Below are 143,824 nucleotides of genomic sequence, written 5' to 3'. Positions count from 1 at the left end.
ATAAATTTGCAGGCTGTTAGGCAGGGAGCATTAAACTAAAACCTTGCAGTGCATTGGTAGGGATTGGTGTGTATGGTAAGCTGTGGGGATTTTCCTGCATACAGATGAGTAAGTACATCTTAGCTGGTTAGCTTTGACTAATCTTTGCACATTTCCATGTTTTTCCATGATAGGGTGTAGCATGAGATAGTCATAGACTATACTGGGTGAAAGGGCTGTGTGAAGTCCTGGCTCCTCTGGTCCTCTGGAAAACTGTCCTGGTTGTCTTTGTATATTTGTACTCTAAAATAGTAATTAAGTCTCTTTGTACTCTGAGGTAGGAAGCAATAGCTAAAACTGCTGCATATTTTACTGCCACAGTGTTAAAACTGACTTGTAAGTCTAGACTAGGTCTTAGTTCAAGCACCAGGTACCACTCTTCCAGCTCTGCAAGGGGTAACTTGTGTTTATTTCTACCTGCTAGATCCTTTTGGCCAACTTCCTTGCTCAGACTGAGGCCTTGATGAAAGGGAAGACGGCTGATGAGGCTCGCAAGGAGCTTCAGGCGGCTGGGCTGAGCGGAGAGGCTCTGGAGAAGCTCCTTCCCCACAAGGTACCTTGGAGGCTCATGAGGTGCTGTGGTAGTGAGGGCTTTGCTGGGGGTGGCAGGGCAGCTGGGATGGAGTGGCACTGGTGGGACCTTGGCAGGGCACTTGGAACAGGCTGTGAGCAGCACTTTGGCTCTGGAGCCTTGTGGGGTGTCCCAGAAAAGATGGGCTATTTCAGCACTGCCCCGGACTAGTGACTTTTGGGTTACTTCTTGTAGCCCACAGTAGCCAGCAGTGATGCTTGGAGACACGTTTTCCATTGTGTTTGTGATAAAACATGGAAGTGATACAGTTTTATGGTTGAAGGCCTTTAAAGCTTTCAGGACTTTGTATTTGCTGCTAATGCAAATAGTCTAGTGTGGACTTGAGAATAAAACCTGCAAGTTTCTGATGTAAATTTTACAACATATGAGATGACAATGTAACTCTTGTTTTGAAAGGTCTTTGAGGGAAATCGACCAACCAATTCGATCGTGTTTACAAAACTCAACCCCTTCACCCTGGGAGCCATCATTGGTAAGTAAATAGATTTCTCATCTGTGAATGCTAATGAAGATTTTCTGATCAAGTTTATTGATAAATCTCTTTCTGTTTATAGCCATGTATGAGCACAAGATATTTGTTCAAGGAGTTGTCTGGGACATTAACAGTTATGACCAGTGGGGGTAAGTTTCCTTGGTTTGTTTCTTGTATACTTAAGAGATTATTGAATCTATCATGAGTTAGAGAAAAGACAATGAAAGAGTTTTATATTTAGAGTGCATGATTATGGGATGGCTTTAAATGAAAACAGATTTTCTGGGGATAGGTTACCATGCCATAATGCATTATGCATAGGTTAGCCATGCATAATGACTTGTAGATAACAATTTTGGCTAAGGACCTCTGTTTGGTTGAATTTAAAAAAATACTATGAATGTAAAAAAGATGCAGTAGTGAGGAAGATAGTCAAGTAAGCTGAACATGTGCCCTGAGAATTAGGAAGGAAAATGTCTTCTTTATAGTGTGTGGAAAAAAAAAAAATTTATCTCTAGAAACATTTAGTAGGCAGTTTGAGTGGCATCTGTTGAGCCACTCAAACTACCTACTACTGGTGGTCTGATTGACCACCTCTTTATTTTTCCTGAGAGACAACATTCCTGGCAGAGGTCTGTGTATGTGGGAGCCCTTGGTTTCATGCAGGCTTCATCTGTGACTGAGGGCTGTGCTGGAGCTCCATGAGCACAACAGCAGCTTGGAGGAGTCTGTCACTGTGTCACTTAAAAATGAAAGACTTAATCAGGAGCTAATCAGATTCTTTAATCTGTAGTAATATGAACTGTACAACATACTGTATGTAGGCTTAGGTAGAGGGATTGGGAAATAAGATTTTTCAGATGCAGCCTGCCTATGCTGTGAGGGGTTGTTTTGAAGAGCACATGTGCTCTACAGGTGTAGAATATTAGTTTACACTAAGCTGCCTTAGTCTTTGTATGTGTTCTTCAGTGCTACGCAACCACAGCATGTTCTATAACTAAATACTGTAGCAGAACCTGCTGGGGATGCTTCCAGGCTGCAACTCAGCTGTTCATTGTTCAGGTGACACAAATCACCTATGAATGATTTGTGATGAGTTATGAGCACTGTCCTGTTCAACAACGAACAGGAGCCAGCTGAATGCATTCTGCACTGGGGCAGGCTGCAGAACACAAGTGAATACTGAGGTGAAAAGACTCTGCTTGACTTCTAAAACAAAATCTTCACTTAGATGTCCTGTAATTTGAGCTGTCTGCTCAGTTGAGCAACTATGAGAACTCCAGTTTTTCATGAATGGCACTGAGTTGAATACTTTGACAGTAATTTTTGAGGGGTAAAATATCACAGTGTTCACTGGGAAGTTGCTTTTTACCAGCATCTACTTGTAATATCAATGGCTTATAGTAAATACAGTAAGTTGGTAGCATTAATATTGCTTTTTTTTCTTCTGATTTTATAAATGCAGAGTGGAGCTTGGAAAACAACTTGCCAAGAAAATTGAGCCTGAACTGGAGTCAGATGCTCCAGTGACATCTCATGATAGCTCAACAAATGGGCTCATCAATTTCATCAAAAAACACAGAGCTTGAAATGAAATACTTGGAGGACATCGACAATCTCACCACCGAATACCCAAATCTGTTGTAGTTGTGCTTTTTTTTTTTTAGCCACTTCTGACAAAAATAGCACTTTACGGATGTAGCTCTCTTCACTTGTTGCAGTTAATCTTGTTGCGTCAAGTGTTACAAATGAAGCTAGTTTTGTGAAACCCGGGGTTGTATAGTTGCTTTTTGTTTTTGTGGCTGTTAATCTGTAAAGTGCAACTGGTATATTCCCCAATTCTGATCCCTCAACCTCCTTAAAGATGATCACCTACTGATACTAGAAAACAAAAGGTATGATGGATGAGTAAAACTTCACTCTCTTTAAAGTGCAGCCCTAGTTACATTTGCCTCACTCACTGTGTAAGGTCCTCTGAAGCCAAGTAAGCTGACTTTTGTCTTTCTGGATTGGTTCTACTGTAAGCTGGAAACTAGAATATGTTTAAAGAATCAAATCTACAGCTGTAGGTTGTTTGGTTAGATTTCATCCTTTTTGAGCAAGATACAGATTTTTTTTTTCCCAGTGCTACTGTGAAAATGCAAGTTTACTGATGTTTGGTAAAAGATTTCCTTTTTTGTCTGCAAGCTATGTGCACAGCTATCCAAAAAGGAAGAAAGTTCCTGGAGTGACAGTGGTATCTTAGCTTCTCCAGACAATTTTCCAGAGTTTGTGAAGCAAAAGCTTGGGATCACTTGGAGAAGAAATGTAATTTTGGTATCTTCCAGGGGCAATTTCTCACTGTTTAATCAGCATCACTGTCTGACAACAGCAGTGAGAAAATAGAGAAACCTGCTTGTCACCAAGTTGTTTATCCTCTTTTGTTCTCTACTACTCTTAACCTCTTTGCTAGCAAACTGGCATGCTCTGGCTATTGTTCTGTAACACCTTTAATAAAGGTAAGACACAAGCATTGAAAGGAAACTTTGCTTCTCATACCCTCAACACTGACTACACTGTGTGATCTGGGACCCCTTAGTGCCCATCTTTGCTGTGCAGCTTCACTGGCCGGGCTGGGTGCTGAGGGCTGAACCTCCCTGATGTGGCACCTGCATTGTGCTTCACCGTCTGTCTGCAGGGGTTAGGATCGGACCTATGGAGCAATATTTCCGTATGAAGCACGGTCACAAAAAGAGAAACCCACTAGAGGGAAGCAGCCTATTCTTACAGGAGGCTTTAACCCTCGCCTCCCGCCGTGCACAGGTGCTCGGCACAGCTTGTTCCTCTCCCGCTGTGTCCTTGAGCGGCCGGGCCGGACCCGCCCCTCTCCCTGAGGGCGCTCTGGCCGCGCGCGGGGCGCCCCCTGCCGGCGCGGCCCTCAGGGCTCAGCCCGCCCCGTTCTGCCGCCGTGAGGGAAGGGTGTGTCGGCAGCGTGCCGGATCGCCGCCGAGCCTGCCGAGCCTGCCAGCCTCGGGCTGCTCTGTGCCATAGCGCCTCGGGGCTGTCGGCAAACACAGGGATGGAAGCAACGGAGAAGCTTTAAAAAGCTATTTTTTGCTGGAGTGGTTGAGGCGGCCACAAGTAATGTAAGTGGGAGGGACTGTGGGTGCATTTTGAAGATGACGCAGTATAAAAACACATCTGGTTCAAGAACCTGCTGTGAGTGACAGTAGTTTGGGTCTCGCTATTCATTGGCCTGTCCTTACGGGGACTCGGCACTGGTTTCTTACCTGTGCCCTGACACATGTCCTGTGAGGTAACAGCCACTTTGTGACTCAGGTTTCTTGAGCTCCACTGAACTGGTTTAAATCCTTCTGTTTAATATCAAGCCACCCTATTCCTTCAAGAATAAAAGTGATTTCTTCATGAATTGTGCTCTGGTAATGAGAAATTCCACCTCATTGAAGTCTATCTGGGAAATTGTAATGGGCATGGTTGAGGTCTGATGAAACTGTGTTGTCATATACAAGGCAGAATGAAAGGTAATTATGTGCCCAAAGTAGGCAGAAACTTGTCATACCTCTAAAATGGCACATGCTCCCTAATCCTCAACCCCATCCATTACCTACAAGACCTGTTCCTCATGAAAGCCTCTGAGGAAATACTGTGTGGAGATGCTTCAGCTGATGTAAGTTAAGCTGATATATTTTACATTTGTAATGCTGATTTAACTATAGAATCATAGTAGTATTTCAGTGTCAAAACTAATTATGAAGGTATTTTAAGAGTTCTTGAGAAGGTAATTTCTGTATTCATGGGAAAAATCTGATACTTAAAATTATGCTAAATTCATATTGTATTCCCAGTGGGCATGTACTTGATATAGATTGTGTGGGTTTGAGTTCAATGGAGGAATATGATAGTATAGCAATTGATCTAGGAAGACTGTCTTAAAGAGCTATGTGTGTGAAGGCATCTTCCAGTCCTTTTGTTTAAAGAGGATTTGGCAGGAATAATCAATGAGTGATCCCTTTTGGCCAATTCACAGTGATCTGATCTGCTGGGACTGTTCTAATCTCCAAACTATCCTGCACTGCATGTGGAGTTCCTGCAGACTTCATTAGCTTAGGCTGAAACCTTGGAGGAGGATAAGATAAATCAAGTTCCAAATTTTATTTGTGTTACATATATATAGTTCCCAAACTATACCAAGAACTTCAGTTGAGCCTGTTGCTGTTGTGGAGGAATAAAGAGCACTTGGAAATCTGCAGTGATAGTGCTGCGGTGCTCAGGTCATGTGTCTGTATGGATCAGTCAAGTAAAAAGATAGCTTTACCTCATTTGTTCTTTATCTTTACCTATTTCAGGTATAGTGTTTATGTTTAGATGTTCTTGAAATTATTCTGCTTTGGTAATTCCTGCTGTTATTTTTTTATTTGGCTTCCAGAGAGAATGGTTAAGCAATTTGGTTTATTAATGAAAGTTCAGCAGAGAAGAACATGCTTTTGGCTTCTAGCTCAGTCAAACTTTAATGCTAGTAACTGAATTGCTCTACTTTCTCTGAAAGAAAACTTCAAATTTTTGTTAGTTTTGTGGCACACGGGGGTTGTCAAAATAGATAGATAAAAAGTAGTCCTAAAGCAAAACATGTCCAGAGGGCTTGTAATGTCCAGATAATTTTTTATGTCCTCATTTTTTCCTCTTGTGTTCCTTAGATGGATTTTTCTGAAAGAAGAAAATTTTAAAATCCTGATGTTCTGTTAAAACAAGATTTCCTAAACCTGCTGGATGTACTTGAAATTTCAAAAAGTATACTCACAAAAGAATTTCTACTCAGGTTGTCATAGTCACTGGATTTTACTTGATGGTGGTTTCACAAGTAGATATACTTTCAGGATTTCTTGAAACTATTTTTTGTGATTTACATAGCCTTTTCTCTAAGGAAGTATTTTGAGCCCAGACCAGTGGACCAGTAAGTCCTATGTGGAGAGGGCACTCAGTGTGGCTGTCTGTGCTGAACAGGGCTGTCGCTGGCTGGGAGAAATAAAGGAGCTGGGGAATGGATAATCCTTGCAAAGTCTGGAAGCAGGGTGCATGGAGGATGCAGCTGAGGGAAGAGCTAGATGTCAAGGAGTTGGCCTGTGACTGTGCATCTGGAACACTCTCAAGTATGTGGTAATTCCTAGAAAGGCTGAGCTCTGCCTTTCATCATTAGCAACAGCCACAAGAGACAATATCTGCTAGAAAGATCCCTCACACAGGCTAAAAGCAGAGCATGTTGTTTGCTGTTCTGAGTGCTAGTGAACTGCAGAAAAAAAGTTAAATAAATCTGGAGTAGCAGTTTTTTGTTGAACACTTCTGTGTGGCTTTGGTCTTATTAAAAATACCACTTTTGTTATTCTAAGCCAGTAAAGTGGATAACCAATGAGTTTGATGAGTTCAGACCTTGACTCTGACTTTTCATAAAGTTTTCAATTTACAGTTGGTTTAAATTTATTTGGAAGCTCCTGGATTAACTAAAGGGCTTTGCTGTGCTGGTAGAGCTGCTCATTTTAGAACTGTTTCTTCAGGCTTTTCAAGAAATGCAATATAATTTTTTTTCAGCTATCTTGACAAATCTGTTCAGTTTCATTGTGCTCTTGATACTTTATTAGGTTTTTTTTTTTTTCTTTATTTGCTTTATTTTCCAAAACCCATTATAGACATCAACACAAACAGCAAAAGAGCAGTTGGCATAGCTCTGTGGCTGGGTAGTCTGTGCTTTAGCAGCAGTGTTTCCTGAGCTGTTTAAGAAAATCAGTATTACAAGAGCCAGTATAGGGCATCAGGACAGAACAAGAGGGGTCAACACTTTGCTCCCTTGCAACAGGACAAGAGGAAATAGCCTGCAGTTCCACCAGGGGAGATTCAGGTTGGATACCAGGAAAAATTTCTTCACTGAAATAATTATCAAGTATTGAAACAGGTTGCCCATGGAAGTTATGGAATCACTGTCCCTGGAAGTATTCAAAAAAACATGTAGATGTACATGGACATGTTTTAGTGGTAGACCGGCCAGTGTTAGGTTATTGGTTTGGCTTGATGATCTTAAAGGTCTTTTCCAATCGGAATGATTCTCTGATCATCTACAGCATCACTGGAGTTCTCAATAAATAATTACCAGTGTTGATCTTCAATGGCCTTTTAACATGAATTACATAATTTTGAGCTGGGTAAGTTATAATGGTCTATGGCCTAAGTCATGTTCAATTCTAAGCTCATATAACTGCTATGTATAATCACAGTGGATTTTAGGATGAGAAAGAAGTGAAATTAAAACGAGTATGGGAACTTCGCCCACACTAATCTTAGAGCTATGAGCATGGTATAAGGACTACTGGCCAAGGTCCATGTGTACAGCTTGGGTCAAATCCTGCTTGGTATATTTCCACTGAATTGAGACCTTACTGTCTTAGAATTCATAGCTAGGATTTCATGGACCTGTGAAAACATCTCACTGACTTCAGTAGACAGTGGTCTGTGCCTTGGATTATTAACTGCAGTCATGAGATTGGGGTGACCTGCATTATGTGACAAAGATATTTTGGACTATTTCAACCTGGTTACAGATCTACCTCCTCACAGAATAAGAGTTAAAAACCGGAATCTGCAGTAAGAGGCAGATGCACGTGCAAGGAACTTACAGTGTAGCCTATAGGGTCTTTCTAATCTGGCCTCATAACACTTTTCAGAGGTGAGCAGTATTCAACAATAAAAGCACCAATTTTGTTTGAAATGTGTACCTTTGGAGGTAAATTAAAGTTGTAGAAGATGAATGGTGCTATAACTGTTTGATGTAAAAGAGATCCTGTAGTAGTTGCTCTTCCTTGCAAGAAACATTTTGCTGTTAAATAAGTTTAAGATGGAACAAAAATAATATGGTGATGTCCTTGAATTCTTTAAATAAGAAAAAAGCATACAAAGATATTTAACATAGGCATATGGGTTTTACATATATAAAAGTACATTAAACTTCTTTTCCCTTTTAAAGCCTCAGAGCTCTTCCTTTTGGGAGATACTGACATTCCCTTCATATTGGGTGGATTTACCGCAAGGAAAGCTGGAGAAAACTTAAAAGTGTCCGGTTTTATTTAAAACCTTGGTGGTCTTTAACGGCTGCCCCACAGTTCCAGCCTGGTACAAACTTAAACAGAGCTCTTTGTTGCTCTTGAATGTGACATAATCCTTTCATCTGGTGTGCTGAATGAAGTATGCACATGGCTTTTTTGCTACCCCTGCTGGGCTGCCTTGTTACACCTTCAGAGCAAACCACCCCTAGTAAAAAAGCTTGGGCTCTGTCATCCACCCTAATGCCAATAAACAACAGATAACTATGGCATCTTTTGGCTTTAAAATGCTGCCCCTCATTAAACTTGTGTGTTGAGGAAGGAAACGGCTCCCCACATCATTGTTTCTTGCAGATACAGAGTACATTTTTTTGTTGTTTGCATGTTTGCTAATTTGAAGCTCTTTGAAGAATCCTACAGGGAGATCAAAGACAAAAGATTAGAACGTTTTTAATAAAGTGAAGAAGGATCAGGTTAGATCAAAGGGACAAGCTGACAGGAAATAAGTAGGTGCCGTTGTTGGCTGACACTTGCATGCTGTAGGGTGATTTCTGTGTTAATGTGAGGTCAGAAGGAGGATTGCTTTACATCTTATTGTCTCCAGACTTTGCTGACTGGGTGTGTCTTTGTACTCCACTTTAATCTCAAAAATTAAAACCCATAAAGTCACAGTTTGGCTCAGCCACATGATTTTTCTAGTTATTTAACTTTGATTTTGAAATAAAAATTAAATTTGGAATGCACCAGCAGGGCATGGAGGTAATTAATTGGCCTGCAAGGGGATTCAGCTGCAGGAATATTCGTTATCAGGGGCACTGGGCCTCAATCACCCCCACTGTCATTCTGCTGACTTTAAGGGAATTAAGTCTTATCCCACTGTCTCAAGAGGAAATGTATTTTCTTTACATACACACCAAAGCCTTGCATACTCACAAGTTGTATGGCTGTAGATAAACCAGTACAATTAAATTAATATATCCCCTTCAGTTTATTGTGCAGTTTTATTAGTATAGAGCTGCTAATTGGGCAGAGTTTATTTCTCTGAGAGATAGAAGTTCCAGCACTAACTGGAACAGGCTCACTGGCCTCCTTGTGAACTCCAGTGTATAGGTTGTGTTGGATGCAGGGTTGGATTTGGCAGCCTGGTATCTGTATTATCAGAAGTAAGGTGCCTCACAGAATACCCCTTCTAATAGTAAATCACCTTTCTGCCTGATGGTAGCTAGAAGCTAATTTGAGGACAGTCACAAGAAACCAAGCAGATTTCTTTATATGATCCATGGGTGATTTTGTAGTTCCACAAAGCTTGATCTCCCCATGTGTCTTCACAGATGAAGAAAACAACAAATGCTCAAGAGGTTTCTGTGTCTTTGTGTCTGTGATCATGAAACCTCCTCTGAAAGGATGTTTTCATGCAAAGGTGCAAGATTGGGCCCACAGAAACAATCTTGGTTTGTTCCACAAAGGCTGGTAGCACTGCTGGTACCACCACTGGTAGCACTGGTTTTCTGCTCCACTCAGCTAGATGTGTAGTTGCTCCTCCAGCACTGAGAGTTCTTCTGCCCTAATGCAGAAGGGCACACCAGTGGTTAGGTACCTTACTGGGCATGGTGTAAGCAATAACTGGCTTTTTTCAATCCAGTCATGTTAAATAAAATCAGCAGGTTTTGGTATGGCCTTAACAGAAAGCACTGTGCTCAGCCCCTTGCTTAGTACTATAATACAGATAATAATCATACTTGATTAGAGAAATTTATCTTTATTGTATTTTGTTATTTTTGTCTTGCAGTTGATTATGTAAATGAGCAATCATTCTACAAAAACAAAGGAAAGTATTCTGTAAAATAAAGTTACCCAAACTTTTTGGGGCAAAGTAAAACAAATGTGAAGAGATATATGTTTGTAAACTGAAGAAAGCTTCTGAGTCTCAAAGGGATATAAGAAAGAGCACTGGGTTTGACTAATGTGCACCAGTTGGAAAAAGGGTTCCTGTGCCCTGCCTGTGCTGTGGCTGAGCAGAGCTGTTCTCTCCTGGGGCACATGGCTCGAAGCCAGAACTTCACAGGCTGCACTGTTGTTTGCTGCTTCACGCACTCGTCATTGAGGGGCCCTGATGGAAAGCCACACATCAGATTGTGGGAAGGGCTGCTGTTCTGGAGGCAGTCAGGATCACTTCAGAGTGCAGTCTGTGAAGATTCAGTTTTGGGACACATGATGACCCCCCAGGGTTATGTTGGCAGTGCATTAAGCCTAAAGCAGAGAATGACATGGGAAGGAGATAACATGGTTTGCTTTTGAACATTGTCTCATTTTTTGTAGTTGGTTGTGTTCCATGGAGCTTACTGGGTTGCCAGGCTCTTAGTTTCTGTGATTGGTAGAATCTAATTAAAATTGCATTTAAGTCAGAAATGTGCAGCATTCAGACAGGAAAAAGACTGAAGACTCCTCAAATAGCCCAAGTGCTTCTGTGTGCGCCTTGTAACAACCATCTACCTCTGTACCCACTTAGTCCCTAGTGAGTCCCTTGCTAGACTTGGCTTTGGTGGAAAATATGCCCTGATGTGCTTCTTTAAGCTTTTGAATTTAGAAGTGGCAGGTCATTCTTCTTGAGATTTATCTGTTCTGTTAAAACGTTGGATTTTTGCCTAATTTTAGGTACTGCATGGAGCTCTTCTTCTGCAAAAAAATGCAGTCATAGGAAAAAGACTGCAAAAAGGAGTAGTGCTTGGGTAGTAGAAAGTTAGGGATCTTTGGGATCTCAATAGCGGACAGAAATGTCTAAATCTCACTGAAGTTGTGAGGGAGACTGATGAGTCCATCTGAACATAGGCTTCTGGATTATAGAAGTGCAGGGAAAATAGACCGTGTCCAAATCAGAATAATCTGGAGTTGTAAATTGATTCAGTTAAATTTGTGTAATCTTTTAGTATATGCAACACCACAAACCTACAGGCATTGCAGGAATCTGCTAGGATTGGAATGTTGCAGAAATTCAAGGTACTCAAAGCAGTCTAACAGTATGAAAAGAAATGGAAGAAAAAGAGAGTCTCTTTTAATGGACTTTGCAGAATGAAGATTAACAATTCAGGGAGAGGCGCAAAGCGGGGAATAAGGATGTTGACAAAGTGTTATGGTAACAGAAAATTCAGTGATGAAATGCAGAATTCCCCGAGGGAATCATAAATCAGCTTTAGTCTACAAGGTATGTTGGTTCCTAAATCAGCAGGAGTCTGGTACCTAAATAGCTTTGCAGTCCAGTCCCAGATGCTTTACTTTGGACTTTTCACTTTAGGTTTCATGTGGTTTTAAATTTAACAAGACACTCATTCCTTTTGAACCAAAGCATGTTAATAGTGTCCTTAATATATTTATAAAGCAAAGAGTCTTGAAGGGTAGCTTGGTATTTTTCAGAGTTCAGAAATGCTAAGTGTTTTAATAAAGTAGAAAGCATTAAGAAAAGGTTGAAAAATGACAGGGAGTGTCAAGCTGAGACTGAATAACTTTGGAAGATTTGATTTATTCCATGCTTGAATTTTTAATGTGTCTTCTTGTGGTTCTTTGGATGTGTGGCTGCAGTGGCAGGGTACTCAGTATGTATGATCCAAACACAGACACAGCAGTTTGCTCGTTGATGAATACATCAGCCAAGGGCGATGTGAGGTTATCCCGTGCGGACGCCGATGGGAGGGCTGGAGCGGAGCCGCAGGAGAGCAGCCCGTGTCCACTAGGTGGTAATGCTGGGTGCGGAATGGGCTCTCTCCTGCTCCGGGGGCCTGCCGCGCTCCCTGCTGCTGCAGGGAAATTTCGAACAGTAATTAAGGAGACCTCGGATCCGAAAATCTACTGCCTTTTCAAGGAAAGCAGGACTTGGTAAACATGGAACTGGTGGCAGTGCACCAAAGCTTTGTACAGATGTGCCTTATGCAGTGGTACACATCTGTAATTTCTCTATGTAAGTTTTGGGGTGGTTTCTAAAGTTGTTGACCATTAACTCTACAATAGCTGTGTTCAGCACCTGTTATCTCTAGCTATTTTAAAAACCTTCCTCACAGTAAATTATAGTTCTTGGTCCCAACAATCCACAGAACTGAAAGAATAGCTGGATGACAAAGTGCCGTCACTGGTGTCAGTGTGAAGGAAAATTTACTTGAAGTGATTTGTGGGGGAAAAAAATGCTGAGAGGCATTTAAAATTAACTCAGTAAAGCAATCTGTATGCTGAAGCCTTTGTTTAATAGTAGATCCTGGTGTCCTGGACTTCACAATGTCAGGTTAGAAATTAACTCAAACTGAAAAGGGAATTTGGGGAAGGAAGAGTGTGATTATTGGATCTAGAATTTGGAGCAAATGATTTAAGAAAAATTTCCCTGGGTCTCCTGACTGTAGAAATCAGTTACATTTCTCTTCTTTTTCATGAAGATAGAGTTACCAGAACCAAAATATTTTGTAGATCAAACACTGGGTCTTTCAAGATTAAATGGATAGCATTACTCGTTCCTGCGAAGTCCAGGCATGCCCACTGGAAAACTCCTGCTTCAGTCTTGAAACAGCACAGAGCAGTTTCATCTTACTTTTCACTGGTGAGTCTATGAAACAAGCCCATGTATAGTAGGACCATAGATAGAGATGAGCTCTGCCACAGTTCTACGGTGAAGGTCCGTCCCTGGAGGGGCTGCAACCCCAACTTACGCTGGAGTAGAAAGTAAAAATCCTGGTATTTTCTTTTACAGAATTTCAGAAAATGCTGAAAAATGTGTTTGGGAATATCACCCTGAAAAAAATTCTAATTTTGAACTCTATATAATGCAAAAACCAGTGCACCTTTCAACTGACAAATTTTAAGGTTCAGTGTTATATTCTGGGTCCTCTGGTCCAGGCTTTGCTCAGGCAGTTCTCTATGTTAGTGTGTAACATTCACTTGAGAGGGACAGAGGATGAGGAAGACATTGGCCGCATTTACTGGGGAAGTGCGGAGGCAACTTCCAGCCCCCATGTTGGGAAAATGTGGGTGGCACTGGACAGCCTTGCCTTGCAGTAGAGTCCTGGTGTTTATTTGAACTTGGGGAGTGTGCAGAGCTGCTGGGGAAGGGCGTGCGGCTTGCCAGGCCCTGTCTGCAGGTTCTGCAGGTACCGTGTGTCTGCCGTGGGACAGGCAGCAGGGGGGCTGAGTCCCGTGTGCAGCCATGGGATTGTTCTCCCTTACAGCGACCAAACAGCCTCTTGACACACCCACACTGAGGTTATGAGGTGTGTGTAAGGCTGACACAGTTCCAGGTAATGAGCAAAATTGCAAGCCAGAGGTGAGGAGAACCACTATGCCGCTGCATTTTGGGGGAATTGGCTGTATTTTATTTTTTCCCCTGCAGTCTGAGCTCAGTCTGGAGTCAAGCTGTGCAATTGCTGCTTTCATCATCTTGCCTTTTCTCTCTCAATCAGGTGTTTATCACCCTTCAAATGTCGATATGGTTCAAAGTACACTTAAGCCCCAGCATTAACTCTAGACTCAAAACAGACCAGTAATGTCACTGGTATAAATGAAAACTTACAAGAACAAGAGATGTCACTGTTTTAATGCTGGCAATAGAGATTACTCATATCCTTGAAGCAAATTTTGTATTTCTGCAGCTCACTTTGTTTTTCCCAATTAGATTTCTTGTCAGGCTGTGCTGTGTAACTTAATCTAATTTTGCTAAGCCTGTCATTGTAGAAAGAAACCAACATTACAGTAAAACTTGATTTTCATGTTCTTGATCCTGCAATCTCACCCAAAGAGATGGCACTTTTGGTTGGTACAGAGTCCACTAGTTTAAATGCATTTCTTTGTGTGCATAATGGCTTGATTGGGCAAATCAGTGCCCTGGTCAAGAACTGTACTTGCTAGGACTCACTTGGAGTAGGAAATACGTCTGTTAGAGCCTGTCAGGTCTATAACATACCTTGCCCTGCCCAACTGTATTTTGACTCTAAGCAAATATAGTTCATCTTTCTGTGGGAGATTTTTTCCTTCAAAAAAAAAAAAATCCTGTTATATATATATTTTTACTTATCTGTACTTACTTATGTTTTTTACTACCTGTATTTGTTGTAATTGTCGTTTGCTATTTTAAACTTATCTCTAATACCTTATGTTTATGTGACTGGAGAAAAAACCAATTTTCTTAGCAAGTCAGAATTACATTTTGGCACTATTGAGCTTCTCCCTCAAAAGTAAAATATTAACATTAGGTGGAATGAGGCACATCACCTAATATGTTAATTATGGAGACAGACAATCATTAACTCTATTAAAGATCTTGAGACTGATCCAAGATTATAGAAAACAAATTATGTTTTTTTGCTTATATTTTGTTATTTAAAAATGTGTAAATGCCTTGTGGATGGGATTTGAAAAATAGGTACAGCAATCTCAGTTTTGTAAACAGATGTACAGTCTTTGTATACCACTCTGACAAAATATAGAATTTAACTCTAGGATAAGCTTGCTGAAATATTTGAACAGTTCTCTCTAGAAAACGTTAATTGAAACCTTAATATTGTCAGAAAAAAAATTTGGAGTTTTTATAGTTTAAAAAAAAAAATCAGAGAGATAATTCTTACTTAAACCTGTGTTTTTAAGACATTGGATCTTTTACCTGTTGCTGGTACCAGAAAAGACATAGAAGAATATTCAAAACACAGTAAAGCCCCACAGTTATAGTGCAAATATTTGCTTGGGGAGAGTAGAAATATTGAAGCAAGTAGTGCATATTCTACAAATAAGCAGGGCATTTCTCTTCATTGTACACCTGATACTGGCATTAAATGCTCTGGGATCAACAGGACTGTCACAAACCCCTCTGAGGAGATGTGCAGGGCACAAAGCTGAATTTGGCCTCTGCCATTTGGGAAACTCTCCCTGCCCTGGCCTGTGCCAGTGCTGATGACGTAGGGGACACACTGAGGACGTGGTCATGTCTCTTAGGTGTCACTGACCTGCTGTCATACAGCTGCTCTCCCAGGCTGGCCATGGTTCTGTGTAGGAGTCACTTTCAGTCACACAGTCAGAATGGAGAAGCATAAGTTTGGAGGAATGTTGGGGTTTTAGGAGGCATTTCCTCAGCACACTCCATTTTTTGCTTCTCCTAAGTTTTGGCTATTATTGATTAGAGAGTCTGTGGTCATTGAGGAATAAAACTCCAAAACCAGCAGCAACCTGTGGCAGGTCTCACCTGAAAGAAAGGAGCAGTTTTGAAGGATGGTGTCTTGTGGGAACCTAGAATGCAGAGAAATATTCTCTGCATTCTAGGCCCACAGTGTCTCATCCTGAGTAGTTGCTTACGAGCTGCACTGTGGGATTTTTTGAGGCATGAGAGGGAACTTGTTTAAGCCTCTTGTTTAAGACTACAGGTGTTATCATCTCTGGCTTCCAAGGGAAAACCAGTGCTTTTTAATGGGGAGTCCTGTGTCTTATTTGTGCATTTTGAAAGGATATAATAATACCAACACCTATGCTTTTTACATCGAAAGGTAGAGCAGTCTCTGTGTGTACTGTGGAACAAAGGATCTGTTAACTTTTTTTTCACCCATAATTAATTGATAGATAAATCACATATTCTCTTGTACTCTGTATTTCCTGTCCTTTTGTAAAATGTTGTCTTTGTAGATACATGTAATGTTTGTTCAGCATGCAGAAGGCAGATGAGAGGGGAAAGAACTGACCATGAGACATTGAATGTTTCAGACAGTTGCTTTGCACAGTTGCACTACTACGAAAGGAGAGATCATCTTGGCATGTGCTGGTTTGCTTTTAAATAGTAGTAGATGTTTCTTAAAAGGCAATGGGCATGTGATGTTCAATTGGAACTGGACTAAAGCACACAGGCTTTCTCCTTTGACAAGCTTACAGTTCATTAGGGTAAATTACCCAGTACTGAGCTCCCTGTATGATTAGATGGTTATGGGATCCAACCTAATTAGTTTAAAGCTGGCTTGGGTATCTGCACAACACAGCTGTTATTTCTGTGCTGCTCTGCAGACTTAGTCTAAAGTCTTCATTTGAAATCCATTAAAGTCAAAGCAGCTCTTTCTGTTGGTTGAATAAGCTTTGCATCAGGCTGAAAACGTGTCAAGAGTACAGTACAGAAAACAGAGAGCCTGGCAACGTGGTCCAGGCCTGGCATGTTTATGGGGATGCAGTGCTGTGGGGAGGGGGCTGGGAATGCAGGCACAGGGTGGCATGGCATAGGGAGAGCAGGCTTAGGGGCCAGGCCAGGGGGATGGTGAAGGGGCCTTGTGTGTAATGGAAAAGCACAGCAAGGAGAGGGGGAGAAGTTGGAGCACCAGAGGGATGAAGGAAGACTTCTGAGGAGTTTTGCCAGCAATGAGAGAGGCTTGGATTTTGTATGGAGAAAGCCAGAGCAGCAGTTGGTGGAAAAGGGCTCAGTCAGCGCCTCTGGGAGAGGTGGGTGAGCAAAGGCAGGGCTGGCAGCTGCCGTAAATGGCACAGAGGCAGCAGCTAAGGGAGGGAGCAGCTTGGGGGAGTAGGCAGCACGACCAATCTAGTGGTAAATATTCAAGTCTTCGTTTTCCCACTGCATGAAATGATTTGCTGCAGCCGACACTCTCTTTAAAGAAATCCATCCTGACAGCAGTGGGAGAGCAGCAGGTGAGCCCCAGGGGCTGGAACAGACAGTTGCTCCTCAGACTGGTGGAGACATGACCATGCTAAGGAGTGATATGCTTCTAAAAAAAAAAATCTGAAAAAGCATAGCAAGCATATTTTAGGGCAGGATGGAATGTTTGCTCAATTAACTAGTCAAAACAGGATTTCTTTGTGTTCCTCACAGCACTGCAAAGGGAACTCCCTTTATGAGAATTAAGTTCTTTGCCTGTATCTTTATTACCCAACATATACCCTCTTCAGGAGTTTCACTAGCTTTAGCTGATCACACTCTCTGTTGTGGGTTAAAGAAACTGTTTTGTCCTGACTTGACTGGATACAGAAGCAATAGGGTCAAAATTAGACAGCTTGCTCAAAACCTGAACTATTTGCAATCACAGTTAACATCACAATACTGTTCTGCTCATGTAGGCAGGACCATAAGATCAGCAAAAATCATGTTTTCATCAAGCCTTGCCCACTGCCACCATGTGTTTGGTTTTTTTTTAAATTCTAGAATGGTCTTAGAACACCCACTTCACACTCATCTACAAACTGCATGTTGCAAAGCACACCCTCTAACAAAATTCAAACTGTTAATCTCATATAAAAGATCAAAAGCTGTGAACTGCCATGTCCCACTGAAAGAGATCTGGAGTGAGAGCTGCATTCTGGTCTTAGATCCTTACATTAACACGAAACTTGTTAAGTGACATTCCCAGATTAACTGGAAAGCAAACTATGCACTACAGTACACAAGAAGACAAAACAATTATTGTCCTGTCCCTTAACAATATGATCAGATTTAAAAGTTTTGCCTAGCCCTGTGCATCAAAGGTGTATAATATGATAAAGAGCATGAATATCCTGACTGTGTAAAATGTTTGCTGCTTCAGGGAAAAGGCATCAATTTTCCCTCTTCCACCTCAAGTCCTAAAAAGTTGTATGTTAAAAGGAGAAATATATGCAACTTCCTAGCTTATTTTGGACAACAGGGGTACAGCACAGATATGGTGCCACAAAAACAATCTCCTTAACATTAAAAGACCACATTTAAATCAGACAAGACTAAACTAAGCAGACCAGCCTCCCTCAGCCTCACACCTGGTCTCTTGTATTGACATTGCCTTGTAACTCTGAATCTTCTATCCTTTCTCATATTTCCTGCGTGAATTAAGGTTATCAGAACTATGGTGATTTTTTTCAAGGTTTATACCAACAGAATATGCAGCAGGAATATATCATCTCTGCTTTAGCCAGAGTTCCCACTTCGTGACCTGTGGATTGGGTGAATAATTTTGGCTATAGTGTTTCATGGGATGCTGCTTCCCCTGCAAACCACCCCATCAAGGAGGGAGTTGTGGCCTGCAGTTTTCAGGCCAAAGGCAAAGATTTACCTCTAACTGCTTATAGTGCACACAGCCACTCTATCAATTGGTTTGTCTTGGAGCCCTGCTCTTATTACAATTTGCCATTCTCAAATGGATGTGTCATCTGTGGATTTAATATCCAAACAGTTTGAATTTTTTTCCATTTTATAGGTAAAAATACTAAAAAGCCTACTGTCAAGAACCAACCCTGTGAGATGACATTAAAAATACAGCTAATTAATGATGAGTCTCCATTGACAATTGTATTTGTGGAGCCATTGCTGAAGTGGTTAAAAGGACTGAACTCCAGCCAGGTTGGTTGCAGTGGCTGTTACTGCTGCAGCTGCACCATTGCTCTTTGCTTCTCACTGGTGTGAAGAGCTTCCTGCTTGTTCCCAGCTGTGTTACCAAACTGTTTCTTCTTGGAATAAGGGCTTTGGCCCTAGCCCTCATTCAAACAGTAGGATGAGAAGGAGGACCCGCTCTCTGTGAGGCTGACCCATCTCTATGGCCTCTCAAGTGGGCTAAGGCCAAGGGAACCAGTCTAGTGCATGTGCTGAGCCTGCCTTGGCCTCGTGAGGCACAGCCAATACTGCTTGGTGCTTGGGACAGCTTTCATTGGCTCTTTGCTGATTCCTGAGCACTGGCAAGGGACTGCTGTGGTCCTTTGGCTCGGGCTCTTCTCAGGGTCCTTAACAGGCCTGTGAAGTGTTTTCCCACAGCCAGGTGACTCAGCCTGTGTTGTCAGTGTATATTAGCACATTGCTGAAGAACCTCCTCGATGTCAGGGAAGAGCTGTGGACTGATGATTGCACAGCGGATGTGCGTCTGCTTGTTGATCGCCTTTAATGCACAAGAGACTTCAAGAGAATAAATACTGGCTTCCTCCAGAGAAGTCTGTGCCCAAAATGCAGCTCTAGGTTGTGTAACTGAGGGGACTTCTTCTGGACAGTTCTCTGACTTCCATAGAGAAGAGCAGCATCAGGTGCAGGGTCAAGGCTGGGATGCCCTAGAGATCCTGTGGTATCACCAGACTGAATTATTGCTCTCCTGCAGCCTATGATAAACTATTTAATTCCTCTATACTGTGTTTTGCCCTTGTGTTTCTATATGCTATAGAGCTGAAAGTAGATAGAAAAAATGATGGAATAATGTCATACCTAAAAATGGACATATTAATTTCTCTGTTAGCCATCTATTGTAGTCTGTACTCTTTGGAGTTGAGCTTTTAACCTCATTCCTGCTGTATTATAATGAACAAGATGCCTAGAAGACAGGAGACTGAGATAGAATGGATACTGAGGCTGAAGGCTGAGCTGCACATTTACATACATGCCATAGTCCTCAGATCTGTGGCTGTAACTATTTTTATATACGGTTATATGTAGTCCTGCCACATCTCTAAAGCTTCTTAAGCAACTGCTGACCCGAGCCAAGGCCATTTTGCTATTGAAGCCATGTGAAGCTGAGAGTCTGAGTGGTGGCTGCTGCCTGACAAGGTGACAGCATTGTTGCTGTAGCGACTGCACGTTAGTAAAGAAACAGAAATGTTTTTGGTGTCATTTTTGTCTGCAAAGCCCAGACAGTGCAGCACAGTTCAGTGACAGGCTTGGGATGTGCAGACCCCCTTGCTTGTCTTGGTTTTTTGGTGGTGGGGTTCTTTTCCAACGATGCAGATTTCACTTTGCATTGATGAAAACATGGGTTGCATTTGCTAACAGCAATTGAATAAAATGTAGCATGAAGTATGATGATAACTGATAAGCAGACAAATATTGTTGGTCCTTCTCTCTACTAAACATGCCACATGAGAACAGAAATGTAACCTGCAACAGGCTTCATTTATTCAAAAGTGAGTGAAATCCCTAAAGTCCATTAGCTATAACATGGGAAATATGTAAGCCTAATACAGCTGATCTTTAATCTACAAAAATACCATTCTAATAATACTGCCTTGAAGACATAAAGCAACCCCTTATGATGGTCCAATTTTTAGATATAATTTCACTAAGGGAATCAGTAGCTCATAACTGTGGACATGTCACAGTTCCTCTATATGTTGCTCAGGAAATAGTGTTTGTTTTGGTAGAACCCTTTGTAGTAACCTTGAGTTTGAAGATTTTTTCACTTGTTTTAATATATCTTAGTTTTTTCTGGTTTGCATTCCTTCTGATGCTGCCCTGGCTACCTTTATAAACATCTGAACAGTTACTCTGTTTTCAGATACAAAGAACAATAGCACCTCAAGTGCAGTGAAAATACCAAATATTGATCTGTCCCTTGAATGCCAGAAAAGCTCAGCAGGAGGCATACAAAATATTTCTGAAAAATGATAGCTTATCACCTGCAGACCTGGAGATTGCTGTCTATTATTACAAAGACTTGCTGGGGGGCTCCAGTGACCTCCAGCTTTCAGCTATTTGTGTCTCTTTCAAGGCAAAGAGAAAAAATCTTAACCCTCTCCACAATGTTTGCATTCACCTCATTTCCCATGTCTTTCACCTAAGTTATGGAGGTGCCCTGAAACACATCAGCCACAGTGATGCAGCAGCATCAAAATTTCACAACAACGGTGGGAGCTGATGCATGAGCTGCTTTCAGAGTAAAGATATGGCTGCCTTGTTTACACCCTTGCAATATCCCTATCACTTAATCAAGTGGGTGGTTTTTGGAGATGTGACTCTTGCTACATACATGTGTAAAATCAAGCTGCACCTTAATGCTAATAGCACTGTGTGCTCTGATGTGGTAATTATTTCCCTGTTAAAAACATGCTTGTGTTAACCTGGGGATACCAGAAATGTTAATGCTGCTTTTCCAGTCAAATTTGGCCCTGTGGGGGCAGAGAGGGTTTCTGTTTGCTCTTCCTTCCTTGTTGGGTGGCTTGTCGGGTGGCAGTGGAAAAACACTGCTGCTGAGGGGCACTCACCAGCCACCACAAGTTGCCCAGGGAGCTGGAAGAGTCACTGTAATCTCCAGAGTTATCCTTTTTGGAGAAACAGAGACTATTTCTAGTTTGGCCTCCACTTTCTCTTTTGGACAGGTCTTGTGTGGTCCCAGCAGCCCATTTCCCCAGTTCTTGGTGTTCCCCTGGTATTTCCCAGGGGGACAGTGGGTTCTGGGCTACTGGTGTCTCATCAGACAATGGAAAGTGTGGTGTTTGAGCTAACAACTGAGGAGAATTTGAGCCCTGAGCTTGTGTTGGAAAGTGGAAGAAAAGATGATCTGTGAACAGTGAACCTGCCACAAGATGAAGCATGCTTGAGAATACCCACGCCACACAGCCCCTTAGGACCGTGCTGCAGGACTTCAGTGTGAAGTGCAGTGTCCCTATGTGTTCTGGAAATGGATGGTACAGCATGGAAGTGGCAGTGCCACTCTTTGGTGTCACACAGCTTTTCTGCCTGCCTTCATTTTTTCTTTTATTGTGGTCATGATGTAGTAGTGAGATATTATCCCTCTTTTAGTGTCATAACTCTGGATGATAACTGTTATAACAATTCCACAGACATTAAACTCAGCTGGAAGAGCTGACCTGAAGGTTTGTATGGATAGATGGTGGTATGCAGTTGGTGTCTGTGCTGGGTTGGAGAATGCAGTGAAAAAAACCCAAACCTTCAGTTTACAGCTGTAAATTGAAGTGTGCCTGTCCCTGCTTCCACTCATAGGAAAGGTGCTGATACTCTTAGGTCTTCCTTATTTTCTGGAGAGAAAATGGGTGGAAGGCAGCATTTGGGATGGGATAGGTTCAGCTCTCGGCTTGGTAGGGAAGCCTGCCTGATGAGCAGAGGGAGAAACAAGAGCAGAGCACAGTTGAATTGGGTTTCCTAATGTGCTTGTGAAGCTTAAAGATATCAACACAGAAGGTAGGTTTGCCTGAGTAAAATGAATAATCTCCACGTGTGGTATAAATCCACTTAAAATTACTACTTTTTAAAAATTCACAGTTAAAAATATCATATCAATGTATGTTATGTAGTAAATCTCCTGCAACCCAGTTGATTTTTTAATGCTTTACTGCCAGGTATGCTCTAACTACTTTGACAGTCAAGGTGGTATCCCTTTTCGCTTGTCTTAAGCACAAAATTAGGTACCTTGTGGTCCCTTTCAAAATGCCACATCAGTTACTGTCCCAGCTGGGCCTTCTTCATGTCCTTTTGGCTTAGCTTACTCAGTCATTTCAGTACACTCATTGTGTATACCTGTAGTGTTCTCAGGACTTTGCTAACATTTCACTCAAATTGTTAGTCTGAATTAGCCATCCATGTCAAACACAGGGTCATACGCACCCCTACTGTGATCCACAAATAATGAATGGAACACTAAAGCTGAGTTTATCCCAGTATGGTCAGAGTCGGCCACTGAAAAAAGATTTTTTGAAAACTGTGGAAATAAAACACAAACAAACCAATACTGAGAGCTTCAAATCTCTTTCTCTCTCTCTCTTTTTATGACACAAAACCTACATATTCTCCTATGGTTACTAACACCTGAGATAATTTAATTTTTTATATCTTCTAACTTGTTTTCCTCTCCTGTATAAAAATGGTCAGTCCTTGTAGAAAATGCTGTGGGAACTAAAATTTAGGGTTTTTCCCTCTGTTTTTCAACAGAGGGAGCTCTAAAGAAGCTTATCTTTCCATTGAAAGAGTAAACTGACTGCATCTTCAAAAGTGCTTGAGGAAACAGCAACTCCAACGTGCATGCCTTTCATGATCATGTTTCTAAGTGAATTCAGGCCAGCCGTGAATTCTCTAACAAAGAGAGAGTTTTCATTGATTGCTGTATTGAGGCTGGTCTGTAGCTTTTCCTTGCTTGATGAGAGTCATTCTGGAAAACTTATCTTACAGACCTTCTTCCCTGGGAACACCTAGGGGCTGAAGCCTGGCAGAGCTGCTCTGTGCTGCCCTGCCTGGAGGGCTGCCTGCTGCTGAGGGGGATGGGGCAGTGCTCTCCTCACCCACAGTCCCAGGCAGCAAGGTGATCTTTGTTAAAGAGATTTACAGAGAGCAGGGATGTCAGGGTGGGTGTTTTCCTATGGGTGAGTGCTGGACTCGCAGCTCTAATGGAAAGGTTAATTCACATGGACTGGTTAGAAATCACACCCTGTGAGGCTGGCACGGCCCAGGGGACCTGGTGATGGTGATGCTCAGGTGTTCTGTGTGCAAGAGCAGAGCCATGGGGTGGTTATGGAGCCAGCTGGAATGTGGGGTCACTGCCAATGGCGCTTTGGATGCCTCATGCAGCCATGCACTCCCCTGTGTACAAAATGCACACCAAAGGGCCTTCAGACTTTAAAGACAAATATGTATTAGGAGCCAGGCTGGTACTGAGTGAGGAAGTGTGTGTGCAGGGACTGGGGCTGCTTTTATCAAAACCATCTGTTGACAATATATACTTAATATCTGGCAGGGACCTATGGAGTTCTTAAACTGTATTTGTATATACAGCACCTGGAAACACAAGGCCAAGTTATTCCAAAAATCATTTTGATTTACACTTTTGGGAGGAAAAAGGCATACCATTGTAAAAAACAAGGTTTTTACTGTTACAGTGCAAATATACACTTGGCTGTGTTATTAATGCTTTTCCAAAGGGTTCCTTTTACCAAATATACAGGAAAACAGATCTGAGAAAAACGACAAATGCCATCCAGCCTTGCTGCAGCTTCAACATTTAGCAGCAGGGTGTGGTTTATGGACTTGGTATACCTTTGTTCTTGTAAGATCATCTTTGCTCTAGTCCTTGAACCAAAGCTTTTTATTAACAATCACATATTCATTGTCTTTCAGAGACTGTTGTACTAAAATGAAATTACTCTGTTTCTAAAAAATAAAAACCTAAAACCCTCCTGCTCCTTCTCCAGCTGACAAATACTCTTTAAAGTATAACAAGGTGCAGCATCTGTGGATCCTGCTGACATACTAGAAATTATGTTCACACTAGAAATCTTTCTCAGTAGTAAAATGGCAAAGACTAAATATTAAATTTTTGTTTGTGTAAGTCTTCACCTCTGGGTTAGTGTGATGCTTATTTTCTGGTTTTCTGTAGTCAGCCAGCTCCTGACATGGCTAACAGTGATGGCAGATGTTTGTCAGCTGGGAGGTGACCATACATCAACATAAAGGATTTCAGATGTGACCAATTTAGCTTTTTGGTTTTGCTCGTTACAATTCTGTAGCATTTTAAAATACAGTCTGCTTTGTATATTGAATCATATGATTAAGGAATGCAAACTCCTATACTATTCCACTGAATTGGAGTTCTGCCCCCCACAATGGTGACTGTAGAAGGCTTTTATTGTTCTCTTCAAGTCAGGCCCTATGCAAGCAAAGGTCAGGCTGCAGACATAACTGTATGAACAAAAACACTTGCTAGTAGAGGTTGTTTTGCTTGTAAACTGATACAAGGTAGGTTGGTTTAAAAGCAAACAAACAGTATTTTTTTACTCAGGATAGACTGCATGTATTCTTAGATGTTTTGTTCACTGTACATGCAAACTGCAGGAATGAGGCTTGTTTCGGAAAAAGGTATTTCATGAGTGCCTGCCTCGAAGTTTCAGGAGTGTGTGTACTTGTGGACCAGCAGCAGCTCCGGAGCTGTGCTGAACCTGACACCTCACCGGGCGGAAACAGCAGGAAGGCTCTCTGTGATCCTTATCTGGCTGGCTGTAATTATGAAAGCTTAGTGTGAGAGAAAACTTTTATCACCGCTGCTGGAACTCTGTGGAAATTGTCTTAAGTAATTCAATACATTTTGTCCTTAAAATCTTGGTGGGCTCTTTAGTTCTCATGCACAATCAAAAACCCCCAAACTGTTACTGGAAGAGAGGCTCTAGTTAAACAACATAAAATGTGCAGTGCAAGTGGAGCAACGTCTGAGAACAGCATGAACAGTTCAGAAAAAAGCAAGTCCTGGCCCAGGAACCCTCGTCCAGGCAGGAGGAGGAAATGTCAATGAGAGAAGTAGGCTCAGGGCAGAAGGGACATCACAGTCTCTCGTGCCACTCTCATCCTCTGTGCTGCTTGCAGGAAAGCTCTGACTGCAAGATGTACTGATGGGGGAACTTAAAAAACTCCCCAGTTTATCATGAGGAAAGGCTTAGCCAGGAGAGGTTTTTTGACTGCCAGCTAATAAGTTGTTGACCGTGACACATGACATGCACTGCATATTTTTAATTCACTCCTTTATGGTGCTCAACCGAATTTCAGTTTAACAGTACAGAGCTGTTAAGAAAAGAACAGCAGTACAAAACTTTAAAGAGGGAATAATATGAAATAGATCTAGAGACGTCAGTCTGACTGTGAAAACTGGTCGCTGTCGTGGAGCAGTGTACTCCCTATACAGTCATTTGTATAATTTATAGTAACTATTCAGTTCTCATAGCCACAAGAATATCAGCACTCTTTGAGACAATATTTTTGAAAAAACGTAATAATAAATCCCAGCTGGCAAGAAATCTCTTCTTTTAACTTTTAGAAGTATTCCTTTTCAAGACCACAACAATGTAGAGCCTTACAGAAATGCCAGGTTTGAACAAAGTCCGTGTTCTTTGAACAATAAAACTCCTTCAATACTAGAAAATAGGAGTAGGCAGAAATATCTTCCAAGAAGCATGTTTCAAATTTCAATTTGCTGCCAAGGGTGAATGGAGATATGAGGCTGGTGCCTGTGCCCTGGTTTTGGCTGGTTTGCATAACCTGAGAGCTGCCTTGCTCTCTCACAGCTGTGCTCAGCCAGTGCCATCCTGGAGGAGACACCACCTCTGCCAAGTTAGCATGACCCAAAAATAAATCCTGTTTTGTTCTCCACATTGCTTTTCTTCTGGAAGGTGTTTGAGAGTATGGTTGTGCTATTTGTAAAAGTCAAGCATGTAACCACCAGCTTTTTCAGATACTGCCATGTATTTGTGGAGCACAGGCCCTTGAAAATGGCAATTATACAGGAGAATTCAACTGAATTTTGTATACATGAACTAGTTTTGGGGTTGGGTTTTTTCTGTTGTTTGTTTGGTTTTTTTTTAACTGAGGCTGATATTTAGAATATGTCTTTCATATTTAAATATTAATGCTGTCTTTATTTTTTTTAAATGTTAGTAGCTAATCCTATTTATATTTGCCCACGATACCCATGAATGTCAGTGGGCCAAATTCTTTCACATTCATATTTGTTGCACCAGTCACATTGTTTTCAAAAAATCAGCTAGTTGGTATGCAATACAAATGCAAAAGCTATCCTGCTTAAAAATTTGAGAAGCAGAGTTCATTTAGGGAGAACAGTTGAGGTGATGATGGGAGCAAGAGAGAAGGATGAGAGGGCTGTGGGACTCTGGGCTCCAGGAGGTGCATTTCAGGTGTTGAGTGTTGCAGGGTCAGTAGCCTCTTCCCCATCCCCCAGCTGGGATCAAGGCCAGCTCTGATATAGGGCAGCTGTGTAACTGTGGGTCAGGCTGGTGTTAAAAAAAGCTATGAGAAAGCTTTTTGGGGCCTTTCTCCCTTTAGGAGTCCCACTTAAACTCGGTTTCTAGCTGGAGTTCCACTCTGTGTGTGCCTGTACCTGGCTGTGTGCCTGGCTGACCCTGACTGTGGCTTGGCTTCCTGGTCTGAGCTTGGCCCTGCCTCATCCCTGCAGACTTGTCTGGTGAGTGCAGGACTGTGGCTGACCCCAGTTAGTGCCACGGGACCTGCTCAGAAGCTGTGGGACTGTGTTGCTTGTTTGGGAGGTCCTTGCCTGCCTTGCTTTGCCCCTGGCCTCCCACTTGTCTCCCTGGGCAGAGATCTTGCTGCTCCCAGGTATGTGTTGGGGACTTTTTCCCTCAGTTTGTCAAGAAAAAATTGCTGTCCAGTTGGTCTGAGTGTCTGTGAGAATGAGTGTGTTTGCTTGGGAAGATGGACTTGTGGAAACATGTGAGTGGAATTATTCTGATGTGGTATATATTTGGTCATTAAAGAAATTAATTGTACTGATCTGTGTTCACAAATGGTGCTTTTTGTCAAAAGAGTAAGTAGTGTATGTTTTGGTGATGTTAAAAATTATAAAGGCATGTAATTATTGGTTACACTGTAAATCCTACAGACAAGTGGTTCTATCTGTCTTATGATGTAAGAGAAGGAAACTATATCAGATTTAGTATTTTTGTTGATTTAGTGAATTGAAAATCAGAGCTGAAAAGGGACACAGTAAATATTTTTGCTGTGGGTTTCCTAGCTGAGACATTTTACTCTTCTTAGATTGCTTTCCATGATGCCCAGAGCAAATCATCCTCAGCTGTGTGAGTCAATGAGCTAATGTTGCCTGTGCCCATGGGAGGCCTTAACCAGCTTCAAGTGTGTGAAGCATCCAATTTTAAGAAGAATAAAAAAATATTAAGATGGCAATCAGAATTTTGTGTAAGTCCAAAAATAATTTGTTAAATCATGAGGAATATCATAATGCTTACTGTCCCCTAAAATAAAGCTCATGGCTGCATAGCAGGAAACTAGTTCTTTCATAAGACAGAATTCTGAAATAAAAAGGGTGCTTTGATGGTAAAAACCCTCACACCTTGGGACAAAGCTCTTTCTCTGGCTTGCTGCTTGTGGTAGCTTTGTTGGCAGAGTAGGGCAGAGGAAGAACAAATTCCCTGCTGTGTGCCAGGCTGAAGCCTGGCAGAGCTGCTCTGTGCTGCCCTGCCTGGAGGGCTGCCTGCTGCTGAGGGGGATGGGGCAGTGCTCTCCTCACCCACAGTCCCGGGTGGAGGGTCCCAGGTCCCACCTCATTTACCAGTTGACCCTTTCTTGAAGCAAATGCTGCTCCTGCTCTGTGCTTGGCATTCCCCCTTCCCGGCTGGCCCAGAGCCACTCTTGCCCACCTGCCCTCCCCTGTTGGACACCTTTTCTCCAGGACTGCTCTGGTGCTCTCTGATGACTCCTCTGCTCTCTCCCTGCAGCTCTGAGGGTTTGGGTCTGGGACTAAACTAGTGGAGGACTTTGAGAACCTCTCAGGTGCTGCTGTGACACACCACTGGTTGTGGCCATGGGGCCAGCCTGGGTGCAGCCTCTCCTGGCAGTGGCTGGGCCTTTCCTGAGGAAACCCTTTTCCTCTGCAGTTGGGAAGCAGCCAGCACGGAGGGACAGCTACAGGAACTAAGGAAATAGCTTCAGTATGCATAGCAATTAATAATAATTGATCTACTGTATTGGTGGATGCTCTTAATTTTCAGCTTTGACAGGTCGTTATTAAAGGACCAGACATGTTTTAGAAATGGTGAGTGTAAACATTACTTCATCTCTTTGCTATGAGTACCTGGTAGAGTTCTGCTCCCTCTTCTTTTTATTTTTTCTTCTTCCATAAGAAAAGAGGAATGTTTTCCCTTTGTGAATAGGTGTAAAGTACTAGCTTGTGCCAAGATGCCTGGTATTTGGCCTCCTCACATGCTTGCAGGACATGGACTGCATGTAAAGCAGGAGAAGTGTAGAGGGTTGGAACAATAGATATTGGGGAGTAATTGAAAGATTAGAAAGAAATCTCAGACATTGCAGGGAGACAAAAATTATAATGAAACTAAAGGGAAGGAATAAGGGCAAAACTTAGCAGGGCGAAAGAAGCATTCCTTTTTTTTTGAGGGACAAACAGAGTCATGCAGCTTTTCTTGACATTTATGTACTTCTAGTATAACAGAAGCATTGCAGTGCAGTTTTTTGGTAAGAACCTAGGTTAAAATAAAAATCTGTAGTGCTACTGTACCCTTGTTCAATTCTGCGCAGGCAGAGTGATGGAGAGAAAAAGATAAGACACCCAAAATGTTTTCCATTCTTCTGTATGAATCTCCTCTCTTCTGTACAAATTATTATTTGAAACCCAGCAAACTCTTTTCTAAATAGCTCAGACTTAAGACCAGTTCGAAGCTTCACATTAAGCAGCAAAAGTGACCAAAATCTCCTCGTTCTTGCAGCTTAGTTGAGTAAATAGGGGTTCCAGTTTGCCTGTTGCCCTGGGATGTGCTGGGTTCCTTGAGCAGGCTGCACAACTGCTGCCTGGCAGGTTGTCAGATTAGCTGGAGCTCAGGCATTCCACCCTTCTGGGGCAGAAGTGGGAGGCAGGAGCAGGTCAGTGCCCTCACGGAGGATCAGAGTAGTTCAAGCCTTGCTCTGGAGTAGCTTGAATCCACCCCCCTTGATTCGTTTGGTGGAAGGGTGCCTGGTTGCCTAAGGAGTCAGAAGCAACTAAACTGATGCTGGCCCCACTGGTTCTTCCTTTCCTGCAGAATATGGTGTGGGTTTGGTTGCATCACTGCTCACAGCCCTGTGGGCCGGGGCTGGACCTTTGTCTCCGAGGCAGAACAGCACGGCCCATTCTGTGCTCAGGGGCTGTCACAGAGGATGAGTGCAGTGCCTGGAGCTCCTGGGGGCTCTTGCTGCAGGCTGGGGAAGGCCAGCCCAGTGGCTTAATAGGTTAAAATACTCAGAACCTGAAAAAGATTGGAGGCAGGGAATTCATCAATCCACAGAGGAAGCACTGATGTTAAGGGACCTTTGTCTGCCTCTGACACTACAAAGGTACTTTGAAATAAACTTAGGTGAATTACAATTTCCTAAAGAGAAAAAATTTTCAGAATTCTTGAATTTTGTAATAATTTCTTAATAGGATTTTCCCTCCATAAATGAGAATTAGTAAAACTTTTCAGGAGAACATATGATCTTCAGAAGAATATAACTTTAGAAACACAAATTATTGTTTGGAATACCTCAATCTAAAAGATCTCTTTCTGTTGTTGAATACTCTATTTCTTTTTAGAAGGAATGCGTAAAAATATGTCATATCACAACGAATAGACTTCACAACTATTTTATTTAAAAATTAGTACTAATATGAACAAATAAATATACTCCCAATTATGTTTGAACAAGACTTAATGTTTATACTTTATTTTGCATAACAATTCGGGGGCTTCTAAAACCTCAGGAATTTTTTCCAGAGTAACTGTATGTCTAACCTTGGAACCTAAAAGAAATAATTTTTAAACTACTGTAATGTAACACATGTTGTGCCGTACCACTGGCACTTAGTGCTGCATTAGGTTTTTCCTGTAACACAGAAATCCCAAATTTTCACCCAAAACATTTGTAGGAACTTCAAAAATAATTTTTATTTCCTACTGAAAACAACCATCAAGATTTTATTTACAAAATAGAAACTCAGGTTTTATGTAGCTACATTAATAAGTTCAACAAAAATGTTTTAAAAGGAAATTTCTGCCTTGTATGTGGGCTAAAAGAAGACCCCAGGAAGACCTTATTGTGTCCTTGCACTACTTGAAGGGGACTTATAAGAAAGATGGGAACAGACATTTTAGAGGATCTGTAGTGAGTGGATAAGGAATAATTGTTTTAAACTAAAATAGGGTCACTTCAGCCTAGATACAAGGCAGAAATTTTTCATGAGGAAGGTGACGAAACAGCAGAACAGGTTGCCTGGGGAGGGGGTGGATGCCGCATCCCTGGAACCATTCAAGGTCAAATTGGACAGGGCTCTGAGAAGCCTGAACTTGTTGAAGATATTCCTGCCTCTTGAAGGATGGTTGGACTCAATGACCTTTAAAGGTGCCTTCCAAACCATCCTGTGATTCTAAGAATTACTTTTGGAAATTGGGATGAGTTTCCCAAAAGATCTTATTTTGTTTTTCATATATGAATATTTGGTTGACCAAGGAATCAGCCTTTTGGGGACAGAAAATGAGGACTGGCTGGTCTCCAGGTGTCACTGAGATTTTTTATTTATTGTTAAAAATCAGTCACTAATGGGATGCAGACCAGGACACACATTCACGCTCACGAAGGTTTATGAGGCTGCTGCTGTTCTCTCGTTTCATTAACCCTGCTGGGGTTAGTCACATGCTCTGTGGACCAGCCACATGCTCTGAGTCAGGTGAGGCAGGGGCTGAGCACTTGGGCAAAATCCACCCCTCCCAAGGGCAGCAAGGTGGATGAGGAGGGGAACAAAGCATTTTCAGGAAGTGTTTCACCAGCATGGTCCAATTCAGAGCAGCTGCCTGCGGCCTCATGTGCACTGACACACTGCCTGCCCTCCCTATGCAGGGAAGCACCACCAGATTGACATCTGCTGGTGGGAATGTCCTAGCAATAGTTTTTTTGGAGGTCTGCTAATTTGACAGAGACCTCTCATTTTTCAGATGACTCAAAAAAGCCCAGCTTGGTTATGGAGGGCTGATACGGTGTCGGGATGTGGAGGTCACGGCTTGCTGCCTGGATGGAATTCTTTGAAGATATTGCTGCTCAGGAGATGTGACGGACAAACTATAAAGACACAACCTGATGCTTGCCAAAGTGTGTCTGAAAATGGTGTTGTGCTTGATCTGTGTGTCAAGCCTCTGCCCTTTGTAAATGCCTCTTTTAAAGCTATATGTGTAACCCTGCATTTACAAAGTACAGCCACAGCCGGTGCTGCGAACATCATTGATGAGATCTCATAACAATTACTTAAATGGTGTGCCAAGAGCAAGTTTTTTCAGATTAACAGTGACAAATACAGGCAGGAAATTTGGCCTGATAGCAGACTATGAAGCTGCAACTGTAAATAGTCATTTGAAAACTTCACACAGTAGAAATAATTTTAATTCCTTTTCATATTTATATCAACAGTAAAGGAATTCAAGGACAAGAATGAGAGATTAAAATGCTGTTTGGAAGAATGAATGGCCCACTGCATGTCTGAGTAAACAGATCAGCTTCAGGTTGTTTTCAGGAAGACTTGAAACTGGAGAAGCTGTAACCTTCCTCCTCTGTGGAGTCTGTCAGCGACTGCTGCATGGGGCTTCGCATTCTGCAAATGCAAAGGGGATCAGGCCCCAGGGGCAGCACCAGCCATGTGTGCTGTCCTTGGTGGAGTCATGCAGACTTGACTGATTTTACCTGGGAGGTTGAGGTGATTCTTTTTCATATGAAGTTCCACCCTTACTGGCACTGAATGCTGAAGGGCAGCCCACTGAGTCCAGGAGGAGGAGGCAACGTCCCGCCTCTGCTTCCCAGAAGACTTGTTTCTAATTTCTCAGCTTCTCACATCTAGAGAAACTGCCCCAAGTTTCAGTGCCTGGTGCACAGTAGGTCCTTTGCTGTTTACCAGGAAAAGGGGAAATGTGACCCCCAGTAGCCCTTTGTGCCAGTTTTGGCATCTTTGTGAATATAATATTTACTATTAAGATTGTGCTGTTTTAGTCAGATGGCAGATTTGGGGAATACCAGCATGCAGAACAGCGTGTGGTCTTAAGATGTCATTGTGTCTGTGATGGAATGAGCTATGGGAAGCCTCCTGAGGGTTCAGGACCTCAAGAGCTCTAGAGGTAGCTATGGAGACTGCTTGGCAGATGGACCCATCAAAATGTATGTTTTCTCCAGAAAAAAATGTGCAAACCTCTAGGACATGATAATGGGAGAGAGGAAAGAGTTAAATTTACGAAACTGCCTCATCATCACATGTCAGAAGAGAGAAAAAAATGGTGGAGGAAATGAGGATAGGGATTTAAATTTCAGGCTTTCACCTGCCAATTCCATTTATACAGACTAGACACCCCTTTTACAGCTGTGGGTTTGATAAGGTCTAACACAGGTGTTCTATTGGCTTTTTTTCCATGGCATTAATAAGGTTTTTCCTAAGGAAATCATGCCAGAGACAGGATTTTTGACATTGCTTTATCAGTCCCTGTATAACTTCGGAATTTTGGGCCAACTTCTAACCAAATTTGGTTGCTCTTAAAAGTGATGTGAAAATAGCTGGAGAGAAAGAGGAAAGAACTTTAACTTTTACTGAGGGGAAAACTATATTCATTAGAGAATCCTCTGAGGATTTCAATCTTGGGACATAAAATCTATGAGAAATAGTATTTTATTTTGCTGCTCAAATAACTATTTGTCTTAACATCTTAACAAGATCTTAAAAAAGTTACATTTAAAGAGAACTCTCTCTCTAATTTTGAGGCTATTAATCCCTTGTGCTACAAATGTTTATGTGCAAGACTAGTCTTGGCAGATCATTAGGCTTTAGAGCTATTCCCCATTAAGCCCGTGTATAAATACTTGCAATATCAGGTCTTTGCTGAAACTAAATAAATGCTAGCAAGAGCTTTTGACTGTGGCTGGAATTAATTGTCTTCAGTGATGGTGTATCATGCCCTCCAAGTTTTTAATGAAAGGAAAAATGGCAATGTTCAGCTTGCTCACCATACAGAGATCTGAAGTGATATCCTTTGTAAGGAGACTTACTGACCCTCTGCTCCAGCACAGTATAGCTGGGAAAAACAAACTGGGTAAATTAGATAAAGAAATTTGATTTTATGAATTATGGTGGTAGGAAAATGCCTGCAAAGTGCAATTCTGTTTATATAGTTAAAAAACTGATTAATGTTCTATGGCTATTTACACAAGGGAATGGAAGCTGAATCAAATGTTTTAAAAACCCCAAAAAACCAACAGAGTTTCTCTTGATTATTTAGAAAACACGAAAAAATACCACACTGATGTCAGACTGGCACTGTTTTTCAAGATTTAAAATTAGCATTGAACAGTCTGTTCTGGGAGCCCATGGTTTTGGTACATTTTTTTTCCACCGCAGTCAGCCTGGATTGACTCGCGCTGCTCTCCTTGCTTCAAGTACTGTGGCTGCTCAGTCAGGAATGCAAAACTACAACGAACAACAGGGAGGAGGAATTATTAGGATTGTTTACAAATTTTGATTTGCATGAGGGAGCGGAGATGTTGACAGTTATACTTTGAGAATCAAGCTACCACAGCTGGATAAACATGCACTGGATATCTCAAGGCCTCGCTTTCTCCCACTCCCATGGCAGAGAATGAACCAAATGCAAGTCCAACCTAATCTGAAAAATAATAGAACAGCTTTCAACAAAACCTATTTATCTGTGAGGTCAAAAAGCCTCAGCCTAGTTACACTCCTAGACAGGCTCTACTTGACAACATGGTCATACTATCTCAGGGGCTGGGAGCTGTAGTGTTACAGACCACCCAGAATTATTGCTCCCACAAGGCAATGATAATGGTGCTATGATTTCACTGCCTACAGACCTGAACTAACATTTAATAGCTTGGGTAGCCATGGGAAACCTACTGAATTGTTGTGTTTTATGGATCACTTTTCCTGGGTACTTTTTAGGCGCTGATAAAACTATGTTTGTAGCTTGGAAAAGTAAAGAAGAGTTGTAAGAAAAGAAATGAATAAACAAATTGGTATTGGCTTGCAGAGCTTAAGCAAAGGTAGCTGTGATTAATGTGGTAATGTGATTAATGGACAGGTTTCATCTTCTTGGGCTTTGGTGTGTTTGACACACCAGAATTCTGCCAAACTCCTTAGAAGTAGAATACCTGATGGTTTTTAAGGTAAAAATAAAACAGTGCATTCTCTGGAATGAAAATGTGAATGAATCCCAAATGCAAAGGGCTCTCAGTTTTCTCAATCTGTAGACAAACCTTCTGGGGCTTTTGGGTGCACCAGCAATGTAAGTACGAGCACAGGCTACAGGAAATAAGCACTTGTGAAAGCTGTGCTGACCTTGTGTTGAGAGAAGTTTGTAGAAATAAATTTCCATAAATCTATTCCTATTGGTGAATGATCTTCAAGTTGAGGGACCATTCCCTATGTAGGTCTGTTAGAAAGAAAACAGCAAAACCAAAATAAACACAAACACAAACCCCAAACAAACTTAAGAATGTTTTTGTAGAGGTTGGGTTCCTCTGAAGTCAAAAGAAATTCTGCGATAGGTTTAAATGGGAGCAGATTTGACTTAAGAAAGGAGCAGTTTTCATGGGAAAATATTTGTACACATGGAGATCTGTTTGGGTAAGAGCTGATTTATATGTTCAAGTGTCTGTTTGCATAAAGTTTATTTGGGCCCAGCTGTTCATAAATACTGCAAGGTGCATGTAAGATTCCTTTTCTCTATTACTGTTTGAAAAAGTCTGTTACCATCCAGCTGGAGCTGCAAAGTAATATGATCTCTTTTGTCTTTTTCCTCTTGCCATCCAAACTCCTTCACATCCCAAATCCAATGAGATACCTATGAATTATGGGAGCTATCATGTTGATTTACAGGTAAATCTTTCACATCTACAAATAGCTTTTTGTTACAATCATGCAGGCATGAGTTATGTTACCTAATAGGTTGAGATGAGTCTCTTTATATCATGTTCCATTCTGGGTAATTAATAGCACATACTGTAATCAACATTCTTTCTCTTTTTGTGGGTTGTTATGTTGGGTTTTGGGTATTTAGATGGTTATGGTTGATGTTTGGGATTTTTTTTTTTAGTGCATTAGGATGTAGTGACTCATATCTGTATGTTTGTGGTGGGGTTTGAGTGAGTGTTTTGTTTGTTTCATTGGACACATTTTCAATTCTGAATACTGAAGTCACGTCTAGCACCAAATGGGAATGGTGCCATCATTGTCTTCCCAAGAAGCTCCCAGATTTTTGACTGCACTTCTACTCTCTGAATTGCAGTTTAACATAAGCACAAACACTGCCATAAATATCAGATTGAACTGAATTCCCAGTGGGTCCTCCATGGCCACACCTGGTGTTATGATCCCCAGTGTGTGAGCACTTCCTTTAAAATCTGCTTTCCAGTGATGATTAGCTCTGCTGTCGGGGAAAGCACACATGGAAGAGGAAGAGGAGGCAGGAAGTGCTCTGATGTTTCCCTCCCAGCTCCTTCAAGTGACTTTGATCCCAAACAGTCTCAGAATTCAAAGCCTTTCATAATCCTCAGTGGTTGTAAAGATGAGTATTGGACATCATACAGTTTTTAGTTTGAACTAATCTCTTAGAAAAAGAGAATGTTAGCTGCAGATTGTCAATAATGCTTCTATATGGCTAGAAATGTTTAATTTACTTGCAAAGAGAATGTTAGCTGCAGATTGTCAATAATGCTTCTATATGGCTAGAAATGTTTAATTTTTGTTGCAGTCTGTGATCTACTTTGAATGCTGCAGCTCTTGTTTACTATTTTGTTATATATAAACCTTGTCATGGATACAGAGATTTCTGTGTGATTTTCTCTTTTGAATATATCTTATTAGTCATAGATTTCTTTGGGGCTGGGGTTTTTTCCCTCCTTGTTTTGTAAACCACAGAGAAATATCCCACTCCTTGTGTTGTTGTTAAGTTCTTGAGCAGCATGCCAGAAGAATGTGGTGTCATAGAAACATCTCTTCCCACCGGAGCAGATAGATTCCACAGCCAGAAGTGTGTGGGTTTGGTGTGCTGTTCTCAGCAGCCTGACTCATGTAGCCCAGGAACAGGGCTCCTCTGCAGCATTGATCTGGCAGTGTGTGGCCCTCATAATATCTATACAGATTGGAATAAACTTTGGTGTTCTTCCAAAGATGGATGGTTTGGGCTGTGATGCACTCCTTGGTCTGATCTTCAGAGAGAACTGTAAAGTCTTTCCCTGTTTCTTTTTCTGGATGAAGTCTTGGTGTTGAAAGACCCAGATACTTGGTCTTGTTTGAAAATTGGCCCAAGTGCTTTCATTTGAGATAGTGCAGGATGGGATATGTGGCATTGGCCCCTCACTGATGTGATCCCCCGGTATCAGACAGGGCGTTGTCTCCAGTTCCTGTTCTTTGTCACCTTCCTCATCTCAGCCAAGTCCTGGGTGAAGTGTCCTGCTCTGCTCTCCTGGGCACAGCCACTGGCTGGAGGCACCCAAAACATCCCCTGTTTCCTGTGAACCCTTTAGGTCTAACCTCACCACAGCTGAGTCTCCCTGTGCAATTTGGGAATGCCCAGTACAGCTGAATCCAGCAAACCACCTGTGAATTATTCTCTGTGTGTTGTATTGTCTCTTTTGATGGGTTGCTTGGAAAGCCTTAAGAAGTTGTTTGTATGTTTTCCAGCTATCTGGTATTGCCCTGGATGTGGGTATTCTCTTCTAAGGGGAGAGACTGATCTTCCCATGCTCCAAAAGACCAAGAAAATGTTCCTGTCTGAGATCTCCTAGTAATCTGAGCGCAACTTTTGCTCAGAGAGTGGAGTGCTAGTGTTCCATGTCCTGAGATCTGAAACAAACCTTTTAAAACCTGTACTGGAAAGGCTATTAAAAATACTCCAAGATGTGAGAGGAATTAAATCATTACTGGGAAAATAATCTCTTTCTGTTTTCTCTGGATAAGCCTAGGTTTTATCAGCTTTTCCCCCTGATTTTGGAATGGGGCACAACTGGTAGAAGAGGCAGTTGTTCCATGGGAAATACCCATTTTGAACTTGCAAAAAGATGTTTATTTGTGATCCTAGGAAAGTCTTTGATAAATTCAGTCAATTTTTTAAAAGATTACTGTATTCTTATTGCACTGACTGACAGCTATATTTGATGTTTTCAAAGACTCTTTATTGCTTCGTTGAAAGCTCAAAGTCTGTTTTTCACTTGGGAGTTACTCATGGGTAAAGTTCTGTACTGAGAGAAGAATCATGTGTGTGCCTTGAACATCATCAAGGAATCAGCTGCATCTTTCCCCCTTGCACATGAAGGTTCCCCACCCCTGGAAGAGCAGCTTATATGCCCCACATCCCAAGGCTGTACAAACACAATGTGTTCAAGTTTGGGGTTTATTTGTTTGGTTGTTTTTTTCTAATGGGGATGATAGAGCCCTTCATTACAATTATCTGCTCCTGTTGATTTCCCACTTGTCAAAGCAGTCCCTGGCTTTTACCTTGGAGATGAATCTCAGCCCTGTGGCAGCAGAAACTAAAGAGTTTGAAGGGGCAGAGGGAGTCTCTGTGCAATCATTGCAAACAGTGTAATGCTGGGCAAGAAACACTGATGTGTGACAGCACATGGCAATGCAGCAGACACGTGTGGTGTCCTCTGCTTTTTGAGAAGCATCAGTTTGTGTCCAAGGAAGGGAATATACTGCCCTGCTCAGGTATTCAAGTATTCAAGAATAACAAAGTCCTAACCATAGGTCCACAGGGGATATTGTACTTCTACCAGACGTCCAAACATGGACATTGGCCTTTTTTAATGTTCTAGAAGTTGAGTTTTGATTTAAATAATATATTGGATACTAACTTAAGCCACGGTGTAACTGTAATTTACATGAAGGACTTACTTAAAGAAAAGGAATAGATGCATCTAATCCTCTGAACAATTTTAGTGTTTTTTCCCTCTGAAAACCAGGTTTGGCCTTGGGAAGGAGATCTATTTTTATCTTCAGAAATCTGCTATTTATCTTGTAACCATAAGAGATGCAAGCATGGATCTCAGTCGACTTTCAAGTCACATGAAAGTGTCCAAAATATTTGCAGTGAAATGTTCTGCTAGGAAACAGCTTTCAAAATTTCATCTAATGATGGAAAACAATCTGTCTTGCCAAAAGTTTCCCTACATGTCTAACAAGATTTTAGTTTAAAAAGTCTATTTCCTACACAATAGCAGAACAGCTGCATTTGGAATGCAAGGTGTTTTCAGATTTTGCCGTGTGGGAAACCTGTATTCAAACACTCCTGCAGTAAATGTAACTGTTTGTTATGTTTCTCTGTTTGCCAAATGTAATATTTTTTCTCTACTAATATTTGTCTGTTGGTGGTTTCATTGTTTCTTCTCAGTTATATCAATACCTGACAAATGGCCGCATACACATGAAATTCGAAATTTAGTTTTGATGCAAGATAGTAATATCATCTTCAGAATATTTTTGAAAGCATGGAGCAGTGGGGGTGCATGTGTGTTTATCAGCTTTTTAAACACAATGTGATTTTTTTCTCCTGAATAAAAGTATAAATTGTACTAAATACATGGTGGGTCTGTGTCAGGCACTGTCTCTCAAGTGCAAGGAATACACTTGCCAGGAATTCACTGATCCAAAGGTTACTGCCAGTTAATTTTAATAAACATGGTAAAAGGCTCTTCCTAACTTTAATATTTTTGCCCCAGTTTTTCTTGTACATGTGGATTTTATCCAGTGATTCCTCATGACCAGCAACACAGAAATTTGCTAGTATCCTATGTATTATAAATATTCTATCTGTGCTTTTGTATCCAAGACAATAACTTTTCACACAGCACAATTCAAAGTGATGTGACCACAGGGAATAAGGAAAGGAGATAAATGCTAAGATTAGAGATTGTCAGATTATTTGGGGCTGAAAAAAATATGAGTGAAATGCATCACTTTACTGGAGCATCTCTGGGACCAGGAGATAGAGGAGGAAACACTGGGAGAAGAAAGATTGCTTACACTTGGGACATGGGAAAACAAATGCCTGCTATGTTTGAGATAAAGCAGATTTTCAGTCCAGGTCTCTGGAATATGGCAAGAGAAATCTTGAATACGGGGATCCCACATCCCAGTGAAGTCCCCAGCATGTTCTCTTGTGTTTTTGATGGCCATTTCTGTTTGTTGAGAGGAATTGTGCCAAAATATCCATGTTTCTTTTCTTATGCAGTGTGGTACCATGGAAAAAGGAAAAAAGAAAAAAGAGTGCAAGATACAGATCTTTCTGGTTGCCACAGAAGATTCCCCTTGTCCTTGATCTATCTGTTCCAGTTAGGATTGAGTCAAGCTACTCATTAGGTCTGGAGCTGGCTTGTTCTTTGAGTGTGATTTCTGTGGAAGATAACAGTGCTCAGTTGCTCTTTGGGACCTTCTGGCTGGAGTCACCTTGGTCATCCCTCTCTGTACCAGTGCATTTCTCTCCCACAAACCTTGTGTTCCTCACAGGCTCCACCACTGGAAATGTTAAAAAAGAGATTTTGTTCTGCTCTGCTGCCATTGTTGGGAAATGAGTGACATTAGAACTACTGACCGGACTGGCTTCCAAAAGAGTGAATCTGAAGCCATGAAAGGAGCTAGAATTGAGGCAAGAAAAGCAGTAAGAAAAACAGATGTGAAATAATAGCACCAAATTTTGTACTTCAGAAAATGTTGTGATATTTGTCAACTGTGTCTTTCCAGAAGTTGTTAGCTGTCCTTAACTGAGCTAAAAACTGGTGTGGGATGATAAAAGGAGTGTACCAGTAACTAATCATAACTAAAACCTGCTGCTTCTGAGCTCAGAAGTGCTTGCCCCCAGGCACTCTTCTTCTTTCTTTTTTTTTTTTGGTTCACTGAAATGAATGACTTGTAATGCTCTTAAATTGTGCCTCCCTTGGAACTTAGAGTAAATACACATCACCCAGCCAGTTTCAAGCCTTGATTAAGGTTTTAAGTGGGGCAACATTATCTTTTTCTGGTGTTGAAGAGCCAGCTTGCAGGTTACTGTGGTGTCATTTGACTTCAGCAAGACACCACTCTGAATACTACCATTTGGGCATGGAGCAGCAGGGATGTGCTGGTGTCCAAGACCAGCAGCCCTGTGGAAGTTCCAATCAAGGCTTTGTCAGATACAGAAACTTCATGTCAGTCTCACTTCTAACATTTGTTGATAGTATTATACTTTATTGATTTATACCAGAAATCCTTCATCCTTAAGTATCAGCAGCATGATTCTCACACATGGTTTGTGAGGGTCTTTGCTTGGTTAATCTTCACACAAAGTTTGCTTGCTGAAGTGCAGTCCTTATGTCCACTTGAATGGTTCCCTTTTAACCTCATCACTGTTCTTAAGAAGGGAATAAATGTGCAGTGCAAAATATCCTCTCCATTATCTCACAAGCATTGGTGGGGATACTGCCATGGAAAGCATAGTCCTTGGTTGGGACTCTGTCAGGAAAAGCCACAGAGACCTTGTGTTGTAGTTCAATTCATTCAGAAACCCTCATTCTGATACCTTTATTAAGAAGTTCTATGTTAGACAGAGTTGGATTTACATAAGTAGTAAATATTATATGTTTGCCCATCCAGAGTTGTATTTTCTCCCTCTCTACAGACATTCTAAATCTTACCTGGTGTCTATCACCACAGAGTCAATCAGCATACTGACAGCAACAAATTATTTCTTGTGATAGCACTGGGAGATAGATATTGCTGTTTCAGCTCCATGGATGGATTACTGGGGCTTAAGCAAATTGCTCAAAGACAGTGAGAGAAGGCAGGAGCAGATGTGCTAAGTATTGTCCCTGTACCCACTCCTCAGGCAGTGCTGCATGAGGGAGCTGCTCTCTGTTCAGCTGACAGGAGCCCACACTGCCTCCCTTCAAAACTTTATGATAGCAGACTTGGAAGCAAATGTCTCTTTGTGCTTTGAGCCCTACTCCTTTTGGAAATCTCAGCTTTGGAAATTTGTTCTGTGCAGGATTGGAGGGAAGCTCAAGTGTCAGAATGCAGTTCTCATCGTTGTTATCATTTTGTTGACTCTTCAGCACTGAGGTTTGGTGTTGGCTTGCTTGTAGCCATAAAAAGACTGCAGAGAATTCTTTTCAGTATGTGTGCAGGCCTGGGCAAAATGTCCTGCAAGATTATGAGAGGTTTTAACTAAGAGTTCTTGCTGCTCTTCATATAAAACTTATTAGCAGTTCTTAGGAATGAAGCTATTTCATCTATTTAATTCTTTTCAGAATATCCACTTGATGTGTTTATTTGTGGAGCTGCAGTGCTTTCTTGGTCCTGTGTATAAATACTGTCCACTCATTCTCTTTCCCAGTGTAACTATGTGATCATGGTTGTAAGCTGTTGTTCAGCTACTTAGAATGAATGCCAGTGTAACTACAAATGATGCACTTCTCTGCTGATAACAGCCCTGTTACCTGTGTTTTGCTTTGCTTGTGAGAGGTACCTGTTTAGTGTTACCAGGTTAAGTCCCAAACCAACAGCTTTACTGCTGCCTGGATTCCATCAAGTCTCTTTTCACAGTGGGAAATCAGGAGGACTAGATCCTGCAAGAATCTATTCATTTAGTTGAAATTAGCAGTCAGGATTCTGCTCAGAAATTATTTACCCATTGTCAAATACTTGCCAAGGGATGCTTTGATCCATGAACGGGATATCCTTGTGACCTTTGTGAAACTCCTTTCTAGAAAAACAATTTTTTTTAACTTCATAAAAGCATCTGAACTTATTTCAATTTCTAGAGTGAGACTTCAGAAGGTCGAGCATGCAGAAACAAATAAAAACCAGTATGGGAGGGGTATGTGTGTATTTGGAAATTACTGATTGTACCCTTCCATTTTGTCTCCAGGATTTTTCACTCAGTCACAGGGAATTGATTGATCTTGTGATGGGGCACACCAGTGATTCCTGCACAGGAAGCCACGATATGTACATATGGTCTGTGCCTGCACTCTTAGAGACAACCAGAAGACGTGGGAGGCTTTTTCCCAGAGTGCTCTGCCAGATTGCCAGAAATGTCCCATCTCCAAAAAGTCACAGTAGATAATACAAGTTTTTGCTGTTTTGGCAATATTATCATAGTGCTGTGCCACAAGCAAAGCAAGAAAGCACAGATGCATGGTTCAGGTCAGTGAAGCTTTGTGTATGGACAGAGAAACTCTTCTGGATGGAAACAGGGTTCAGCATTGCTGACCTTGCTGGTGAGGCCAGCTGTGGTGCTCCCTGGTTGCCCACAGGAGGGACAATGTGCAAAGATCTGAAAGGAAGGGAAGAGAAGGACTGGGACTGGGGTGGGCCCCTGTAAATGAGCCATGATGACAGTTGTCAGCCGGGAACTCAGGCAAAGCCAGGCGTGCACGCAGCAGAGCTGCCAGCCCATCTGGCTGTCAGGGCTTGGCACCCCTGGCGTGCTAACTGCCACAGGCATGCTCACAGGGCTGAGCTCCTCCTGCAGAAAGGCAGATGTGCTGGGAGAGGTGCAACAAGCTTCCTTCACAGCAGACATGTGTCAGGTCATCTTGGTCCCTTTCTCCTGCAGAAAGGTATCTGTGTTAGTGCAAGGCTGTTTGGTTCGGCTGGAGTGTGCATTGCAAAGAGGTAACAAACAAAATAGCTAGAAAATAAAGGAGGCAGGTACCTGGGCACAAATCCTTGAAGTTCTTAAAACCTCACCTGGAATGTGATTTAGCAACTGAAATCTTTTTACATGCAACTGACTTCTTGGGCCTGCAGTCAGTATAGTCACGGGCTATGCTTTCAGGTATTTAAGCTGTAGCTATATAAGCTTCTATACATCTGAATTCCTTTTCCCATCCTTGTATCATTTCAGAGCTTGTGGCTATAGCAAGAAATGAATGTGGAAGAGGGAGTGTTCCTTAGGTTTTATTTATTTATTTATTTATTTACTACTCCTCATGAGCCCTATGAAACATTCACAACTATGGAAAGACTGTCGGCAGTTGGGGGGAGAGAGGGAGGGATGGAAAAGAGGCCTTCTGATCTATTTTAGTCCTCCAAGATAGCAAAAAATACCCTAAAAACTGCAAGAGTAATCAGGGAGTAGGACAGTTACTATTTCCCCATTGTATGCAGCCACTGCTGCTCTGGAGATTTTAAAAGCCCTGAGTGGCTTGAAAGGTAGATGTGACATTGAGCAGGGAGTTGCTGATGGGAGACTCTCCCAGGCCCGTGGAAGTAAGTAAACGTTCTGGGGCAGCTGTTCTGTGTCACTGCTGTCACGCTGTTGTTTAACTGGAGGCAGGAGCACCGGGAGAGATGGTGCTGCACAGAGCTGCTCCTTGCCAGTCCTGTGGGGAGCCTCACCTTCCTCTGGTGGATAAGGAGAGTTTGACAAATGCAAAGGGAATCCTTAATAAGGCATTAATTCAGGACTCTGCTTGTTTCACACCACAGTGCTCCGCTGTGGGAGTGTTTTAGATGTAGTGAGTTATAAATGGCAAACTCCAAACCTCCTGTTGGTCTACTGAACACCATCACCCCTGTGAGCTCTCTGCTGCTCAGGAGATACTGTCAGGACTTGGTGTTGGAAATGGTGATTGTTCTGCTTGCTTATGGCATGATTCATAGGCTTAAAGTTAAGCTGATACTTCAGGACTCTACTTAATATCCTTTTTTGGAGAAAGAGGGTTTTGGGGGAAACCCAAAATATTCTGCTGTCTTGAGTTGATTGTCACTGTCTTTCAGCAGTAAGGTGCAATTTAAGACATCTTTGATAACTTAATTCTCTGTTTCATAGATATACACAAGCAAAGAGCAAGAAAACATACAGGCTTTCTCATTAGTAAATTTGCCTGAAGTTTAACAGGTTTGTTGGAAAAGGAGGGCATAAAAGGGGGGTTGCTGCTGTCATGCCAAACGGCTTTACTGGAATGACATCTACAAATGAAGATTTGAGATGAATTTTACTCTTTGTGTTAGAGTTGCTGTTTCTTATTTTTCAGTTCATTGTAGACTTAATCATGAAACAGAATAACTAATAGACTGTCTGACTCTTAATTACAAGTGAAGAGCAGAGATGAAGGAACTTTTGTGGGTTTGGCTGAAAGGAACATTTGCCTTTAATGTTCAGCATTAAAAATGACACTTCAGGGAATTTTTTCATTTTTGCTGGTTTGAGAAATAAGACAAGCTGAAAAAAAGTCTCCAGAAAGTCAACAAAAAATAAAGTGACCAGGGATTAAATTCATATTTTTATATGGTACAGGAAAACTAACCTTCCAAAAGCCATTTTTTAAAACGTCTCTCCTATTCAAGGCAGAGCTGTATTCGTTGTGGTTATACTTTATTATACAATGTTATCTAGGAAATTGAGATTTGGGGGGATTTGAGAATGGGTTCCCGTTGAAATAAGTGTTCCACATACATTAGAAAACACCACGGTTGCTCTGGAAGAGCACTTGCAGGTGTCTCTCCCTGCTAACCAGCTAGCAAGAGCACTGGTGCCGACACTTTCATTTAAACACCCTAAGATTTAATTTTCCCTTAATGTCCTTCTGATCCTTTCTCTTGAGGAACTGAATGAAGTGAAACCATTACTGTAAACATAGAAGATATTCAGTGATGTTCCAAAGAGCACATTTTTGGCAGCAGTAAGCTTTTCCGGATAGCTGCTGAAGAATTTACAAATCTTGTCACATCTGAATCCATTTTGTGAACCTTTCTTGAGGCTGCACCTGCCTCCCAGAGACAGGGAAAAGGGAGAGGCTGTAGATATGTTATCCATTTCTGATGCTTCATTAGAGCTGAAAGGGAACGGCCACGTGTTATGGTCTGATTACAACACCTTGGGTGGCAAAACATCGTGCTGCTTGTGAGGGAGCACTCAGTGAGTCAGTTCTGCTTTCTGTTGTGTTTTCCCCAACCAGGACTACAGGGATGGGTTTGTTTTTTTTTTTTTTTCTGAGTGAAGTGTAACTTTCTCCAAGTTATTCTTGCTGAGAAGAGAGAACAAATAGTCAAGTAGTGGAGATTGAGTCACCGAATGGGAGAAAGATTCTGGCACTGCTGTATTTATCCTGCACTGGAGCTGCTACTGGAATAAAGAGGGCAGCAGCGAGTCACGATCGTGCGGCATCGCAAGGGGTGGGACTGGGCGTGCAGGTAACCCAGCAGAGACTTTGGAAAGCCTGGAATGTGAATTGTGCTAATTCATGTTCATGAAGTGCATATTTGCTGGTCAAATGTGGGTCATAGTAACTCTTAACTGCAAAATTATCCAAATGTTTGTCTATAAAATGTGGAAATGTTTTATTATTAGAATTTGATAGATTGTCTGTTGTCCTGTTAGATTCAGGTATAGAAAATTAATTTAAAGCTTTCAAAGTGAATTGATCATTGCTCCAGCTCAGCAGCTCTGGAAATGAATGGAAATTCTTTTAAGAACAACACAGACTTCTTGGTTTGTTCCTGTCTGCAGGACAGTCTTGCCCCTGACCGCAGCACTCCTGACACTCGCTGGGTGATGTGACTGTCACAGGAAGACTGCAGCTCACTCGGTTTTAATGTTTCTCCAGTCCCAGGTACGACCAGTTCGATGTGAGCAGCCACTTACTGGTGGAACTGAATGCTCTGAAATGGCAGAGGGGATCAAAAGGCTCATTTCTTGGTAACAGCTTTTGGTCAGCCAGAAAAACAAAACCAGACTGGTGGAGTCTGGATTTAGATTTTTGGATGCAGATGCTTTATAGCCCCTTTGGCTTCAGTCAGACCTACCAGAGAGGTATAGATCTGTGAGGAATCAACTACCCATGTTCTCCTCTTTTTCACACTTTTGGGAGGGATCTCCTAACCCACTGCGTCCCTAGGGACTTTATTATAAAAACACATGGACATAGGTATTTACATACAAACACAAATGTATTCTCTAAAGCATAAATGCTTTCTAAGTCTTTTTGAAGGCCTCATTTCAAGGCTGGCAGTGACTTGAAGGCAGAGCAACTACTATTTTTTACTAATTCTAATATCTGTTTTTAAACACCTGTTTCTAGTGGGAATAGAATAGAGAAAGCCCAGAAAGACTTTAAGGTAAGTCCTGAACAGTTCCAAATGTAATTCATGATGTAGTCTCATAGAGGCTAATGTGGCTTTACAGATACAGAAGGCATCTGTACAAATGCAAGGCATTTTTTTACTAACAAAGTAGTTATTTGCAAATAACTGTTGGGTTTTATTAGCTCTTCCCCCTTTTTCATGGCATGAACATTTTGCTAAAATAGTTTGAAGCAGTCTAAAGCTTTACTCACAAGTACTGGTGACACTCTGCAGTGCAATCTATCTTCACAGTAATGCATAACAATACATTTTGTTCCTTCTCCTGCTTGTTCCTGCTCATTCCTGTGCAAATCTCCTGATAAAAGCCTGTGTTTATCTAGGAAGGTAGCAATATATATCTCTCTCACACCTAGCTAATAATTTTTCACATGGCAGCTTTAAAAGCCTCTGGGCTTATCAGTGGAAAAAATGCTTGGAAACAGAGATTTAGTACTTAAATTAGTTCTATCATCACTCCTTTTTTTTTTTTCTTTTGGTTGGCTGGGACTTGTTCTCACAGAACTTCAAGCTGGATTATTTGTGTTAAACTTCCTGACTGAATTCCGAACAAGTCATCTCTCCCCACAACGCTGACCTTTAGTACGAGGCCAGTATAATTTTAATTTGTTTCAAGTTTCCCTTGTAAGCAAGAGAACAAGAAATCATATCCCTCTAAGACCTGGTTAGCTAGCTGCATGGCAGAATATTTTCAAATTCTAAGGGGAAAAAACCCCAATAAAGTTGGATATTCCAAACTGGCATTCAAATGGCATGCATCCTGAGTGGAGTTAGCTCTACCATCTTCCAGGGAACTAGTCTACAAGCTATGGAAAACACAGGCTTTAAAGAAAGGTTTAAGTAACTAAACTGACTTTAATCAGGGTTATGCCTTAGTGGAGGCATCACAGGGCATATTCCAGACTTCTGCTGGCTGTTTCTGGCCGTGGTGGGGGCAGAGATGATGACTGGGGCTGTAGTTTGCCGAACACATCAGGTGCCGGTGGTGTCCCAGTCTCCTGCTGGCACAAGCATCTGTTCCTCCATGTGGAGAACAGGACCCAGGTAACGGATCTGGCTGGATGAAAACCTTTTTCCTGTCTTTCTTTTTTCCTTTGCTGGAAGAGTTTTTAACCCAGATTGGTTCCCTGATCTGCTCCACTGCACAGCTGCATGACTGCCTGTGCCACCCCATGGGAGGAGGTGAACATAGGAGCAAGTAACTTGGAAGGAGCATACTGTGCTTTCATTTTTTAGCCATCATTAAATATGAGGACAGGAAGTCTTGGCCCTATCATGGCAAGGAATTGCTGTGAAATTAGATGGGCTTGACCGAAGCAAATCTTGGTAGTTCCCTGTTAGGAAGAGAAGAGATCAACATGTTTGGTGAGACAGAGCTGGGAGGGCCAGCAGTGGAGTGGGCAGCTTGGGTACCCTTGAAAATAAGCAGATCTGCCTGCTACTCAGCCTAACCCAGAATACTGAGGAGATGTGCCACAGATAACAGCCACTGGAGAAGCCACAGTCATGTCATTTGTGGGATGTCTTTCCTTGTCTTTGTTGGGATAAAAGCGTGCTTCCTGTGTGCAGTTCATCGGCCGTTTCGTTCTCAGACTTGCTGCTGCCCATAACTGGGAATGCGGTCATGACTTTTGCAGAGACTTGGCTTTTGTTCCTCCTTGCTGGACACTTGGTCTCAACTGCACTTGTGGGACTGCAGAGGACAGTCCCAGATGTGGGGAAGTGATTTTTTTTCCAGCACTAGGTGGCTGTATGACATTCTGCAGTGTCCTGTACACAAGTACTTTAAAAGTTGGGAAGTTGGCCATTCTCAACTGGAAAGGCTTCTGTGTTTTCACACCTCTTCTTCAGTACCATCTTTTTGAAAGTTAAGAAATCAAGAAATGAACACAATTTAATTGTATAAGCTTGTCACTGGCTGCAGACACTTTTATCTGTGTGGAGCTGAGGTAGGCATGCAGCTCACCACACAAGTGATGCTGGTGACTGGGCTGTGATTGCTACAGTTGTGTGGCGTTGCTGCTTTTTGTTTAGAGGCCCAGATATGAACATTAAAGGGAGAGTCTGCATGTGGAATACCTGGTCCAGATCTCTCCAAATGCTCCTGCTATTTAGAGGCCACATGGTGCTCCTCATGGGACACGAGGACAGTCAGGAGGGGGGTGTCCACTCTACCAGGAGACATAGGGCAGTGGGTCTGCCCCTGACTTCTTGGGATCCTCAGGTGTCCTGAGAGGTGAGGAGCTGCACCAAGCTTTACTCTTGGACCAAGCTTTGGGAGGATGAAGTTGTTCCAAGACCTGTGTCCCCAGGCTGAGTAGCTTTGCCAAGGCCAACACATTCCCCCAGGAGCCATGCTCAGCGGCTGTTTTTCATGAAGCCCAGCCCAGAGAAAAAATTTGTCTCTGAATGAAAGGCAGGCAGTTGTTTTCCTTGCAGCACTGTCTTCTCTCCTTGCTCTTTTCTCTGCCATGCTCTAGTCTCTGAACATTTCCCTGCCCATGCCCTTCCCCTCTCATTAGCAAAGAACAAGAACTAGGTTTTGGCTTAAACATGAGTATAAAATCCCAGTGTAGTGGTTTGTGGAATCCTACATGCATAAAGGCTGATGCAGCAGGGGTTTGACGAGGCTCAGTGGTGCCTCTGGTTATTTCTTTGCAGTGAACAGCAGTGAAAAACCCTTCACAACTGGAATCCTTTATGTGTTTGAGCTTCACCTTCTGAATATTTTGCAGTGATTGAAGCTACTGTAATTTTCTTCTTTTCCAGAGCTCTCTGGGGTGAAATTCGTGCAACTCTACACCAAAAAAAGTGATGATACAGAACATTTCTTTTGTATTTCCTTGGTGGCACTTCCAGTGTGATGATACATATTTTTGAGGGAAGAGGCCTAGATGAGGATTAAAGGTCTTGGGATGTTCAAAGCTGCTGTAAATGCATAAGGTGAGACACCTACTGAATTAGCAGGTCTGCTGAAATTTTTTATTAAGCCACTAAGTCTAGGGCCACAATAATACACTAGGTCTCCATTGTGCTGGGTACTATATGTGGGTAGCAAAAGGTTGGTTTAGGCCCCCAGATGTTTTTTGTAACTCTGCTGAAATTCTTAAATGATGTCACTTCGCAGCCTTGTTTCATGCTTGTTTTCTCTGAATGGTTTTGAATGAAGATCCCCAGGACATAAGAGTAATGTGCAGGAGTATTTGTCCCCAGGATTTTGCACAGTTGATCAGACGTGAAAAGGAGACGCTGCAGTGACTCATCTGACCTTGTAGACCCAAGACTCAGAGTGCCGACAGTGGTCTCTGCTAAGGTCCCCATCACAAGAATGCAAAGCATTCCAGAAGCTTTCGTCAACAATTCTAGATAGCAGCCAGCAGTTTTCTCACCAATGTTACATAAAATGGACAGGGAAAACAAAAGACTAATTGAGTAAATTATTGCAAACTGCTTATGGAATCTCTTTAATTTATACCTAGCAACATAAACCCACTGTGGGAATGGTACTGCTAAGGCTGGCTGTGATAGATTATTTTTTTCATTTTATTTTTTGTTTTTAATAAGGCCAGCTTTCAGTGCTAGATATAAAAATTCTTCCTATAGAAGAATTGCTATTACTTTAGGCCAAAATTTTGGCAATACTGAAAGATTTGCTGGTGTTTACATGTAGACTTGTAGCGTTTCAAGACTGTCTTTCTTGTAATTAAAAACAGTTTTTTTCCCTCAGAAACTTACTGTCCAAATCTGGGCAGGATAGATACAGGTCATAGCCATAGCACGTTACCATCTCTAATTGGCAAAATTCATTTAACCATAACAGCAGATGAAGGTATTAGGGAGGGATTTAAAGGAGGATAATGAGGTAAATAACTGCAGTTCCTTCCAAATGCCAATCCTCTATAATCAGGAAGGGCCTTTTAGGAGCAAGCTGGTAAGCACAAGCAGGCAGTGGGAGAGGGCACCCTGGAAGCTGAGAGCTGGGCTGAGCTGGGTCACCACTGCTCACAGAGTGCTGGGAGCTCCCAGCTCTGGCTAGGGAACACCAGCCAGCATTGAGAGCAGAGCAGAGCGAGGAGAGAACCTCTGTGCTGCCTTATCCAGCCCAAGCACTCATATACATCTAAATTACTGTCCTGGAATATCCTCAATGGAGAAGTAGCTGGGCTAGAGCTCGGGGGTTTTTTTAGGGGGAGGAAAAAAGTCAGTTTGTTTCAGTGTCTAATTTTATACTGGAAGCAAACTCTCTTGTTTGCCCTCTGAAGGCAGCAGCTGAGCCTGATGTGTCTCTGGGGGGGCAGCAGTGCCGGCCGGAAGTGGCCTGCCAGGGCTGCTCTGGGATTTGTTTTCTTTTGATTATGGGAAAAATAACCCGAGATATTTCTGTGCATACAGAGCATTCTTAATAACTGACAAATCTGTTGTCAAGCAGGCGCAATGGGGAAGGGCCATCCTGAAAGACGAAACAAATCTGAATCAGGCTTAAAAACCCAAACAAACTTATTTTTAGTGACTTCCAGAAGCTTCTATTATCAAAAAATGAAAAAAAAAAGAGAGTTAGCCGAACAGTTAAACCTGGCCTTGCTGCAGTGGGACCCAGTGGAGTTCACTGCAGTTTACAGTAGCAGGCACGGCAGGAGGGTCTCCTCCACGGTGTCCCAGATAACCATTCCTGATCTCTTCCAGGCAGGAACACAGAAGAGTTGTTAGGACTCTGGGGGTTCCTTACACAGCATGGGGGGCTTGATGAGTTCTTCTGCTGGTCCTCAGCTTCCAGCAGCCACTTTGCCAGAGGAGGAGAGGAACTGGAGGTGCTGTTCTAGTGCTTGCCTTTCTAGGGCTCACTTGGTAGCTGGCTCTGCTGGGCACACCAGGAAGCACTGGGGAGGACAGAGGATGCTCCTCAAGAGTATCTGCTTAGAAATAACTTTGGTATTTCTGCTGGAAAAGGTCCTCTGGGGACATTCCCATGTCCTTTAAAGTTGGTGCACTTGGCACCATGCAGGAGGCTGACCAACAACCAACTGCTCTTCAAACCCGCCCCTGGCTGGGTCACCTCTGGCTCTCCCACCCTTTGTTCACCTTTACTTTAGTTCTACATGCTGCAGCTTTTTTCTTCCACCTGGGACTCAAACACAGCAAACCCCAGGAAGGTTCATCTTGCTGTGCTCACAGGCCTGCGGTTTGTTGGGGGAGGCTGTGTGTCGCAGGGACAGCACGAAGAACAACACGAATTCAGGTCAGAGAAGATGGTCGAGGCCGACCCTTTAATGCCAAAAACCTGTCCTTTTATAGCATGATTTGCAACAGAGAAATGACATGATTGGCCTATTGATTAACCTCCCACCAAAATGGTTGGTTGAGAGAAATAGTTCTCATTCTCAAAATATTATTCTCAATGAACCGAAACAATATCCACTGCATTCTCACAACACCCAGCACCTGCAAATAGTTTACAAAATAGAAAACCGTCTCTCAGCTAGTTTGCGTGAGAATGGAGACTTTCACAGGAGACTGCAAAAGGTGGAAAATTTCTCTGCTAGCCTCTTCAGCATCTACAGCTGTGGGGCAGCATCAAGACACAACCCCCAAAGCAGGACCGCAGCCTGGTCTCCATCTTTGGCCACGGCCTGGCCACAGGCCATGCCCTGCTACGGGCACCGTGGCCATTGCTTCTGCTGCCTGTCCTTGGGTGTGGATCTGCAACTCAGGGAGAATTTCCTCCCAGTAAAACAGGATATTTGATACACTTCAGCTGGAGAGGGAGTGAGGAGTAACTACTGTCACATAATGAGAGGAAATGTGCTTGTGTACATGTAAGTGGTGTTATCTTCTGCCTCTAATGAGTAATATTGGGAAACGTAAAATACTCTGTAAGGCTTTGTCAGTGAATCTGATGTGACCTGCTTCCCTCTAAAAGGAGAACTTTGCACACAACAGCCCTTCAGCCCACTTACACCTCTACATGTGGATTTTTTAGTGGTATATATTGAGTACAGTATTTACAGTGAGTTCATATATATGAGATTGGGGCTTTTTTGAGGTGGGAGGTGCTGTAAGGACAAACAAAACCTTTGCCCTCTTCATGAGCAGATACAAAGGACAACATGCAGTGATAGTAAACTGCCGAGATTTTGGACAAAGCACGCAGAGACTGCTCATGCACCTCAGCAGGAGAGCTTTGCTGTTCCTCACAAACAGGGGGGCAGCTGGCACATTACCCACAGCTGGGCTCACCTCGTCCCCCCTGTTTCACATGGGAGCACTGCTGAGTCTCTGCAGCAACCTCTCTACAAAGAGTGCTGCTCTCTTTGGGGCTGCACATTCAGACACCAGGCTGCAATTGAAGATCCAGCTCAAGGAAAACGACAGCCTTTGGTACCTCCTCCTTTGTCTTCCCTAACTGTGCCTGCTACGCCTCCAAGCAAATTCCTGCTGCAGGAGATCCTTGGACCTGGGTGTCGATAATGCAATAAAACTTTTGGGAAAGGTGATATGGAAATTACTGACTGCAGTGCAGTAGGTGCCTAACTTCACACTATCTTTTGGCTCATCAGCAAACCAAAATATTTCACCTTTGAAGATATAGCGATATATGCAAAAAAAAAAAAAAAAAAAAAAGTTAAATGATACCCTGAAATCCATCATGCTTTATCAAAGCACTGTCTGGTAGCTGCCAGAGCCATTGATTTAGCAGGCTTTCTTCTATATGTTGCAGAATAAAATGAGTCAGAGAATGTATGGGGTTGGAATAGACCCTAAAGGTCATCAAGTCCCAAATCCCCTGCCCTATGCAGGGACACCTCCCACTACATCAGGTTGCTCAAGGCCTTATCCAAGAAACGTCAAAACTTTGTCTTGCTCCACCTTCCTTCTTTTCTGATTGTTTGAATGGCACATTCTTTAAGGACTTCTGCTCCATTTCAGAGGCATTCATGGACTCTTCCATACAGACATTCTTGTTAATTTTTCCCCATTCGGATGGGGCTTCTGGAAAATGACTGGCCAGTTATATATTTACTGGCAGTACATGTATTAATTTTAAAAATAGGGTTTCTGGCTTTAAAAAATAAGTTTTGATCTAGAGATTTGAAAATATGCTGTGGGTAGGAGAGCAGCTAGCAGCTGATTGCAAGGAGAGTAAGTAATTTTGAAAAAAAATGGTTACAAATATTTTCTTTTAAAGAGAGAATGAAATAACATTTATAGCAAAGTAAAGGCAAATCTAAATACAGCTGCATGGTCTGTCACTTTCACCATTAACTGCAGTATATTGGGGTGATAAAAGAACAATGAGCCAAATAAACTGCAGCCATAGCTTTTATGGGTGAGCAATATAGGTAGCAAATGAACTATTCCAAAAGATGAGATGTCACTAAAAGCAGCAGAATGTGTCTGAAGTGACCATATTGTTTGTTGGACCAAGACTTGCCATTTTTACGAAAGGATTCACATGTGACAGTGACACTTGTGCCCAGCCAGCTTCCTCCTCTTCTCCCTTGCTGGGAAATGCCCAGATAAGGAATGGAAAATAAGTGGTGCAGAAAGCTGTGGTCCTTTCTTTCTTTTCTATTCTTTTTCTGATATAGGAAGAAGTGAGAAAAAGGATGAACTCCCAGGTGAGCCCAGGTACAGGCATGTGTGGACAAGCATCACCACCATCCTTTTGGAAGACAGGCAGCAATGCCTGATGCAGGACACTGGTCCCCTTTTTTTGCCTCACCAAAGAAGCTCTGTGAAAAAAATTTTAGGGAGCCATCTCCACTGGCACAGGTAAGTGCAGTTAAACATGTGGCTTGCAAGTATTGCAGGTAAGTATTGTTATTCTCTCCTTGGTACTGCACCCTGCCACACAGGCTGCTTTAATTTTCTGCCCTGCTCCACTGTGTATCCATCCACAGTGTGTGAGCTTTGAAAACTTCAGGTCAAGACACTGAGGTGAGACCAGAGCCCCACAATACCCGACCCTCACACAGCAGAATTTATCACTGTTCTACTTCCCTTGTTGCATTTGACTCACAAAGCTTTCAGCTGCAGGACTGAGATGGTAAAAGTCACTGTCTGACACAGTGATTTTCTCTCCTGTCCCAGTGCCCTTAGAGCATGAGCCAGCACAGTGCCAGGGTCAGCAGTGCCAGGCCCACAGGCACCGTTTGGGAACCGTGTGTGTCACTGTTCCCTTCCTGTGCTGGAAGCACTGAGGGTGTCTCTGGCTTTCATTTGCCTTGCCAGAGCAGCCAGTAATTAACTGATCAGTTGGCAATAGTTTAAATGTGCCAAATTTTTAATGAACATGTTGTTTTTGGATAGTTCACTTAACCACTTGAATTACTGTGACTAACCAAAGCAGACCTTGTTCTTTGAGGCAGTGACTTCCCAGACATGTACATACAAATGAGGGGGTTTGAGGATTTCTTTTTTCAGCTGTGATGCAAACCTTTAAGAATTTGTTCTTAAACGTGTTGCTGGATACTTTATCACTTCTGGCAAACCAGATCTCCTCATGGTTTCTTACTTCTTGTACAGTTTTCAGTCTGTACTTCTATGCTCTTTGTGTGAGCACAGTGATTTATGCTCTCTGATGTTGTGTATTGTCTTCAGATGGGACAGAAACTGACAGCACAGGGACAGTGCAGGTACTGCAGACATGAGCTAGTTGTTAATATATGTTCTTAAACCACATGGGAACTTAGGTTTGTTGTCTCAAAGTGTTAAAAGATGGTGGGAATTATATCGAGCACTAGGATAGGATCTCAAATGAATTTTGAACAGGAAGAAAATATTTTTTGTCTTCTGGAGTTTTTTTAGAAGTTATGGTGAACTCCATAGCTTTTAAAATACATAAATCAGCTGCTGATGAGCCCAGTGGTGGTGACCAAGGAGTGACCTGCAATTTATTCCAGAAACCAGTGCCCTCTGTTTAGAGGGTGACATTTTCATGGCCAGCTTAGACACCTAGTGAAGACTGATGTCTCCTACTCCATGTCCAGTAGCTCTTGCTCACTATTTCCAGACCTTGCTTAGTAGGTCCTCCTTCAAATTTCCTTATCTGCAAGTTGCCCCAAGCATGAGGCCTGTTGCACCAGCTGGGATCATAGTTTTAGCAAATTCAGCTAAATTCAACGATGACATCAAGTTGGGTGGGAGTGATGATCTACTGGAGAGTAGAAGGCTCTGCAGAGGGATCAGGACAGGCTGGATGGATGGGCTGAGGTCATCGGTGTGAGGGTCAACAAGGTAAAATGCTGGGTCCTGTCCTTGGGTCACAACCACCCCTGCAGTGCAACAGGCTGGGGCAGAGGGGCTGGAAATCTGCACACAGGGAAAGGCCTGGGGATGCTGGTGACTGTGGCTGAACATGAGCCCAGGTGGGCATCAGGGCCAGGGAAGTGATTGTCACCCTGTATTTGGCACTGGTGAGGCCACACGCTGAGTGCTGTGCCCAGTTGTGGGCCCCTCACTACAGGAAAGACATGGAGGGGCTGGAGGGTGTCCAGGGAAGGGAATGGAGCTGGGGAAGGGACTGGAGCACCAGTAGTGGCTGAGGGAGCTGGGAAAGGGGCTCAGCCTGGAGCACAGGAGGCTCAGTGGGGACCTTGTGGCTCTGCACAAGTCCCTGACAGGAGGGGGCAGCCGGGGGGGGGTCGGGCTCTGCTTCCAGGGAACAGGGACAGGACAAGAGGAAACGGCCTCAAGTTGTGCCAAGTGAGGTTTAGCCAGGATATTACGGAAAATGTCTTCACAGAACAGGCAGTCAAGCATTGGCATAACTCTCCCTGGGCGGATATAAAGGATGTGTGGATGTGGCATTTGGGGACATGGGTCAGTGGTGGCCTTGGCTGTGTTAATGGTTGGACTCAAATGATCTTAGAGTTCTTTGCCAACCTAAACAATTCTATGACTTATGTACACACACATATTTGCTTTGAGCATGTGTGTGTGTGTTGATGGGGAGGTGTTGCATCAAACGATATCTTGTCCAGCCTCATTTATTCTGAGTCTATGAACTGTGGGGAACTAAAAGCTGAGTAAAGAGTTTGAGCTGAAGACAGCCTCACCAGCCTAGTTCACACATTCCTAATAGTTTCCATAACTATCCAAATGTCTCTGGCTCAGTCCTGGGATGACCTGGCAGAATCCTGGTTCTGGGCAGTAGCTGCAAGCACTGGGGACGTCTGGTAAGGTGGAAGGGCAGGGCTAGCAAAGCCCCAAATCATCTGCATGCCAGGTTTAGCAGCCATGGGATTCAACAGTGTTAGAACACACAGGCTGTGGCTTGGCTGCCATGCCAGGGACCCCAGCACAGTGCCAGGGACCCCAGCACAGTGCAGCCTTTGGTGGTGCTCCCCTGGGAGCCAGGGCCCAACTCACACCCATCCTGCCATGAATGAATGTTCATTTGTCCAGTATGTGCTTTCTGCTTGGAGGCCCACATGGAACAGTTAAGATTTTTAAGTACTCTGTTCTTTTCAGTCAGGCTGATTATAAGCTGGTGTAAATTCTTGCTGCATTAAGATGTCCTAGATTTTTATTAAGTACATTTGTGTTACCCATGTAGTAAGGCCCTGTTAAAATGCTTTGAGTTGGCCAGTCTTTGTGCCTATTTTTTTCTTCAAGGAGGGCATGAATAAGTCATTTTGAATGAATTTTTAAAAATAATGAGTGAGAAAACAGCATGTATGTGGAGGCCCTACAGGAGTATGGTACATCTGTTTCAAAGCACCAAAGTGCAGACTATGTCCCTAAAACAATTGTGGCATTTGTAACTCTTTCCATTCTGACTGTGCAGAAGAAAAATTTGCCAAAACAGCCATTGTGGGAAAACCTCCAGGAAGTTTCTTTTCCAGCTGTGAAGTCATTTGGGCTTTGCCAAGCCAGGGTGGCAGAGCTGCAGAGGCCCCTCCAATGGGAGGGTGGCCGCACACCCAAATAGCAGCTTGTGAGTGCTTGATGCCTGCCAGTCACTGGAGGGAAGAACATTCACCAGGAGAGCAGACTGACCAGCCTAATGGAAAGGAAGGCCACTGAATGTGAGGAAACAAGGAAGAAACTGGCTGTTGTCCTCTCTCCCTGTGCCAGCTGGAGACAAGACACCAATGCACATTCTGCCCGGCAGACACAGCTGCTCTTGAGGGACCACGGGGTGAGGAAGGTAAATGTGACCAAGCTCCCATCTGTGCCATGAAACTGGAGACAGGAAAGTGGCAAAAAGCTTCAGAAAGGCAAAATAGATAAACATGCATCCCTTTGATCCTATCAGAGCTCTGGCCACAGTTTCTGGATTACTGTGACTTAGCAAGAATACAGAGAAAATTCCCCAAACCAAGGTCCAAGTGCTTCAAGCTGTCTAAGTTCATAGCCCAGGCAAATACTTCTGTTGTGGAACACTCCAAAAAATAATGGGAGTTTTGAAAAGGAAGTGTTCCTCAATACTGACTGTCCGACATGTGAGCTAGCCAGACTGGTTAAAGCTTAATTAAAAAGTGCCAGAGTGACTAAATTCTTTTCTAAGTGCAGCTGCAGAACGTTAGCTGTGGGCATATTTTAGACCTTAATTAGTAACACTTGCACTAGAGGACCAAAATCTTTCATGAATGCAGCTGTAATCAATTAATATCAGTTAGGCATTTCTGTAGGCAATACAAGAGTTCCTGAAAATTGCTTTAGTGCCCACCTAGTTTAAAAAAAATAAAATACTTACGTGCAACAAACTACAAAACCAAAGATAACTACAAAATGTCTTTATTGAAAAAAGCAGATTATAGCATCTAAGGTTAAATGAAACTTCTGACTTTAATATTAAATAACTTAAGATGATAGCAAGTAGCTTCTTCTTTAGATAAATAAATCTACATTTCCCAATTTTTTTCTTCAACAATCAAGGGAATCAAACACTGAAACACAAAACCACAAGTAATTCTAAAGACTAAAAGACAGAAGCACATTGAAAGGTTTTACAAGGATATATATATACACAAAAATAGTTAACTAATGTATATTTTCAGCATGTAAACTAGTTACATGATATACAAACTGGGAATTCATATATTTCCTACAAAATAAAAATCAACGTTGGTCCAAGTTCTTGGAAGAAAACTATATTCTTTTAAAGAAAATGAAAATATTTCTCAAATGAAAACTTAATTTAAGTCAAATTATATACTCTAGTTACGGCATTAGTTACAGGATGAATCACAAACTTTTAAACTTTTCTTGAAACACAAGAAAGCAGCTTTTGTCTCCTTTAGAGCTTTGGTTTACTTTACTACTCTGGAATTTCTGGTCTTAAAGAGCTCCTCTAACCATGTTTTCCTTTTGAAGCTCCACCTTACAAAATATATACACACACGTGCACACAAGTGAAAGGAAAAGGAAAGAAACCCAAACAAACCCTCTCTGTAAGCTCAATTCTCTGAGTGCATTCTTTTGTTTTCAAATGATTATTTTGGTCCTTTCTTTGGAACACATCCTCCCGTGGCTGAGGGATCCTGCACCACCCACAGCAGCTTGTGCTGGAGGGGCTTGGGAAGATTCCCTGATCCACGGCAAGGTGTAGGCCTGATGCAAATGAGAACTGATGTAACTTTATGGAAATATTCTGAAAGTACAGCAAAGGCTTCGGAAGAACAATTGCACCGTAAGATGAACTTAGGAAGTTTTCAGCGGTGTTGAACGGATTTAACATAAGAATATTCCAGAAGAAAATAATTAAAACAAGATTTCTCATTTACATAATTGCCCAGGCAGGAGGTAAAATGCACAGAAACTGTCACTAGCACTAAAGAGTACAGCACATAATTATTTTAAGTTTGATTTTATTTTTCTCTTTGATTTGAAAAAAAACCCAACCCAGCCTGGCAAATTTTACTCAAGCCCCAGTTTTTATAGTAAATGCTGGAAAAGCAAAGCTGTACTTCGTAATATAGTAATGGAATGCATCTGTCTACAGAAAATACTAGAACAACAACTGCTGCTTTCTGGTTTTAAACAAATTGCTTATTCTATATTGACATATTACCTTTCAGAATTTTTGCCATGATGACACTTAACAGATCAGAACTGCACAGAACTACAAGAGACTGAAAAATCAGCATGTGAAATGAAATTAAATATTATTCTGTTCTACAGGATGATCATTTAAAAAAAAAAAGAAGAAAAGGTTTGGTATGTACATGTTTGAAAGTGTGCTGTCCCTTGGAAGTATGTTGGAAACTTAAACCTGCCCCTGATAGAGGCAAAGAGTTCAGGAAGGTGCTAGCAGAGGACTGGGCTGAATGCCAGAGTAAGTCACCTCCAGCTCTGTCCACTGTCAGTGTCAAGGTTTTGCTTCTCCACTGGTAGAGCAAAGCATTTTTCCAGTTCAGCAAGAAACTGTTATTTGTTCCCAGGAACAGACCCAAACCTTCTCCGTGTATTTTAATGATCTTTTCTTAATTTGGGGCCCTCAGTATATATTGTAAATACATGCAAGTGAAAATGCCTCAAAGCAAAATGTGGTCCAAAGCACCCTCCTGCAATGGAAAAAGCATTCCATTGCAGCTGATGCTAAAAGTTTATCCTGAAGCTCTGGCACCTTCCATGTTTGTAATAACCTAAAGGAATGGACCTAGTCATACAATCCAGTTTAAGACTTTTTTTCCCCTTTCTCCAAGATTTGCTGGCACATGTAGTTCCACTTCCTCCTGAGGCTGGACTGCTGACTATGGGCACAGAGGGAGAGTCTGCAAATGCAGAAGTGCATGTGCACTCCCGGCCTCTCGTTTGCAGGCCAGGCCTCCTGGACCACAGTGTAGAAATGGGGCACTGATTGCACTGTAGTTCCTTCAAATCCTGGTATTCACACTAAAAATGTTAATTATAACCTGATACATATTAACTACAAAATTACTTTGCCCAGGAGCATTCAGTAGGACGGGTTAATCTAGGCCAATGGAAGTCTGGCAGAAGCTCAGGAAGCATCCCTTTTGTTCCTTACTAACAGAGAAAAATAGTTCTCAGGAATTTTTCCTGTTCTCCCACCCCCCCACCTTTCCCCATAAGGAAATTCCAGACTATCAAAAAGTTCTGTTAAGGGAGTTAATTATTCCACTTACGAATTAGTGGCCATTGGATGCTCTTTGTGCTTTTCAAGAGCACCACAAATGGCTTTCAAAAAGTCAATGGAGCATAAGAAACTAAACTGCAATGGTGTTGCCAAATAAGTCATTCCATCAGTCTGCATGCTGAATTTAACACGGGATCATTTCCGAATGGATCGGGCAGATTCTCAAGCGCTAAGAACTGGCATGGAAACGTCCCAGTTTACACATGCCAAGAAGCCAGTCTGGTATTTCTACTTTCTCTGGAGCTGAAGAATTTTATTTTATTGTAACTTTGAATACAGTTAAAAACAGCAATGATAAACTGCGGCTTCAGGAAGGCTGGGTCAATTCTCATGAGAGTGCAAGGAATTTTTTTGACATACAGATGTGTGATTTGCATGTAAAACATCAGCACATGGTAGAAAACAAACCATAAAAAAAGATTCACCTAACTTCCTATATGGAAGACATATATTTCCCCCAGAGGTCTGAGGGTACTGTAAAAGCTTATACAAAACATGAAAGCATGTACATTCTATGTACAGCTAAAACTTGTAAATACTGATGTTTCAATGGTCTGACTCTCTAAATTAGTATTCCTGCTAAACTGCACTTTGTTTTCCAATGAAGACAACCACCATAATCAGTTCAAAAGTAACCTCGAAAAGAACACAAAGCTGAAAAGGTAATACCAAACCACTGTGCCTCTCTTTAATAATGTCTCAACATACAATCATAAAGCAGTTGGTAACAAATGAAGTCTTGCATACAACAAGCAGTATAAAGACAAGTGTACCTTTGCATAGAACCCTATTAAACAAAAAACAGGTTTGAAAGATGAATTCTTTAGTAAGTGCCAAACGGTCCAGTTGATAGGAATGCATTTTGAAGCCATGGCTACACACCCAGCAGTTACAGAGGGCTGCAACTGCTGACCCTGCACGTGCCAATCTCTTGGATACAATCTTCTGTACCGTGGGCTTTACATCAAACGCTTGCCATATTTCTTGAACAAGCTAAATAATTAGTCTTTGGATGACTGTGGGATCCTGTAGGAGGGAGAGCTGGCCTGATGCTTCTTCACAGAACACCCTTCTTTTTAAGCTCGCTGAAAACTGCCCTGGCTAAAACACCTGCTTGCTGCCTATTCCCTATTTCTGGAATCTAAGTATTCTCTAAGACCAGAATTCAACAAAACTAGCTAAAATGCTAGCATTTATCTTATCATGCTTGTTGCAATATGATAAGGTGCTAACTTTTGGAAAGTAATTCTACACTCCTTACTTGGGTGAAATCTCCACTACAGGAAGTGAGTAGGGAGTGCAGAACAGCCCTTTGTACCATTGTTTTTAGAAATGCTGCCATTTACAGTTACAGTTTAGTGGTGAATTATTTGTTCAAGTAGACGGTGTCTCAGTGAAAATGTCTAGATAAAAGAATGCATATGTACAAGATCAGAAAAGGACCCCTCACCTCTGATTCAAAAAATAAATAGCTGGTTTAGATGGTTGTTACTGGAACCTCATCTTTAAAGGAACACGGAAGTAATTTTTAGATTTTTATCTTCTCTTTCAAACGACTTATTGATCATGGAAATGTCTTTCAGAGTTCTGTGACATGCATGGGGTAGCTTGGAGGTGGATGTGATGGCAGTTTGATATTAAGGCGCCTGATATGACAGCTGTGGCAGAGCAAGTGGCCCTCTAGGGGGTAACAACGATGGCCTTCTTCATCATTGAGCTGCAAGCCACAGTCCTAGAAGAAAGAGAGACATCCCAGATCAGTGAGTGGCTCAGGCAGGCCTCTCACAGCGCTGCTGGTCTATCCTGCACAACCCCAAGAGCTCCCTCCCTGCTGCCAAAGCCAGCAGCCTCCACAGCTTCTGGGAGATGCACCCTGACCATCTCATGCTGACATTACTGAAGTCAAACAGGACAGTCTACAGTAGTGCCCAGCCTTTTTTTCACCTCTGTTTCCCATTCTGGTCTCTTCTTCATCTAATAAATGTTGATGCAACTCAGCCAAAAAGCAGGCCAGGGGCTGACCCTGGCAAATACAACCTGGAAGAGGCTCGAACAGAGAAGGAGCTAATTCTGCAGCAAGGCAGTGAGCAAGATGTGGGGGAGCATAAGTAGAGAACAAGAGGAGAGGGAAAAAGGGGGGAAAGGTGACATATCTTCCTTCTGGAGCAGGGCTACACTGTCTTTAATTTGGAATTAGCAGAACTTAAAGACTTCAAGGCCCACTGGTCCATCTTTAGTGGAAATGCTGGTACCTCTGGGACTGACACATAACTACAAACAGAAAAGCAGCTAACAGCAATCCTGCCTGCTGACTGTTAGGTATACTGCAATACAGACCATCCTGATTTCTAGCTGCTATCACTGTAATTCTGAGGGCATTTGGAAATCATTGAAGTTTGGTGCTCAGATTTAATGTTTCAAGTACGTTAAATACTTAGAAATTATTACTGTGATCATTCTGAGAAACCAGAGATTCTAAATATGTATCTGTGCACATAATAGAAAGAAAGAAAAAAAAAAACCTGATCAAACTGGGCATTTAGGTTATTTTAGTACTAAAAACAAATGCAAAGCTTTTAACTGAACACAAAGTATAATTTTTCAGCTTTCACAGCTCAAGTGTAAATCCTCAAATTTTACAATACTGAAATAAGACTGAAAATGGGTTTTAAAGTAAGCTTTAAAACTGGAGTGTTAGTTTAGAGAGGTCTTGATCAAAGTATCTGGCAAGGCAATTTTCTGTGTGGTGTTACATATTATATAATGATTTTATAGAAATTTATACAAGATTTAAAATAAGAATTTACCAATTTCAGATGCTCTACAGATGTGCCAAGTGTTTGTATCTTTTTCCATCTCCAAAACTGAATTCCCTTTCTGCAAGGAGAAAGCCTGCCTTGTCAGTGGATTCCAGTTTCAGAATGGGGCTCCAGTGATCTGTAAAAGGGCTTGAACTCTTCCACAGAAGTCAAATGGTTGCACATGAAAGAGATGACACAGAAAAGCAGCAAAGTTTCCAACCTGACCACTGACTGTGTATGGCCAGCAGGTGAGGTGACATCAACAGCAGATGAGAAGTGGCTGCCTAAGTCATGGCAGCCTTTGCTAAGGTCTGCATGCACCTCAAAACACTGGCACTCACTTTTGAGCAGCATTTGGGGACAGCAGGGTACAGAGAACCTGATCTGAGACCATCAGGCAGTAACCCAGCCCTGCTGACACATGGCTAACTCCTGATTTCTGTACGTAAATGCCCTCTGCCTTTCTGGGCAGATGTGGAGGCAGCTTGATTTGTCTCAAATGGGAAGGGGAATGGGGAAATGAATAATGAAACAGAACGGAAAATAAACCCCCAGCGGGACATTCCAGAATAAAGTCAATATAAAGAGAGAGCAGGGGAGGGAGCTGTCATCTTACGTGAAGCCTGCACAAAGCAATAGTTGGGGGGAGGAGGAGGGAAGTTCAGCTCTCCAAAATATTGCTGTTTCCTGTGCCAATTTCTCTTGAAAAATTAATAGAAATGGATGGAGTATCAGGTGTCTCTGTTGAAAGGAGAAGCTGAGGGGATGGGACCTTCCTTACATTTAGGTACATAGCATTTCAAGATGCCCTGAATTTTGTTACTTTTTCTCTTAGTCAGAAGATTCTTTGTAAAACCTTTGCGCAACAGTGCATGAAGGCAGCGCTGCTGCATTATTGCCCCTGGTGCTAACAGGTAAGATCTGTTTGGATATTTGTGTGCTATGTCAGAGTGCCAAATCTACGGCAAAAGGGAAGTTTTTGGTTGATCCCAACTTAGTGAGTTTGTTTCCTTCTCATGTTCCTGGATGCAGGACTAAGGATGAACTCAGGTTTCCTCTCTGAAGCAAGAGCTTTAATTCCACAACTTGATCTGTGGCAATAAAAGTTTAAGTGTTCTGCACAATAAGAAACTACTCCCAAAAAAGCAACAGAAAGTCAGTGGTATCCTTGTCTATTTCCTAGTAAAGAATCAATATTCATCCAGCATGGAAAATCCAGATCCCCTAGAAAAGCCTTCCAGTGAGACTCCTTCCCTGCACAGCCAATGCAAATTCAAGTCTCCTCAGATCAGAGCCCTATAGACTGTACCTAGAGATGAGGAAAAAGAGAACTGGCACCTACTCTTTGCTCTCTCCCCATCCAGAAGTATTGAGAAAATTCAACCCAACAAACCTAGCCCAGCTCTGAAGTTAATATACTGGGAAAAAAACCCTCCTAAAGTAATTTGGTACTGGCAATGGCAGCACCACTTCCAGCCCGGGCAGCATTCACCCTTCTGCCTTCCTCCAGAAGCTGTGGGGCAGAGTCCTACCTGCCCAGGTGTGCGAGAGCCAGCGAGTGCAGACCATGGGGTGAGTCAGGGTCCCCCCAGAGGCAGAGCAGGTGCCCCCAGAGGCAGAGCAGGTCCCCCCAGAGGCAGAGCCTACCGAGGGGCGGGCGGGCAGGCAGAGCCCGGGGCTCACCTCACAGTGGTAGCACTCCACGTGGTAGTCCTTGTCCATCGACACCACCCGGATGGTCTCCTCGGAGCCCTGGGGGGGAGCAAAGAGAAAATAAGAGTGGTGTCTAAGCAGCATTTTTTCAGCCTTCACTCAGTGCCCAGCCTGTTGCTTTGGAGAGCTGTTTCCCTGGGGGATCCCCCTTCCCAGACACAGCAGAGCTCTGTGACCGCTGAGGGTCCTGGCCCAGGGACACGGCACTGCACCACTCCTTGACTGTGTAGCAGCAGTGTGAGTGGCACATCTAAAGCTGCATGGGTCATTTGGGAAGTGTAGCCAAAACCTCATCCTCAAGAAACAAATCAGTCTTGAAATCAAGTAATCTTCAATCTTCCAAGGGCACCCAGGATCTGAACAAACTAACAGTCAAAAACCTGCTCATTGGATAACTTTTCCTTGTATACATCCTGCTCTGTTTTTCAGGGCTTGTATTCCCCTCAAACCATCTGCTGCACAGCTCTTTTGCACATGCACATGTCGCTGTGTCCCCACAGGGACTGACATACCAGTCTGGCAGGTAATTATGTGCACAGGCCAAACCTCAGCGTGAGGGTGGGTGCAGCAGAGTTGTGCAATTCCTGGCTGAGCCCCAGGCCCTGCAGAGCAGGCCATACCCTTCTAGTAACCTCACAGGCTCTTTTCCTGATCCACTCTGAAGACAGAGCTCATTAAATTGGTTGCCTTGCATTGTTTTCAGTTCCAGGTGTGGTTAGAGCACCAGATATGACGTGGATGATGTCTGAGAGAAGCTGTGGGCAAGTTAGTACCTGCATTGCTAGACTTGAACTAACCTAAGAAATCTCCCTGGGAAAGAATATGGAGTCTGTCCTGCTAGTCATCATGTGAGTCAGCACTACGACTACCTTTTATTTCTTTGTCTTTCTTTCTTAAAAAGAAAAAAGAATTAATTTTAAGACCCAAATTCAGTGAAATTTACATAGAGGTTTTCTCCTCACAACCCATCACCAGGACAAGCAGTTCTGGTTCAGTCTTTACAGGGTTTTTTTATGCAAGACTTGGCCAATTAACAGAAATACTAATGACAAATGAGAGTAATGTGCAGAGTGATGGAGGTGGGCCTGTGAGAGGCTCTAGCCTCAGCCTTTACTGGGGGACAGCAGCTTACAGGAGGGAGCTCTGGCTCTATAAACATGACCGGAGGAAAAGCAGGGAGATGCTGAGGCCCTTGTTTACAAATGAGCTGGTCAGTGACCTCAGCAAAGAGAACCTGGAGGGTCCTGCACACACCAGAGCATGAGGGAACCCCACTCTGTGGCTAATGGTGCCAACAATACTGTCAGCACAGGCTGAGCTTGCAAGCAGGTTTCACATTCAGGTTTCCATTTTTGTTGTTGCCTTTTCAACCCCTTTAAGAACTTTCATTCCATTGCCACCTCAGGACAACAGACTGTGTGGCCTTCTCACAGGGTCAGGGTAACCATCAGATGTCTTTTCAAAGGCTTTACTCTCTGGGTTGTTCTTGGAGCCCCAGCCAGTATTTTCAATTAAATAAAGTTTCTAACAGATTAATGAAGACCTGGAAAGCACCCTGAAGATATAAAGTACTATGCTGTAGAAGTAGCATGACTATTACAGCCTCTGGGAATGTTTGGGAGTGCCTTTAACTGCTGAACTGCGTTTAATTTAGTATCTCACATAGTATAGATTCTGAGAGAGAAAGGAAAAGCATTTAGTGTGTTTTCAGGAAGTGCCCATATGCCAGCAGCTGCATATTAACACCTACCTGTGCTGGGAGGATCGGCTGGTTACAGGAAGCACATTTTGGTGCAAAAACCCTAGGGTGCAAAAAGAAAGTGTTCCAATCACATTTAAAGCTTCTTCCAAAAGTAGAACCAAGAGAGTCATTCTAATCATGCCTTGTTTTTAGTAAAATGGAGATCCACAGGATTTGAAACACCTCTAATTGTTAGATGATATTCAATGAAAAGGAGATTTGGGAAAGGCTGATCTACCCCAGCTTTATTGTTTAGGTCTTCCCAACCTTGAGGCACAGTGAATCCACCCCTCTTCCTGCATATGCCCTTTTTTTTCCTTCCTTTATTTATAAAACCATTCAAATTCTTCCAGAGCCTTGATGCTTGACTGCAAAGCAGCTCCTGATTTAAGATGATTGACTGCAAAGCAGCTTCCTGACTGTCACTCTCTGACATTAGGAAGACATAACCATGCTGAACAGGAGAGGGGCTGATTGTGGCCAGGATCTACAGCTAAATACACAACTGGGCTTATGGTCCACAGCTGCATTTAATGACAATCACTGGGCCAACACTCCCTGTGTCCTTGTAACACAGTCAGATTGGCACCAACAGGGTTGAATTCAGGGTGATTTACTCTTGCTGCATAACTGAGTTATTGGTTTATTCGAGCTAAGAGCAGGATCCCGTTGCCTTTGAGCAGAAACAGGAAGGAGTCCAAAAGCAATCTCTTAAACCTCTGCCTTTTGCCAGGTAAGGCTAAAATTGTTTTAATACTAACTGTTAATTACACATCTTCTGTTGGTTAACAAAACTTACACCCCTGTCTAGCACTGCCAGAACCTCCACTCTTGGAAACAGCCAGCAGAGCCTACCAACACTTGCAGAAGTGGCCTGGTATAATTAGTATTGATAGTCCTGAAAGAAGTAGAGGAACAGCCCCCAAGAAACACATCCTCTGACACATTTTGATTTTCAGCCTCGCTTGGCCCACTGTATGCCATACTGGGCCCATGAAGTACTAGTTAATACTTAATAAACCTTAAAGTACTCTACAAATACAACACATGAAGAAGCAGCTGAGGGACATCTGAGCAAATAGGAGTGACCTTTTTATCTATTACAAGGCTTATAACTACATCAATGATTTAACTACTGTAATTTTTCTGAGCATGCAGTGGATTTGTGTACTCACGTATGGTAGTCTTTGACACAGTAAATATTGTTCTCCACATCTACAGTGAAGGGGACTCCATCCAAACACTCGTTACACACCACACAGCGGAAGCAGCCAGGATGGTAGGACTTTCCAAGGGCCTGTAAGATCTTACGAGGCAAACAACAAAATAAGTGGATGCATGATTACATGAGATATTCTCTCCCCATAAACTGCTGTGTCTCCCTCATTCTTAATAGTGACAGTGAGAAAAGCACTTCAGGATGAAATTAACACTCTGCAGATCTGTCAGCAAGGGGCTTCTTAAAACAATCTACCATATTCTTAGGGGGTTTCAATATGCTCCCAATGAAGATCAAGAACTGAAAATCAGGCTAAGCCCATCAATTTTAGCTCTACAGGGCCAGTACTGCCAATAGGAATTAAAAATGGCTTCACAGACCACTTCCAGGGAAATCCCAAATACAAGTTACTGGGAATACAGAGTTACTTTACAAAACTTAACAGGCTGTGACAGACAGAATCCAAACTGGTCATTACTCAAGAAATAACAAAACAAACAAACAAAGAGGTGCTTCTTTATTAACTAAGGATCCTAATCCCCCAGAGGTACTGACTCAGTCACAGGGGCCCATCGGTTTCTGATAAAATTCCATCACTATCCATGTGTTTGGTACTGATCCATGCACCTGCCCAGGCTTTTCCCCATGCTGACCTTCCCTACCGCATTTTAAAGGTTTCAAGGAAAGGTCTGATGCAGCCTTGGCTGCACTATGACAGAACAGATCCCCTCCCTCCTGACATCCTTGTATGTAACACTCAGTGTGGCACTGGGAGTTTGAGGAGGATGCCACAAGCCCGTGAACAAGCCCCTGGGAAGAGCGAGACACAGCGTCATCTTCAGGCACCTCTCAACAGGTTAGAAGACCAATGCCACACATTTTGGGTGTAAGAAGTAACTTTGGAAGGTAATTTCAAAAAGCAGCTGCTAGCACAGTGCTCAGCTTGGAGCTGCTGGGAAGCTTGAGATGAAAAATCTCCCCAGACCAAGCTCCCATGGCCCTATAGTGATTCTGTGAATAAAGATCAAACCAACAGGAAAGAAGTATAGGAAAAAAAGGCAAATTTAATTTAACCTTTTTTTTCCCTCTCTGATGAAGCCCTGTAGTTCAGTGAGTGGTATCTGACTCTGTTTGACTGGCAAGGCTGTTCCCAGCCAGAGCCAACTGGTCCCTGTGCTGGAGTTGGTACTGCAGCAGGAGTGCGTTGTGGTGCCAGCCTGGCACAGCTGTGCAGCCACAGGCAGTGAGCACAGGGCAGCTCCTCACCCAGCCCTGCACAGCCCCAGCCCTGCCCCAGGCCAGCACACGGCACAGCCAGGCCGTGCTCCCAGGCAGGAACCCACTGGAATTAGCCAAATAGGAGTGCTGAATTCCTGGAGCTCCCAGAGCTGTTTCCTTTTGTCAGAGCACACTTGCTGATGGGAGAGAGGCAGACAAGCACCTGCCAAGCTTCCAGCTACCGAGCTCCACCAGCGAGATATTGTGGACTCTTGCCTGGGATTCTGCAATTAAGGGCCAGCTCAAAGCATTCAAGTCAGGATACCCCTCCCCCTCCCAGCATGACACAACTCTAGAAATTTGCTCTTGGGCTAAAACGAACAATATCCTTGTCCAACCAGTGGTGCCAGGATATCAGCCAGAATCCTCATTAGTGAAGTCTCCCTTCCAGCTCCAACTGAACCTCTGTCTGTGCAACACAACAGCTACTTCTCTTAGGCACACTGAGGTTCATGCACACTTAAAAGCAAGAGGAAAATAGATACACTGCAGATATACAGATGAAGGGATCTGCCCTTCTTCGTTGTGCAAACCACTTCATTTTGTTTGGGAATTTCTGCTTAGGAAGAGCACACAAAACTTTTCTTACTTTCACCCACTGAAATGATGCCAGTAGTACCTGGCCAACCCAAAGCCCTTTGATTTTTATTACAAAAGTTACTCTGACTACTGGCTCCCTACAAATCCCAGTGGCAGTAATGCATTTGAAATGACATGGAGCAAGCAACAGAGGGTAAATAAAGCAAGTCACGGAGCGGGTGACAAACCTGAGGACTATTGATAGTGTCCCTCTCAGCTCTAGCTGAGCTTCCACCCACTTGACTGAGCTCTTGTTATCCACTGTCTTACAGAGCACACCTGCCATGTTCCTTTACCATGTTCTCATACGAAGTTGTGCTGTACTTTCCCCCTCTAGTACTAAAATTCTATTTTAACTCACAAATGCCAGAATAACAGCCTCCCATATTCTTAGGTAGCAAAGAAGCCCAGCTTTCTCTACTTAATAGAAGTAATAGAGCATGAAGGTATTTTTATTTACTGCCTCGGGTTCGAAAACTACATTGACAGCAGTGAAGACACAATGCCAGCCTGGGTAGGGAAAAGCACAAGTCTCACAGTGCACTTCCCAAAGCAGAGGGAAGCCAAGTTACCCATCATTAGGAGTTTAGGTCTCTTACCATTTCCATTATGAGGTGTCCACAAACAAAGCACTTGTCTGCTGTTTGCTGAAAACCTGAATACTGTTAAAATGACAGAAAAGAAAGGATCATTAGTAGACACTCCTCTAGTCACAGAAATACCTTTTAGGTGAAAGCTGTGCTGTTTTCCAGCCTGTGCTGTATATGACACAGGTTTGGGAGACAGTGACTCAGAAGCCTTTGCTCGGCTCTTGCAGCATGTTTAGATACCAGTTTGGCCTTCTGATCCACTGCAATATTTCCACTGAGATTCCCAGTGCAGCAGTATTACTGTAAGTTTGATTTTTTATTTTTAAAGTCTATTTGGAAAGTTTGTGTTTGATATGTGGACATTAGCTTGAATTGACTCTTTTGGTCGTTGTTTTAAATAACATAGGACTCACCTCCCAAATCCTCAAATGAGCGACCTCAGACTTTGGACCTACATTTCACTCAGTGCTATTTGCAAGCTAGAAAAATGAAGACAGGCCCAAGAAGGATTTAGCTGCCCTGTTGATACCAAGCTTTCCAGCCAGGAGAGAATCCAGCAGTGCACTCACAGGAGCTTGGGCTTGCTGCACAATGTGGGCAGCAGTAAGGTACCTCAGCAAGATGGTCCAAACCCCAGCTGCCAGCCCACGCTGCAGTGCCAAGGGCACAGCTGTGGGGAGATGCTTTGTCTGCTTGGGACCAAAGCTCTGTGTTCCCTGCCTGAGTGGTCCTGACCTTAACTTTGTGCTCCTGTCCCCAAAGCAGATCCTGTTTCAGATGCCAAGGTCGGCTTTTAGTCCTCTGTTTAGAGGTATAGAAAAACCATCCAGGTTATCAGACTGACCTACCAAACCACACCCTACAAACACGAGACACCTTTGTGAGCAACTGCAGCCATGTACATTTGAAACTTGGTGTTTGCAGTGGCTTGAACTCTCCCCTCACCCTCTGCAGCCCCAACTCAGCTGAGAGCTGTGTGTGCACCGTCCTGCCAGAAGGAAGGGGTGCTCACCTTTCTGGGGGTGTTGCACAGTGATGCTCTTTTAGCAGAGCTCACCTGAAATGTGCTTTAGTTGCACGAGATACAAGATGAGGAGGGGAGGATGAATGTAAACCAGACTCTTCTCCTAGAACACAGGTTAATTGGCTCAGGCACCTAATGCATCCTCTAAGCCCAAACAGAGCTTATATCTTGCTCCATTCCCCCCTGGTTTAGTGGGGATTAACCGTCCCCTCACATCAAAAGCCTGTGGTTCCCAGCCTGGAGCTGCCATATGTTTTCCTTTTCATTGGAGTGAGGGGATTACACGTTATGTTGGATCAATAGAGGTTGGAGACAAAATTATTGTTGCTATGCAACAAAGTGACTATGAAGAAAAAGGTCTTGTAGACACTTTGATGGGCCCAGAAGTCAGTAAATGATGGTATAGCAACTGACACAGGCCAAAACTTACTGTGCCCTAAGAAACACAGCTCATGCAGTCTCAAGAAACTTTGAAACTTTCCTAGAAGAGATGAGGGTGTTGAGGAACAAATACAGAGGCGGGCAGTGCTAGCTGGCTGTTTCTGCAAGATACTGCTTTCATTTGCTTTTTTGTTCTTACTGATGTAGAAAAAGGTCTCATTGCTTGGGATGTTTCTTGGCTGCACTGTGGCTGAGCAACCCTCTGGCTAGACTGCTTCCTAGGGCTGGGAACTCCAGGCTTACTGGAAACAGGTGGGCAGGTCCTAGTGACACAGACAGCAGAGGATTAACAACAGCACAAACCCAGCTAATTCTAAAATCCTGCTGGAATGAATTTACCAGCACCATCTGGCTGTCATTTGATAAGGAATGCAAAGGAGCATTCACCCAGCTATTGATTAAGAGGGGACATTATTCCCCAGGAACAGAATGGCACAGTGGTCAGATTAATGGCATTTATTGCTAACTAGATTGTCATAAATTATAGTGTTTGTCAGAAAGAAAGGCTTTGCTGACACAAAATCACTCTTTATATAACTAACCCTATTAAATTAAAACCATGATTTGTTTTTAACAAGAGAATTGTTATTAGTCAAACACATCCAGAACTAGATTACCAATTAAGAAGACTTTGCTAAATGGCAGTAAGTCTAACAGCAGTGACAAAGTATTTCATGGGCTCAGGGAGCTGTCCTTTACCACTACACTCTTCTCTCTCCTGGTCACAGGGTCAGTCCCAGACACACTGAAGGCCTGGTTCAGTGAGATCAGGGTTTTGGATTCAGGTCTGCTTGTGCTTTAAACCTATTTGGACTGAAAAAGAAAACAGCCTCAGAGCCCAGCAGCACTGTTTTCTACAGGATGGCAGTACTGTGGACACTGCTGCTAAAAACAATAAATTACTTTCTCAACATTTCTGGAGCTTACTGTAAACTGCTTCTTTGCACTGTTTGATCTTAATTTGGAGTGTTCAAACAGGGCTACTGTACTAAGCTTTGAATTTTAGAAGCAGAGCTTGAAAGTCTTAAAATACTAATTAAAATTGTCAATGTCTGTCTTTGAAGCACTCGATTATTAACAACGTTCACAGATCTTGTGCGTGCAATGGGAGAGGAGTTGTGACTTGCTCCAGACTGCAGACAAAGCAGAACGGCCTCTTTATTGTCTCACAGCACACCAAGAGCCTCCCAGGGTGGGCTCCCAGCATGGCTGGCTGGGAGAAGCACTGGTCCCCCAGAGCTTGAGAACAGGTAACTGCAGGAGAGGAGAAGGTTTCACTACACAGACTTAGAGCCTTTTTTATTCCTGACAGTCGGAGGGGTAAAAAGAGATTTTGAGCACACCAGCCCCCATTCACAGAAAGACATGAAAAACAGACTGAGGTAAAGCAGTGAAGTGACACAAGCTGATAGGCAAGACCCTCATGGAGAAGCCAAATCTCGGCTCTGGTTCTTGTTCCCATGGTATTCATAGATACAATTTCATTCAGGATCTAAGCACTGTGGGGCTCAATTCTAGCCTTACTCTATAAGGGTTCCCTCTGTGCCAGGTTCTTAAAGTATTTTGTTGGCAGAGCAGTAAAGTGATGTAAATACAGACCAATCTCAGTCTGGATGAGAACAGTCAGAAGTCTATGGACACTCTGTATCCACAACAAATGGGAGGCGTAATTTTGAACTCTCCCTAATATTCATTACAGATACTCCTTAAGCATATATAAAAACAATGAAAGAAGTTGTTATTAAAAGACCAGCTCTGAAATTCTAAGCTGAAAATGAAGCGTTACCCTTTACTCTCCCTTCTGTGACTCAGGAGTACAGTAGTGGATACAACAGGATGCAAAGAAAACGAAGTGCAAGTTGAAGAGCTGGCATATTATTTTTCCTGATTTCTTAGTCTGGTCTCAACTGTTTTCTCATTTCCTTCCTTATTTACCTTGTCCTTGTCTTCTCTACCAGGATAATAAAATCTCATTTTATATGCACAAATCAAGACTTTGTAATTCAGCTCCCCAATGATACTTATAGAAAATAAGATTCTGGGAAACTAAATAAACCTTGAGAAATATGTTAATTATATTAGAATAGAGGAGTAAAAATAAAGTAGAAGACTTGGCTGCTGAACTTTTCTTTTGTTTGCTGTCCAATATACTTTGATTATCAAACAGACAAAAAAAGAGAAATCTCTAATGATCCTGTCCAAGAGTCTTTGTTTCAATGTAAGAGGAAAACAAGTCCCCTTCTGTCCTGAATATTTAGGCCTGTTAGTATCCTCCTGTGATAATCTTGGGGTTTATAACTCTTCTGTCTAATATGCAATATATCTAAAAGAAATTAACAATGAACTTGGAGCATATAATGAACAATTATGCATGGAGGATAATCCCACCAAGTACTATGTGAAACAATCTCTCCTGCCTGCTCTCAGTCCTGTAGCAAATCTTGGTTGTCTACCAGGGTCTTTCAAAGTTTGATGTTCCCATCATGATTTTCAAAAGAAAAACATTCAGAAAATAGTTTGCCTGAAAAAGGCTTCAGGACCCAAACTTTCTACCTTGGGCAATGTCAGGCCTCTGAAAAGACATGTCACTGCTCCTCCCTCACATGCCTAACCGTGCCCAAGGAGGGGCTGGTGCTCTTCCCTGCTGTTATGCACTCAACAAAACAAAACCTTCCTCCTGGAAACAGACCCTGGAATCTCATTCAGGCCCATTTGCCTCTTTGATGAGGATGTTCAAAACCTGCTGAAGGTTTGTGCAAGCAGAGCGAGTGGGTTACATTTCAGTGGGTGTGGCAGCTGCTGCCCCGGTAATGGTATGAAGCTGTAAAATCTCCATTTCACTGCTGCAGCACTGCAAAGTCACCAAACGTGGCTGCTCAGCCTAGGCTTGAGATTCCTACTCCTTTATGCTTTAAGAGCTTTTGAGCAGGATGATAAGGAGTTTTTGCCAAAATGCTTCAGGCATTTAATTTCTGAATTGGGTGCTATGCTAATAACGTATTCCTACCCCAGGCTGCCTGTAATCCCTCACAGACTCTCTGCTCCTTGGTTTCCCATTAGCAGAGCATCTGTCTTCTCACTGCTGTATTGTTTGCTCTCTGCATGGGACCCTTACTACATGGGACACAACAATGTAAGAAATTCATGGGATCGCATTAAGAGAGGGAGCAAATATGAAATTTGGATTCATGCAGATGGGGTTTTGTTGTTGTTTTTTACACACATATTTAAATACAGTGCTTAAAATGAACTGGACAAAATGGGGCCTTCTCAGGCTCAAAGATAAAGGAGCCTCGTGGCAGGTGACAGATTAACTGAAGGAAAACAGTCCACAACTTTACTCTTCATCCTGCTGAAACCCTTTCATAAGTCCTATTGCTTAACTCTGTCTTGCTGTCCATGAGGAAACACTACACAGCAGTTTGCCTTCTTGCTTCTGTCTTTCCACTTTGTTATGTTTGAAGGACAAGGACAGGGCAAGGAGGGACTCCACACTCTGCACAGAGGTAGCAGGTGGTCTGGCCATGCACAAAACTCTGCCAAAACCCAGGAATTCAGCTGGTCCTGAACTCTGCCTCTGGCAGTCAGGCATTTTATAGCCCTGAGAAGGGACCAGCCATTTACATCCTACAGCACCTGCAGAGACCCTGGGTGAGCACTCATCAAGGCTACTTTGCTGTGTGATTAATTAAGAGCCACTAATGATTTTCTTACCTAGATCTTCCTTAAACAAACTCCTGTGGGAGCTTCACAGTGACAATAATCAAGAAAAAAGGCTGAACAAACAGCTTTAGCTCTGCATCATATTACAGAGCCCAACATTTATTGACTTGATTCACACTGTACAGCACTTCACACTGCACAGGGCTATACTCTTGCTTCAGGTTATTTACCATCACAGCTGCCATCTACTGCATACATGGAAAGAAACTGTTTACACAAGAACCTATCTTCCTGGAAAAAATATTATCTGGATTTTATTCAAAACAGTTGTTGAGAGATTTCAATTCAGAACATAACAGCATCTAATACTGACGTTTATTACCAAAGTGGAAACATGCCACTTTCTCACATGGATCTTTTTCTAACTCTCCCATAGGAAAAAATTAATGCTGTCTGCTTACAAGTGTGTGGCAGGAGTTAGGACATAATTAGAAAGAGCTCTAGGTCTTTTAAGTGTGCTTCAGTTATTGTAATTTACTTTTCAGTGTAATATTAAGAAAAATGGATAGTCTGACTATTTGGATCACCATCTCAAGAGGAAATAGGGGAGTGATTATGTGGTGTGAAACCAACTGGCCTTCGTAACACACTGCCAAACATTCCACCAGCAAAGGTACCATACGGGATAGCTACAAATGGTAGTCAATAGCGATACATCTCAGAAAAAACCTGTCTTGGCCTTTCCTTGTCTCTTTTGCCGTGTCCCAGAGAGTGATTCCTGCGACTCATTTAACAATCTGCAACCCAGTTCAGGAAATGCTGAGCTCCCTTTTAGTGAACGCAGATCTTACTCACACATGGAAATTTCACTGCATTATGTTTATCTACATTATCACCTGGGCCTAGGTACCGCCTGTGTACTGCTCTTTTATAAACCCAAGACGTCTCAGGACTCCAGTTGGTTTCCTCTTGTGGCCCCCAGTGTTGCCCAGTGAGGCCTGCGGTGTGTCCTGCACGCTGTGCTCACAAGCCTTCACCCTCAGCTTCTCTCATTGTTTATGGGCTCCAGCTTTAAAACTTTGTCCTTTGGGATGAATCCTTGGGACAAAACCCAGACATCCCTCTGAAGACAATGGGAGTTCTGCCACCAGTTTCAGTGGACTTGTAACTTCTTGATGCAGGATACAGCACTCTGGAATAGTGTTGCAATGAGAGGTGAACCCAAACTGTCAGCTCTACACACTCTTCATGCTGATTCACATCCAAGTCCAAAGTGCAGAGGCAGACCAATATTTGACTATCCCTAGATAATTATGAAACTTGAATTTTAAGCTCATCTGTAGGTTTGACCCAATACTTCAATTCAGAATACCCCAATTAATCATCATTACTGTCAAATTCATTTATAAAATAAACCTAGGACCACTGGCACACCACAAACTCAGGGAAAACTAAGGAAGGAAAGTATTCAAATTTTTTTGGCAGGCAGGGGCTGGAGCAAGACACACACAAGCAGCAACATGACTGCACTCCCTCGTGCCCCGATTAGGAACAAACACACTATTAACTGCTTGCCTTTGTTTGCAGTGACAGCATCTGGGAGCACAGCAACACTTAGTATTCATGATGCCTCTGGAACCTGGAAGCACCTCCTGTCCCAACCTAGAGCTATCAGCACCTTGAAAACCCTCACAGACTTCCTTATGCTTGTGTATATCAGGAATATTGCAGCAAATCCCTTTCCATGCTTTGATTCCATCATTCTTTGAACATATCAATAAACACCCTGTCCATCTGTTCTCTGACTGGAGTATGGCTCCTAATAGCAAGTCTCCTAAATACAACATCCTCCCAGTTATCTAAAACTCCATTTGCTCTGTGATTCCCATTAGATACAAAATGGACACAAGCTGCAACTTCAATCATTCACCTTTTCAACTGAGTCTATTTTTTTCTAAAAGAGTCTCAGCAGAAATGGGCTCTCTGACTAATGCACCAGTCCCAGGGCTCCCTCCCAAGGGGGACTTCCAAACATTTATAGTTGCTGAGATGGAAAATCAAACCTCTGACTCCAGCTGACACCAGCCTCCACTACACTAAATAAAAACTATCTTCTGAGGGCCCCAGCAAGTGGGACAGGCCATTTCCCACACTGCCAGGCTTGGAAAACAGCATGTGCACAAACTGAGAAGAAAAGCCTCATTAGTATTAATATTTACACTGCAGCCATGCTCAGGGGCCCTGGTTGGGGCAAGGGTCTTGCTGTGTTTGGTGCTACAGGAGGTGAAGGTGCAAGCCCTGCTCTGATGAGCTGCCCATCACTCAGCTACTCCTCAGTTGATATCCTGTCCCTTCCCCCATGAAAGGCTGAGCATTTCCATTTCCCACCTGCCTACCAGTTTTGCACACCCTGATACTTTTGCATTTCTGAAATCATTGTCAATTTTACGGTTGTGGGTGTAAGACAAGGCCCCGTATGTCCTCTGTAGCCAACTTCTGCATTGCAGTGACCAGCCAAGAGAAGTGTCCTGGCTGGGAACCTGTGGCTGGTGTAGGGGAGAAGGGATCCAAAATCCCACCAGACTGGATGGAGAGGAGAAGGAAGGCTGGAGAGAGACAGAGAGGCTGCAGGGCTGCAAGGGGCTCTGCTGGGGCCGTGGGCTGCTTGCCCTCCTCCTGCCACAGCCCTCACAGGGGCTGGGCACCCTCCTGGGAAGGGCAGGAAGGGGACTCCCAAAGGTTCCTGCAGGTTTGCAATGCACAGAGTCTCTTTATGGTCTCCATTTGCAAAACCAAGTTTTTAGAGCCTTTCTCTTTGAGGATTTATGGGCAGAGTTCCTCCAGTCTTACTCAATGAAATGCATGAACAGCTCTAGATGAAACTTTCAACAACTAATGACAGCAAAGTTAGCCAGAGGCAAAAACCTAGCATGAAGAAGTTCAGCCTAAATGATTAAATTTGGCAAAGTTTTAAGACAGTGGAAGAGAAAATCTTAAAAGGGGAAGTTTTGGATGACCTTAATGCTGTGCACTGCAGCCTGTGGTGTCTGTAATAGGTTATTTCCAGAGCGTCTGAGTGTCTTCCAGTAGTGCATTAAGCAATGTAACTAACATCTGTCACGAGGTTCGTTTTCCTTCTCATCTCCTCCCTCGAGGGAAATTCTCTCATTTCTTAACCTCAACTGGACCCCCACTCAATAATGTTCCTTACCTCAAGAGAAAAAGGAAAAGCCTATCAAAAAGAGGGGAAAAAAAAAGAAAAGAGATAGATAATAGATCTAAGATTCAGGCTGCTTTGGTGACATTTTCGAAGTGTTTTTTGCCAAGCAAAACAGTATTTTTAAAAAAATTTCTTTACATGATATTTAAGCATTGAAAAGGAAAGACAAATTAAAATTATTGAGCTATTTTTCCTTTACCCATGATTATGCAGCAATTTATCAACAAAATGAAACAAGAACATCTGACTGGGATTATTTATTATACAGTAAAGCATTTATTTTTTGTTCACTTCACCAGGAACAGTGTCTCTGTTATGGCTAGTTAGCCATCTGTGTCCGAAGAGCTTTCAGGAAAGGATTAAACTGTCATTTGTTTTATTTCCTTTCATGAAATAACTCCTAACAGGGCTGGGGCAAGACTTGGCTATTGCTGGACTTATTACCTTAAGGTGGCATTTAAAGGAGTAACTGGATCTTCCCCAGAGCTAAAGCAAAGCAATGTAAAGTTTGGGGGGCTGTTTTTGTTCTTTCTGCTCCTCACACATGTGGTATCCTACTGGAGATGGCACAGATCAGGCAATGTCTGTGCCCTGCTTAGGCAGAAGTAGAATTATCTGTGGATTTATATTTTTAATCTGATTCATTCTCTACATTCAGCCAATATGGCTTAGGTTTAAGCACTGAGGGAATGTGCAGCTAATCAGGGCTGGAAGCAGGAGGCTGACAAAAATAACCCCAGAAGGCAGAGGTATTCCATTTCCTGCAGGTGCAGGGTATTCCCAGCCCCAGCCATCCATTCCCAGCCCCACAGAAGGCAGCACCGTGGCATCCCTATCCCATCTACAGCTCCACAGTGGGGCTAAACACTTCTAACACTTCTTCCCTGCAAAGAATGAGCAAAATAAGCTCAAAATAACCTGGTACTGAGACTGTGCCCTCAGTAAGAGCAAACGTGGGAGAACTATTTGCCAGAAGGATGTACCTTGTGGCTTTTGCAGGGGCAGTGTGGGGTGTCCTGGGGCAGCCTCACAGTGCTCACCAGGAGCACCAGCACCAACTCACTCATGACTTGTGTCTCCAAATCAAAAGCACTTTTGCAAGAAAGGGGCAGATTTGGGAAGTTTGATGCCAGCAGCTCCTCATGCCACACTTTTACCGACTGATTTTTTGGAAGCAGTTGGTAGCCAAAGCTCTCGGTGCTCGCTATGCTTGAAGTGACAACTGCGCTCTGTTCAGATGTGACCTCCACAGGAGCTCACAGCCAGAGTGCAAATGGAAGAGACCCCCTGCAGCAGCTGGCCCCGGCACTGGCTGAACCTCCAGGAGGACACTTTAGCCAAGGAGGGCTCTTACAAGAGTCAAACATTTGAAAGGATTGGAAAATGGGTTTTCCCAAGGTCTTGACTTCAGGGACCATACATGACACTGCAGTGAATTCCATGTACCACCTTTGATTGAGAGGAAGAGCTGATTTGTCGTGAGTGAGTGGTAGTTAAAGAAGCAGGTATCCCATGTGAGCCATTAACTGCAGCTCTGGAGAGTGCTCCAGCAGGAGCTGGTCTGGCACAGCAAACTGCAGTATTGCAGGAGGAATAAAATACTGACATCTGTAGGATGTTAAATATTTCTAGCAGCTACAGTAGGAAGAAACCCATAAACAATATCCATTCTTCACTAAAATTTTCTGCATTTATTCATATCAAAAGCCAGTTCAGCTTTTCTGCCTGTTCATGTGCTACTTGTTGCAGCCCCAAAATCTCTGTTTCCTGCCTGGACTGGCCTGCAGGACATACCCAGTGAGACTCCAGGGATAGGGAAGAAGCACCTGCAGCAAATGAATGGGATAAAGAGATGCAGCAGTGGGGGCTGACAGAGCTCTGCAGGAATGACAGCCCTCCCAGGGAAGTGGATGGGCTCTCCTCCAGGTACCAGGGAGGCTCCTCTATCCCCCATTGACAGCACAGCAGCTTCCCCTCGGGATGCCTCTTGCTGGGAAGCACATGAGGGGCTCATTCAGGCCACTGCTGCCTCAGTGGGACTGTGAGCAAGGAAACACCAACCTCTCAGTCTGTCCTTGGGAACCCGTGGTACGATCATGGGGCTGGTGCAAACCCAGCCAGGTACACACGGCCCGTTCTCACCTGGGTGTCACCAGTGCCCCCAGTGGGACAGCACTGCACCTCCTGCCCACATTTTCTGAAGCTGCTCTGCTTTCTAATCCCTGCTGTTTGAAATAACTTGGTCACAAGTGGGGCTGCAAATCCACAGAGCTGTGACCCCGCCCCCAAACCTAGAGGAGCATCTGATTCTCCTGATCAATTCCCAGGCAAACAAAAGCCAAGAAAGAGGAAGGACACCCATGGCAGGCAGCATTTTCTTAGCAGCCATACAATTATAATGCAGTTAGACTGTATCTGTTTACATTCCCAAACTGAAATAATCTTTTTCTTATCCTCCTGCCTTAACTTCCCTAACATTCCACTTCCACAGTGTCAGCAGGGAATCCTGCTGCACTGTAATGAAGCTGCACTAAAGAATTGGACTCACAGTAGAGACTGAAATTCTCAGTTATACAGAAAAAGCCTTGGGTTTTCTGCTTTGGACTGAAAATGCCTCTTAGAGAGGATTGGGGTTTCGAAGTGTTCAGGAGGAAGACCTGGGAAGATGAAGCAGTTAAAATAATTTCCTTTTTAATGGTGACTTTGCAGCCTCTCTTTCCTTTCAACTTTGAGAAAAGCTTTGAGCTTTCCCTGTTCACAGAACTCTAAAATAGGCAAGGTTGTTTGATTTTGTTAGTGAAACAATGCAATTCCTAGGGTTCTTGCTATGACATTTGCTCAGGGGAGCTGAGAGAAGATGCTATTACTTCCTGAGAAGCAGCAAGATTACCACAAGCAGGGACAACATCAGAATTTGGTTTCTTTGCTGACTTACACAGGATCCCTTGGTCTGCTTCTCCCCCATTCCTCTGTGCTCCTGGGAATCTGCTAAAACACACCTGTGGGAAGTTTGGGCTTTTAAATCTGTGCCTTAAATGTCCCAACAGTTCCCTAACTTGCAGAAGGTTTATTCCTATCAAGTCCTTAATCTCAGTTTTCCTTGGAAAATCTCTGCAAGTATCTTCCTTCAGAAACCCATTACAAAACATGCCTGAGATAAAGAGCTTTCCCCCCCACACCATGAAAACTGAATGTTCTCCAAAAGATTAAGATTTTTAGATTTAAAATTCTTGTGTATAGGCTGAAATGACAAGCTAATAACAACAATCATGTCATTAAGTCTGGATGAAAGGTTTTGATCATGGGGAAAGTACATTCCAACACAGTTCAAATGAAAAATCTCAAGGTTTGAGCCCCTCCCTCTCACACTCCACCTCTTCTCCTCCTCGCTGTGCTTCTGCAGAAACACAGGAAAGAAAGCTGAAAAAAGCAAGGAAGAAAAAAAAATCTCTCCAGAGTGCAAGCAAAACAGTAACAAGTTTCGATTATAACAAGATACTTATTTTCTGCACAAAACACATTTTGGTTTTTTTTCCAACAGGCTCCAGCTCACAGTAAAGGTGTAACATATGAAGGCAAAGATGGCTTATATTTTAGGAATTTCCATGATTTTTATGGATTGCATTGATGAGAAATGCATTTGAACTGCCAGTAACAATTTTGTTGGGAGATATAGTTTGAATAATTCCTTTGCAAAAAGCATGATTATATTTCCATTAGAAATGAAAAGTTGTTCTGGAAGATCCAAGCTTCTAAATTAATGGTTTTTCAGTAAATAAGGTGGCATAAATTCAGCTTCCTCTAAGCCAAAATATATCACTGCTCTCTAATTGCAATTCCCAGCCATGCCATCCTCTTCTTCTTAATTCTAAATGGTCTGTACTTATCGAATCATTTGCTGTGCACTGCACAATCCTCACCCTTAATTGCACAAATATTTTATTTTTGGAACAACACAGCTCAGCAACAGGCTTCATTTGTCTTTTCCTGAGTCTCTATTAAAGTAAAGCACTTACAAAATCTGTGAGCAGGGAGAGAACTTGACTTGCCCCTCCATGGCCAACAGTTCCCAGCTAATCACAACTCAGCCCTGTGAGCAGAGCAGTGATTAAACTGTGCCTCAACAAAGCAACTTTGTGCACAGCCCTGACGTGCTCCCGGCACAAACGTCTCCCTCCTGTTATGATTGGTATTCCCCAGATGTTTGACTTCGAGCTCAGGCTTGGCAGGCGAGGCTCTGTGGCTGCAATTCAAGTCCCAAGCTTGAGCAGCTCCAGTGTTTATTCTCATAATTTACACTTTGTGATGGCTTATGGACAGTTATGTACTTGGTTTTACAGCCACCACTTCAAACCAAGGGGCTGATCGTGCTCTTGTGGAGTCAGTGGTAAATGATTCCCAATTCCACCCCTGGCAGGAGGGCCTGCATCATCAAACTGTCTCTCAGAGCAAACAAGCCAATATAAAAGAACAATTTGCTTTAGAAATAAGAAAAAAAAAAGCCTGAAATCTTACTTACTAGGAAGTCTTCTTCACAGTACACCTTGCCATTGACATTGTAGAATGCTTTTCCTCGTAGTCTTCTCCCTGTTAAAACACAGGACCATCAGAATTTTGTTCTCCATCCCCAAACCCAGTCGTTCAGGATGCAAAGTGAAAAGTACACCCCCTGTACCTGTCTGTGGGGTCTGTTCCTGGCCCCTCTCTTCCCTGGAGGGCCCATCCAGAGCCAGGGCTGAGGGTCAGGCTCTTTGCTCTCTCTGGCCTTACCCAATCAGATACCAAACCTTGCCTTAGGTACCAACTAAATGTTATCTTTAAGTGCAGGTTATGGAACCCAGTTGATACCAGTCCCTGAAAAATTTGCAGTCTCAACTCAAAAATTATTTGGGGGAAAAGGCTTCTTTGCAAATTGAGTCAATTTCCTGGCAGATAAAATCCCAGCAGGCTCACATCCACTGCAATCAACAGCAGCAGCGTTTCATCTCCAAAGGACTACCCAAGGGATACTGCATATGGATGCCCCTGCCATGCTCAAGAATATTAATAATCAATGTCACAGCAGCTCCCTGCAGTACAAGGCACACATGATGGAGGGAAGGGCAGGAAAATCACACAGAAAACAAGAGACTTTGCATTCAAGCTTTGACATTTGCCATTTCATGAGCCCATGCAGAACTTGAGTGACAAAGCCTGTGATAGTCATTAACTGATGGCTCCCTTTACAGTGAAGAAATGCACAGCAGACTCCAGAGAGTCCCAACAGAAAGGATGCAAACCAGGAATTCAAGAACCACCAACCCCAGTCAGTTTGTAGATCCAGCAGATCAGAGCTCTGTAGAAAGCAGCGCCGTTTCACCAGTGTAAAACCAGAGAGGGAAAAGGGAAACCACACTGATCCCAACTCACCTCATTCCCACTCTGCCAGGTCCCACTGGCCAAACCTCCCAGGCATGTGGGAGCTCTCAGCAGCCCTTGGCAGCCCCAGATGGACAAGGGCTGCCTCGGGCTGTGCCAGCAGCGGCACAGGGAAAGGGAGAGGACAAGAGGAACTCAGGTCAACAGATCCCAGGTCACTACTGGAGCTTCACTCCATGGAATCAGCCCGGCTGTCTCCTCCAACTCTAGCAGAAACACCACCGATCTCCGTGGAGGGTTTGACACCAAGGGCTGGCAAGCTGAGCCAGCTGGCCAGCACAGAGGGGCAGGAGTACTCTCCATGGTTTCCATAAACAATGTTGAGGAAAATATGATTAATTTTGAGTGCTTGAAAGCGCCTTTTACACGTTGCCACTGTGATCTGATCCTGGGAAACTGTGTGGCACAAAGGAGTTGGGATCTGGGCTGATGCTTTTGGGAAATCACATGCTGCATGCGGTTGTCTGGTGGTTTTACTGTCGTGGCTGAGGGAAATGCTTCTTTTGTGTGCACATTCTTGGGCTGTCGATCTCACGGGCTGCTGTCTCCATACTGCTGGTAGGTGGAGTCAGCTCTTGTTTGTCTTTCCAGCTGCCCGGTGGCTCTGGTGGGGACCAGGACCCCGGTGACGTGAGCAATGTGCTCATCCCTCTGAGAGTCTTAGGTAAAACTGGGCCATCCCCTGAACAAGGCACAGGGCTGAGACAGCAATCAGGGGACCATGGGGCCTCTCTCAACTCATGCAAGAGCATCCATATCTAGATCTTCCCTCCTGCTTATCAAAGATGTTTTTTAACCTCTCCAGTGGAAGATAAAGTACACAGAAAGAAAGGAAAAAAGGAAAGAGGCCAGAATGGCTTTGTAAAGGACATGTTGTCTCTGTCAGATCCAGCCTTGGCATACAACTTATCTTGAGCTGGTGGACATGAAGTGGCTGCACCCAGAAGAGGGACCTGCCTTGGATGTGCTGATGCAGCACTCCCCCTGTGCTTACCCACAGAGCCGGGCGTGTGTTTCAGGAGAAGGAGCGCTGGCCACCACCTCAGCCCACAGCCGCTGTGGTGAGAAGCAGCAGAGGTGATTGGGGACAAATCCCAGAGCTGGCTGCTGGAAGGATCTCTGCAGGAGAGCAGCGCGCCAGTGCGGGGAGGTGCCAACATCTCCGAGGCACTGCAGGAGGTGCAGGAGGGCCCTGACATCCCACTCTGTACCCCAGCCTGCCAGTGCTGAGCGTGATGGGAACGGCACAAATTCTGCTCTGGCTCTTTCCTTAGCACAGCATCCCTAGCGGGATCAGCGCTCTCCTGGACTGGGATGGAGTGGGAAGCCTCTGACCCAAAGCCAGTGTTCTGGAGTGACTCTCGCACACAGCAGGTCTCAGATGCCTTTGGCAGCTGATTGCCCTGTGCCCAGCCCCGCTGTGGGTCTCCACATCAGCCCTGCACTGGTGGGATCCCTGCTCCCAGCCTGCCCCACGAGCCCCCACCTGCCCAGCATTGAGAGCTGTTCTCCCTGCCCTACACCTGCCACCTCTACGTTGCACTCCCAGCACAACACCTTTCAAAATTGAGGGAAAATACCATTTCTCTCATTTTCCAGCTGAAAGAAACAAGATGCCTGTTAGGGAACTGACTTGCCTAAACTCATAAAGCAGGCAAGCAGCTTGCTCACATGATAATGACTATTATTAGCAATGATTAATAAGATTGACAGGCCTTTTACCTTAGAAGAATTTCATTCAGGGACCATACAATAGTTATCTCCTAAACAAGAAACATCAAGTTATCACTCAAACAACCATGGATGCCTATATTGGCTTCTACATCCCGCATTTTAGAAATAAAGGCAAAAGTGTACATTCCACTGCCCTCCAGAAGGGTTTACTAAATGACAGCACTGAACATGGTCAAACATCACCCTCTGAGTGTCTGGGCATCATGTGCAAACTACAATCAAGAGGGAAGTGCTGGCAACTGCAGCCAGGGAGACAGGAATCTCGAGGAGAGGCAGTGGTGGTGGCCCCAGCCCCAGGGCAGCGGTGCAGCAGGGTGGGTGCAACACCTTGATGTTGGGATGCCTGCCCCGAGCTCCTGGTACTGGACAAAGTGGCTTCATCTTTCAAGGTCCTGGAGCAGCTTGGGAACCTGCACAGCACCAGCCTGTTCTGTGTAGCTGTATAACCTGTTACTGTCAATTAGGCAGAAATTCAAGTTAAAAACCCCCTGATGTTCCTTTAGCCAGCTGAGCTGAGCACCTGGCCAGCCAGAGAAGGTAATATCACCCTGCCCACTGGCACACAGGCCCTGCTGCTTGGCTTTCCTTTGAATGACTGAGTCTAGCCAAGCCTGGTTACTATTTGCTTTCATAATATTGAAACAAAAAAAGTCAAGAGTTTCTGACAAAACTTGATGCAACTTGCTGATGGCTCATTATAATAATAATGAGCAGCCTAGCAGAGTTCATGAATGTGGGGTTTCACAAACACTGCACTTGGTTCCTCCTCCTGCTGGATACCCACCTTGGCAAGCCTGCCCTGTCAGACCAGTTTGCAGCAGCAGAGGAAGAGGCTCCGTTTCACACCCGACAGAGCAGCAGGAACAGGGACTGCACAGGGGGACCGGGCCCAGGTGGGAGCCACCCTGCCTGTGCGCAGGCTCCTGACACCAGCAGCAGCTTTTAGGGGGAAGCCCCTTCTCCCCCGAGTGCTCTTCAGCCTTGTTTTCCCATAGAAAACAAAGCTTGTGCACTCCCAGAGACAAACAAGTAACTCCCGTTTCCTGACTGACACCCCAGGCCAAGGGAGTTCCACCACCTCGGGTGGGAGACAGACCTCAGGAACACTCCAGCAAACAGTGCAAACACTCATGAGATAATCTAGCAGATAATAAAATGAAAGCTAGAAATTACTCTATCCCAAGGACTGATAGCAACTGGTGATAGCAACCAACATGACAAACGTCCAAAAGAATGTTTGTGGAACTCTTAAAAAAAATTAAAAGCAGAATCATCTCTAGGTTTTTAACACTGGTTTGGACGTTTAACCAGTTTATAAGTCTCTGTTATTTAAATGTGCCTATCAATTACTTCCTGCACAATGTTTATCTCCTACATGTTGCAAACCAAAAGGAATGGAGGAGCTGTTGCTTTATCAAAGGATTCAACTCAAAGACAGCTTGCAAAAGGAAAAACGACCCCCAGTTGACACAGGCTGTCCACAAGTATTCTCCCCAGTCTCCAGAACACTTTGCTGGGTGGTGAAAACACACCAGCCAGGAAGCCAAGGTGGAGTAAAACTTTTCTCCAATGCTGTTTCAAATGCTGCTCCAGGCCCCCATGGAACGAAATGTGAATCAGCCCAATTTTTACAGTGTGGAGGACATGGCCTGAAAGTGCAGTGCAAGTGTCCTGCCCCCTCCCCTCTAGACTGGAAAGCATATTCCAAGCCCTCCCTGCTGCTGCTGGCCGTGAGTATTTCCCTGTGGGGAGGTAAGTTTATCAATCACAGCCTTCAGTGGAAGATCTCCTGTCTCACACAGGATGGATGCAACCGGATCAGGGGCTGACATCCCCCTCGCCGCTGTAAGACAGGAGATAGGAATGTCTCACTGTCACAGCAGGGTTATTAGACCTAATTACTGTTTGCAGCATGCTTTGAAGTTGAAAAGTGCCAAGCATTATTATAATATTTTAAGTACTTTGATGATTAAAAACACACAACCCTTTGGAAATCATGATTTAGTAGTACTGTAGAGTAAGCAAGTTCATGTGAGAAGCCTGCATTGTCTCCGTGCCTGACGCTACTCAAACACAAACAGCTCCCCTCTGACATCATGGGAATGCTGCAGCCCCAGCCCTGCCTCCCAGATAACGCCTGGTGCATCCCAGAGACTACCAGCGTGCTGAAAAACCCACAGCAGAGCACCTCCTCACCATCAGGATCCCTCTCGTGGTATTCTCAACAGAGATGTGCCTCTTCTACCTTCATGTGTGAAAGTTTCAGTGTTGGAGCAGACAAAGAGTGAAATGACTAATAACGTCCTCTTATTTCTTAATGTCACAGCTGTGTGGAACAGGATCCTATTTTAGCCACAAAATGTAATTAAACCCTCCCAAATGGAGTGCAATCCAAGAGTTCAGTTGTAGGTATCACTGCTAAAGATCAGAAATTCGTTAAAGCAGAGCTAATTAACAGTCTGAACAGCCCAAGTTAATGCCACGGAGTATCACTCCAGTGGCTGCCATTCCTGTTGGCTGGGGACATGGCTGTGCAGCACAGAGAAGGTGCAGGCAGTGGCCAAGGCACAGGCAGCTGCAGGACCAGGCTGGGTGGCTGTCCCTGCCCTGCACAGCACCATGGCCTTGCCTGAGCCCCCAGCGCAGCCATGCCCTGTTCCTGCTGGCAAAGTGGCACCCAGGCTCCTGACTTGGCTCACAGCAGCGAGACAGATCCACAGCATCCTCCTTTAACAGCTCTTTCTGGAGGAAAAAAAAAAATCTCACATTGCTTCTCTCCTTGGAATTCTTCCCCCTTCTTATTTAATGAACTGTCAGTGCTAAGGGTGATCGGGACACTCAGTGACAATCTCCGTACTCTGGAAGCTCTGGTCCATGACTTGTTCAGCTTCCTGAGCGTGGCAGCCTGAGCTTTTCATGCCTGGCTGACCAAAGAATTGTGCCTGTTTTAGTTAGCAATATTAAACATGGACCTAATTGCTTGTTAACTGCTTCAGATGCCATCTCTGCAGTGACTGATGTGACACCAGCACCAGTACTCGTCTCATCCCAGCACCTTAAGTGACAGTCTCCCAAAGCCTTCAGACGGCAGTGATGAGTAAATGCACACACAGAGGATTAATACACAACAACATTTGCTCAAATATTACCCAGCTACCATAACAGTGAAGGAAAATTCCCACATATTGCCCCAAAGCCCTGTGCAAGTACAATGAGACACAAGGTGGCTTGAGCTGAGCAGACGCTTCTGCCTGCCCACTGCCCACCTCTGCCACACTCTCCATCACTCAGTGCAATGTAAACTTTTACCAGGCCAAACCTGGTCATTTTGTTTTGCAAAATGTCCTGGCTCTTGGTCTGGGGCTGCTCCGATTCTGAGCTGGTTGTTGGTGCACCCATGGGCTGCCCACACTCCCAAAGGCACTTTTCCAGCCCAGGGTCCTCCTGAAGGTCCTGCCCAGAGCAGCAGCACAATGGGCATGACTGCCCACCAACCTCTGGCACATGCAGCTTCTCTTGGCATGCAAGGACTGATTGTCCCTCTCACCTGTGCGACACCACCTGATGATTGAGGAACTGGGACACACAGAACTCAAAAGCTGAAGGGCAAGTGAAACCTCCAGAACCCAAACCAGTTCTCCACAACCCCCCAGGTCTGACAGCTACTATTTCTGAACAGTGGAAGCTAAATTTTAAGTTACCAGATGAGTCCAGGAGCTGAAACTTCAAGAGGAATACCAAATTTTACAAACACAAATAATAATTGAAAACATTAAGTAATAACAAGCCACTGCTGCTACCTCCTCTGCCCCGTCACCTCTGGCTAAAACGGGTGCAGAATTTCACCCAGGAGAGCTGTTTCCTTTCCAGCAGTAGAGGAGGTCTGCCTGCCCAGGAACTGAAAATGTGCCAAAAGAAAACAAAAGCTTCCAATACTTTTTCTTTATTTGTTACCATTCCTCCTTTACTCACATGTGAGTTTGGGCCGGCAGTTCCCCATCCCTCCCTCTGGCTTACACTGCCTCTCTCCACAGAGGTTTTCTTTCCACAGGGTTTCTGCCATTCCACCCATTGCGAGCCGGGGTGAACCAAGGCTGCTTTAACCTCTCAATAAGTGCTAATTAAATTTTTCTCCTTGGTCTCCTACAGTGGACTCACACAAAGCCACCAAGCACAAGCTCTCGGTGCCGGGGTCCTTCGCTGAAGCTGCCACCACAGTCAGGGTGCCAGGAGGGGACCGAGCTCCAGCCCAGCCCCTGGCTTGGAGAAACTTCCATCCCCCAACCGCCACGGCCCCCTCCTCTCCTCATAATGCTCAGCCTTTGTGAAAGAAGAGGTGAATTTCTAGGGCTTTCAGGGGGTTTAAGATAGGGGAAGAAAAAAAAAATCAATGCCAAATTCCTTTGAATAGAAGATACTGCATGTTGGCAGAAGCCACTTTTCACAGACTCCAGCCGTTTGAAATCTGAAACACTAAAAAGTGGCTACTGTGGATGTGCTGTATTCTTCTTTTCAAAACAATCTGGCACACAATTTTGCTCCCCTGTTCCAGGACCCAATCCTGCATTCCTTTCACGCTCAGACTCCCATTGACTTTAAGGAATGCAGGATTGGATCCTAAATGTGTGCTTTACTCACACAATAGCTCCTCATGGTTACGATCTATTGAGAAAGGCACACTTTAAAAACCATTTGGAATTGCAGGCTCATCCACCAGGCCAGAATGCCTGTAAAGATCTCCCATTATTTCAGGAAAAATGCTCAGTGTCTGAATTGCACACACACACACTCACATGTTTTCCTGGTTTCAAGCTGCAGGCACAGCTTAGCTTGAGATGCATCAAAATATTTTGAGCACTGACCTGATAGCTCCTAAAGAAACCACGTGTAATTTTAGGTTTTGAGAAAAAAAAACTCTGGGGAAAGGAAAAAAAAAAAAGCCACCAAAGCAAACATATAAGCAGCTGAATCCTAAGGTCGGTTTTTCAGAGAACTTTTGTAAAAGCCTCTAAAAGACCTGCACCGGCTAAGACAAAACAGAGCCTTGCACTGCTATTTTTGAGGATGCTGTATACTGAGTTACGAGGCTATTACGATGCAAATCTCAAATGTACAAGCTTTTTACTCGGCCATAAACACAAAACAGTATACATTGTCCTTTCAGAAGAAAAGGTTTGCTGCTAAAATAGCAGAAGCCCTACGTAAATAACCAACATTCTTTCTGCCTGAGGTCACTGACTTGGCCTATTCAATTCCGGGCTAGTCTGGGATTTGACAATCTAAGCAGGGGAGAGGCCCTTTCCTTTTTTTCAAAAGAATGCTGGGATTTTATTTGAAATTTAAACTCTTGCAAACAAAAGGTGGCATCGTATGTTGGAGGCCTACTAAGGTGGAGTACAGGATGTGTATTGTTTTCTCCCTTTACATAGGTTCTTTCAGGAAAGAGTATTCAGAGTCTGTGAACAAATTCTAATAAAATATTATCATCAGGTATCATCAGACATAGCAAGACATGAACAAACACTTTAAGGAAATTAGAAGATTCAATTTCAAGAAATACTGATGTGGAAAAAGCATAAAAATGGTTTAAAACGATAATTTAAATTATAATTTTCAAATTAATTATTTTCAAATTAATAACTGGAAATCATTCTCTAGTTTAAGTTCCTATACTAATTCATATTTGTACACCAAACCCGAGCTTTTCAGTGCAAATTAACCGTGGCTACAAAGTCAGCATTCATTCTCACTCTCCATCTCGTCGCTCTGCCCTGGGGAGGCAGATGGTAGTTAACTATTTTTCCTCCCAATTACCGTCGCCCAGCTCTTACTCGGACCCTGACAAAAGCGCCCTCTTGTACAATACAATTATCACCTCCCTTCTGGGCTGCTGCCCAGGCTCGGCACCGCCCCGTGCCACCTCTCGGGCGGGAGCAGCCGCTGCCCCGCCCGCAGCTCTCCGCGCCCCGCGGCAGCTGCCGGCACCGAGCGGCCCCGGGCCGGGCTGCGGAGCTGCCAGGGCCACGGAGGCACGGCTCTGTCTGCTGTGCACTCACCACCGTGCGCTAAAATCCAGATGAAAACACAGCACTTCATCATTCTGACATGTTTGTAGCCCAAGGTAAACTCTAGACTCTCCTCTGCAGTTTACCTTAACCTGCCATGATGTCAAAGTGAAAAACTTCATTACCTTCCCTGGGATTTTGCCCCGTGCCAGCCATGGCACCGAAGGGAACACGTCTGTGCTCAGTAGGTGCTCCTTTGCTGCATGCATCCAACCCCCCTGCATCCTGCATCCCTGCACCACAGACCTCCGTAGGACTCCACCACAGCCCCAGCGGGTGCTGAGGACACGGAGGGCACATTTCTGAGGTGTGGAGGGCACATTTCTGCCCCAGCCTCCCTGCATGACTGCAGCTGTCAGCCTCCAGCAGGATTATGTAGATAGATAGCTAATATCTTTTGTTACCTTGCTGGAAAACCCCACCTTTCTTGGCAGGGTATCCATAATCTCCGTGCCATGTTTACTCTAGTGTGGAATTCTCTCTTCCTTTCTGTCTCCTCCTACTCTTCAGTCAGGTTATTTGACAAAAAGGTTGCTTCAAGCTGCAGGGACAAGAAGCTCTCTGACCTCTGGCACTCTGGCAAGGAGTTCCTGTGCAGACTGTATTATAAACCTAGCAGATACTTTCAAGCTTCCATATAATTTGCAAAAGTTTAAATTGGCAGATGTTTCCTTTCTCTCCTACTTATGTATTTATTCTATCCCATACCACCCATCAATTTCAGGGTTAACACATAAATTATTTCCATGGAGCTCTAACAGAAAAACTTATGCTGAAAAGGGGTTTGCAAAAACATAAGCCAAGTATATATTTAAAAACAGAAATACAACTGCCTGCATTGATCTAATAGCTACTTTGGGTCTATATATTAACACACATCTTAAAAGTATATTACTTAACAAGCCAGCAAGTGGCAACACTAAGAAAATGTAAAATAAAGCTCCAAGTGAACTTCAATTTAACTTTTGTCCCCCAGGGCTGGGTTTACAAATTCAAAAAAACCCCACCAAACCATGAGAGGCCTCCCCCACCACTTGACAAGCTGGGAGGGCAGGGGGTATAGCTCTTCCCCCAAGGTAGCTTCCATTGTGGGAAGCTTTCACCATTCCATCACAGCCTCTTGTTCGTTATCAGCAAAGAATTCCAATTTTCCAGCTGCTGCCTGCAAGCCAGGACTTAAAAGAGTACTTGTCTTATCACACTGTCCCAGGGTCCAAGTGCCAGCCCATTCTATGCCAGAGTAAATCCATCACCAAAGTGCAGCCCAAGCCTTCCTGGTGCTCCAGGCAGGACACAGCCTCCCCAGCTGCCCACGTGTCGTGGTGGGTGACCCTCATTTTGCCTCCAGTAAGAACCACCACAATGTCAGCAACAAGGATCCATCTACCCTGGCATCCTGTCTCCAGATCTGGTCAAGACTGGAAGTTCCCTGGGAAAGAGCACTACACGCTCACACAGGCTGCAGTGTTCCCAAGAATAACCTCTCAGCTTCCAGCAGCCAGCACTTAAGGCCTTCCTGCACCACAGGTTGCATCATAACTATTATGTTTAATAGCCTCACTGGACCAATCCTTCTCTAATTTGTCTAATTTCTCTATGAGATCATTTATATTTTTGGCCTCCATGCTGTCGCTATGGCAGAGTCCCAGTTTCACTGTGCATTGTATGAAACATTCCCTTTTGTTTGTTTTGAACCTCTGCTGATCTCAAGCTTCTGCTGCATCCTAGAGAACACGGCGGCCTCTGCAGTCATCACCACCAGATTAAAGAGCTCTGTAAGTCTGAAACTTCAGCTGCACCTGGGTATGATGGGGATGCACACCTCTAGCACACACAACTGGTCTTCCTATCTAGCAGCATTCTGAGAATCTGCCCAGGTCTTCTTTGTACAACACAAGCATGGACACACACGTGGAACAGAGCCCCTGACTCAAAGTTCACATGGCGTGTGTGAGCTCCCTGAGGGAAACAGGACCAACCTCCTGAGTTCTGCACTGCCCCAAGTTCCTGAGCAGCCTTTGTGAGGGGTGAGCTGCTGAGAAACATAACGGGAGGCAATTCCTATGGGAATACATCCAAAAGAAGATGCTACTGTATTCCAGTAAGACTAAAGGAAGAAAAGAAGGAAGAAGGAAAAAAGATGTTTGGTCCTCAGTGTCCAGATGTTCAGAGCAGAACCCACTGGAGGCTCCAGCTGACAACCAGCAACGTTGGGTAAGGCTGTTGGACCTCTCCTAACATCCAAAAAGGTATGTTGAACAAAAGGAGTGGACACAGTGCAGTCCTGTGGCAACACGCAAGAGAGCCTCAAGGGAGATGAGCAATTTCCCTAAACTCTCTCCTGAGTTGTCTCAGAGAAACAAGAATGGATTTGCAGAGTTCACTGTCCCTCGCAGTAACACTGTGTGAGTCAGCACCCCAGTGTGAGCAGCATCAAAGGGCGCTGCCGCTGAACCCCCACACGCTGCTTGGTTTGAGTCACATCCACAAAGCGCTCACAGCCAGCACCAACGGCACCCCATGTTGGTGCAGCCAAGCTCACAGTGCACAATCTCCTTCCCCTGAGATAAATCTTTGCAATAAAGTGAGATTGTTAGGATCCACAGTGCCTAGAAATGGCATCTTGAGCAACAGCTGTAACTCTTTTCTTCAAGGAATAATGGAAGAATGTGTCAGGGAGTGGTCCTTGGGTCCAGGGGCACAAAGAAAACTTAGAAAGGATAGTACACAGTGTAAAAAAGTATTTTCAGAATGACAAAGTATTAAAGCATCTGCTAGTTTTGAAGGACATTCTTTGGGTTTAGATTACTTAGCTGTAAATTTGAAAGACCAGCACAGAGAGCAACTCTCCTATTGCCCACACTGGTGAACAATCCCACTGATGTTAATAACATTACTTCAGATTTATCCTGGGTAACTTGGAACAAAACCTCGCTAGGACCTTAGATATGTGTTTGTGTTTTAGACAATATTCCTGTATACTTTGCTGTAAACAAAACAAAACTGAAAATTATAGTTGTTCTCAATTACTGAAAAGAACTGGGGCTCACTCAGCCAATTTGAAATCTAATCAAAGATCAGCCCTCCTTGGGCTGCCCTTGGTATTTTGCGGTGGGCTGACCACAGCTTCCTGCAACAGGTCACATTAGTACTAAACCCACAAGCAGCTCCCAAGCCAGAGGGCTGAATAGGTACAGCTCCTGACAGTACACTCACTTCTTTTGGCACTCAGGTACAATAAGGATATTGTTCCTTTAATGCTTAGCTTTCCTTTTAAGAAGTATGTGAGATTTCAGCCAATTCTCCACAACGATTAGTTCAGGATGAATGTACTTAACTCAGGATTCAGCTGGAAAGAGCCCAAGTAGATGCAATCAATTTTCTGCTAAATCTACTTCCTTCCTCTCTTCTCTACCCAGCATGAGACATCAGCTCTCCACTACAGCCAGGGGTGACTATGACCCTGCAAACCTCTGCCTTTAGCCATGCTCCTATCAAGACTGGTTACTCCTGATTTCCCCTGGTTTTTGGGTTTTGCATATCCTGTTCACTTGCCCAACATTTGGGCTAGGGGGAAAAAGCTCTAGAAGCAAATATGAAAAAGCAGCTATACAGCAAACCACAAACATCAAATGCATTGGCTCCCGTGACCCCTGAAGCTGATCACTCCCAACTGCACAGGATCAGAACTTCACTGATAAAGGAAGACTTTCACCTCCTCGAGGTTTCAATGTGCAGGTACCGTATGATCTGCCAGCTTCTGTGCTGCCATCTCTGTGTGTGAACCAAATTATCTTCAGCATCATCATCTGAACCCCACAGGATATCAGAGAGAGCAGCCACCGACCCCTTTCCATGAACCAGCCTCATGCAGCAGGGCCTGAAACAGCACATTGTAACAACAGGGATGATTTGCTACTTGAATCTAAGCAGGGTAATAAAAAAACCCCATCCCTTCAAAAACAAGGCTGAGAAAACATGATCTCTGGCTCTCACCTACACACTTTCTTAAGAGATTAAGTAGATGATTTCCAGCCTTATTTTCCCAAGTGCATCCATTCTGCTTTGTTAAATAACTCATGGAATCAGCAGAACAATTCCTGGTGTCTGTGTGTTCTTTAGGCTTTCTTTCTCTAGTCCAAACTTTTGATCGTGCTCCCCTACCAGTAAAAAATGCTTGTGCATGCATCCCAATACACGTATGTTTATATATTTATGAATTAGATATATCCACTAGTGAAGTATTTTCTTCCTGTGCCCTAAAGGACCATCTTGAACACTGTCTGGGGTGCCTGCACCCCACTTTGGAGACTGCTGCTCTAGAGACCACTGCAGTGTTAATACTGATTCAGCAAATTGTTTCCATGGGTCTGAATTTACACTGCTGTGGTTCCTAAGGTCAGTAATCCACTGACTCACTCAATAAAGTTATTTGCATTACTTCCAGGAAAAATTTTGCAGGCAGTGCAGTTGGAAAAGTGACAGTGCAGAGTACCCAGGCAGCCAGAGGAGTTGTGTGACTGAGGTTCTGTGACTATATCTAATTTAGTATCAGGACATAGCATGCTTGTGTTTCAGAACACACTGACTGACAGCTGCTGAGATGTAACAGTGAGTAATCAAAAACGACTGCTAAATTCATTCCTGCTTTTAAATATGCAGTAAATCAGATGCCTTTCACTCTGCACAGGCAGGTACAGCTAAAAGAGATGGCAGGTATTGGTGGCCATGTTCTGCACGTGTGCTGGCACAGAGTCACCACACCAGCACAGCCAGCCCTGCTGGCTGGAGTCAGAGCCCCTGCTGGTATTCTTCTTACAGCAGATACCTCAAAAGTGTCTCTCCTCCAGTTCCCTGCCTGTTTCTTGCCTGGCTCATCATTCATTTTTATTACCACTACTCCACACACAGTGCAAGTTCACAGGAATCTGGCAAACAAATAGTTAATTCTGGAAGGTTTTAGGCAAGAAGAAATCAGCTTGGGGGCAGGCAGAGAGGAGGAGAAAGCACCAAGCCTAAGGGGGCAGCCAGAGCAGGGAGCACTGCTGGAAGCGCTTCCCCAGCCCCGGTGGGCTGCAGGAGGCAGACACGGGGAGCAGGCAGGGCATTGCAGTGCCAGGGCCAGAGCTGAGCCACAGTGGAGCAGCAGTAACAGCAGATAAGGAGGGGCAGGGGGCCCTGAACAGGAAGGAACACAGGGTTCTGTGCATCCATAAAGGGAGCCTGTGCAGACAACAAGAGCAGGACAGTGCACAAAGCAGCGAGGGACCCCGTCACCAAGCAGCAAAAGCTGCTGTGCCACCGGCACTCCATGGGATGAACGGGCAGAGGAAAGGGAGGGTCTCCATGGGACCTGAAAACTGGGTCTCCAGGCCTGCCCCTAACACCAAAAGGCAGAGAGCACTCTTGGGGGATTTTGGGAATGGTTTTACAGGACCCCAGTAACCTCGAGAACAATGGAGTTTACCTTGGGGTTTAAACCCCACGACGGTGAACAGCCTCCCCTGCACCCTCCTGCCCCAAAGTGCACCAGGTGACTGGAAGCACCCGAAAAACCACTGAGCAGAAGATACTTTGAGAGGATGAGCAACACTTAACTGCCCTACAGGCTGCCAGGCCTCTCCAGTCAATGTCACACACAAACACAAAAACACACTGAGCTACATCTTCACCTGTCACTTGGCTTTGTGGCACATGGCACAGAGACTGAAATGCTCTTTGCCACTTCAGCTCCAAGGGTGGGCTATTCATTGCCCAGGAACAGCCATTTTGTGGGTGAAATGCTGAAGCCCCTGAGCACCCACTACCACAAAACAATGGTAGGAGGTTACTCTGGCCCATGGCCCCAAGACACAGGACCTGTTCTCAAGTACTCAATGTCCATGAGAAATGGAGTGAGAGGCCCAAGTGTCCAGCAAACACTCAACACCATTCCCTCCTCATTCCTTGAATGCCCTGAGCCTGCAGGGATGTTTGGGGCAGGTGAGGAACACAGAACTACACCTGAAGTTATTACACTCCTCTCTCTCCACTACTTGAAGAAAACAATCCTCACTAATTTGAAGCCAGGAGAGCAGGTAAGCCCTCGCAAGAGGGTGGATCAGCAAGAGGGCACTGTTTAGGGGACAGCCCAGCACTGATTTCCAGCCCAGCACCAAGAGCACAGCACACGATCTCCACTCCATCAGACACCAGTCCTGCAAATTGCCAGAGGCAGCCACTGATCCTATAAAAGGAGGAGCACTGGATATGAATGGACTGGATGCTGGCCACCAGGGAGGCCACAGCGGGGTTTGCTTCAGGTTTCCTTTCAGAAAGCATTTATGTACCTAATTCAAGATTGTGGGATCAAGTCTGCAAGTGTGATGGTTGCCTGTTTTTACCTGTGTCAGTTCAGTGCAGGGCACACACGTGTAGGGTTCATGCTGGTAAGATAATAAGAATTTCACAACAAAACCATAAAATAATTCCTTACTGTTTCTGGCATGGTGTTCATAATCAAAGACATATTGCAAAATCACCTGGTTTTTATACAGCTACAGGGAAGAGGCTCACCTGGTGCAAACCACAGCATTAATGTCAGTGTGATGGGGGCAAGCTCCTGCCGTCCCGCTCAGAGCTCACACTGCCCTCCATGAACTCAAGGATACCCTGACACTAACTGAAACTGGATTTGGCCATGAGTGATGATAAATCTAGAAAGTCCCAAAAGTTTTGGTCAAAGTCAGGATTTTCAGGAAATGAGATATTTATTGGAAGCAAGGGAAAAAACCAGCTTTCTGGCCAAGACTGAATTTACTGAGTTTCTTCCTGTTCTGTGTTCTAAGGGAGTGAGGCAGAGAGGGGTGGTTGGAAACAAGAGCTCTTCATTACCTGGGTTAAAAGCAAGCTAAAATCTCCTGAGAAGTCCACGGAGAGGAGAAAACATCCACAAATAACTCTGACCTGTAGAAGTGAATTTACCAGAACCAAGCTGGTCAGTCTGTAACAGTAAGTTTATAAGCAGGCAAAACATTCAGGTCATGTCAAATACCAGGGGTTACCAAAGCACTTTCCTTGGTGCCCAAGGCCAGCCCACTGCAGCTATAATCAGCCAATCCTCCCGAGTCCTCTCATTTAAATGAGAAAAATTTATGGTTGTTTGTGTAGGCTTCACGCCAAGCCTGTTGCTCTGATAAGCTTCTCTGGTGCATTTGTGTCTCACATCTGATTTAGAGTCCTCTGAATACTGGAGACAGCATTCCTGGGATACTGAAAATAAATTAAAAACACAACGCTGGGCTTGGACAGAGGAATGGGAACGCTTTTGACGTGGCCCAGGCACTAAAGGCTCTTGGGAGCAGTGCTGGGAAAGCAGGCTTTTTAAAATCTTGCATTAGTCCATTTATTTAATGATACATAATCCTCAAACTGGTCCCCCATAAACTGTAAATACGCATTATTTGAGCAAGTAATTAGTTTCAGTAGCATGCGGTAGCAGCTGTATGGTTTGGCTGCCAGACAATGCAAGTGTTTCCTCCAGCAAGTGCATCTCTTTGTGATATAACATTAATTACCAAAAGATTTATGAAACCTCTCACTTCTCCGGTACTTTGACCTCAAGATCTCCACATAATTTCAAAATACTGAAAGCAGCACAATATCACCCAGGTGAGGGAGGTGAGAAGGATTATGTCCACATGGGCCAAGCCAGACAGGTGAAGTGATCTGCCAAGAGGACAAGGAAGGCTTAGCAAGTGGAGCAAAACCCTGTCCTCTGCCTCACAGGGCTGATGCACCCCTTGGTGACCACCAACCTACCAATCCTCTCAGCTAAGAATTTTTCCTCTGTTGCTTGCCAATACTCTCTGCCAGAAGAAAGCCTCAAAGACAGACTGCTGAGGTTTGCTGCAACTGCATGTTTTATAAGCATGAAGACAAACTTTAACAAAAAAAAAAATCCTTTTTTTTTTTTGTACATGGCAAGATTCTTATGGGAAAGAGCTTTTCTAGACCCACAAGAAGTCAAAGCATCCTTAAGATGAAGAGTGGCAGTGGAAACCCTTGATCTGTAAAATGAATTTGCAAGGTAAACCCAGGCTGCTTTCTGGTGAGAACTTTAATGTGTTTTCAGGCCATACAGACAACTCTCCCTGGAAATAAGCAGTTAACAAGAATTTGGGATGAGATCGTCACCCAGCCTGGACAAGGGGGCATGGGTGAGGAGCAAAGCCAGAGCTCTCCTGTCAGACAGCATGGGAGGTGAAGGTCACAGAAGCAGCAAAACCAGATTTCCTCTTCATGCCGTGTCCTCTGCTAAGAGCTCCAGTCCTCGTTAGGCTGGGCTTGCAGAGCTGGACTGAGAGCTGGTCTGGCAGGAGGGGAGAGGTCCTGTCCCTGCACTGGCCCCAGGGAACCAACAGCAACAAGTCCAAGACTGGAAACAGCAAGAACACAGGTAACAGGAATAAGAATAGAAAACTATTTTGAAGTTTGGAGGAGGAGCTTTGCTGGTGAAGAAGGACAGACTGAAGTTTCCATGGCTGGAAAGTGGTATAATCCTGCCTCCTTGATATGGGGATGATGAGCTGCCAGCAGTCCTTAGATGCTGGGAATTCCACGAAAAGCCTAAGATATGCATAACAAGTCAAAATAGGAAATAACCAGAGTACAGTAAGACTTCAAACAGTGCCAAAGGCAAGAGGAGCTCACCATTTTCTGGAGAAAAAGGTACTGATATGCAGTTAAGATCTTGACTAAAGTCATCCACTGTGCCTGTTTGAGATGGAAAACAAAAGATGCCCACACAGAAATAGTAAGAAAGTTTGAATTCTTCAGTAGCAGAGCAGACACATCAGAGCAAATGCAGGCAGAAAGAAGGAGAAAGACAACACGTGGGGGATGGAAAACTTCCCACAAGATGCATCAGAGACAAAAACTGAAGTTCAATCCTTCCAACACACCAGGAGAACAATCAGGTAATGGTGGCCCATAGACGCTACTTTGGTCAGTCCACAGAGCAGCAACGATGAGATAACTCCAGGGCAAAGGAAAGGTGGAGAGTCACCCAATGACAGAGAGGATCCAGGTGATATGGGGCTTTAGGGTAGGCTAAACACAGAGCCTGAACGTGTTTGTGTACATGGATAGGTTTTGTATGAGGACAAAGTGTACTGAGACAGGCACCAGGAAGGAAACCATCAGTTGGCTGTGGGCAGGACAACAGATTCCCTAAGTGCTGAAGGACAAAACTGATTAACTGCAGGTGTGGACACAGAACTGACTTATTGTTGAAGAAGGGATGATGATCTATCTTACATAAGAAATTATTTCAGAGTTTAGTTTGCAGGTTTAGTTTTCAGATGAGCAAAAATCCAGGACATCACTAAAGCATTTTCTGCACTAGGGAACATACATAGGGACAACATACAGGAGAAACAGATCAATAGAATTACAGGAAACCAGCCCTGTGTTTCTCCCTTAATTCATTCTCTTCTTCACTTTTTCCTTCCACCTGTTTTTCGGTAACACTTAAAAATTACAGAACCTGGAAATGGGAAACAGAAACATCTGTTGACAACGTCAGTGACTTGCCTGTGCTCTGTTCTGGATTATCTGGATTTCTTCCCTCTGAGAGATGAACTCAACAGCAGCCCAAGGGAGTCTCCTCTTGTGTAGGAACTGAGGTGTGTTCCAAGAAAACATTTTAAATGGGCAGAGGGGAAAGGAAGAAAGGAAGAAAAAAGAGTAGAAGGAAAGACTGAACACCCAGAAGATGTGGGTTTCAGAGAAGACAATCGAGACCTGCAGATAAAAGATGCCAATAAGGAAACAGGGAAATTTGTTATTCTAGACAAAGATGACATTTCAGACCCACAAAACTATGTGAAGAAGTGATTAGGTTCTCTGGAGTTTCTACAAAAATAAAAAACAGAGACAGAAACCTTGTTAATTAGAGCATATTTTTTGTACTTTATGTGTTTTCCAACCCCTGAAAGGATCACAGGTGCAATCAGGGATTGGTTCCACATTATGAACACAAAAATATTGTGGAAGGAATGCATCTCTGGTCAGTCAATCAAGTTTCCATCATGAGTTGCCAGGCAACCCCCACCAATTAAAATAACCATCAAAAGCCATATATTTCATGCTGGAATCATTAATAGCAGAATGCAATGACAGCCTTTCAAGCAAACAAGGAGACAAACCACCAGCCAACTATTGATCACATACCCTCTGATCATCAGAAGCAGGCAGTGCAAGCATTTCCCAGTTCCCTGTCAGCAAATATTGATCCCCACCACTTTTCCCTGGCACTGAGCCTCCAGCTCTACCAAGGCTGCCAAAGCAGCTCTCAGAGTGACACTGTACCAAGACACACACTCCCCCAACCAAAACAAGCTTTAAGCACATGCATCTTCAAGTGTCTGGGATGTTCCCATGGCAGTAAGGCAATCAGATGAGACACCCCTAAAAAACCAGGTTCTCTCCTAGAGCTGAACTAAGTTTAAATTAGTCACAGAATTGAAAACATCTCATGACATAACACTTACAGCATAGTCTGTAGCAGGGACCCAGCAATGGACTGCTTTATTTCAAGCCCAGCACACAGATCAGTGCCCAGCTGGGCCAGAGTTACCTGGGACAACAGATAGCAATGCAGAGAAATACAAAATGCCTCCTAAAATGTAAAACCCAACTACATAAATTTTAAATAAAGGACAGTTTCCTGTGTCTACCCCATCTCAAAACATTTCTGATGACCCTTTTCCACCCCATTATTTTTGTTCTTCCGGGATATTACCAGACTAACCACAGATGAAGGTAAAACATTTTTCTAGCACTCGGTACCCAAAGGTACTTGGGCTGTTACATGGGCTGGTATCCAAGTTTTACTTTTAATTAAATTTATTATTACATTCCTTTGCTGAGACTCAGTCATGGCTCAGAGTCTCGCACAGGGGAGCCCAAACCATGTGAAGCCAGCTGTCATCTCTGCCATCCACTGCCACTTTCTACAGTGAGCACCTCCCTTTCCAGAGTCCTGCACTGGGGGCTGGCTGGGACTGCTGCTGCAGACAGACTTGAAATAGCTTTATCTGCCTGTCCTGATAGGTTTTAAATGGGAAGTGTGGGGCTGAGCAGAGGCTGTAACTCATCCCAGAGATGCAGACTGACTCAGGCAGAAGTCTGCCCTCCTGCAGCAGCAGCAGGAGTCATCTCAGTGACACATCTCCACCAGCCACAGTCAGCAGCACAGACACCAAATCCTTCCTCATAGCCAACCTCGCGCCTCCGCACAGCGCTCGGCTTTTCCTGGGAATCACATCTCCAGGTATCTGCCCCACACTCATCAGGACATGCTGCCAGCTCCACTTACAGCTTGGAAACCACCAAACATCCAGGTGGCCACAGACTCAATCCAACCATGGGCCAGAGTCGAGGATGAGCAACAATGGCAGGGTGTGAGCTGAGGGGCTCGGCAGGGAGGCTCCCACAGCACAGCACTGAGTCACTGCTCAGCTTGGCCCCTGAGCACCAGGTACTGCCAATGCCTCTGGCAGGATTACAGACCAAAAACCCCAACATTTCAGTCTGCTCCAGTCCAACAGCATGTGGTTAGAAAACGGCGGGGAAAAGTGCACAAGGACATGAGCTACCCAGCAGCCCCTCTCCCTTCAGGGCTCTTGCTGGGTTTCCTTGGTGCCCAGAGGAGCTGCACAAAGTGGCTGCAGAAAGATGAACAGATACTGAACCTGCAGCTAAGTCAGGGAACAGTCAGTCATGAGGGACCAAGGGTTAACCACTGACACAAACACACGCATTTGTACCGCTGTGATTACCAACTCTAACACTGGTGGACACACACTGCAGAGCTCATAGATTTGACATTGAATTTTGTTTTATTTTATGTGAAAGTCACATTCACAGACAATTTAATTAGCAGCTACAAAGCATGTACTGGCAGTGTGCAATTTCGATGAGGTGACTCATGCCAAACTTATAAATACACTGTGGGGACAGAAAAAATGTGAATTGAAAATGAACCTTCCACTGGGAATTTGGGTGTTTTAAAAACTCACCAACTGCTGTAAATATACACTGAAGGGACACAGCTTCCTTAAAATGTTCTGTGCCCTACTACCACCAAGAGCAAACAAAGGTTCAACTTGGGGCAGCAAATACGCAAAAGACCATTTCCAGTGTCACAAGGAATTCTCTGGGACATGAGCAACCTCCTATTAATAGACATCTGCATCTAGTAGTACTGAGTGGCCTCAGACAGAAGTGAAAAGGCAGGTTGTGACTGTGACCATGAACTGACTCCCTTTTCCCATCAGCTGGGGGCATGGGCTGGTGCAGAAGTGCCCTTCATAGCCTCGGGGTAATAATAACAATACTCCCACTGTGGTTGTTCCACTTGGGCCTTTGAAACCAGCAGCTGTGTCAGCCCTCCCTGGCATCCCCTCCCAGAGACCTCGATGAGCTTGTGAAGGCTGGACAAAGGCACTGCCCATCATCACCTAAACTGTGACACCCTTACGAGCTGTCCCTCAAAATTGAAAGTGCTGTCTGACCCCTGTGAGTGTTCCAGGTTGGCCAACAGCCACCAGGTGAGAGCTGCATCCCTTCAGATGCCACAGTTTGCTTTAAGCTTCTGGTTGATCTTGCCATGATTTCCTGTGCCTTAAAACCGCAGCAAAAGCTCCAATTAAAGATGAATGGCATGCTCAAGGATTTGCCTTCACATAGGAGAGCAGAACATGGTCCTGGTTTTTATACATCTCAGCTTTGAGAGTAGAGGCCTCAAACCCTTAGCTCTGCAAAGCTCATTCCCTGACCATCTCTTACACCCCATGAGTAACAAACAGAGAACTGACAGTCCTCATTGTAAAGATTTATCACTGCAGTTTCTGCCATCATTGCCACTGGATTAAAATTTTCAGCCTGAAAAGACGCTGTGAACAGCATTATGATCTGCAAACTGAAGGTGCCTGCCTGGTAAGTTATCTTCTTTAATGAGTATCAAACAGAATCCACTAATTCCTGCAACTGTTCACCTGCACTTAGATCACACAAGCTATCTGGCATTATAGCAATTACCCTTCAAGAAATCCTGTCATGCTCTGAAACACTATCAAGAAGAATTAGATGATGAGCTTTTCAGGCAGATATTTTTCAGCTCTTGTCTTCCATTAGCAAAATCTGCAACTGAACTCCTGCCAAAGCCAAGATTTTATACTTAACAGAAGGCACAGAGTATGTTGTCTGAGTTCATGTCTGTTATTTAAGATTCAGCAAAACAATTTTACATATGAGTAATAGAACATATCTAAACACACTGAAGTGCTTTGCTGAATCAAGGCCTAAAAGAGATTCTGTTGGTGTCAGGGCTGAGAGAAAATCTGCATTTAAAAACCATCCTAACAAGCTTCAGTTGTTTCCTCTAAAAGATTGTGAATAAAGATCGACATTGAAATACCTGATCTCAGGAAATCAGATCACTTTGGCTTCTACCTTACCTGAAGAGAGTTATTTGACCTCTGGAAAAAAAAGCTATCTGAGGAGCATGGCTTTAGGCAGAAGGCTGTAGGGGTTTACAGAGATATGGCAAAAGTCTACTGACAGAGCCAGGATGTGAGATGCTGAACTTGCTCAGTTATGGGAGCAAGGCTCAGCCATCCAGAGCCCACTGAACACAGGCAGAAAAGCAGCACATAAAACATGCCCAGCATGCCATCTACTCTTCCTTTGCATTTTAATTCTAATCTCAGCTTACTGGTGAAATTTCCTTCTTCTGAGGAGATCCTGTACACTCTGAATCAATACATTACTGAGTTGTCTTCCCAAAGTTGCCAGAACTAGGAAGACAATGAAGACATTTTCCATCTGAGCATTTTACCAAAATGTCTAAAGGGGACAGAAGTCTCCTGTTTATTTACTGTGTACCTGAAATACTTCCTCTTCTTTCTGCAGTCGTGTCCTCAAAGAGGGAACCACCATCACTGCAGGAGACCCCAATAATCCCCCTTCCATCCTTATACCCCTACAATGGCAAGCCTGGAGCCCCCCCAGAGATGCCCATGGCTGAGAGTCTATTTTTGGGTCTCCACTTAATTACAAGCAACATAAACCCCCCAGCAACCATGTGATAAACAATGGTGGGAGTGGGAAAGGACAGCACTGGGAGCTCCTGGGAAGGCACAGGATGGCCTGGCTTGGCACACGCTGCCCAGTTCAACCAGGACACCCTTACAGATGGCACCTGGCACAGAAACTGAAGACAAACTCAAAGAAGTGCCTAAGAAAGGGCTCTGACTCAGGCAGAATTTCCACTTCTCTGCACAACTGCACTTGTCTTTGCTGAGTTGAAAACACTCACTGCCAAGTGATGAAATGAGGCCTTGGAGGCTCCATCATTCATTATCACATTTCAGCCTGAGTGGTCTCCAAACCACAACTTTTCCCAAGGGTTTGAAATATTATTTTATTTATTTTTTAATTGTAGCTGGTTAAGTATTGAGCCCTTATCTAAATCAGATGTCTTCAGGTGCAGAATTATTGTTCTTTGGTTATTGCCTTTTATTTTCTACAGCCATTAGATTGAAAGTAAAACTGAAAACTGCTGGAGGTGAGCTCAGATCATTCTTGTTATTTGGGGTAAAAAAGACAGACTAAAAAAGGAAGGCAGTCTCGTACTCTTACTCTCACATTTCTGAGTTGCATTCTGATGGCATGGCCAGGTTTTGGTGGTGGGGTGGCTTCTGTGAGAAGCTGCCAGAAGCTTCCCCTGTGTCCAGCAGAGCCAATTCCAGCCGGCTCCAGGACAGACCCACCCCTGGCCAAGGCTGGGCCCAGCAGTGACAGTGGCAGCAGCTCTGGGGAACATCTGGGAAGGGGGAGGAAATCCCCGAGGAATTGCAGCTGGGTGACAGCAGTGGGAATTTGTGAGAGGAGCAGCTCTGCAAACCCCCAGGGCAGGGCAGGGCAGGAGGGCCAGGAGCTGCTCCAGGAGCTGCAGCTGAGGTTCCCCTGAGCCCGGGTGCAGCCCAGGGAGAGGCAGCTGTGCCCCTGCAGCCCCTGGGGTCCAGGATGGATCAGAGATCCCCCTGCAGCCCCTGGAGGGCCCCACACTGCAGCAGGGGCTGCCTGAAGGAGGCTGTGACCCCGGGAACTCCACGCTGCAGCAGCTCCTGGCAGCACCTGTGGCCCTGTGGAGAGAGGAGCCCAAGCTGGAACAGGTTTGCTGGCACAGGGGACCCAGCTGGAGCAGCTCCTGAAGGACTGACTGCACCCCATGGAAAGGGACCAGGCTGGAGCAGCTCCTGAAGGACTGACTGCACCCCATGGAAAGGGACCAGGCTGCAGCAGCTCCTGAAGGACTGACTGCACCCCATGGAAAGGGACCAGGCTGCAGCAGCTCCTGAAGGACTGACTGCACCCCATGGAAAGGGACCAGGCTGCAGCAGCTCCTGAAGGACTGACTGCACCCATGGAAAGGGACCAGGCTGCAGCAGCTCCTGAAGGACTGACTGCACCCCATGGAAAGGGACCAGGCTGCAGCAGCTCATGGAGTTCGATGTCTCCTGTGGGAAGGACCCCACACTGGAGCATGGGAAGAGTGTGAGGAGCCCTTCCCCTGAGGGGGAAGGAGCAGCAGAGACAACCTGGGATGAGCTGAGCACAGCTCCCATTTCCCATCCCCCTGCACCACTCAGGGGAGGAGATGGACAAAGCTGGGAGTAAAGTTACACCCAGGAAGCAAGGAGGGGTGAGGAGAAGGTGTTTTAAGCTTTAGCTTTTATTTCTCGTTCTCCAACTCTGATTTGGTTGTCAATAGATTTTTTTGTTTTGCTGTGTCAGTAACTGGTGAGGGATCTCTCCCTGCCCTTATCCTGACCCATGAGCCTTTCCTTACATTTCCTCTCCCCATCCAGCTGAGGAGGGCAGGGATGGAATGGCTTTGGTGGGCACCTGGTGTCCAGCCAGGGTCAACCACTACATAAACATGCACAGGAACTACAGCATAGACACCGGTTTAGGCAGAGAGAACCAATGGACTTCTCTACTCTCCCGTCAAAGACTCAGAATAAGCACCAGTGTTGTGACCCTCAGCCTAACAAAGATCATTAATGATCACCCAATTACCTAAACCTTGGCTCAACTTAAAACATTCTCCAAAGGAACATTTGGTCTTAATCTGAAAACAAAGAAGAATAGAGAATCTGCCACTTCTCTTGCTATTTTGTTCCAGGAGTTAATCATCTTCATTGTAGAAAAACTGTCTTTGATTTCCTATTTGAGTTGTGTAATTCAGGCTCCAGGAAAGATCTCTCTTGTGTTTGTCTCTAGTACATATGAGACCACTTTCTAATGCTGTTTCATGGTCCAAGTCCTTACAAGCTCCAGTCACATGTCCCTCCCATAATTTCAGATACCCAAGACACACTGGGCTCCTGTGATGACCTTTTCTCCAGCCTTTAATCATTTACTAAAGTTCTTCTGGGCCCTCTCTAGTTATTCTCATCCATCTAAAGGTGGGCACCAAACCTACAGCTCAGGATTCTCACATGGGTCCCAGCAATGTCACAAAATGAACTCCCAGTTCATAGAGTACAGTAGTGTAAGAAGTTCCCATTTGGTTGCTTGTCCAAGAGCTCCTGTAAAGCCTTCCCAGCATCATTCTCAAGGGTGCAGTTCCCACAGACAGGACCTGCATGCCTGGGTCCCAAGCTCTGGATCTACTGGCACTGTACTGAACCACTCTGGGTTTCCCATGGGTTGCACAGCCCAAAATATAGCGAGACACTAAAGAGTTAATCCAACACCCTCTTCCCAGCTATGCTCACACTGATCCTACTTCAGAGCTGAGCTGAGAGGAAAAGCCCTGCTTTGGACTCACCCTTGAACACAGCTGAACCGAAGCTTTGATCAGGTGTTTGACCTGCCCCAGGCACTGCAGCCACAGCAGCAGCACAGCCCCTCTCCAGTGCCTAAAGAAGTGCCCAAACACTCCCCTTCCAACGGGGTTGTATCAGAGGTTGCAGACAGAATGAAATCCAAGCCCTTCTCACTTGTGAACCATCCTGGTGGATGACAGCTGGGCCCTCCAGCCCAGGGCAGCACGGTGAGAGGCTCAGAGGACAACCTGGACATCTCCCTGTGCGTGTGGTGACTCACGGGGAGCTGCCTGAATCATCAAATTCCAGGGCACTGTGGGGTGGGGCAAACGATGCTCCAAGTGGACAGGTCTCAAGCTGCACCACGGTAGGTGGACACCAGCCACACACACATCTCCAGAACAGTCAGAAAAGCTTGTTGTGTGTTTAAATAATTGAGTTTGTATTTTGCTGTTTAAATACGCTTCTTGTCCCTTATACGCTTTTCTAAGGAACAGTGACCTGCACACAGAACCCCATGACAGCAAACATGCAGCCTGAGTACTGAAAACAACATTTCTGCCCCAGAGAGGAAGCTGGAATTCACCCATACAATTAGGTTAGGTTAATGCCGTGGACAGACATTATCTGATACACTGTTTTGTAATCCTTTGCTAAGCAGGATGCTGCTCACTTTGGGAGCCAACAAAACAGCTACTCACTTACTGTCAGACCTGAGCGAAGTCAGGAGCAATCCCTGAAGGTCTGAGATGAGTTCAACCCCACATCTGGTAATGGTCCAGAGTCGTTTAGAAAGGTCACTAAATTCTACATTCAGGTTGAAGGTTTCTTTAAACCAATATTTATCAGTATAAATCTCAGGAGAAAAGACAACACTTCTCCTGTCAGAAGTGAACTTTACAATGTTCTTTTGATTATCAACTTATTTGGTTCTATGCCAATAATCCTTTACTCTTTTTCTAATCCTCAATTAATCCTTTTTATAAACAATCTGTGCTCAGCACGTTCTGCTAAGAATCAATCTTTTCCTGTGTATGTGTATCATAACAAGATCTTCAATATCCAGGCAAATATTTTCATAGATAAGGAACCTCACTAGATGTGTATATAAAACAAGAAAAATCACCTGACTCCTGGAAATTGAGCTCTCACACTTCCCTTGAGCTTGGTGGGAATTTGTGAGCTCTCAGCAGTTACAGACAAGACACTGAGGAAGTCTCCAACTTAAGTTCATAATACCTGACTTAAGGCACACTTCTGAAACTCCTGCCCTGAATTTTCCATTTCCCCTGGCAAAGCCAGAACTTCCCCAAATCACACATAGAAACATCTCTTTCAGATTAAAAAGGAAACCTAAAAAGGTCCCGAGAACAGCAAGGAGGAAACAGTGATTTATCGTCTACTTTTCCCCTACAAAAATAAAATCTTGTAATAGTGTGAGACATTTCAACACACAGTTTCTATTTGTTCTTGTCACATTCAACCATAAGTGAACAATTTTTGAGCGCTGCGCATACACAGAAATGGCAAACACACATGCCTGACTAGACTTGCATTTGCAAATAGAAAGTGACAAAAATACGGTTTTCACTGCACAAATTTTACCCCTTTTTTCTATTAAAATGATACATGCACATTACAGTTCTATAAACACAAGTGATTTAAAGCATGTAGTGCTTCCAATAGACAGGTTGAAGTCATTTTGTAAATGCAGCCCTTCAAACAACCGAACACTACTTTTCTGGGCTGCTGCTTAGGAAAACACCATTGAACACTTACGGATGGCAAATAAAAAAACAACTTTTGAAGCTGGAGCCCTGCATGGGAATTTTTCCTAGGGAAGCAGGCAAGATGAGGTCTCACTTTGTACACTGTTTGCTAAAGGAATATATATTACAAAAGGAAGCCACATACCAGGGGCATGGCAGATCTGACTTACCACAAGAGCAGCACGTGAAGCAGTTGGTATGATAGAGGTTCCCCATTGCTTGGCAAGCCTGGCTCGCTCCATACACACCTTTTCCACATTTTATACAAATACCTACAAAGCAGAAAGAGAATCAAAGTTAAAATCCTCCACAGCTCCTAAAAACAGCTCCAGGCCGTTGATTCACAGCGCTCATGATGCCCCCCATCAGGCCCTAAATCAATGAGCTCCTCACCCTGAATAGATTCAAGTACCCAAGGGAGCAGCAGGCAGCTGCAGTGAAACAAATGCATGGAAATTAACCCAAAATTAAGGGGGGACAAGCCTCTGCTGGTGTTCAGTGCAGGGAGACTGAGGCTGGCTACAGACAGAACCCAGAGGAGGCAGGTGCCACCAGAAAGGACAGAGAAATCCACACACTCCCTGAAGACAACTCCACTGGCCCAAGAAATAATTCAGTGAGACCTTCACAACTAAGTGATCCACCACATGACATTCAACCATCACTGATAAAACAATTCAGTCCAAACCCAAAAGACTTCTCCTTGGCCCTCTCCACAAAGGCAACATCAAGTGCGTTTGTCCGCAGGGAAGGCCACTGAAAAATGGATCTGTCAGTCACATTTAGTAATTAATTCCTCGTGAACAGAGGATGTAACCTCATAAACACAACCTGGCACCTTACCACACTGAACAGCAAAGCCTCTGCCTTCCTTATGATCTCAGGGCAGAAATTCTGGCTCACAGTTCTGCTTCAGTGGGGTCAGAAATTCAACTTCGCTGCCCAGGCCTGCGCCTGGTGATGCCAGGGATGACTTCCATGGAGTCCTCAGGAGACCAAAGCACCAGGAGCCAACAAGTCACTGGTTAGCTCTACACTCACAGGAAGGTCATGCTTTCAGTAAGCTCTACAAAGAGGTTTTTTTGGGATGGTTTGGTTTTTGGGAGTATTTAAACCTATTTTCTCAAGGTTTTAAGAGTCGTTTGCCTATGCGTTTCTTTCTACCTATGCATAACCCCTCTAAATTCAAACCCAGAAAGGGAGGTAATTCAATGATCACTTTGGGTCTGTATCCCTAAGAAGAAGAAATTAAACTCTGGGGAATCCATGTCCATCTGTCACACAATTGGGACTACTGATTCTTAAGTTCTTCTGACATGTCCATAGGTCTCTATTCAATTCTAGCAGGAAGTCCATCAAGACAAGGCTTGATATTTTTTAAACACTACAATAGAAAATAAAAATGATTCAAACAACTCTAAAGAAACTGCTGTGTTCCATGTGTAGTTTGAGGCTCTATTTCTACAAGTGCATGCACAAGCTGGGCATCAATCATTGGCACCAACAAAACTGCTAATACACCTAAGAACCTAGGAACTAGAGAACTACAAAACCAGGCTTTTATCTTGCAGAATTCTTCTTTGCTGTGCTGTGAACATTCTAGGTAAGTACATGGAAAATAAAAATGCAAGTTCTTTGGGGGAAGATCAGCATATTATGAACAGGTGTCCCTCCCTTTTCCTGGGAGACATCCCTCCATGAACTTCTCCAGCCTGAGAGCCTCCCCAGGCTGCAGTCCTTTGTCAGCTGCTCCAGCTGGGTCCCCTGTGCTAGCAAACCTGTTCCAGCTTGGGCTCCTCTCTCCACAGGGCCACAGGTGCTGCCAGGAGCTGCTGCAGCGTGGAGTTCCCGGGGTCACAGCCTCCTTCAGGCAGCCCCTGCTGCAGTGTGGGGCCCTCCAGGGGCTGCAGGGGGATCTCTGATCCATCCTGGACCCCAGGGGCTGCAGGGGCACAGCTGCCTCTCCCTGGGCTGCACCCGGGCTCAGGGGAACCTCAGCTGCAGCTCCTGGAGCAGCTCCTGGCCCTCCTGCCCTGCCCTGCCCTGGGGGTTTGCAGAGCTGCTCCTCTCACAAATTCCCACTGCTGTCACCCAGCTGCAATTCCTCGGGGATTTCCTCCCCCTTCCCAGATGTTCCCCAGAGCTGCTGCCACTGTCACTGCTGGGCCCAGCCTTGGCCAGGGGTGGGTCTGTCCTGAGCCGGCTGGAATTGGCTCTGCTGGACACAGGGGAAGCTTCTGGCAGCTTCTCACAGAAGCCACCCCACCACCAAAACCTGGCCATGACAGCCCAGTACAACATCCTTTCTAGAACTGAACTGCTTCTGTTCAGAGCAGCATCAACCCACCATCAGTATGAGTTGAGGAGTGTGATCACATTAATTGGGATACTGACAAGTTTTTAAAAAGTATTTTTCCTGTAGTACAAAGTCCAATACTGAAATGAAAAGACCATTCATTAAATTATGGGTTTTATTGGTGTTTATACCTTTAACTCCCCCATTTCATGTCATGAAGGGAGATTAGCCTTTCATTCAGCTAGCTCAACATCCTGCCACATTTTAGACTATTTGCCAAATAAAATGATAACTTTAAAATCCAATAAATCTATTACGATTTTTTTAAATTTTAAACCTGATTTCAGAAATTTAGGGAAGCAAAACCTGTAACTTTAAGATTAACAGCTACCCAAGCTAAACCTGTAAGACAAACTAAGTGCCATCCAGATCCATTAAGAAAATGCCAGTCCTCGAGCGAGCTCAGCTGTGACACAAGAAATGGGAATTTCAGAACATTTGTTGCCTTATTCAAGGCTGCCAAGTCTATTCATTTATTTGTAGCCAAATTTTATGGAAAATATCTCCTATTTGCCATGAGTTAAAGGTTAACTGATCAAAGATAGCTGTTGATTACTGTGGACACTGTGACTGGAAAAGGTGCCCTGTGAGCCAGCAGCTGCAGGAATTCCTCACTCCCAGCAGCAGCACAGGGCCCAGGAACCTGCTCGCTGTCCCAGCACACCCCAGGGGCTCTGCAGAGAACAGGGGGGGCACAGCTGAACAAGCCAATGTCACTTCAGCATCAGGCCCTGGCCCGATGTCGCGGCTCACTCTTGGCCCTGGGGACAGGGGAAGCCCCTTCAGAGCCCCCCAGCTCCCTGGGCACTCCTTGCCCACCTGTTCATGCCAACACTGGCAGCTACTGATAATCTGTCTGCCTGGGAGGTTATGCTGACAGAAGTACGTTTTCCTGTCTACATTTAATGCTATTCAAAGAAGAGCAGGAATCCAGTTTGTAACTCTGGCAGTTCTGTCTCCGAGTTCTTGTGCACAAATCTACTACAGTCCAAACTGCTTTGATAGATGAAAGTTATTACCTCATTTCTTTGCCATTGCTGCACTGAACCATCAGAAGCAAAAGAAGGATTTATTGTGGATGTTAAACATGCATTGGCCTCTCCAGGCAAGAGATTTCTTAGGAGCAGCTGTCAGTTTGTTAACTTGTTTTCTCCAAGAGAGTAGTCATTAACTCCAGGAATGAATGACCACAGAGATGATTAGCATACTAAAAAAGCATATGTAAAATTCCAAAAGTGTATTTTGGAAAATATATATATGCAGCTGCAGTGTGAGTTTAGTGTGAGCTCATAACTGCCTAGGAAAAGCCCTGATTACAGGGCTGCTCAGGACTGCTTTTCCACTAGTCACAGCCCAGACTGCACACTGCAAGCTTCTGAAGCCCTGACATAACAGCTACATCACTTTTTCCTCCTCCCCAAATTTAATTCCAAGGCTTGTTAAACTGCCCATGAAAAATGTTCTGTTGCAGAGCAAGCATGTCTCATTTCTGACACTTCCCTTGACATGACTTCAGATCAACTCCTGCCTTTATACGATTCCTTGTCCTCCTGACACCTTGATTCTGAGCAGTCAGTTGTACCCCAGCTCTTTAACACATCACCTGCTATGTTTCTACCCAGGTTATCAGCTCTCCTACAGATCTGGTGTCTCTACCCAGAAAAAGACATTGCCAGATGTCGCATGTACTCAAAGTCTCCATGAAGGTTGGCTGAGCCAGGAGCACAGTGTCACAAGCAGCCTTTGGCTGGGGTGGACAGCTGTTCACACCCTCACAGAGTGTTTAACCAAACGGGACAGTAGAGACGGAACAAACACTCTGTGGATCACAGCAAAAGAACACCAACAAAAATGGTACTAGAAAGAGAAGGAGCTCCCAGACTCCCTGCTGGACTCCAGCACGTGGCCAGTGCTCCCCACACCTTGAACCAGTCCACTTCACTGAGCTTGACCACATCAGTGAGAACATCATCTCTGGACACAAGCCAGGCAAGCCTCCAGCACTGCATGGCAACAGAGCTGTCAGAGGCACGATGCTCTCTGGGTAACTCACACACCAGCAAACACGAATATCAGCACCAGCAGAAGATCAGACAGGTATTTTCTGATGTGCTCAGTGACTTTGCTCAAGACTTGAGACCATTATAATTAGCAAAGGTATCAGCAACAACCTAGAGAAGACATTGAAACTATAGAATTTTTCAGCCTGCTTGTACTTGTAAGAGTTCCCAGTAGTAGCCTTTGCATTACAAGAAGTTCAGTTTGGGACCTGTACATCAAATCCTGAAATGCTCTTTTGGCCATGCCAGTACAGGCTGCTGCTCCATAAAGACTTCACCAGGCAGCCAGAATTAGGAAAAGGGCTGTTAAGTGCAGTGCATATCACAGCAGATACTTAACCACCTTTTGGCCAAGCTTCGTCCTCAGACACATGTTGAATGCAGCCTGTGCCTAATGCCATCCTTTTGTAACCTGAAGGCAAAGGTTTAGCACAAATGCAAGGAAAATGGTACCATGTGGCCTCTCAACTCCAGCAGGCAGCAGCTGTGAGAGCTGGGAGAACCCAGCTACCACAGACAGAGCACCACAGCTCAGGGATGAGCTGCAGCTTTACTGTCTTACAGCCACACCGTATCTCCAGGATAACTGCTACATGCTGCCTACAGTAGGAAACAACCAAGCCCTGTCATCAAGAGTTATGGTAAAGCTAAAATTAACAACTTACACATGGCACAGATGACTCCCTCCCTGCCTCTGCAGTTCTGGGAAAAGGGCGGATGAACATCATGCTGGGCCACTGCAAAATCCCCTTTTCTTCTCAGACAGGAAAAGACCATCTCTACCTAAGCTCCAAACAAAATCTTCCACACCTGCAGCCTTTCCATGGCACAGGGGCAGGGAAATGGAAACCTACTGCCATGGAACAGGGAGAACAAATAAGGAGGGAAGCCTCAGCTCCAAACAAGAAGCCAAACTGCAGCAAGAGCTGCAAGAGCTACAAGAGCAGAGGGCTGTGGAGGGGCTGGGTCAGACGCCTGCAGGTGCCCTTGGCCAGGGGAGGCGTTCCCACACTGCCTGCAGCCAGTGATCTCACACAGGGCATTGCTACTACCTGTAAAATGTGTTCTGCTAAGAAGCCAGGTAAACAGTGAAGCCCCAGAGCTGCCCTGAGCCCAGGCAGCTGTGCCACTGCTGCTGCAGTACCTGCTGAGCTCCCAGCAGCTCCTGTGCATGTCCTGAGCTGTGGCAGCTTGGGTTGCAGAGGTGACTTCAGGGGAGAAAAATGCTCCTCTCCTTCCAACAACCACAGGAGGAGGGATCTTCCGACACACACGTCATCCCTCAGTCAGGCGCAGATAGAAGACACGAGGCACCTGCACAGGGCAGAGCCAGGCAGGGCAGCCCAGGGAACCCTCCCAGCCCTCGCCACCATGGGTAGCTCTCACTGCAGGGCTTTCATCTGTTACCTGGCAGACACCTTGCAAATATACCAAGGAGTCAATATCTATCACGAAACTAAATCTAGTACATACAAGTTATAAATAAATACAACCTGGACATGCTCAGCAGCAACATCCTGTGATGGGAATGATGGAGGGACTGCCTGGCTAAGCTACCAGCACTGCCTCTGCTCCAGGAAAGACACCAGGACTTAAATTACCAGGACTTAAATTAAGGTTGAAAATGACAGGCTAAGAAAAGTGAGACAAGCTCAAGTAAATGTTTTAGGCTCCCCTGCCAAGCCCCAGCCCATCCATACCTGGCACCCCAACACCCAAGAGCCAGGAGGGAGCTGACTCCATCTGGCAACACAAGTCCCAACTCCAGCCTGGAAGTCCCCACGTGCTCCCTGCACCGACTGTGCTGGAGTACACTAAACTGGAGGAACATGAGCCACAACACCTAACACAAATCCCAGCTTAGGCAAAGCAAGGCAAGAAGCAGCCTGTAGCCCAGGAAACTTCTTGCTGTCACTGTTAAACCTTGTTGAGATTGCCCCCAACCTTGCTTTCCTCCTCAAGGAATAAACAATAAATGATTTAAGCCCTTGAGATACGCATCTGCTGACTTAAAAAGATCTCCATCACTTCAGTGCCTGCCTGCCACAGGAGGCTTTACTCAATTAACACATAGGAGAGATGCGTGTGTAGAACTTTACTCAGAAAAATCAAAATTTGAGATTAATTTATGTTTGGTTACAAATGCAGCAAAGTTCACATTCACTGGAAGTTTTGCAGAAGCAATGCTCTAGGTTCTGGAATGACTTTCATTACCTCGACTCTGCCTGTTGCTTAACGAGGCTCGCATAGGACAAAGCTGCTGGGAGAGGTCATGGCCACAAAGGAAGGCACTGGGACCAGTTCCAGGAATGACAGTGCTGATCAGAGCACAAGAGCCAAGCTTTACCTGCCTGAGGGATTGGCACTGCCAGCAGGACTCAGCCTAATCCTGCTTGCTCTGAAAGCAGCCATACATGCTGTCTGTTCTGCTTTCTCCTTAACCTTCTGGGGTTTCAGATGTAGGGCGAGGTGATGGGCAAGTGTTTGGGAACAGAAGGCCACAGAAACAATTCACAAACACCACCCTCACCATCTCCCTATTTAGCAGCTCTGAGCCCAGGGCATGTCTGTGCTGGTGAATTAAACCAGCTCCAGCTCCAGGCCAGCACTGCAGAGTGGAGATGCCATGGGAGCCCATATCAGCTCTGATTAGCAGCTGCTGGAAACTGCAAGCCTTTTGTTACTGCTGAAGTAGATCCAGCCCATGGCACAGTGAAAGCCCGAAGCCAGCACAGCAAATGCTTATTGCTTCATAAGAAATTACTGCTCTGAAGCATGAAATTACTGACACTATCTGCAGGATTCATCCCGCCCTGGCCAGGCTGGGCGCCGCTGCAGAGCTGCCCTTTGTGTGGAGCCTCCCGACGGCACAAGGCCGAGCACGGCCCCATTGTTCCTGCACTGTTTTAGTTACACTGACGCTCGCTTTACAAATATCCATTCATCTCTCTGTGTCTTGATGTGGTGTGTGGCAGTTCCAGGGTGATTTATACTTCTTATTTGGCATTTAGAGAAAAATCTTTTGCTACTGAGGCAGTGAAGTGGAAGACAGAGGAGTTCTCGTGGCTGCTCCACAGGCTGTGCCACTTTGGGTTGCTTTGTCTGGGATTCAGAACTCAGCTGACTGCTCAAGGCTCACGCTCACACTGACAACCACAGCACAAAGGGGATTTGCAAATAACTTTAGCAACCAAAGTATTAACCAAAAACAGTGAAAAAAAATCCTGTTTCTAAAAGCACCTTGTGATGACTGGGATTATCAAAGCCAGGAGACACACACAGCTGGGGTGGTAAAGGAGAGCACCACTGGGAAGGAATAACTTGGAGGGAAAAATCTGTAAATCCCTAGTCTACTGCCCCTCCACTGCTGCATACCTGAGTGTCCTGCTGTGGACATGAGCCCTCTTACAGCCCAAAAGGACCAGGTCAGCAAGGCCCTTCAGCTCAAACCACACTTATTCTGCCTGGAGCACAGTGAATGCAATCACATTCATAACTCAGCCAATTGAGGAGTGTTGAATTTCTAGCAGAGTGCAGTAGCAATCCAGGGAGGATAGGCTAGGGCCAAAAAACTGGAGCTTGTACAACTGCTGGCAGAGGAGGACACAGCTCCACAGCCAGAGAGTGGGGTGAGCCCAGCACACACACAGACACAGGTAGGGCCCAGAGCCAGCAGAACTGAGCGATGCTCCTGCAGCTCCTGGTTTCAGTACAGACAGATCAAATACCAACACCCGAAGCCCCACAGTGCTCCTGGGCAAATGCCCACCTTGGGGAGCTGGTGTGAAGCACCAGGGGCATTCAGTCCAGCTCTGTACTCAAACTGACTTGAGGAAGAGGGCAGACCTTCACACAGCACATCCCAATGTAATGGGCAACAGAAGAAGTGGCAGTTCACAGAGGGTGACAGAGGAGATTTTCCAAAAAAATCGACTTGGTTTTTAAATAGCATGAATACTGCAATTTATACCAGTTGCTGGTTATACCAGCTGGAGATCACCTGAGCTCTGGGGTGACATGTTTGCCCATGTCATTACTTCAGACTTTGGCACAATGCAGGTCAAACAGTAGACCTTCTATGTTTTAGTTAAGCTTTTATTAAGTTTTATTTTCCAGTGACAGGTTTACAGACATTGAGACAGTTTTATTACAGCAAATAAACAATAAACTGAATATTTAAAGCTCATATCACTATTGTCTTTCCTTTCTGCTGATGCCACACATTAACAATAGTGTATTTACCTACACAGCACAGATTTTTTCTATATAAGTGACAGTGTTCACAGTACAGAACCAGTTAGAAAACCTACTGTACCAGCTCTCTTTTCCAGTTTTGATGTTCTTAGTTACCTTTAGTCTCTGTCTTGGCTCTTTTCTATAGTGAATATGAGTCACTGACACTGCTGTGGTCTTCAGAGAAAAAACCTTCTGAGATGACATAGAAAAGACAGAATCAATTTAAATACTTCAGCTTACAAAAATCTGTGCAACCAGGTAACAACACTGATACTGAAAGCACCAATGATGCAGCCCAAATACCCTGAACTCCACAGCATGTCAGAGCTGCAAAGAGCTGCACACAGAGCTGCACAGATGTCAAGTTGGAGAGACTTTTCATTACATTCTCCTGACATTGCACACATGAGTCATCACTAATATATGGCAGAAAAAGGTCATATACTACAGCTGCCTTCTTTGACATATTTAAAATGGGTTATGATTAAACAAGGAGACTAGTCTAAAAGTTTCCAGGTGCACTTTCCTATTTTCTTAGATAACGGTCTATTTCCAGCACGAGCATGACAGTCTGGAAAAGGCACGGAATTACGTAACCACACTTGGTTATAAACTCAGCAGCTCCTTCCACAAGCAGTTCCCAGCCCTACATGGACACCACAGCCCCACAGTTCCAGCACCCACCCAGCAAAGGTGCTGACACCTCTCCATAGTTCTCACCTGCCCCAGGGAGGTTCTTCAGCATTCCCAGAAGCATAAATAGGTTTGCTTAAACACAAACATACATATAGGCAGGTATTATACCAAGCTAATATTTAGAAAGACTGAACTATTCATTTAAGAAAAGCTGGAAGTGACTTAAAAATCTGTCACCTCAACCCTCTGAATGAGACTTTTTCAGTCACTTCAAGTCCAGTGACTCAAGGATGCTTTGAGAACATCAGGAGGAGGAATGTACCTTCCCGTAAGGCACAGGAACAACCATTTCAGAAAGTAATTTGCCATAGGTTTCTCCCACCTTTAGCCATGAAGGACTTAAGTTCTGACATACTGGCAGGCCTCAGCTTCCCCACCTTGGTGACAGTGAAAAGCTGTCTCCTCTGCAGCTGTAAGGCTCAGCCCAGGGAGGTGCTCAGTGCAAACAGCCACACTCCTCCACTCCACTCAGACAGGAAGATGCTCAGACTGTAAGAAAAGCCTGTCCTGATCTACCAAGTTAAAAACCCTTGGGACAGCTGGTCAAATACAGCTCAAACGACATGTAAACAGGATATTCTAATTTTGCCTCCTCTACCTTTGAGAAACAGCAACACTAAATGCTGTAGATGTAGGCTCATTTCCTGCTTCTGAATTCAACTGGGGGGAAAAAGGAAAAGTTAGAAAATCAACACGCTGCCCATGTGTTCAGCTGCTCTCCAGGGCAGACCTAAGGTGGGCAAGGGGTTGCTCCAGGCTTTTTTAAGACTCCAGTTTACAATGATTCCTGCAAGAGGGCAACTCTGAGCTTCCCATAACCACGAGAGGCCCTGAGCTCCATTCTCACCTTCAGGGACTTACTCCCCCCAGCACCACCCAGAGCTGCAGGAGTGGACAGGCCTCACTCTGACTGACACTGAACCTTCCACTGACATGGGCAGCAGCACAGGAGGCCATGCTCCAACACCTGAATAAATCCAGCTTTACAGCTTTTAGCACCACAAAAAAAAAATGCCACACAGTGTAAAGTACTGATAGTTAACTTGATGTTGGCGGGATTTCTGCTAGGTCAGGTATCTTCTGTCTGGACTGCTTTGACTTTTTGCTGGATCAGGTATTGTCAGTCCTGGATCAGGTAACAGTCTGCTCTCCAGCAGCTGGAATCAACTCCAGGGTATGTGGTCTGTCTGGCTAATTCAACACAAATGTGAACACACACTCAATCCACATCCAAATAGTATCAATGAATTATCCAGAAAGGCACAAATACTACTCTCAGGACCATCCCTCTCCCCTACTTTGACCTAGACTGCCCTCTTGACACAAAATGGGAGCAAAGTGAGAATCAAAGGGCAGAAATTGGAGGAAAAAAAGAAGAAAAACCCACAGTGCTAATTTTTTCCAATGAAAAAAGTGTGAAATGGGCATAGTCACAGCACCCAGCCAAGAAGCACATGTTGGCTCTGCATATGCCCTCAGTTATGAGCTGTCTCCCAGACAGTGACAAACCACCAGCCAGAGCTTGCAGACTGAGGCTAAAAGCACCCTTTTTTTTTGCCTTTTCTGTTCTCACAGACAGACCAGTGACACAAGTGCCTGGCTGCTCTGCAAAACCTGGGCACTGAGGGAACAATATCCAAGACACTGACTTAGCTTGGAAAAGACATGGCACAGAAGGCAACCCCCACCTGTAACAGGGTTTTGGCATCATCAGCTCTTTTCACAACCTGCCCACTGCACCTGCAGCCAAAGCCTTGGCCCACAACCCCTACAGAGAAACCTGCAGCCACTCAGCTGCAGTGCTGAGCTGCTGCTAGGAAAGAACACGTGTCCTGCAAGAGCACTTGGCACTGAGATGCAAACAGGGAAACACTCTTGGCCTCAACAGCTCCAGTCAAAGAGCAATTTGCTTGAGGGGGAAAGGATTTATCTTTGCTAATGATCCCTGTGCACAGTGCTGGCACTGGTGCCCAACGAGAGCACTAAACAGCAGCCACCCAGCACTGCAGCACCCAGCTGCACACCAGAGAGGCCCGTCCCCAGAACTACACTGGGTGCCTTCTCCACGCTCACCCCACTCACCATGTGCATGCCAAGATAGCCAGGCATCCTCTTTTTAGGATGATTTTTGGAAGATGGACTCTGTTTGGCATAAGCTGGATGCCAGACTCAAGTCAAAGTGAGGAACAAGACACGAGATGCTCTTCTCTCCCACTCCTGACACCTCACCACCCAAACATCTCTCATTTAGTGAGTAACTCATCAGCTCCACCACCCACAGTCATGAGACAGCAAAGGAGTTGTGGCTAAATTCCTAGCAACTCTTACAAAAATACAACTGAAGTACAGTTGAAGAGCAAACTCCCCTGGTGAAATTATTCTTTAAAAATCCTCTAGAAACAGCAAAAAACACCACCTCAAGAACTGCATAACCAGGGAAAGAGTGAGCAGACAGAAGAGGGTTAGGAAGGTAATTTTTCACTTTGTTAGTTACAGTAAATATCTCCAAATAAATGTGATCTTATGAACTTCATCAGCCAAACCTCCCTTTTCAATTTTGAAAGGTTACATGAAGTGGTGAAATGTTAGTTAATTCATGTGTTAGAGGACTGGCTCAAAAATAACAGAAATCGTTAATCTTTTCATAATTATAAGTCAACACAACTGATATGAGAAGCCTCTATTCATAGCCACTAAAAGGAGCATTCATTCCTCTTTACATCTTCCCTTTACTGTTATATCTTGATGCAATTTTCAACAGCAGGTAAAGCCACTAAAAATTGGAAACAGTGTGAGTAATTTTCCTCTATTTGGTTTTAATTAAAACACTCAGCAAAACAGAGAGGTGATAGAGAGAGGCAACCCTTTCCACCTCAACTGCTGCCTGTGCACCCATCCTTGGAGATCCCAGTGGAAATCTCCCGTGCAATGTCACTGGTATTTTCCCTGCTGCTAAAGCAGTGGTTCAGATTAGGATCATGGCAAAAGTAATAAAAGATAATTCACATCTGATTACGAACGACATGGTAGTTGTCTGGTGCCCTTTTAGGTTTCAGAGGATCCACCTGAGAAGTGGGCACCGGAGGGGCTGCCTTCGGGAAGCCTGGATAAGACCCAAGCTCCCCCCCGACAGGCCCCCAGCACACAGAGGGACCCTCCATCTGGGCACTGAGTGGGAGCTGGAGTGTCTCTCACCCAGGAGACCACTCCAGAAGCTGACACACCACTACCAGCCCCTGGTTCAGACACAGCTTTTGTGGGCAAACCGCCCAGACCCTGAGGCTGGACCAAGCACGTGGGCTACCCGGGACACACATCCAGCTTCAGTGTCCCCATGATCCAGGACAGTCAACCTCAACTCCAGCTCAAGTTGCTGTTGGTTTCCTTTGCCAAAGGCACAACCCTGGACCCCAGAGGCCCTTTCTGAAGAGCTGCTTCCAGCCAGTGGGCTCGCAGCTCCCAGTACTGGGTGGAGGCTTTTCCCTGTGCTGAATTTCCTCAGGTTCCCATTCCCACATTTCTGCAGCCTGTCAGGGCCCTGCTGAGCACCACCACATCCATGCAGTCTATCAAGCAGTCCTCCCATGGTGGTACAATCCACAGGCTGGCTAGAGGGGTACTCTGTCTCATCACTCCAGTCATTAATGAAGATGTCAAACACCACCGACTCCAGAACTGGCTCCAGAACAGACTTCTGAGGTGCACCACTAGTGACTGGCTCCAACTCAATCTCATCCTGCTGGTCACACCTGAGCTCAGCCAGTTTTCAGTCCACCTCACAGCCTGTACTTGACCAGTTTGGCCAGAGGGATGTTACGAGTGGCAGCATCAAAAGCTTTAGTAAGCTGACATCAAGCAGCACTGCTGTCCCCTAATTCCCCAGGCTTTTCATCACACAAGGCCAACCCAGCACCCCTGCTCCACATTTTCCCTGGTCTTCCTTTCACTCACCTATCTGCAGAAGCACTTCTTGACTTCTTGTCTTTCACCAGGGCCAGCTCCAGACCAGCCTTGTGTCTCCTGACCCCATCCATGTGTACTCTCTCTGGCAGGGCTTCTATATTCCCCCCAGGTCACCTGTCCCTGCCCCCACCCCTTTTATATTACACATATCCTTTCCATTTCTTTCTTCAGAACCCCTTGCTCATCCACACAGCCTCTTGCCACTTCCTGCATATCAGGATGGACCATTCCTGAACCCAGAGACTGCAATCCTTGAAAAATCAATCAGCTTTCCTGACCCCTTTTCACTTCTCCCTACCTACTTTAGAACTCCTGTAAGCAAGTAAAGCACAGAATTTATACATGAAATATTCAAAGTCAGTTCAGTCTACAGAAATGCTCTCCCCTATTGTAGGTACTGGTGGAGTCTGGACTTCAGCTTCCAAGTAAATCTTGCTCTGTCTAAATTCACAGCAAAATCACACGGCTAAGTAAAGAGCTACCTGTGAATATTTACACATTAGGTGCCTATTTAGAGATTTAACTCCCCACTGGATTCTCTTCGGACTTAAAAATAAGCACAAATGCATTTCTGACTTTTGATCAAAACATTTGAGATCAGTGTGTAAATCACTCAGCTGGGATTTTTCCTTCTCATGTGTTAAATCACTGCAGCACAACCTAATGCAAACATTTCCTTAATTGCACAAAAACCCTTTTGGAATCTCTCCTTTCACTGTATTCACCAAGAAATAGGTTCCTCAATGCTCCCTTGAAAAAAACCCCAACAAAGCAACTAACGCAACCCCCAAAACTTATCTTCTGAAAACTAACTAAAAGAATTAGTTTAGTTGTTGGGGGGTTTTAAATTTATTTCTGCTTTCAAAAAAAAAATTACTAGAGCCTTTGTTTGCAGATGAATGTAACCTCTTCTGTAATTATATCCATGAAAATAAGGGTGGCTTTTACCAAATCAGTGATGAAACTCTCTACTGTGCTTTCTCTGTAAGGTTAAGAGTGAAGTACAGAGTTGGTACCGAGCTGCATGTCCCTTGCTTCTCCCACTGGTGCCTTTGACAGACAAAGGATTTTATCATTTCTGCAGAGGAGCTAATTGTCCCTTTTAGAGAAGGAATCATTGTTGATCCTCAGTTAAAACAGACTGTGCTTTACTCTAGCAGCTCTGGTTGTCCTCCACCACAGCGAGAGAGATGTTTCTTCAAGCCAAGCAAAAAAAACCAAAACCTTAAGAGATCACTAAAAATGGTTGTTCCCCATTGGTTTTCAGCTGGTGGAGCCACAGCTTTTATCCTGCAGTGGAGTCAATGACTCAGGCTGGCAGGAATGGCTGGCAAGGAGGAACATGCATCCCTTTCCCTGTCCTTCCCTGAATCAGCAGCCACACCACCCAGGTGTGTGCTATGAGGCAGCTGAGCGCCCTGCTCTGGGCCCTGACAGAGCCGTGCCCTCTGCAGGGCCAGGCTGAAATCCCAGCCAGCACCTCAGCCCTTTACCTGCTGGAGAAGGCAATAGCTCAGCATCTGCTCACAGCAGAAGGACCTTCAGCTCAGACCTGAAATACTGGCTGTCCCCCAGGCTCCAAGCTCTTCTTTCCCCTCCACAACACTTGCCACTGTTTCTTCATGACCTGATCATGGAGCTCTTTAAGAGAAGAAAATCTGAACTATTTTATTCCTATTTGGGACCAAACATGTGGACTTGTCACCTGTTCCGATCTCTACACTCCAGCCTGCACAGAACAACCTTATCTCACTTCTTCCCTCCCCCTTGTGCTTCCAAGTTTGTGCCCTGCCCTCGGCTGCAGGATGAGCACAAACATGCAACTGTTTGTTCCCCAGTGGTCACACTTGATCTTGAGTCAGTCCTACTCTAATTTAGACCCCAAGACAACACTTACTTTGTTGTCTTAAGTCAACTGCTTGGTGAGAAACTGCAAGCTGCATGGTCCAAAAAACTTAAACAACAATTTATTTGCAGGCTTATTGGACACTTTCTGGCTGGTAGCTATTTTTTTGGGAACAGTAGTGTTCCAGCAGGAAACGGTGCATGCAGAACTGAACCTGTACCAGCAGCACACCCAGCTCCCAAATCTTCCTTCAAACCAGGAATTAATGTCTATTCTTTAGGGAGATTTTTTACACATCATTGCCATCCGGGTGTGCAGCTCTTGTCCCTTGAATAGGGCACATGCTCATTCATCTCACTGCATTTTGGTTGCACTCCCAATCAAATTTACATTGTGTACAAGCAAAAACTGAAGTTGTAACCTAACAGTCCCCCACAGTGCCCCTATAATTTGGTTCCCTGGTCAAAATGAAAATGGCTCAAATTAAAAACAAAGTGAGTTTGTACCACTTTCAGCTCACCCCTGGTGCTGGCAGTTCTGGACCAGCAAACATTGCCTTGAAACGGCAAAAGCCCAGAAAACACTTAGGGGGATGCAAATACACAGGCATAAGCTTCATAATAAAGGTGAAATAATGTATTTCTCAGAAACTTCAGCAAATATTACCATATATCTGCCAGAACTCTCAGCAGCCTCCCTCCTTTTATTTTTTTTTTTAGTCAAAGTTCTCTCTTGCCTTTTCCTCATGGTATGTGAACACTAAGCTAGAGCTCCCCAAATGCACTCAGTGGTGAACCACCCAGTCACAGTGGGCACTCCCAGAGTGACTGGCCCTCTGAAGAGATGTTCCCACACACACACTGCACATCTCTTCCTCTCTGCTTTTAAGTATCACAGCAAAATTCACAGCAACCTTGAGGACCAGAGCAGCCAAGTCCTTGAAGAAGCCGTGGCCTCTGAACAAGCCCACACAGACCTTGCACTTACTTGGGTGTTGAGAGGGAACAGGAGTTGAAGCAGGCACAACCCCATTCAAAGGAGGAGAAGAGAAGAACTCTGACCATTGGGATCAGCCAGGGCACACCACCCTTAACCAAGGATGTGGGCTGCGAGTTGGAGGCAGTGACACCTGGGGCAGGGCTAGAAACTCCCCATGCAGGCACTGACCCAGCTGGGAACAGAGGAGCTCCAAGTCAATGCTCATTATTCAAGGGTACTTTGTCAGAAAAAGTCCTTCCCCTCAACCCTGAAATGGGCTATTTCTCTGACCTTACAATAATCTAACACCGGAGCTCCCAATTCTGCCAGGCCAACCAAGTGAAACACCCAGTAACTCCAAAGGAAGTTCTGCCACAAAGGAGTCCAGGATTCATCCTTCAGCTCAGGAGCATGGGTGTTTTGTGGGCTTGTTTTTTCCCCTTTCACAAGCTGCAGAAGTAAATCAGACAGACCAAGTGAGATGTGGTGTCCAGCCAGAGCCAGGCCACCGCTGTGGCCACAGGGGTTTGAGCTGCTCCCTGCTCCTGCCTATCACCCCTCCTGGTCCCTCCTGCCACCCCTGTGGGGAAGCCAAGCAAAGCCCCTGGAGGTGGGAAGCAGGGAAAAGCAGAGCTTCACACACTTGACACACCAGGAAGCTGATCTGCAAGTCTGCACTTGGCACAACTTCAAAGTGCTTTCTTTGGGGCAGCCTCAATCACCGCTTTCTGGGCTGGTTCTTCACTGGCCTGGATTCCTCCCAGGTGTGAAAGAGGGGCTGAGAAAGCCTTTTCCCAAAAGACTTAACAACAGTTTGCTCTTAAACAGCATGCAAGGCTGTTTCAGCCAAACCCAAGCTATCCCTTTTTACATTTTCTTAATAGGTCAGGGAGGTTTTTTGGGTTTGCTTTTTTAAGAGGTGTGGTCTGGCACTCCAGAGTCATTCTACCCCACGTGGAATGGCCTCATGGCTCTCAGGTTATGTGGGATTTGGTGAGTGAATTGCCACATCTCCACTTTGCCAAAAACTCCTGCAAGGGGCAAATCTTGTCCGTGCTGCATCCAAAGCCCCAGGCCCAAACCTGCCATGGATTTCTTTCCTCTCTCTGAACTGGGCAGTGACCAGTTGCAGGAGTTGCTGGTGTGGCTGCCAGAAGTCCTACACCACTCTCCACGACCAGGCAACACCTCCCAGCGCCGTCACTGTCACCACCCTCACACAGGAACATCTCCCTCAAAACCAACACACAGAAAGACTGGGAGATTCTCTTCCCAGGCAAACCAAAACAAGCTTTTTTTCTAATTGTTTGTAAAACAGCATCTGAGACCAGCACCTGATGTCTGCCAAAATTTCATAAAAAGACTTTAAGTATGTGTGTTGGTTTTGCATGGGCTGGTGCCACAGAGGTGATTCTGTGAGAAGCTGCTGGAAGCTTCCACCTTGTCCAGCAGAGCCAATCCCCGATGGCTCTGAAGATGGACATGGCACTGGCCAAGGCTGGGCCACTGAGAGAGGCTGGTAACGCCTCTGTGATAACAGATTTCAGAAGAAAATCAGAACAAAGAGGGGCACTGTTAATTCCAGCTAGAGAAGAGGAGGAGGTGAGAACATGTGAGAGAAACAACATGGAGACACCAAGGTCAGTGAAGAAGAAGGGGGAGGGCCGTACTCCAGGCCCCAGAGCCAAGATTCCTCTGCAGGCCGTGGTGACAACCATGGTGAAGCAGCTCCTGGGGATCCATGGGGGATGCAGAGATCCACCCACAGCCCCTGGGGATCCACGGGGGATGCAGAGATCCACCCACAGCCCCTGGGGATCCATGGGGGATGCAGAGATCCACCCACAGCCCCTGGGGATCCACGGGGGATGCAGAGATCCACCCGCAGCCCCTGGGGATCCACGGGGGATGCAGAGATCCACCCGCAGCCCCTGGGGATCCACGGGGGATGCAGAGATCCACCCGCAGCCCCTGGGGATCCACGGGGAATGCAGAGATCCACCCACAGCCCCTGGGGATCCACGGGGGATGCAGAGATCCACCCACAGCCCCTGGGGAGGTGCCCACACCAGAGTGGGTGGATGCCTGCAGGAGGCTGTGGTCCAGTGAGAGACTCGGTGGAGAGAGAAGAAGCTCCTTGCTTCCCAGCTGGAGCAGCCTGGCCTTGGAGGACTGCACCCCCTGGCAGAGTGAGCCACAGTTTTGGGAGGACTGTCTGCCATGATGAAGAAGTGCACAGAGAATTGTCTCCTGTGGGAGGGACCCCACGGTGCAGCAGGGGAAGGATTCCTCTCCCTGAGCAGTGGAAGAACTCGGGTGATGAACTGACCAAACCCTCCTGCCCTGTCCCCCTGCGCTGTCGGTGGGAAGGAGGGAGGGGTTGGGGGATGAAAAGGTGTTTCAAGGGCTTATTTTACTTCTCATTATCCTCCTCTGACTCTGTTAGCAATAAATTCACTTTGCAACTTTAAGTTGACCTTATTTTGCCCTTGGAGTGTTTTCTCCCGGTCCTTATCTCAACTCATGAGCCCTTAGTTAATTTTTTTTCTCTCCTCTACCCAGCTGTTGCAGGGGAGGGTGAGCAAGTGACTCTTGTGGGTGCCTGGTGTTTGGCCAGTGTCAAACCAGGACAGCATGAATAAGCTGGACCTATTATTTTGCTGAAAAAAAAAAAAAAAAAAAAGGCAACCAAAGGAAGAAAATGGCAAGAGTCCTCAGAGCCCCAGCACTTCAGGCAGCATCAGGGTGATCTCTAGAACCACCTGCAGGTCATGTGCATCACCCCTGTCTGTGCCTGTAACTATGCTGTACATCCCCTCCAGGCTTAGCTCTTGATACCTTTAAGGACCCCTGCTCTGGGCAGAAGATAACAAGGAGAAGAAAAGCAGAGGATGCACAGCTCACATCTGGACACAGCCTCTATCCCATCACACTCATCTTCCAGCCCTGTCCTGCAAGCAAAGCAACTGGGAACTCTGTGCCCAGAAGTGACTTTGTACAAGCTGAAGGAGGACAGCAGGACACAGAGCATCACAGCCCTCTCCCACACCACTGACTCCCCCTGTTCATAGTTACTTGTATCACAATTTACAGGAAATCAGTGTTTCTCTGTCAGGATACCATGCTCCCAGGCAAACAGCACCTGGCTTTTACAGCCCCAGCACAAAGCAGCAACACACCTGCCCATTCCATGGTGGGCATGGCCTGGGAGGTGCAGGGGCTGCTGGACAAGCCAAGCAGAGAAACACGGCCAGGGAAAAACACTGGTATGAATTTACTTACTCCCTGATCTCTGTGGTGTAATAAAAACAACCAGAGATGACTCCCAGCTGTCAGAAACAAGTCAATCATGGCCCCAGTACCTAAACAGGACTGTCATTCATGAGGCACTGCTGGGTTTATCAGATGTGTTCCACCTTCTAAATAAAACTGTACTAGTAAATACCGTGCATGAATTTTACTTTGAGATATCTTGAGGGCTTTCACCCCCCTGAGCTGAGGCACTAAGGTCTGCACCCAGGTCATGGGGTTCCAACAGAGCAAGCGCATCACTTGCTCTGCACCACTGCAGCTTTGCAGGGCTGCACTGCAGAGGCCCAGCCCTGCTCTAGCCAGGAACAGGTACAGCAAGCCAAGAGACTTTCCAAGACAACCAGCTACCGACCTACACTTCAAAAACTTACATGCTTATTTCTGAAACCAGCTCAAACTCTGGACTCTAACATGCTTGATTGGTGCGCAGGTCTGTTTTCTATTGAGTGTTTAGAGCTGGAAAACATGGCTTTGATTAAAAATGGGCAACCCACCAACTGCAGAGAATTTTCACGTAACTGCCTGGCAAAAACCAAAAAAAAAAAAGAGCTGCAACAGTTATTACCATTCCTCAAAACTTCTACCTTGTTCCCTGAGGAATTGCCTGTTTTCCCCACCTACACCTGAGAATGCACCTACATCTGGGAGCTCAAGGTTAAGAGCAACTGCCACAACACAGAGAAACATGGAGAATCCAAGATTTTACCAATTCCAGCTCTTTCCATTGCCTACTATACAGTTGTTTTGTCTTAGCTGATGTTGCACTCCAGTATCTTTTGCTTCTTCTCTCCTTTTCCTTTAAACAAAACCAAAAATCAACATTCCCTTTTAACCAGCATAGTTATGGAGAGATGGAAAGAGCGACAGGTGAGACATTCACAGACAAGAGGTCTGATCCTGCTGCATTTCATGTCAATGACAAGAACAGGCAGGGCAGCAGAGAGCAGCACATGGCCAGGTTAACACACTTGTGAGCAGGAGAAACCACAGGAAAGTGACAAAGTTGATTCGCTATCCCCTTGCTCAGAACCACTCCACCAGCGATTATTTTCCAGTCATTCAGTATTTGACCCAAATAAATGGATTTACCAGGAATTTCACACCAGCAAAAAACAGAAAACCAAGATCCTGCTCTAACGCTCCTGAAGGCAATGTCACATCCACAAGGTCAAGAAAACAGAACCGAGCCACAGCAGCAGAGCCCTTGGTTCTCTCATTTCAGCCAAGTCCATGTTTGATTTATTACATTCACTATCACACTTCTCCCACCCAGTTAGAAATCCCTTCCCACCAAAGGTTTCCAATCAACACGTGCACATGCAGCAGCTTGGCCCTTGCCAGAGAGGCACACAAAAGGGAGCCTCAAATTACTCACATTTAAATTTGGGACATCCATGAATTGAGTTTCACCAACAGCTGACCCAGCCACAGACCACACTCAGGACTGGCCTTACCTGATGCTCCCCAAAACCCATGGGTGACAGTGCCAGCACAGAGGGAGGCTGAGAAAGTGCAGCAGGACCACCCAGCTGCCATCCCGGGAGCTTCACCCCTGGCATCCCTGTTCCTGCACGCCTGGGGATGAGCTGCAGCACAGGGGAAAGGTTTGTGCCATGACCACCAGAACAAAAGGGGATTTCCCATGCCTGGGAGAGGCCACAGGCTCTCCACGGACCACAGGAAATATGATCCAAGCCAGCTGAAGCATCTAAACATGCACAACTGTCAAACTGCATTTAGGAATGGCTTTTTGTTTCTCTTTATTTTAACTTTGAAATTTTCTAATTTTTTCAAGCAACCACATTAAAGGAAGAAAACATCTTGTTTTCTCTTTCCAGGAGTTCTGAGGTGTCAGAAGTGAAACAGTTCAGCAATTAAATAAATGTTTGGATAGCTAGGAAACAATGGCAGTCCCTAGCAGCTCTTCCACAATAGCCATCTATTTTTCACAAAAACTATAAATACATTCTGAATTGAAACAAGCCTTGTTCAGCCAAATTCTTAGAAGAGCACTGTTACATATGAGACACAACCTTTTGTAACCTATTAAATGTCTCCTGGTTGTCCATTTGATCCACTCCCTATTTCATGACAACCTATGATATTAACATTCTTTACACTTGCACACTGCCTTCCCTGCACTTCTCCCAACATGCCCAAACACACACATTAACCCTCACAGGACATCAGATGCATTTCACTGCTGCTGCCTGCAATTAATGACTTTACTATTAATGTCATTACAAATAATGACTTAATGAATTAAGGCTGGATTTCGGGGAGATGATTAAGTATTTGTGCTGCTATTCCAACCCAACCACATCCCTCTCTCAAAGTCGTTTGACTTCTCATCCCTGGCACCAGAGGAACTCTCTGCTGGGTAGCTCAGCCCCTAAGAGCTCACCATGGCATCCCTGAGCCCACCTGCACATGTGGCACCACCAGGGAGCCCAGGGCAGCTCAGCCCTGGTGGGCAGCACCAACCCCACCAGCCCAACATGGTTTTTTTACCAGGAGCTGCCACTGGTGCCCCTTCCCTCAGCAGCAGGAGGGTCAGACAGTGGCCTCTGTGCCCCACCCCAGCGACACAGAACAGAGGCTCAAACCCAGCTGCCTACAGGTTTTCATGCAAAACCTGTCAGTAAGAACTTTTCCAGCACCTCAAATTTGGAAATAGGCATCCCTAGCAATAAACCCTCACCCCCCAGCTGAGTCCCCCTGTGTAAACCCTTCCATGTTTTATAGGCACAGTAGTTCTCAGCTGAGCAGTAAATGAGTGTTTGTGCTCTGGGGTGCTGGGGTTTTTTCCTTAATGAGTCATAGGTCTTTTCTTAAAAGTTTGGTGGAACACAAATTAGAGCTTTAGTAAAAACTGCTCCAAAAAACAAGGAACGAAGTTTCAGACAATGTGAAATACTCCAGCTGGAAGAGATACATGACTTGCTTGGCCACTTTTTAATGCTCCGTCTCAGCACAGTAACAAGCAAGGCTGTGCTGATAGGGAGCTAAAACAACCCAGCCAGTGAGGTTAACAAGAAGCATTAACACATACCACAGAAAGGAACTATCTGCTGCAATGTAGAAAAAAAAATGGAGAAAACCTACTTCCAGAGACAGCACCCACACAGGCACAGTGAAAAATCGCATAAAAATCCAGCCAAACACCAAATTTATTGGTTGATCATTAGCACATTTGCTAATTTTGTTCAGAGCTGAAGGCTAATAAGCCAGCAGGAATCCTGCTGCCAGCCTCAGGAGCTGTGTCACACCCCTGGAACAGCTCCAAGCAATGCCACATCACAACCCCAGGTACTGATGTCCTGTTGGGACTTGAACCTTTCAGGCAGCTGAACACAGCCCTCCAAAGAGAGCCTTCCTAAGCTCATAATAAAACCTACAGGCATCATGCACATTCCTGCATCCCACCCTTCTGGCTGCTTCAGTTCTGCTTTGTATCACACATCCCATCCCTGTCACAGAGGAGGCACTTTGTCCAGGATGGGCATAAAAATCAACCAGCACATCATACTCCAAGATACTCAGTTTCTCCAGCCACAGAATACGAAATTATTTTGGACACAACCTACCAGACTCTGCCAATGTGCTGTGAAGTGCTGTCCTGAGATATTTGGGACATATGATGTAGGTAGAAGGCCAAGCCCAGAGCTTATTAAATGTCTGCATAAATGTTCTGACTTTAGTAAAACTGTTTGGCTTATCACTGTTAGCTTATTTTCTTTCCATTGCTGAACAACCCTACTATACACCTGACAATTACTTTGCCAAGTTTAGGACTTTTTTAAAATAATTACTTGAGCATTTTTTAAAAATAATCACTTTAGTATTAGGCAAATTCTCTTCCTTTGAGAGTGTTTTCTAAGCATCCGATATCCACACATCCTAAGAGACATTTACATCCTAATTTATTAACTGTGGATATTATGGATTTCAGCCTAGACCTGCTGCCAGGAAGCCATCAGTGGTGACACACAAACTTGTACCATTTACACAGTTTAGATGTAAAAGTGATACAACTTCAGGGATGTTTTCCACTGGAAAAAAATCAACTTCAATCACATTATAACAACAGCTACTTTGACAGTTCACAGCAGGGCCACATTTCTATTCTGCAAACTTCAGTGTCCACTGAACCCATTAAAGTCATTAAACTGGGATTTACTTGCACTTCACACACCACCACGTATGAATCTCCAGTGAATGACTGGACCTCGAACGGGACATTCACACCCAAAAATCTTTGTGGAAGATCCAGCATGGAGGTGAGGGAAACAACTGCCAATACAAGTTTGACTCTGCTACAGAACCATTTCTGCCTTTCAGTCTTGCTCAGGATGTCTCCCTGACCCACCTGAGAGAGCAGAGCTGACTGGGTTGGGGGTTTTTTTGGGTGAGGGAGTAGGCAAAGGGGGAAGGGTATGTTTAAAACCCTGGTGGTACTTCTGGGGTTCTGAGGGCTTTATACTTGAGAAAAGCAACACAGCCTTGGCCTGGAGCTTGTGGCAGCCCTAAAAGCTGAGCAGAAGCAATTAATTGCTCAGTGTTTCTCATTCCTACTCCAAACCAAACTGCAACACAGGCTCCCCACAGCCCCTGCAGACCTTCCTGCCCCCTGGCACACTGCTGCACAGCCTGGCTCAGAAGCTCAGCTGGGTACACACAGGAACTCCTCCCAGACCGTGGGGCAGCAGAGGAGGGTCACCAAGCAGGTAGCAGCACAGCAGGGTGCATGCCCACACCAGCTCTTGGACTGCAGACCCAAACCTCTGTACTGGAAACCTCACCTTGGTACCTCTAATCGAACACATGGCAGTTCTTTGGAAGAATGGTTTTTTTTCTTTCCCTTTTACAGGCAGTGCTTTTACAACTGAATACAAGCACATGCAATACAAAGAAAAAAAAAATTTGCTTCCAGACAATGTCCCATCCACAGTCAAGCTTCCTACAACTGAAGGTAAGAAAATATTTGACCTCACTCATAACACAGGCTTCTGTCCAAGCCAGAGTCATCCAAATTCCCATGTCATGTTATTGTACGTGTTACATGCATCTACTACTTAATAAAATAAAAATACACATATTCCACAGCTCTCCCCTGCCCTTATATCAATTCCCACCTTCAAGGAGAGTCATAAGGATGTGCATGGCTAGCAGGGACTGCAAGAAGCCATCCCAAGAGCATCCCTCATAGCACAGACAAGGCTCCTTTTTCCCAGCTCTGAGGACTTCTGTTACCCTGCACTTTTTTCACGTTAATTCCTTCTACTTTCTCTCCCCCCTGCCTTTCTACTCCTTCCTTCCTTTGGATGATGCTCCAGCTACCAACTGTATCACTATTTACCATGGTTTTCTTGCCTCATCCAGGGGACAGGCTCCTGGTAGCCGTGAGCCACAAGGATGCTGCTACTTCACACATACCCCAGCATCTCCCACTGCAGCTCCTCCTGAACACACACCTCCCTTGCCCCAACCCCTTTTTGAGGGCTTTCTTGCTTCTTGGCTAGAAAAGCCCAACCACTCACAAACCAGTTTCAGCAATATATTTTCCAGCTGTAAAAGGGAGGTTAGAGAAAACCAGAACTCTGAGGTGCACGGCCTGTTTGAACACTTCAGGAGATCCCACCACGTGAGTTTATTTCTATTTAGATGTTTGCCTACTGAAGGTAAATTTTTCACAGGACAGCCTCAACTGCAAATGCTGGAGGATCTCAGCTGCTTACCAGCACCCAATTGATTTCTAAGCCGAGCTGAAGGGAAATAGAAAGTAATTACCAGAAAATAAATCTTTGCTTACCCCCCCCAAACAATATGATGTATTAATCGTTACCTCTACTTTGATGCAAACAGGAAAGACTTAATATTTTACAAAGAAACCTTCAGGAACTCCTAAGACTGAAAACAACTCCACAGCAAATCTCTCAAGTGCTCTGGTCACCAACTGCAAGCTCATCTAAATTTCATTCAAATTTTCAAATTTCATCTCTAAGCAATAAAGCTTCTAGAGACTCACCACTATTACCTTATTTTGATCTCACTTGCATAAACACCCTTCCGTCACATCAACCTGCACACCCAGAACAAGCACAAACATACAACTCTGAATTCACAAGCATATTGTAGGGCTCAAATCCAGATTTACATGGATGACTATGCACATAAAGGGCAGCGAGGGCCTGCCTGGGTCTAGAGATCTGCTTCTTCTCTTCACCTGGTCTTCCCTCACCTACCAGGCCAAAGGCTTTTCAACACCGCACTATCAGCAGCATTTCTTGGTGGTGCTCCGAAAAACACGTGCTGGTACTGCTGGGTGGCTTTCTGGAAAGACAGGAGCTCTCAGAAGTCAAGGCTACTTGCCAGGGTAGGCACGGGCTGTGCTAGAGGACTGGAGTTATTAACAGAAACCAGACTTTGTGTCTCATTCTGAAACATCCCTGCTTCCCTTGGTAAGCCTCATTCATGGCCTGATGAAGAGGCCTTTTTCTGCAGGGTGAAGACAAAGATGTCCATGGAAGACAGGGAAGGTGACAGCTCTGTGACAGGATCACTTGTTCTTGCTGAGGAGCACCACACATGGTGTGTGTTCTGCATCTCAGCTGTGAGAGAGGTGGGGGTGAGGCGGCAGCAAGGGGTGGGGAAGGCTCTGGATGTGCAGAGATGGGGAAAGCACCTTCACAAAGGGCACTCCCTGCACAAAGGGAGCTGAAGGACAAGGGCAGAAGTGCAAACTTGCTTGTCTCTCCAGACTCTGCACAGGCAGGAATCTGCACTCCCCATCTCCCCAGCACCAGATGCCTCTTGCATCTTTAGCTGAGGACAGTGAGACAATTAAGACACTTCTTGTGCTGGATCCCACCACCCTGACCAGGATGAGCAGAACCCTTGTTGGGGGATGGCTGCAGCACAGCAGGGGCTGCCAGCAGCGTGTGACTGCTGCCTGCACCCCTCCATGCACCCTCCTGCCACTGCTGAGAGCACACCAGCAGAGAAATCTGCTTCAAAAATAACAGCCAAATCAGCATTATGTTCAACACAGACATTTCCCTGCCTGGCAGATGACAAGCCATAGGTTTACAGTCAGTCCCTGAGGATGCATGACTTGCATGGGTGTGCCAAAACCCAACTTTTGCCTTACAGTTTTTTTAACAGCTAGACATCAGACTGAAGTATTCTGCAGAGAAAATAGAATTTAAGACAGCCCCTGAGCTTATGACTTTCCAACACCCATAAAAGTCCTGTTGACAACCCAGGATAAACACTCAATTTAAAAAACATTCCTGAAACAACTTTCACCTCACCTAATATCAACGTTCAGCTCAAAAGAGTTATGAAAATGAGTGAAAGTAATTTTTATTACCTCACTTCTCAGCATCTGCCACTAAACCAAGCACATTTACTGAACTGTGAGTACCTTGACAGGGAACAGACACGGGGGCTCACAGGGATGAGGAGGAAGAGGTTTGGGCAGGGAATGCACAGGAAGCAGCTACAAGGGAACAGTCTCACAGCTTTACCCAATTCAGCTGCTGCCAAAGGAAGGGTCTCAGCTTCCTGGAGCCCTCTGTCTGCACCCTCTGCCTTGGGTCAGCTCCAGCCATCTCTTTGACAAGGATAAATTGGAGCAGCTTACCAATCCAGCCCCAAACAACCCTCCCTCTTCTCCCTCTTTCTCTGCAGGCTTTGTTTTTGTCAAATCAGTTGAGTGCAGGTGGCTGCAAGGTGTTGGTGGGAGCACTTGGGAGTGGAAGGGTGCCGCCCCTCACCTGTGCAACTGCGCAGATGCAGAACCTTCCTTTGGCAGCACTGGCATCTTTACTCAGATTAAACCAAGTGTAGGAGGGCATCTTCCTTCTCTCTACAGATGCACTGAAGCCTGGGAGAAGAAAGACGAGGATGGAGAAGGTGAAGCAGTAAAGCAAAGCTCCCAGCACAGCACTGCTCGGGCCCTGCAGACAAGCATGGGCAGACAGCTGTGACTCCACCAGACCTGAGGGCTTGCACCCTGCTCAGCTTGGCTCCCCCAGAGCCTCTCTGGAACACAGACCCTGCACTTCTCCTCCATTTGGTATTTATCTGTCCCAGACTACGGGTCCCTCCTGAAGCAGAGCAGAGAGGTGTGGGAAAGCAGCCAGGGCCTGCCAGCACCAGCACCCTTAGGGGAACATACACAAACTGACCCACAACCAGGATGAAGGCACAGTAGAGCTGCTTCTCCTCCAAGCAGAGCTGGCTAGTCCCTTGACCTCAGTTTCAAAAGAGCACACTGCTCAATTTTTAATTTTACTGGGGGTGTGGGGGCCAGACAACAACAACATGATGGCAGGACACAGAGCACAGTGAATACCTGGTGTCCTCACATCAGCATTCACTCACTAGACAATTAAGCCTACCTAATTAAGAAGCAGTAAACCATCTCCTCTGTTCCCTCTATCTTGTTGGACCTATTGGCTCAACACTTCTCTCCACAGGCATCACAGGACACCCACCACTGCCTCTGGAGTGTGCCAGACACCAGTGCTAAGCAGAGACTTCACAGCTGCAGCATGTACAAACTACAATGAAAATCAAGGAATTTTCCTTGCTTCCTTTTATTAACTTAAGACACTCTCAGGTAAGTCAAACTAAAAACAGACTTCCCCTATTCTGTTCTCCCTCTCCTTGACACTGACTCAACAGCCTGTGGTCAGCCCCACCAGCCTCTTGTGCAAAGGCTCAGCCAAAACTCAGCGTTCACCTACATAGATCATCTGAACCAAAAACGCGGGATCAAATCCACCAGGATTTATCAAAACCTCAACAACTCACAGAAATCAACTTTCTGTTTCAAAGCACCCCAGTTTTCTGGGTTTCATCTGCTTCCAGGATGGAAGTTACAGTAGTGGTCCTTCGTGCTGCCATAGCAGGGGCCTCCAGAGCAGCCCACAGGCTCTGCAGGCACAGGCTCACTGCTCATCCTGCCCTGGGTGCATCTCCTAAGCTTTGGGGCCTGCTGCAGCACATTGCTAAGGAACACACATGCAAGCAGGGACACTTGCAACAGCCAAACTCCAATAAATAAGAAAATCTATCCACAACACAGATTCCCCACATTTGCTCCCAGAGGCCCTGATCGCACGCCCAGCTTTCCCAGGCCACTGGAAACACCTCCCAGAGGCTCAGGACAGATAACCTGTTTCTTACTTTTACATAACATTCCTCAGTCTCTCAGTGTATAACGTGGAAATTTCGAAGGTAGCATTTCCCGCAGTTCATGGGTTACAAGCCCATCCAGCTTCTGCAGATCCTCAGAAGGGAGGCACAACTGTCCTCAGCGGGATCCCCTCAGCTGCTGAGGAGCATCCAGGTGCCAACACCGCAAAAGATGTAGTAGGTGATCCATCAGCTTTCTTACCAGCCCTAGACAGATGAAGGAAGGCAGTAAGCACTGCATTCAGCCTCCTTTGTCTGGGCACAAAAGCTTTGAGAAACTCTGCCACTGCAGTTTACAGGAAGGTTTTCCTGGTAGAGAGGTTACTGCTCACTTAGCTACCTCCACTGATCGGCCCGGGTCTCTCTCCCAGACAAATGAAGGGAGCTCTGCAACTCCTTCCTTCCCTGCAGAGCACACCAGTGCTGCGCCACAAGCACGCGGAGCTTCGCGATTAAATCAGCGACCAAGGTAACACACGTCTCCATCCTCAGGAACGCACACGGCCAGGCAGCCTCTCCCCCCGCCCGGCAGCACACAAAGCACGGAGATAACCATTCTCTCAAAGGCCTCGGATAGGGCTGGCTCATCCACACCCCCTCACCTTCCTAGGCCTCATCCTCCCTCCCCTGCGGGAGCTCGGACATCCCCGCACGGGAGCCCTCGCTCCAGCAGGGAACGAGCGAGCTGCTCCCGAGGGCTGCCCAGGTCCGGCAGCTGCCGGCTCATCTGCAGTCCCCAGCGCAGGAGAGCCAGGGCAGAATTTGCACACTCCAGGATCAGCTTTTCACAGGTGTTTCTAACATTTGCCATCCAATACAAAGTAAGAAAGACAGGGGAGGCCTAATCCTAACTAGTGTGGCTATAAAACACGTGCACTCATCCGTATTTCAAGAAGTTACTTTTCTTCCATAAAGAAGCAACAAAAATTCAGGAGATGACCAACAGGCCGATTTAACCTCAGCAAGCCGAGGGCTCTCCTCTCCTCCAAACTCTCCTCTAGTTCCAGGGATGTCCCCGCGTGTGGAGCAGACCCTGCGAGGCCTCGCGGGGCAGGAACAATGCTGGGCTCCCACAGGTACTCTGAACCAACACAAAGATTTCATTGAACGAGGCACTATGGCTGGTGGAGCAGTTCTTACTCATCACCTACAAGTTACCACAGACTGAGAGCACGATCGCAAACACCACAGCTTCTGGGATGCTGGAGGTTAACAGGGAAGCTTCAGCGGCCCGTAAGGAAGGGAAACAAATGAGACTCCCTGTAAGCCCCGACTGCACAAACAGCTCTTGTCACACTTCAGACAAGTCTCCCATCCGCACGTGGAAACGGAAGAATCACGAACCCCGGCAAACTGCATTAGGAAGAGACGGGAGAGACTTCACATACCGAGAGCGAACTATGGTGCAGGCGCTTCGGACACCGGACAGTGTCTGCGGCCATGTGAAACTTCAGCAGGCAGCTGGTCCAGAGCAGCCCCAGGCATCGCACACCCGCCTTCTCCACGGCCGAAGCCGCCCAGCTCTGAAGGCCCCGCACACCGCCGCCCTCCAGCCGCCCGCTCCCCCCGCCCCACTCACCGAAGTACTCCTTCTTCATGTGCATCTCCAGCTCCTTCTCCAGCTCCAGCGTCAGAGCCTCCAGCCGCCTCTCCGCCTGGCTGGGGCCGCTCTCCCGGCACGGCGTCACTTGGTAGGGGAGCTTGAATTTTGGAGCCGAAGCAGAGCCTTTGGTCGGGCTGTAGGCGTAGGGGGGCGGCGGCTCGGGGACGCCGGCCGGGTGCTGCTGCTCGTGCCGCGGCGGGGACTGGGCATGGATCCGGTGGTACACGTCCCCCAGCTCGGGCACGGCGCCGTCCTCCTGCAGGCCGGGCCCCAGCAGGGACGAGCGGGGCGACGGCAGCTGCAGCTCGGGGTAGGCGCTCATGGAGCCGCGGGAGCTCCGCGAGCTCTGGCTGGAGATGCTGGAGCGGGGGCTGACCACGGCGGGGCCGGCCGAGCCGCGGCCCTCGGGGCCGCAGAGGCTGGAGCGGGGGCTAGCGAGGGCGAGCCCGGCGCCGCCCGCCCCCTCGGGCTCGGCGCTGCCCGGCGGGCCGTACCTGGAGTCCGAGTAGCTGGAGCGGGGGCTGGCGGTGCAGGAGTACTGGCTGGCGGTGCTGGAGCGGGGGCTGGCGTGGCGCTGGTCGTAGCCCATGCTGATGCCGCTGGTGCGGTTGCTGCTGGGCTTGCTGCCGCCGCCGTCGTACCCGGTGAGGCTGGCGCGGGGGCTGGAGTGTTTGCTGGTGTCGCTGGCCGTGCTGGCGTAGCTGGAGCGGGGGCTGAGGGCGGCTCCGTCGTACTGCACCAGGCTACCGCGGGGGCTGCCGTACTTGTCCTGCCCGGGCACCACCAGGCTGGAGCGGGGACTGGAGAACTTCTCGTAGGGCAACGCGACCGCGCCGCCCAGGCTGGAGCGCGGGCTGGAGAACTTGCCGTGCTCAGCGGCGGGGCCCGGCGAGGCGGCGGCCAGGCTGGCCCGCGGGCTGGCGGCGCCGAACTTGCCGTCCGGGCCGCCGGGCGCCCGCCCGCCGCCCTTGGCCACGTAGCCGCCCTCGTAGGCACTGCCCGCGGCGTAGCGGTAGCCCTCGGCCGAGTAGCGCTTGCCCTTGTCGGCGAAGCCGCTGTAGCAGGGCAGCGCCACCTCGGAGCGGGTGCACAGCCCCTCCTCGCAGCACGGCGGCCCCGCGCCCGGGGGCGGCTCGGCGGCGGCGCGGCCGTTGGCGCGGAGCGGGGCGGCTTTGCCGCAGGGGGCGGCGGCGGGGAAGCCTTCAGCGGGCGGCGGCGGCGCGGCGGTGCCGTTCATCTTCCGGCCCCGCTGCTCCGCCGTCATGTGGGCGGCGATGACCCGCTTGGTCTCCTCCAGGTCGGGGTGCAGCGCCAGGTCCCGGCGGCCGCCCCGGCTGTACGGACCCTCCGGGCAGGGCTCGTACAGGGACAGGTCCTCCATGAACTTGGTGGCCTTCAGTGCCATGTCCTCCTCGTACTTCTCCATGCTCGGCCGGAGCCCGGCGGCGCGGGGCGGGGGAGGGCGAGGAACTCTCCGCGAAAACGCAGCCCGGAGCGGAGAAAAGAGTGGAAAAAAAAAATTTAAAAGCCAAAAAGGGAAAAAAAAAAATCCCCAAATCCAGCAGCACAAAAAGCACCCCAAAAGAAAGCCCCTTCCCGCGGTCCTGGCGGAGCAGCGGCGGGACACGGCTCCTTGTCCGGAGAGCTGCGAGGCGGCGGCCGGGCGAGAGGCGGTCACCCGGGCGGCATCCTGCTCCTCGGCGCTGGGCTCGGTGCGGCCGGGCTGCCCGGCGGAGCGCGGCCGGCGCAGACGAGGCGCCCCTGTGTCACTTTCCAGCCTTAAATAAGTTGCTCGGTCCAGTCAATGGCGCGCTGCGCGGAGGAATTTGCGCTCGGCGGGTCCCTGCCCCCGCCGCCCCCGGCGGCCGCCCCGTGGCGGGGCCGCGGCCCGCCCGCACCCCCGGGCGGGGGGCGAAGGCGGCGGCCGGGCCGGAGGGGCTTTGCGGCGCGGCGAGCGCAGCGCGGGGCGCGGCGAGGCAGGGACTCCTTTGTGTGGGGCAGGAATGCGAGGAAGGAGACTGGGCGCTGCGTCCCGCTGGAATGTAGTTAATGCTGGAGCCAAACAATGATTTTCCCCGAGTCAGTCAGGGAGAGGGCGGCCGCGGCGCTGCTCGGCGGCGGGGTCGGCAGCTCCCTCCTCGGCTGGGGCCGGCCGAGCCCGGCCCGGGGCCGGCGGCGGGCGGTGCCGCGGCGGTGGCGGGGCTGTCACCGCGCCGGGGGTCCCCGCGCGGGGCTCGGGCAGCGCCGGGGAGCCGCGCACGGAGCTCCCGGGCAGGAGCGCTCGGGGTCCCGGCCCGGGGGGGCTCCGCCGCCCGTGCCCCTCACTGGAACTTTCCGGCGGGACCCGCGGCCTCGTCCCGCCTTGGGAGAGGGCTGGCTCTACCCCACCTGCGGCCGGGGCTTCCCCGCACAAATGCCGGCACCGCTACGAGGTGGGGGGGTCGGGAGTAGCCTCGCACCTGTGCGGAGATCCCAGTGCTGGCCAGGTGTTTCCGCTGAAAAGGCTTGTGTTTGTAGCACGGCAGCTGAGGGTTGTTGCCAGTTATTTATTAAGTCTTGGAAAAAAAAAAAAAAAAAGCAGCGCTGAGACATATGATAAACATATTGTGGCCTAAAGCAATCTGTGAGTTGACGGGAGTGTAAAAAAGCAGCTACTGTGTGTGTAACTGCAAGAGCTTCATCTGTTGATCGGTGATGAACACCCCAGCGCTGCTTGCTATTTACATCTGTGTGCTTACGAGACTGTCGATAAACAACCCCCCAAAACAGCTACTGAACCAAGACCCCCGATACTA

At 45.3% G+C, this 143,824-nt stretch overlaps 2 protein-coding genes and 2 long non-coding RNA genes across 13 annotated transcripts in view; 3 read left to right on the top strand and 1 right to left on the bottom strand.

Moving 5' to 3' along the window:
• GPI (glucose-6-phosphate isomerase) overlaps window positions 1–3,626 on the top strand; it is a 21,966-nt gene extending 18,340 nt beyond the window's left edge. The window contains exons 15-18 of the mRNA XM_069026485.1: window positions 464–592; window positions 1,028–1,103; window positions 1,186–1,252; window positions 2,569–3,626. Coding sequence (XP_068882586.1) covers window positions 464–592; window positions 1,028–1,103; window positions 1,186–1,252; window positions 2,569–2,692 — 396 coding nt within the window. The 3' untranslated portion in view covers window positions 2,693–3,626. The remainder of the gene's footprint in view (window positions 1–463; window positions 593–1,027; window positions 1,104–1,185; window positions 1,253–2,568) is intronic.
• Window positions 3,627–26,532: 22,906 nt separating this feature from the next.
• On the top strand, window positions 26,533–54,303 carry LOC138117172 (uncharacterized). Of its 5 annotated transcripts, none has more exons than XR_011154557.1 (5): window positions 26,533–26,987; window positions 45,908–46,010; window positions 46,479–46,515; window positions 49,309–49,482; window positions 49,667–50,134. It is a non-coding gene; the product is annotated as an uncharacterized lncRNA (long non-coding RNA). The 5 variants fall into 5 exon arrangements; XR_011154556.1 differs by lacking the exon at window positions 49,667–50,134 and adding an exon at window positions 54,126–54,303 and having other exon boundaries at window positions 26,534–26,987; XR_011154558.1 differs by having other exon boundaries at window positions 26,534–26,987; window positions 49,753–50,134.
• A 3,959-nt stretch (window positions 54,304–58,262) lies between these two features.
• WTIP (WT1 interacting protein) lies at window positions 58,263–143,554 on the bottom strand. 6 transcript variants are annotated; one of them, XM_069027237.1, is made up of 8 exons: window positions 143,489–143,554; window positions 110,946–111,047; window positions 83,429–83,496; window positions 70,571–70,633; window positions 68,071–68,201; window positions 66,905–66,956; window positions 65,125–65,193; window positions 58,263–62,372 (listed from the first exon to the last, which is right to left on the bottom strand). In XM_069027237.1, the coding sequence occupies exons 2-8, from the start codon at window positions 110,989–110,991 to the stop codon at window positions 62,220–62,222; spliced, it is 582 nt and encodes a 193-aa protein (XP_068883338.1). In that variant the 5' UTR covers window positions 110,992–111,047; window positions 143,489–143,554; the 3' UTR covers window positions 58,263–62,219. The 6 variants fall into 6 exon arrangements, 5 of the variants coding, with proteins under 5 accessions (XP_068883338.1, XP_068883335.1, XP_068883339.1 ...); XM_069027234.1 differs by lacking the exon at window positions 143,489–143,554 and adding an exon at window positions 141,006–142,817; XM_069027238.1 differs by lacking the exon at window positions 143,489–143,554 and adding an exon at window positions 140,815–140,907.
• Window positions 62,381–77,675, top strand: LOC138117164 (uncharacterized). The gene is made up of 3 exons (XR_011154546.1): window positions 62,381–64,355; window positions 65,858–66,002; window positions 77,277–77,675. It is a non-coding gene; the product is annotated as an uncharacterized lncRNA (long non-coding RNA).
• Window positions 143,555–143,824: the final 270 nt, after the last annotated feature.

Source organism: Aphelocoma coerulescens, chromosome 11, assembly GCF_041296385.1.
Source record: "Aphelocoma coerulescens isolate FSJ_1873_10779 chromosome 11, UR_Acoe_1.0, whole genome shotgun sequence".
Classification (NCBI taxonomy): domain Eukaryota; kingdom Metazoa; phylum Chordata; class Aves; order Passeriformes; family Corvidae; genus Aphelocoma; species Aphelocoma coerulescens.
Note: the sequence above shows the minus strand (reverse complement) of the source record. Positions and strands in the feature narration are given on the sequence as shown.

Excerpts from the sequence above, each read along its gene's own strand:
- WTIP (XM_069027234.1), bottom strand. The coding sequence starts at position 142,455 with ATGGAGAAGTACGAGGAGGACATGGCACTGAAGGCCACCAAGTTCATG. Across the intron at positions 70,634-83,428 it reads ACTGTGAAGAAGACTTCCTA|TATTCAGGTTTTCAGCAAAC; the intron begins GTAAGTAAGATT and ends TCATTTTAACAG. Across the intron at positions 65,194-66,904 it reads AGCCGATCCTCCCAGCACAG|GGCTCCGAGGAGACCATCCG; the intron begins GTAGGTGTTAAT and ends GCTCCCCCCCAG.